The sequence below is a fragment of the Rana temporaria genome, chromosome 2, assembly GCF_905171775.1.
Source record: "Rana temporaria chromosome 2, aRanTem1.1, whole genome shotgun sequence".
Classification (NCBI taxonomy): domain Eukaryota; kingdom Metazoa; phylum Chordata; class Amphibia; order Anura; family Ranidae; genus Rana; species Rana temporaria.
This window is the reverse complement of record NC_053490.1, coordinates 243,517,446-243,661,624: the sequence shown is the minus strand read 5'-3', so window position 1 is coordinate 243,661,624 and position 144,179 is coordinate 243,517,446. Positions and strand designations below refer to the sequence as shown.

Genomic DNA, 144,179 nt, shown 5'->3' with positions numbered 1-144,179 from the left:
TTATTATTATTACTGAAAATTATTGTTAAACAGCATTGACAATGTGTAATGCCTTATTCTTTATTTTTCGATTTCAACTCATTGTTCATGCTAAGGTACCTACAGATATAGTAATTATTAGAAGTAATTTCCTCCAAGGGTTCATCCTTGTTGTGAAAGGCTCCATGTATTCAGTAAATCACTTAACATACCAGCCTGCCAAACAAGATATGCAGAGAGTGTAGGTTATTTTAAAGAAGATCTGCTGAAGACCTTTTTTTAATATATTTTTACATATGCATGCAGAGTCAGGTACAAAATTATTGGCCAATATTCTGACAGCAGATGGTGCTGGCTGCTTGGATACAATAGCCGGCAGGGGAGTTTTCTTCATCCATGCTACTAAAATACTGTATGAGCTATTTTTTTAAGTGATGAGGTATTATAGCAGTGAAAGCTAGCAGTATTTTAATACTGATGCTAGCCGGTATCCTGAACAACTAGTAAATATCATGTTCGGGAGTAAGCGGCTGCCAAGTCCTTAATGTAAATGAAAGAATTTCCGTCAAAAAAAAAAAACACACACACACACACACACACACACACACACACACACACACACACACACAGCATGGGGTCCCCCCTCCAAGCCATATTAGGCCCTTCGGCCTGGTATGGGTTTTAGGGTTAACCCCCACACAAAAATGTAAAGAAAAACAATAGCACGCATCCCCTCCCCCCAAAATCCATACCAGACCCTTATCTGGGCATGTAGCGGGGCAGAAAAAAGTGAGCGCCTCCCTCCAACCCCTTAGTTAATTTAACTGTAGGATGCAATGGAGGCATTTGGCGGGAGCCAGGTGTTGGGTTGGCTTTTTTCTTTGCGGGTCAGAGGCTGGTGTTCATCATGATTGACATTGAAGCTACGGCAAAGAACATATATTTTGTGCACCCACTTCCCTGGCCTGCTGGGCTACATGCTCGGATAAGGGTCTGGTATGGATTTGCAGACAGAATGTTAAACGTTAACATTAAAGTGACTGTACAGTAATTTTTTTCCCCCTTTAGTATAAAAAACATGTTATACTTGCCTGCTTTGTATAATTACATTGCACAGAGTGGCCCCTTATTTCCTCTTTTGGAGTCCAACCCTGATAGTGATGTCTCCTCCTCCTTCCTAAGAGTGCCCCTTCAATAAGCTGTGCGCTGAGGGGGCAACCATGAGGACGTGCTTCTGAGCTGGTCTGTGTGCGTCCATGGACACACAGAGTAGCTCGGACATGCCACCTGCCAAGTAAGTGTTTAGAGACCGGGGAGGAAGTGGGAGAGAGGCAGTGGGGCGTTTGATGCTTGATAGTAAGAAATGTAAACACTAGACTTTTATAACCACTTTAAAACGCTGGCTGTTCTATGAGATCGAAAGCTATACAGTAGACAAGTCTCCAACCTCCTTTTTAGAATTGCTGGCAATAAATACACTTGCTTTTAAAAGAAATAAAAAAAAATTCCTTTGCCTGTGTGTAGAGGTGCTGTTTTTTTTAGCGTTAGGGAGGTCATCAGGATTCCTTTGTGCACTGAAATGCATGTTGATGCAGGTTTTGACTTCATTTTAAACTTAGAATTTGGAGTTTATAGACCAAGGCTTGTTAATACATGCTGCCAAAGCAATAAGATGCATGTTATATGCGTTTTGATGCACTGCATTTTTGTTTTCTACAGACATTCCAACGTACTAAAAACACAGGGAAAAATGTATGTGTCGTATTGCACACTATAGTATAGAGATAGGAACGGACACACTATTTAATATGGGGAAGCTGGACACAAGTTGATACATTTTAGCACATTGCAACAAGTTTCACTGAATAAAACATACTACATGCAACAACTCTGCCATTTGGAACAACATGCACTGGACAATAACACACACACAAAAAAAGAAAAATTAAAAAGTGTGCCACAGAGAACACAAGTTATTTCTTTCATGCATTCTGGTTAAAAGAAGACATATAAACTCCCTGGCCACTACCTGTTCAATTGCTTGGCAACACAAGTTGGTAATCAGCCAATCACATGGCAACAACTCAATGCATCTAAATGTGGTGAAGATGAATTGCTGACATTCAAGCCGGAGCATCAGAAAAGAGGAAGAAAGGGTATTTGGGTGACTTTAAGCCTAGGTTCACACTGCTGCGGGATTGAAATTGTGCGAGTTCAGCTGAACCTGCAGGATTTCATACCCACATGTCAGTCCGACTTTGGGGGGATATTTCAGAGACATCTGTGTTGGTTCCTGCACAGATGTCTATTGAAATCGCCCCCGAAGTCACCACAAGTAGTACAAAAACTACTTTTGGCAATCGGTGCGTTGCCACAAAGTCAGCGTCGCACCGATTCGGACAGTGCTAATGCTGGAAATAGCTGTCGACTTGACATGTCAAATCCCATCAATGTGAACCTGAGTTGAACATGGCATTGTTTCATGCACAACCAGGGCCGCCATCGGTGGGGGGGGGGGGGGGTACAGGCATTACACCTGCAAGGGGCCCGGCTGGCCCCTTCCCGTTTTTTTGCATTACACCTGTAAGGGGCTCGATGGTCCCCTGGCCCACCTCCTTTTTTCTTTTATTAAAACATTTTTTTGCATTAGACCTGTAAGGGGCCCGATGGTCCCCAGGGTCGCCCCACCCCCCGATTATCTAGCGTCAGGTGAGAAGAGATTACACTCTTTTTTTCCCCATCAGACCCCCCCCCCCCCGGTTCTCTGCTCTAGGGGGGCCTGCCTAAAGCTGTGTAAGGGGCCCCAAAATTTGTGATAGCTGCCCTATGCACAACCATCTCTCGGGTTTACAGAGAATGGTCTGAAAAAGAGAAAATATGCAGTGAGCGGCAGTTGTGTGGATGCAAAATGTCTTGTTGATGTCAGAGGAGAATGGGCAGACTGGTTTCAAGATGATAGAACGGCAACAGTAACTTGAATAACCAAACAACTAAGGTATGCAGATAACCATTTCTGAACGCACCACATATCGAACCTTGAAGCAGATGGGCTATAGCAGTAGCAGCAGACCACACCGGGTGCCACTCCTGTCAGCCAAGAACAGGAAACCGAGGCAACAATTCGCACAGGAATTATAGTAGATTGGAAAAACATTTCTTGGTCTGATGAGTCTCAATTTCAGATGGTAGGGTCAGAATTTGGTGTAGACAATATGAATGCATGGATTCACCCTGCCTTCAATGGTTCAGGCTGGTGGTGGCACTGTAATGGTGTGGGGGATATTTTCTTGGCCCGCTTTGGGACCCTTAGTACCAACTAAGCATCATTTAAAATGCCATGGCCAAACTGAATATTGTTGCTGACCATGTCCATCCCTTTAGGATTACAGTGTACCCATCTTCTGATAGCTCCTTCCAGCAGGATAATGCACCATGTCACAAAGCTCAGCCAACAAATCTGCAGCAACTGCGTGATGCTATCATGTCAATATGGACCAAAACCTCTGAGGAATGTTTCCAACACCTTGTTGAATCTATGCCACAAAGAATTAAGGAGGTTCTGAAGGCAAAAAGGGGTCCAACCCGGTACTAGCGAGGTGTGCCTAATAAATTGGCCAGTGAGTGTACATTCCACAGACCATTTTTCTTTGTACAGCCATGGCCAAAAGTTTTGAGAATGACACAAATACTAATTTTCACAAAGTCTGCTGCCTCAGTTTTTGAGATGGGAAATTGCATATACTCCAGAATGTTATGAAGAGTGATCAGACGAATTGCAATTAATTGCAAAGTTCCTCTTTGCCATGAAAATTAACTTAATCCCATAAAAAAAAATTCCACTGCATTTGTGAAGAAGGCTTCAGGGTGCCCAAGAAAGTCCAGCAAGCGCCAGGACCGTCTCCTAAAGAGGATTCAGCTGCGGGATCGGAGTGCCACCAGTGCAAAGCTTGCTCAGGAATGGCAGCAGGCAGGTGTGAGCACATCTGCACGCACAGTGAGGCAAAGACTTTTGGAAGATGGCCTGGTGTCAAGAAGGGCAGCAAAGAAGCCACTTCTCTCCAAAAAAAACATCAGGGACAGATTGATCTTCTGCAGAAAATATGGTGAATGGACTGCTGAGGACTGGAGCAAAGTCATATTCTCCGATGAAGCCTCTTTCCGATTGTTTGGGGCATCAGGAGAAAGGCTTGTCCGGAGAAGAAAAGGTGAGCGCTACCATCAGTCCTGTGTCATGCCAACAGTAAAGCATCCTGAGACCATTCATGTGTGGGGTTGCTTCTCATCCAAGGGAGTGGGCTCACTCACAATTTTGCCCAAAAACACAGCCATGAATAAAGAATGGTACCAAAACACCCTCCAACAGCAACTTCTTCCAACAACAGTTTGGTGAAGAACAATGCATTTTCCAGCACGATGGAGCACTGTGCCATAAGTCAAAAGTGATAAATAAGTGGCTCGGGGACCAAAACGTTGAGATTTTGGGTCCATGGCCTGGAAACTCCCCAGATCTTAATCCCATTGAGAACTTGTGGTAAATCTTTAAGAGGCGGGTGGACAAACAAAAGCCCACTAATTCTGACAAACTCCAAGAAGTGATTATGAAAGAATGGGTTGCTATCAGTCAGGAATTGGCCCACAAGTTGATTGAGAGCATGCCCAGTCGAATTGCAGAGGTCCTGGAAAAGAAGGTCCAACACTGCAAATACTGACTCTTTGCATAAATGTCATGTAATTGTCGATAAAAGCCTTTGAAACGTATGAAGTGCGTGTAATTATATTTCACTACATCACAGAAACAACTGAAACAAACAAAGATCTAAAAGCAGTTTAGCAGCAAACTTTGTGAAAACAAATATTTTTGTGTCATTCTCAAAACTTTTGGCCACAATTGTACATACCTCTGCTATAACCAAGTTTCAAAACAAACACAACAGTAATAAAAAATATCAAAACGGTGCGAAATATGTCATTTGTGAAATCCAGCCACTCATGCACATAGACTTCTAACGATTACCTAATCAATGGGTCAATAGGATTAGGCTATATGATTACAGCTAAGGTCATTTACATGGATAATCTACTGATTAATTCATGAGGTGAGAAACAATCGTTAGTGAAGAAAATCTCCTGACATAATTAGCCCGTTCACTTTATGTTTATCTAAATCTTCTGGAAATACAGTATGTATGTATGTATGTGTATATATATATATATATATATATATATATATATATATATATATATATATATATATATATATATATATATATATACATACATATACACACACACACATACATATACACATACATATACACACACACACACACACACACACACATATATTTTATACAAGCATACACAGAGTAAACCAAAGCACTGATTGTAGATATAAAGCAGGGTTTTCCCATCTGAAGGGATTTGCAGTAGAAATTTGCACTCCGTGCTGCCACAAGGTGGTCACCAGCATATATAATGACATACTGCTACATCTCAAAATTAAGCTCGTCACAGGCTGAAGGTGCAAACAAGCAGGGCAAATCATATTGAAACTGATCTATGGACATTTTTTCTGTGTATGGGGAAAACTCCCGATAGATTGTAAGTGTCTATTCATCAAATCTGTGGGTGAATAACATGGGTGTACCATAACACTATTACCACATGAGAGCCTGAATCTTGGCTATGGCAGTAAACATCAAAAATCCTTCAAAACTGGCAATACAACTATATTAACTGCATACCAATTTTTCAAATCAACTACACTCTATGATATATATATATATATATATATATATATATATATATATATATATATATATATATATATATATATATATATATATATATAACAGGGTCTCCAAACTTAATCACAACAGCTTCATTATAGATTTTGTAAAATTTACATCCAAGAGAGCCCAGCAGAATCCCCCTTACATCCAGGAGAGAATATATTCGAGCCCTCCCTTACATCCAGGAGAGTCCAACAGATTCCACTTACTTCCAGGAGAACCCAGCATAGTCCCCCTTTACATCCAAAAGGAGCCCAGCAGAGTTCCCCCATACATCCACAAATGCCCAGCAGAGTTCCCCCCCCCCCATACATCCACGAATGCCCAGCAGAGTCCCCCCCCCCATACATCCATGAATGCCCAGCAGAGTTCCCCCCCCCATACATCCACGAATGCCCAGCAGAGTTCCCCCCCTATACATCCACGAATGCCCAGCAGAGTTCCCCCCCCCATACATCCACGAATGCCCAGCAGAGTTCCCCCCCCCCCTATACATCCACGAATGCCCAGCAGAGTTCCCCCCCCATACATCCACGAATGCCCAGCAGAGTTCCCCCCCTATACATCCACGAATGCCCAGCAGAGTTCCCCCCCCCCCCATACATCCACGAATGCCCAGCAGAGTTCCCCCCCCCCTATACATCCACGAATGCCCAGCAGAGTTTCCCCCCCCCATACATCCACGAATGCCCAGCAGAGTTCCCCCCCCCCATACATCCACGAATGCCCAGCAGAGTTCCCCCCCCCCCATACATCCACGAATGCCCAGCAGAGTTCCACCCATACATCCATGAATGCCCAGCAGAGTTCCCCCCATACATCCACGAATGCCCAGCAGAGTTCCCCCCATACATCCACGAATGCCCAGCAGAGTGTGCTCCATAAATCCACAAATGTCCAGCAGAGTGTCCCCTTACATGCCATGGCACTGCACAAGTGATTAGATATGGCACCAGCCATTTAATGGCTTAACAGCTTAGTTGGCAGCACAGGCAACTGTAACAATTATCCTTCACAGCATGGTTCAATGCAATTGTTTTGGGAAACCATTAAACCAACGCGTTTGTTTCCGCTTTCAAAATTATTCTACGATTTACATTTTACAAATTTTATTTGTCTGCAACCTAAGTGAAGGTACAGTACCCATGGACACAAGACCATCATTGCCTGATCAGCCTTGTTGTTACTATCATTATAGCTAATTGTATGCCTGGCAACCACCTTTGATCTGTGCATTTCCTGGGGCCCTTCACTCATTACCTCCAGGATAAGACATGGGCCTAGGGAGTTACTTCAGTTCATAAACCTGCAGGCTTAGTTTAAAGTGGAATAACAAAAGGGAAATACATCATTTGATGTAAATATTGTGTGAAAAATACAGAAGTCCTGTGTGTTGTTGTACAGATTGTGCCAATCACATCATGTGCCAAACCAAATGTGATATGTGACAGTTTATTTAATATCCGATAATGGGTGCCAATACTGTTCTAAAAACGTACACCAGACCACAGAGATGTAAATATTGTTGTGAGGAGGGGAGGACAGCGCCTGCGGGAAGGAGAGGTGCATGTGTATGGATGCACAGCTCACTGCTATCGTGCAACAAATTGTTGTGCAACACTTTTATAAACTGCTAAATTAGTGTGCATATAGAAACTGCTGCCCTTTTCTCTGTCCTCCTATATCATATTAATCCTCTGTAAACATGTCATGATCATTCTGCAATTATAAATGATACATTTTCAGACCAACGTCCCCAGTATATGAATAACCTAACCTGCGGAGTATGAAATCTGCAATAAAGTGGTGCATGCTGATATATAGTATAAAACAGATTGCTCAGCTCATAAACCGCAGGCTTAGCTGACATAAGAACACTTGATGTCATGAGCATTCTACATTTTCAGACCAACGTTCCCATTATATTGATAACCTAATCTGCAGAGTAATAAACCTGCAATAAAGTGGGGGTATGTTAGTAAACAGAATAAAATGGATTGCTTGGTTCATAAACCTGTAGGCTTAGCTAGAATGAGAACACATGTTTAGGTCATAATTATTCAGTACTCGACATTTTTAGAGCAATGCCCCCCTACACTGTATGTGGATAACTAATATGTGGAGTATTAAACCTGCAATAAAGTGGTGAATGTGGATACATTTAATAAAATTGATTGCTCAGTTTATAAACCTGCAGGCTTAGCTGAAACAAGAACACATGTTTAGGTCATGATTCATTCTGTATTCTTCATTTTAGAGCAATGTCCCCAATGTATGGATAATCTAATCTGTGGAGTATTAAACCTGCAATAAAGTGTATGCTGGTAAAATATAATAAAACTGATTGCTCGGTTAATAAACCTGCAGGCTTAGCTTCGGACAAGAACACACGTTTAGATCATGATCATTCTGCATTATACATATTTAGAGCAATGTCCCCAATATATGGATAACCTAATCTGGGGAGTATTTAACCTGCAATAAAGTGGTGTATGCTGCTAGATATAGTAAAACGGATTGCTCAGTTCATAAACCTGCAGGCTTAGCTTAGGACAAGAACACATGTTTAGGTCATAATCATTCTGCCTTATACATTTTTAGAGTATTCTAGTTGCAGAGTAAAGTGGGCTATATTAATAGATATAAAAACAGATTGCTCAGTTCATAAACATGTAGGCTTAGCTGAAATGTAAGGCATGTTTATGTCATGACCTTTCGGTATTCTAAATGTTTAGACCAACATCCCCATTATATGGATACCTTATTGTGTGGAGTATTAAACTTGCAATAACGTGGTCTATGCTCATAAAACAGAACAAAACAGATTGCTTAGCTGAAATGGTAAGGCATGTTTATGTCATGGCCATTCTGTATTCTAGACCAACATCCCCATTATGTGGAGTATTAAATCTGCAATAAAGTGGTGTATGCTGATAAATAGAATACAACCAATTGCACAGTTACCGGTAATAAACATGTAGGCTTAGCAATAACATGAACAATTTTATGTCATGATCTATCTGTGTTATATATTTTTAGAGAAATGTCCCTATTCTATCTGCAGAGAAACGTGGGCTATATTATTAACTATAAAACAGATTGCTCAATTCATAAACTTGGAGGCTTAGCTGAAACGGAAGGCATGTTTAGGTCATGATCCTTCTGTAGTCTACATTTTTAGACCAACATCCAAATTAAAATAAGCTATTATGTGAAGTATCTGTAATACATACATCTTCAATACAGTTGTCTATGCCGATAAACAGAATAAAACAGATTGCTCAGTTCATAAACTTGCAGTATTAGCTGAAATGAGGCATGTTTATGTCATGACCATTCTGTATACTACATTTTTAGACCACGGTTCCCATTATATGATCATTATAACCTATTATGTTGAGTATTACATCTGCAATAAAAGTTGTCTATGCTGATAGAATAAAACAGGAACTCAGTTCATAAACCTGATGCAGCGCACACACGACCGTTTTTCGAGTTGTAAAAAATTACGTTTTTTTTTTTTAATGTCATTAAAAACGATCGTGTGTGGGCTCCAGAGCATTTTTCACAATGTAAAAAATGGGCATTAAAAATTTCGAACATGCTCTAATTTTTCACGTCGTAAAAAATGGTTGTGTGTGGGCTATAACGACGTGAAAAAAACGCACATGCTCAGAAGCAAGTTATGAGACAGGAGCGCTCATTTTGGTAAAACTACCGTTCGTAATGGAGTAAGCACATTCATCACGCTGTAACAGACTGAAAAGGGCAAATCGTCTTTTACTAACACGGAATCAGCCCCAAGGGTGGCGCCATCCGCATGGAACTTCCCCTTTATAGTGCCGTCGTACAACACTGCGCTTTGCTAGAGCATTTTTTTTTTCACGATCGTGTGTAGGCAAGGCCGTTTTAATGATCGGGTTAAAAAAAAAATTTGTTTTTTCTAGACCCTTAAAAACGTCATTTTTTACAACCCGAAAAACGGTCGTGTGTACGCGGCATGAAGGCTTAGCTGAAATAAGAACACTTTTATGTCATGATCATTCTGTATTCTACATTTTCAGACCAAGGTTCCCATAACCTGATCTGCAGAGTAATAAACTTGCAATAAAGTGGGATTTGCTGATAAATAGAATAAAAGGGATTGCTCGGTCCATAAACATGCAGATTTAGCTGAAACAACAACACGTTTAGGTCATGATCATTCTGTATTCTATAGTTTTATAGCGATGTGCCCAATATATGGATAAATGAATCTGTGGAGTAATAAACCGGAGATAAATTGGGATATGCTGATAAATAGAATAAAAGGGATTGCTCAGTCCATAAACCTGCAGGCTTAGCTGAAACAAGAACATGTTTAGGTCATGATCATTCTGTATTCTACATTTTTAGAGCAACGTCCCCAATATATGGATAAATTACTCTGCAGCGTATTAAAACTGTGATAAATACAATAAAAGGGATTGCTAAATTCATAAAACTGCAGGCTTAGCTGAAACAAAAACACATGTTTATACATTTTCTGACAAAGCTCTCCATTATTTGGATAAACTAATCTACAATAAAGACAGATTGCAGTTATCAATGCATGATTTACAGCCAACAACTGAAAGCTTTCATGCCAGTGGTGCCGCTCTCCAGTCTTAGAAGATTATCAGCACATTGACAGAGCCGATCGATAGATCTCATCTATGCACACATTCCCTGGGTGATCCACTCTCTTTCTCCCTCACACAAGTGTGATCAGAGAAATCCCCCCAAACAATCTCTGCATCCAGAATGAGGAGGAAACAAGGACAATGACGTTGGCTGTACTATAACCGGCCAGACAAGTTTATGTAGGAGGATCATCTGATATGAAGAGCCTCATCCCTCCTCGTGAGGGTGCAGCAGGGATATCCCTGGGCTGTGCTGCAATCATCACTGATTATTGGAGGAGACTTGCATTAATCATCTTTGATTATTGGAGGAGACCTGCACTAATCATCAATGATTATTGGAGGAGACCTGCACTAATCATCAATGATTATTGGAGGAGACCTGGATTAAATCATCAATGATTATTGGAGGAGACTTGCATTATTCATCATCGATTATTGGAGGAGACTTGCATTAAATCATCATTGATTATTGGAGGAGACCTGTATTAATCATCATTGATTATTGGGGGAGACCTGCACTAATCATCATAGATTATAGGAGACTTGCATTAAATCATCAATGATTATTGGAGGAGACCTGTATTAATCATCATTGATTATTGGAGGAGATCTGTATTAATCATCAATGATTATTGGATGAGACTTGCATTAAATCATCAATGATTATAGGAGGAGACTTGCATTAATCATCATTGATTATAGGAGGAGACCCGCATTAAATCAATGATTATTGGAGGAGACCTGCATTAAATCATCAATGATTATTGGAGGAGACCCGCATTAAATCAATGATTATTGGAGGAGACCTGCATTAATCATCATTGATTATTGGAGGAGACCTGTAATATTGGGCAAATGTCAGCTGAACTTCACCCCAATCTGCCTACAAATGACTGCAGGAACCGACCCAGCACAACAAACATCTGATCCCTGGGTCACATCAAATATTGGATTACATTATGATTAGGATAAGCAGCTCTTCCATCCAGATGAAGAAAATGTAATTATTTCTAGCAGATCGCCTAGAGAGATGCATGCAAATAAAATCAGAGAAAAACACAGGACGGATCGGACCGGATCGATCTGTATAGAAATATGGGCAGACGTGTTGTGCAATCAATCAGCCCTTTATTCTCAATATACAGATCGATGTCACTATAAAAAGCCTGTTGTCACCTCCATATGAGTGACAGGTGACATTTATTAGAAGCATGAGGGGGATCATTGAGTCCTTTAATCCTCAGCTGATCCCCAGGATTCTGATCCAGAGGTGCAGACACGTTTCCTCTAGCTGTGTGCTGCAGTGTATACACATGAATTAGTCTACTCCATCCCCCCCATGTGTTCTCCCCGTACATCCATACAGCCCATGCTGGAACCCGTGCACTCAGCCCCTGGAGAGAAGACCCCCAGCCCCCAATAGTAATACAAGTCTCACCTGTGCGGCTGCTGTGCACACACCGGCATCTGCAACCTCCCCGCTCCCCGGCTATACATGTCAATGTGCCTGTGTTTGCACTAGCTCCACAACTCCTGTCTCTCAGCCAATCAGCAGCCTTCTAGCAAAAGCTGCCTGTCAGCCTGAGTATGGGAGTATTCTACGCTCTCTCCTAGTGGCTGGAGGCACAGACGCATTCTATTGGCTTTGCTCTTTGCAGCAGCAGCAGCTGAGACGTGCTTGATGGAGGAAGACATCCCCAGCTTGCCTTTAGCAGTGCAGACACTTGCTGCACTACATACAGCTGATAACATTTCCAAAAAGCTCAAGATCAATTTTTTCCACCTTATAATGTGACCTATAATCTTTTTTTGTGGTATTTGATCACCTCTGCGGTTTTTATTTTTTGTTAAAAAAATAAAAAAACAGATTTATTTTTTAAATAAAATTATATTTTGTTATAAAATGTTGCAAATGTGTAATTCTTCTCCTTCATTGATGTACACTGATGAGGCGGCACTGATGGGCTGCACTGATGGGCAACAATGGGCTGCACTGATGGGCACCGATAAGGCGGCACTGGTGGGCACTGAGAGGTGGCACTGATGGGTGGCACTGAAGGGCATTGATAGGTGGCACTGGTGGGCACTGAGAAGTGGCACTAAAAGGTGGCATTGATAGGTGGCACTGATAGCTGACAGTGATGGGCACTGATGGGTGGCAGTAATGGGCACTGATAGGCAGCACTACTAGGTGGCACTGAGGAGGCATTCATAGGTGACACTGAGGAGGCATTCATAGGTGGGACTTGTGGGCATTGATAGGTGGCACTCTTGGGCATTGATAGGTGGCACTGGTGGGCACTGTGAGCAATTGCAGGTAGCACTAGCACAGGGTACTGTCAGGGGTTACTGGCGGCACATAAGGCAGATGTGCCTCCTTCCTCTTGGGACTGATGTCCCTTTCACATAAGCTGTTGAGGAGAAAAAAAAAAACGATTACCGGCTTTTGTTTACATCACGTGATCAGCTGTCATTGGCTGATAGCTGATCACGTGGTAAGGGATCCGCAAACACCCGAGTCTCAGTGACTCGGGTGATCACAGCACACGCCCTGCAGGGGCACGCGAGGAGCGCGCCTATTGACGTCCTTCCGGCATTTGAGGTCCACGCTGTAGCCGTCATTCGGCTATGACACGAACGCCAAGTGGTTAATTCAAGGGTTAGTTCATCTTTACCAAAAAACTGCCTATGCAGGTAAGGGGTGTTTGTAGATGAAAACAAACTGTGCAGCTCTGACTAGAATTGAATAATCCTCTTAACCACTTGTCTACTGGGCATTTTTATCCCTTTCCTGTCCAGGCCAATGTTTGGCTTTCAGCGCTGTTGCACTTTGAATGACAATTGCACAGTCGTGGTATTTAATCACCACTGGAGTTTTTATTTTTACTAAACAAAAAAAGACAGACAATTTTGAAAAAAAAAAAAAAACGTTTTTCATAGTTTGTTATAAAATGTTGCAAACAGGTAATTTTCCTCCTTCACTGATGTGCGCTGATGAGGCTGCACCGATAGGCACCGATGAGGTGGCACTGATGAGCACTGATCAGGAGGCACTGATGAGGCTGCACTGATGAGGTGGCACTAATAGGCAGGGATGAGGCGGCACGGATGTGGCTGCACTGGTGAGGCTGCACTGGTGGGCACTGATCAGGAGGCACTGATGAGGCTGCACTGATGGGTGCCACCGATAGGCGACACTGAAAGGTGGCACTGATAGGCAGCACCGATAAGTGACATTGATAATGGGGCACTGATAGGTGGCACTGATTAGCAGCATTGGTGGGCACCGATGTCCCTGTAACAGAAGCCAGTTAACGGCTTTCTTCTTTTTTCCTAATGCTGTCAACGTGAGGGGAAAAAAATAAAAATAACTGGCTTCTGTTTACTTCATTGGCTGACAGCTGATCACATGGTAAAAGGCCACTGTGGTTGGCCCTTTACCCCGATCTGTGATCAGCCAAGTCCAGAGGATTGGCCAATCACAGAGCACGTGGGCAGTGTGAGCACGGGAGGAAGGTGTCCATAGCGTGGGAGGGAATCGGTTAATATATGTGTAGGCCAATTACATACCTCATAAAGCCTCACTGGAATACTCCCAGGATGTTGCTAGGATGTTGCCTAGTCATTACTGCTCATCTTCACCATCACAGGAGTGAGCCTTTTCTCTGATTCAATCCACTTCACATGCTCTCTCTATCCCAGAGGCAATAACTCTGAGCTCTGGGGTTGAGAGCTCACTCCTGCGATGGTGGGGGTGGGCAGTAATGACTAGAACTCACAGTGCCGATCCTGACCTCCCTGGGGCCCTAAGCAAAATTACATGTCACATTAAAGTTGAGAAGCGAGGAGGCTGCCGAAGACGACTTGTCACGTTAAAGTTGAGAAGCGGGGAGGCTGCCGAAGACGACTTGTCACGTTAAAGTTGAGAAGCGGGGAGGCTGCCGAAGACGACTTGTCACGTTAAAGTTGAGAAGCGGGGAGGCTGCCGAAGACGACTTGTCACGTTAAAGTTGAGAAGCGGGGAGGCTGCCGAAGACGACTTGTCACGTTAAAGTTGAGAAGCGGGGAGGCTGCCGAAGACGACTTGTCACGTTAAAGTTGAGAAGCGGGGAGGCTGCCGAAGACGACTTGTCACGTTAAAGTTGAGAAGCGGGGAGGCTGCCGAAGACGACTTGTCACGTTAAAGTTGAGAAGCGGGGAGGCTGCCGAAGACGACTTGTCACGTTAAAGTTGAGAAGCGGGGAGGCTGCCGAAGACGACTTGTCACGTTAAAGTTGAGAAGCGGGGAGGCTGCCGAAGACGACTTGTCATGTTAAAGTTGAGAAGCGGGGGGGGGGGGGGGCGCTGCCGACAGTGACATGTCACAAAGTTGGGAAGTGGGGGGAGGGGGTGTTCTGCTGTCGGAAATGACATCTTGACAGTGAGTTGAAAAGCAGGGTGAGGGCCCGAAAATTACTTCTCAACAGGCGGGGGCCTCTAGTAATTTGGGGGGCCCTCCGAAACTTTGCGGGGCCCTAATCGGCTTGCATAGTGAGCCTATAGGGCGGATCGGCCCTGAGAACTCACATAGCAATGTTCTAAGAGTATTCCAGTCAGGCTTCATAAGGTAAATGGTAAACCTACGAGGTGTGACTAAAACATTTGGTAAATGGTATAGGAAAATAAACAAAACAGAAGATAAAAACAAATGATCTTTATTGGCCTTCAAAATAATCGCCATCCTTCACAACACACGTTTGGCAACGTTCATAAAACTTCTGGAAATTGACAGTAAATGCCTCTTTAGGAATCAATCGCAGAACCACTGTCACACATTCTTGGATTGCCGCCATGTCCGAAAAACGTGCGCCTTTCATGATGCTCTTTAGGCGAGGAAACACAAGTCCACAGGCATCATTCCATTGATTGCCGCTTGTATTCCGGATCGAACTGGTAGCACCAGGTCTCATCCCCTGTGACAGTGGTTCGCAGAAAGGATGAATCCTGGTTACACAATTTCTAGAGGTTTCCATCCGTTTTGCTTTCAGCTTGTCTGTCAGCTTGTGCAGCACAAACCTTCGCCATTTTGCCAAGTTTGTAGCAGAACTTGATGTTCACTCGTTGCTGCATTGCACTGTGACTCTCTCTCTCACACTGATTGCATTCGACTGCCCACTGCAGGTTTACCCAGATGGTCACTTGTATACCATGCAAGGCGGCGCTTTTCCGGATAGCCACGTGCATGCATGCGCACCTGGCCCATGTTGCCATTGGGATAATAAACCAACCATTCACCAAACTTTTTAGACATACCCCATAAAGCAAGTGTATTATTCAACTTTAGTCAGAGCAGCACAGTTTGTTTATATATACAGGCACCCCTTATCTGCATAGGCGGTTTTTGGTAAAGGTGAACTAACCCTTTAAAAACCAAACTGAAATCTTTACAGGGGGAAAATGATATATATATATATATGTATATATATATATATATATACACCTTTCAACAATGTGGTTAAAGAGGAAGTAAAGCCTCCTTAAAAAAAAAAAAACTCCCTGTAAGACAAAAGCACAATGAACTTGTATGCATAGCATACTAGCTAATTATGAAGTACTTACCTGGGATCGAAGCCCCCGCAGCCACCCTCAATCTCCTCTTCCGTCGCCACCATGTCTCCAGGAGTGACTTCCGGGTATCGCAACTCCATCGCTGTGATTGGCCGGAGCCGCGATGACGTCACTGCTGCGCATGCGCTTGGGAGCTGCCACTAACGGCATGACCCCATTCACTGACGGCACTGACTGCTGCCGGTGTCCTCCAGCAACCTGAGATCTGCCTGTGTAAACAAGGACAGTAAACAAGGGATGGGATTTGTGTCCCTGGAAAGGGAATAAATTCCATCTGTTCCCCTAAAAAAGCACCTCACACAGTATAGTAAAACACAGGCTAGGCACACAGTTAACCCTTTGATCACCCCCGATGTTAACCCCTTCCCAGCCAGTGTCATTAGTGCAATGATCACTGTATTAGTGTCACTGGTCACCCAAAAGTGTCAGAACGTCGCAGTCCCATCATTAGTCAATGATAGTAAATAAAATAAAATAAAATATCCCATAGCTTGCAGATTCTACTTTTTTTGTGCAAACCAATCAATATACACTTATTAGGATTTTTTCTTACCAAAAATATGTAGCAGAATACATATTGGCCTAAATTGATGAAGAAATTTGCTTTCTTATTAGGTTTTATAGTAGAAAGCAAAACATATTGTTTTTTCTTTTATATTGTCAGTCTTTTTTTGTTTATAGCACAAAAAAATAAAAACACAGAGGTGATCAAATAACACCTGAAGAAAGCTCTATTTGTGGGGGAAAAATACATACTTTTTTTTTTTTTACAGCATTGCATGACTGTGAAATTGTCAGTTAAAATAACTCAGTAAAGTAACGCAAAAAAATGGCATGGTCATGGGGGGGTAAATCTTCCAGAGGTCAAATGGTTAAACTAATACTTTGTTAAAGCACATTTTGATTTTGGTAATGGCCCCCATGGAGGTTGTACCTTCCCTCTGTCTGGGCCTTTCTATTCACCACACATTTGTTGGGAGACAGGCCCTGGAGGTAAATACCGTAGCTTAATGGTGGTCATTGAACCATTCACTCATAGTGAACTAATAAAATTAAATAGCAATGTTCTTTTTGGAGGTTGTACAAGCTTTCCGAGATATCGAACACCATCTGAATTTTACACTATGCTGCATTAAAGGGATTCTTTCCAAAATGTACACAATATAACTGGGTACCAGTAGCGTAAAAACCGGGGGGGGCGCCGGTGTGTCTGCCCCGGGCTCTGAGTTGAGGGGGGGCGCCGGCACCCACCCGGTTATTATACCGGGATGAGGTCTCTGTTGCTGCAGTTCGGACTCCGGTCAGACTCGGACTCTCTCTGCTCCTTGACTGCCCGTGCGTATGTGCGGCCGCCGGGCCGCTTGTAGTGTCGCTCCCCTCACGCAGGCAGCAGGCTCCTCCCACAGTGAGTTGGCGGTTTCAGAACGGGGTCTGTCTGCTCTGTGTTGTCTCCTGACTCCTGGGTATAGCCAGCCCGCCCGGTGGTGACAGTCACAGGTGTGGCACTGCCTGGTCAGGTCAGTGATATCATATGTATGCTGTGCTGTCAGACAGTATCAGGTGTTGGCAGGGCCGCTGATAAGCCAGTACAACTGGCCCTGTTGTAGGGGGCCCCGGGCCAGCAGGGGCCCAGATGACAACTCCCCTTTTTTTCATTTATTTTGTATAAAAAAAATATATATTTTTTTTAATATATTTTTATTTTAATTTTTTTTAAAGGGCCATTTTTTTTTATTTTTTTTTAGAGGTCCGGATGGCAACCCCCCCTTTTTTTTATTTATTTTTTATAAAAAAAAAATATATTTTTTCTAATATATATATTTTTTTATTTTTTATTAAAGGAAAAAAAAAATTCTTAGGGGTACGGGGGTCCCCAGGGGCCCGGAGATCCCCAGGGCCCGGGATGAAAACACCCCTTTTTTTATAAAAAAATAAATACATTTTTATATATTTTTTTATTTCATATATATATATATATATATATATATATATATATATATATATATATATATATATATATATATATATATATATATATATATATATATTATTAAAGGTCCCCAGGGCCCGGGATGAAAACACCCCTTTTTTTATAAAAAAATAAATACATTTTTATATATTTTTTTATTTCATATATATATATATATATATATATATATATATATATATATATATATATATTATTATTATTATTATTAAAGGTCCCCAGGGCCCCGGATGGCAATCCCCCTTTTTTTATAAATTCTTTTTTTTTTTCATATTATTTTATTTAATTTTTTTTCTTTTTATTCCTTATATATGTATATATATATATATATATATATATATATATTAAAGGGCTCATGAGGTCTCCATGTGGCAAACCCCCTTTTTTTTTTATAAATGTTTTTTTTTTTTTTTTTATTAATAATTTGTAAAGGGCCCCCCTCCGCTTCTCAATTCGCGGCAGCCCCCCCCTCCCGCTTCTCAATTTAAATTTCAGACGGCAGCCCCCCCCCCCCCCCCGGTTCTCTACTCCAGGTGCCTACCAATGCCGCCAATCCCGTAACGTGCTGCAGAGACAGTTTCAAGGCGGGGCCAGGGGTGGAGCTAAAGGCGGGACCAGGGGTGGAGCTAAAGGGGGCCCCATCAGGTAGGCTGTACGGGGCCCCATGATTTCTATCAGCGGCCCTGGGTGTTGGGGACGGCCGGGTGACCGTGATGGGTCCCGGTCTCATGTGGGTTAGTTTAACTTAGTTAGTGAAGGTAGGGGCCCAGTCCCAGTTGTAGTTCACAATTAATATAATGCCATTATAGAACATAGAAATTCTATGTTCTATAATGGCATTATATTAATTGTGAACTACAAGCGGCCAGTCCAACTGGGACTTGTAGTTCCCTGTAACTGATATGAGGCTGTATTAAAGTCCTAGAAATACAATGCCTTTATAATGTATAATGTTGCCTTTATAATATATGTTTCTATTGTTTTTTCATAAAAAATGTAGTGAGTGAGTGAGTAACTTGTATAGCACAACAAATGCGAACTTAATCGCCTCAAGGCGCTTGCCATCCAGAGTTGTACCAGTCTTTCAGAAGAGGTGGGTCTTTAGTTTTTTCCTAAAGGCCCGATGGTTTTCCTCCAAGCGGATGGTAGTGGGTAGAGCATTCCAGAGCCGTGGTCCTTGGACTGAAAATTTGCGTTCTCCCTTCGATTTGTAGCGGGATTTAGGAATTTGGAGAAGGTTTTGGTTGGTTGACCGGAGCACGTGCTTGGTGACGTAGGGTTCTATCTTCTCGCTTAAGTATTGGGGAGCGTTCCCCTGTATACATTTGTGGGTGAGGCAGAGTGTCTTGAATGTCACCCGGTCCTGTACGGGCAGCCAGTGGAGGGACCTCAAGCCCGGGGAGACTGATTCCCACGGCTTTTTACCAGTTACCAGTCTGGCTGCCGTGTTCTGGACGACTTGTAGACGTGAAATCTGGTATTTCGGTAGGCCTCAGTAGAGGGAGTTTGCGTAGTCGAGTCGTGACTTGATGATAGTTCCAACCACTACTGCTTTATCCTCTTCCGGGATGAAGGGGATGAGTCTACGTAGCATGCGGAGCAGATGATGAGAACCGCTGACGCCTGATCCTAATTGCTCTTTACCACCATTAAAAGTGTAATGCTCTTTATCAACATTAAAAATGTAATGCCCTTTACATGTGTTTAATTATCCTTATAACCATGTGGATGTTTATATAAGGGGGGGGGGGGGCGAAAAAAAAAATTCAGCTGGGTACTGACATTTATAGAAAATAAAGAAAAATCTGCGCTAACTCCGAATGAATTGAATAAGTTGCTACATACAAACAAACAAAGTCGGTATATAGTAAACAAAAAATGTAGCGCTATTAAACTCAAAAAAATACAATGTATGATACCACGTGGGGCAGCAACATTCATAGTGTATGTGCACATACGAGAACTACCAATAAAAATTAGGTAGCCAAAAACAAAGTTCAATGTGATATTAAAACGTTGCAAAGTCTATAACCAAAACGTTGAGTGAACATCAATTAGAAGATTGGTGCAGTGAGTAGGATGGACTGGTGTCCGGTAATTTAAATAAAACAGGTGATCAAGTTGTCTGTAGGGATCTATGGAGATCACAATCACATCAGGTATAGGGTAAGTATGAACACGCTTACCGGATAGGTTGGACTCTATACAGCAGAGAGTCAATCAGACATTGTGGTCATTGGAAACCGGGACCACTGCAACTGGAATGGAACCGTTGTTGTAATTGAGACTCCAACTGGCGCGGACACCAGGAACCAACGATATTCGGATAGCGTGCTGCGTAACCGCCACAGACTCCAGGTGTAATCCTCAAGCCGTATATCCAGGAGTACAGGAATGGACGTAGCTGAAGCTCCAATTGGACCATGGGATAAATTATATAGAAAATAGAAAAAAAGGGGGCTCCAATTGCGCAGGTCAATTAAACCAATGAAGGTTTTTTATTAAAAGTCATACATAAAATTATGACATAGATAAAAGTGATCACATAAAAAGCAATATGGGGTGCTCAATGGCAATACCGGACGCGTTGCGGCCACATAAGCCTTCAACAGGGGCTGGTAAAGTTGATCCAGGGAATATTTGACTGCCTCGCGGGGGATCAGGAAGAAATGCTGTAGCAAATTGTATCATGCTTTGCTGGGGTTTTTCGCCTTCCTCTCAACAGTGGGTATAGAATTGTTTATATGGGATTGTATGATTGAGATAGATAGATAGATAGATAGATAGATAGATAGATAGATAGATAGATAGATAGATAGATAGATAGATAGATAGATAGATAGATAGATAGATAGATAGATAGATAGATATTTTTTTATTGGTTGAACTAGATGGACTTGTGTCTTTTTTCAATCTGACTAACTATGTAACTATAACAGAAACATGTATCAGACTGACCGATGATACATTTTTCGAAATGCTACATTTGGCTACACGAGATTGTGGGTCATTCTATAAAGCAGTCGAGAATGAGACATGGATTTCTCTGCAGAGGAAACTCAGCTGATGGAATGCAATTGAACAGCTGATGTCCAGCAGCACCCTGTGGCCAACAGAGATGATTAAAGAGCATGCATGTCTAAAGGGATATCAGAGATGCTATCTTTTGTAAAAAATAAATAAACCGTCAATACTTTGCTGTTCTCTTGAGTTTATGATGCATGGATGTGGACTAGCCTTTAGCCATAGTCAATAATACCCTGGCACCATTCCAAAGTAAACACCAGCCTGCTATAATAATTATTAGTCATATTAAAAAGCCATGTAAACCTCTTCAAACAAACTGACAGTTCTAAGGAACTTCACTCTATGATTTATAGTAAATATAATAGTATAAAAACATTTACTCTCCCCTTTAAATTGGCAACATAGCTTTTGTTGGTATTGTAGATGCTCCATTTATTCACATAATGTATATAAGAAATTAATTCAGCTCTAAAACCCAGAAACCATTGGAGCTTATTCAGCATAATGTATTTTTCATAAGCAATATGCGCTACAGATGCAGATGCACCATTTAGTTTTAATATGGATTTAAAAAAAAAAAAAAAAACACAGCCATGCTCAGATGGAGAGAACTGATAAGGTGCCAGAGAGATGGCTATATACTTAGCGACTTTATTTCGTATGAATGGTTTTGCTGTCTTAGCAGAACAGTTGTAGTTTATGTGAAGGAGAAAAATGTAGAGGAAGAAATACGAAGGAACAAAATTGAAGCTAAATTGATAGTTGGCAGTAAAAAGCTAGCACAGTATTTACAGTATAGTCTAAGGTTAGTAGAATTTCTTAGTAAAATTCAGGGACGCCCTACTGACCATGCACATGTTTACCAAATCCACCAAATCAAACCCCTATATTTAAAGCCACACCCACAGCATTTCCAAAAAAGACTGTACACTGTGTAGTTAAAGCGGAGCTCCACCCAAAAGGGAAGTGGCGCTTTAGGGCCTTCTCCCCAGCTCCTGTTTGTAAAATGTAGCTTTTGGAAAGGAGGGGGTAACCAATTTTGACAGGTACCCATTCCCACTTCCGCTCCGACCACCTAGACGATTGGAAGCAGAAGTTTTCCTTTCCCCCTTCCTCATGCAGTTTTCTGGGAATTGCCACAAGCTGTCCCAATGTCCACTGATTATCACATGCACCTCTGAGAGGAAGATCAGTGAATGTGTTTTTTCTGTCCTATAATTTAAACAGCAAGTGGCTCTGGTGAGTTTGCACTTCCTATATATGGTAAAGGCAAGACACGGAGGGTGATATTTTGAGATTGCTGACCTGCCACACCTGGATTATATATTTCACAAAAGGACATTTTCTTCATTTTGTGGTTTAATCGCTTGAGCATTTCAGTATATCACTGTTTTGCACTTTCTTCACTCTTGATGGAGAGTATAATTATTTATTCTGGTAATATTGTATTTATAGTGCTGTATTTATAATGCTGCACATGTCACAGCCAGGTGCCCATAGTAAAGATGCTGGAGAGAGAGACACACTGGGTGAAAACAGCTGGGCCGAGCACAGCGCTGGATCATGGTACGTGACTGTTTATCATAAGCAGGTATAGTTTGTGTCACTGCTGACTTAAAATTTTTACACATTGAAGCTCCTTTTTTTAAGCTCATGCTTGACTGATTCCAGCAGCACCATATTGGGGTGGTTGTTTTAAGGGTTCTTAACATGGCTACCCCACATCACAACATAGAGGATTCAGAGGCATTGCTGGGCTTGTAAGCACAAGTGTGCCCCAAGACCTGGGGCACACTTGTGCACTTTCATGGAAAGCAAAGAACTGCCTGGCATCAGTTTTCTGCTGGTGAGTGTCCTGGGTCCTGACACCACAACCTCCTGCTTTATTTTTCCTTCTCTGCCAGTTCACACCGGAATCTCACAAGAACATGCTTCAGAAAATGCATCCAGCAGCATTCACTACAGGTAATTGCTGGCTGTGCAGAGAGCACACTGACATAAATCTCCAGTGTGAAAATGTTCCTAAAAATTCTCCTCTGCTCTGTACTACAGGTCTGACAGGTGGTAGGCAGGCTGACAGGCTGGGGCAGAAGAGGCAACTGCAGAGTCCACATTATAAAAGAAAAAAACCGAGGCAGTTGCATCGTCATCACCCGGAGCCCCCGGAAGAGATACATTTTTTGTTTTTATAGATATTATAGTTCTTATAGATCAATTCACTAGCATGATTTATTAACACAATATACATGCACAATGTCCTAGTTAAAAAGCAATACACTTTTTTTTAAACCGCACAAAAAAACATTTTAAATCCCACACAAGGAGGCTTCTATTGAGATTTTTAAAAAGCATATTGCCTTATAACCAGCAAACTGAGTCAAGTGAGTCCATCCTGTAACGTATTCACCGCTTACAGGACTTTAGGTGCACTTTTAGAAAATGCACCAAAACCGCCGGTTGCAAAGCATAGGTAACTCTCACAAAACACGTGGGTACACTGTGCTTCACCCACGGTGCAGGAAAAGCGCATTGCATCAGTGAGAAAGTGCCCTTAGGGCTGGTTGGAGAATTTTAGGGGAATAACAATTGGTTTATTAAGTGGTGTATTATTTAGGTTTTGTGCTGCCCTAGGCTTGACTAAACTCGTGCACCCCCTAATTTAACTATGATCCACCCCTTCCTGTCAAGGTCACACCCCTTCCTGTTTAAGCATTTTAGTGTACTGTGTTTCCAGTTCTGGAAGCACAGGAAGTTCAGGTGCTTACAGTAATAAGATAGGGCTTTAACAACCAATCCATGGAAGCATGTGAATGTTGACCAGGCACCAACCCTGGCATTACTTTCTTTTTTTTTATTATTCACTCTCTGCTACATACTGTACTAGATAAATAATGAACCTGTTTCTGCAGTGAGTTATGGTATGTATTTAGCATTTAACCTATATTAGTGTTTCTTAACTCCAGTCCTCAAGGCACCCCAACAATTCATGTTTTCAGGCTTTCCATTATTTTGCACAGGTGATTTGATCAGTTTCACTGCCTTAGTAATTACCACAGCTGTTTCATCTGAGGGAAATCCTAAAAAAAACATGACCTGTTGGGGAGCCTTGAGGACTGGAGTTGAGAAACTCTACCCTATATTGTGGATGCAGCCCCTAAGAAATCCCTGCAGTATCTCAACACTGCAAAGATAGATTCTCTGATTTGCCGGTGCAAAAAAAGCCACTGAATTATGACCTGAAGTACTAACTTGATAGCTCTCCGCAGGCTTTAAGGTTGCAAAGAGAGGAGGAATAGTGTAGTGGTAGAACCATACAAGTAAACACCCGGATGCTAGCAATAAAATTAACGTAGTTGCTGGAGATTACTTCTTGTAAGTGAAAAATTACATCACTTCCCCTTGATATAATGCAATTCATCACCTTAGAAGAGATTTCTGCAAGATGGTTCGTTTTTCATGAAGCCTATGGGGAGAAAAATTTGCAGGAATGCATGCATTTACATTTGTTTCTGAAATATTTTACAAGGATTGCATGAAAACAAAATTAAAAGTTTTGTTTTGCTTAAAAAAAAATTCTAATAAAGTTGCTGTATGTTTTGTGCCATGTGTGGATTGCTGATCACTTTAATCCCCACGCACATTTATCTTCAATAATTCAGTACTTCCTCTTTAGGATCATACCTATCTCCCCGACCCCACCCCACATTCTCCCGTGTGAATAGACAGCGGGATTTTGACAATGATTCAATCTGCTGTGTCCAATCAAAACCCAAAGCCCTGTGTTGACAAACAGCACAGGGCTCTGTACAGAGGGAACAATATCTCTGTTTTTAATACATTTTTTTATTTCATTATTTTATTTTTAGGCTTTATTTCCATGGACGTTTTAAAAAACGGGCTTCCCCCCCCTGCCCCAAAGCACCCACCCCCCCATGTTGAGGGCATACGGCCTGGTACGGCTCAAGAGGGGGGGGGCGCTAACTCGTCCCCACCCCCATTCCTGACTGGCCAGGTGGCATGCTCTGATTTTGGGGGAACCCCCACGCCGTTTTTCCGGCGTAGGTGTTCCCTTTAAAATCCATACCAGACCGAAGGGTCTGGTATCATCCTGGGGGGGAACCTCATGCAATTTTCTTTTTAATTTGCGCGGGGTTCCCCTTCAAGATTCTCTGCACACCAGTCGCCCCGCAAGTCGGATCATCTTGATCCGACTTCTGGTGCGACCTATATTCAAATCAATGGGCTCCCATAGGGAACCATTGATTTTGAATAGAGAAGGAAATGCAGGACGTGGCTTAACACAGCGTTAAGCCTCTTTAAATCACTTTTGCCGGCGTCTGACGTCTTTATAGCTCTAACGCTGGAGCTTCAGAACGCACTGGTCCTGTTTTTTTTTTCATTTCCACGGACGTTTTTACAGCCACTTTTTTGAGCGTTTTTTGCAGCTTAAAAACGGCTCTCCATGTTAGTCTATGGTTTCATGCCCACCATGACGTTTTTGAGCTGTAGATGGCTCAGCCGTTTTTTTAAGCTGCAAAAAACGCTCAGAAAAGTGGCTGTAAAAACGTCCGTGGAAATGAAGCCTTAGGCACACACTTTAACCCCTTGATTACCCTGTGATGTTAACCCCAGCCCAAGAAATGTCCTTAGTATATAGTGTATAGTATTATCACTGTATTAGTGTCCCTGGTCATGTCAGTTAGTCAGTTCCCACCCAGTGTCAGTTAAAGTGGTTGTAAACCCATATAAAAAAAAAAAACCCTGCAAGACAAAGCTAGTATGCAGGTTTAGGAGATATTTACAGTACCTACAGGTAAGCCTTATTATAGGCTTTCCTGTAGGTACAAGTGGTGTAACAGGGTTTACAACCACTTTAAGACCCGTACACACAATAAGAAAAATTGGAAGTAAAATTTTGTCCAACAATCTGCCGATTTTCAGTTCGTTATAATGGTGCTTTCAACAGCTGATTATGAATTTTTGGATGACAAAAGCTGGATGTGCAGGCTATAAAATTTTTATCGCACATGAACACAACATATGATTTTCGTTTAATTAGTATGGTTTAGTACGAGCAGGATTACGCATGCTCAGAAATAAAAAAAACACATGACATCACGTCTGAAGTTGAATTCTGTTGTACAAGAATTTTGGTATGAAAGTAACCTCCTCACATTTTCGACATGAGACATGCAACAAAAAGCAGATGAAAATTCATCCAATAATCTAATTGTGTTTATGAGGCTTAAGTGTTAGATTGACTGCCGCACTATAACAGTCCCACTATAATTTGCTGATCACCACAATTAGTAGTGTTAAAAAAAAAAATTGTTATCAAAGACATGTAGCAAAATACATTTTGTCCAAAATCTTTTTTTTTCCTAATTTTCTATTGGATATGTTTTATTAGAAAGTAAATATATATATATATATATATATATATATATATATATATATATATATATATATATATATATATATATATATATTTTTTTTTTTTTTTTCAAAATGTCTTTTATAATTTTTAGTGCAAAAAATAAAAAACATAGTGGTGATCAAATACCAACAAAGGAAAGCTCTATTTGTGTGAATTATACAAATTTTGTTTGGGTACAGCGTTGAATGACCACACAATTACCAGTTAAAGAGCAAGTAAGTAAAAAAAAAAAAAAAAAACCCTGCAAGACAAAGGCATAATGAGCTAGTATGCATAGTATACTAGCTCATTATGTAATACTCACCTCCGATCGAAGCCCCCGCAGCCGCCCTCCTACACTGCTCGGGTGACCGACATCTTTCCCGGGGGTGACTTCCAGGTATCGCGGCTCCGGAGCTGTGATTGGCCAGAGTCACGATGATTTCACTCCCGTGCATGCGCATGAGAGCCGTCAGTCACGGCACGGCCTTCTTTACCAACAAATAAATGCAAAGGTAATGCATTTTTGCGTTCAGCATTAAATACACCAATAGCAAGAGGATGAAAATACCAATGTGCAAAATAAAATATAGGTTTCAGTAAAGATTATGATTGCTATTATAGCCTATAATAGCCCATTGCTTCCATAGATTGTCCATGAGCTTCCTTTTACAACACATTTCATTCAAATAACTCTATCACTAATTTCATATCTTTGATTCTTTATTTGATATGGATATGAGCTATTGTTTCATATTTATTTTAGCACTGTGAATTAGTAAGTTAAATGTGTATACCATGACCATAAAATAGAAAATGTAAGAAAAATACATTTTTCGAAATGTTTGATTTTAATTTCTGCTGTAAAGTTCAAGGTAAGCAAAAAAAATTTTTTTTTTAAATGAACTGCATATAATAAAATTTTGCTGTAAGCATCCATTTTCATCAAGTGTTGTCCTCAGGGCATCACCTAAGTAACAAGTGGTAAACAAGTATCCTAAGTGTCTGAAAGAAAGTAAATTGGTTGGAAGATCTAGTAGTTAGGGACCAGCTCAAGTACAAATATATATGGGATTTCTGACTGTATAGCGAATAGACATTTACGTGAGTTGGGAAAAGGCACTAGAATAATATGCAATCTTTCACTCTTGCCTTGGAATTGCTCAAGGCTCAAACTTGAGAACCTAGCAACAGTAAGATACTGTCAGTCTAACTAGTAAGGTCATTAATTTGAAACCACTCTAAGATCAGTATAACAAGTACGCAACAAATGTGTAGTCTATAATTTTTTATTCGTGCCAGAAACCACTAATTAAATCTCTATAAAGATAATTCCCTAAACAGAAACAAATAACGGCATGAATTTTGTGATAAAAAAACATTGTAGAATCTAATTATTTAAAAAGCATTTATGGACCGCTGCCTAGAAACACCAATCAGTCTTCAAATGTAAACTTTCTCAATGGACTTTGCTATCTAGTAAATCCATGACTTGAAACAAGAAGGCGGCCAACGAGGACTGAAAAGTCTGAATGCCCATCCTGCATGCCCGTTCCAAGTCTTTGACTCTCTAGGTAGTGGAGCCAGAATTTGGATAATAGCTGCAGAGCTTTAAAAGGGATTGTGTAGTGGTTTGTGTACATATTTTATTTGGCTATATATTAGTCAGGAAAAATACATTTTTTAAACATTTAAGTAGGGCAAATCTGAAATATTTGATACTGTATTAAGCCTGAATTGTATTCTTCTTTTTTATTTTTTGTGGCTTGAGTTTCTTCGTCCCCAGCCCCCATCAACAACATGCTAATGACCTATTTAAATAAATTCTCTCTTTTCCTCCAGCCAGTAAATAAGGCAGATTCTTCCTGACTTACTGCAGCTTCTAATGCACACTGAGAGAAGCTCACAGTGTGTGGTGAAATCAGGTCAAGTAATTTCAGGGCAGGAGAAGAGCCTGTACAACTGTACAAAAAAACGAAGGTAAGGCCGGAATCCAGCTTTTTTATTATGGAGTTTTACTTTCTGCCAGCAAGTAGCTTTTTTTTTCTTTTTTTTTTTAGCTGCTTTGTTGTACAATAACTGCTGTTTCTAGAGCTCAGTAACTTAAGCTGGATGTCCAGGCACCCTGGGGTGTCTTTGGGTGTCTTCAGAAGTGCCTTGGCAAAATGTCTAGAAATTGCCCAAAAATTGTATACAAGCTAGTGGGTAAATCAGGCTTATTAGTTACATAAAGCCACAAGTTTTCATTGTGTACCGCCAGTGTCCTAACAACCAATAACATCATTGGTTGATAAGGAAAACTTCAGGCACCTGCACAACATCCTTGTTTGTCCCTCCTCTTTCCCTGTCCGTCAACACTGGGGTGACATTAGCTGAGTGAGGATGAGAGAGGATAAGAAACTAAAGCCTCACACACACAATCAGATTTTCTGAAGACCGTTTGTCCATTTTTTGTAGCATACTAGTCTCATGTAATAAATCTCAATAAGTGTATATTGATTGGTTTGTTTGAAAGGTATAGGATCTACAAACTATGTTATATATACTGGATTTTTTTTTTTTTTACACTGCTAATTGCGGTAATCCGTAACTTATACTGTGATAGTGCAGAAGTCAATCTAACACTTAAAGGGTCACTAAAGGAAACATTTTTTTTTTGCTGAAATGACTGTTTACAGGGTATAGAGACATAAAAGTTAACTGATTCCTTTTAAAAATGATTAAAAATAGATAAAAATCAATCATATAATGTGCCTCTAGACTTTTGTTTTTAAACTGGTTTCATGTTTCTGTGAAGTAGAGAGAGAGACACAGAACAAAAACAAACAAATCCAGGGCAGTGTTTTGTTTTTTAAATTAATCTGATTGGTTCTGAGGAGTTTTAGACACACAGCTTGGACCACAGTGAAAAGCTGCCATGAGATTTTTCATAAGGAGCCAGACAAGCAGGAAGTGTGGAGATCAGAGCAGAATTACAGCAACTTCAAAGCAAAAAAAAAACAATGAGGACATGAAACCAGGACTGCAGTAAGGTAAAGGAAGTTATTTATCTAAAAAAAAAAATTACTTTAGTGATCCTTTAAGCCTTGTACACAAGATCAGATTATCTGACTCATTTTTGTCCGTTGTTTGTTGCATGCTAGTCTAATGTCGAAAATGAAGAGGTAACTCACCATACGAAAATTCTCGTAGAACAGAATACAACTTCCGAAGTGAAGTAATAGTTTTGTATGTATTCTTTCTTATGATTTTTTTCGTACGAAAACCATACTAATTAAATAAAAATCGGACCTTGTGTTCACGTACGACAAAAAAATAATGGTCTGCAAATCTAGCTTTTGTCGGATGAAAAATCAGAATTGGCTGTCGAAAAGCACCATACTAATGATCTGAAAATTGGAAGATCGTTCTTCGGATGAAATTTTACTTCCGATTTTCGTATTGTGTGTACGGGCCTTTAGGGAGAAGAGAAATATTGGAATACTTAAAATCAGTGCCAGTGTGCAAAAGTGTGTTTGACTGGAAGAATAAATCACCTCTACTGTTCAAATCATGTGGATGTTACTGCATTATGTAAAACTATAATGCCTTGTACACGAGTGAATTTCCGACTGAAAGAGTCAGACGGAAGCTTTTTATCTGATATTCCGTCCGTGTTTATGCCCCATCTGACTTTTTCCATCAGAAATTTTGACGGAATTAGATAGAGAACCTGTTCTCAATTTTTACGATGAAAAAAAATTCTATCGGAATTTCCGTTTGTCTGGATGCAATTCCGACAGACTAAAAACCATGCATGCTCGGAAGCATTGAACTTAATTTTTCTCAGCTCGTTGTAGTGTTGAACGTCACTGCATTCTTTATGGTTGGAATTTGATGTGACCGTGTGTATGCAAGACAGCGGAATTCCTTTGGATAAACCGTCAGAGTTTATTCCGACGGGAAAACCGGTCGTGTGTATAGGGCATTAGTTTAATTTCTTTAAATTTTAGAATGGGGTGCCGCAAGATTTTGTGGAATTTTAAAGGGTGCCTTGACAGAAAAAAGGTTGAGAAACACTGAGCTAAATGAACTGAAGCGTTGACACACCCCTATCACTTCCTTTACCTTTAAATGGCTTCTGCCTGAGGGGTTGAAAGAACACAGTTTTTGTTGTGTTTTACATTTTTCTTTTATAAAATGCAAGGTATGGTTTCCACTTTTTTTTATTCTAAACTTTCAAGAAATGCCACAAAGGGACATTCCATTATTTTTTGTGCTTGGCAGCTTGGCTGCCCTGCATAAAAACGCAGGGTTGTATACAAATTGGCAGAGTTTCTTGCTGGAGTTTGCTATGTATGGCTATGTCTCTAACCTCAAAATTAACTACGCCAAGTCTGAAGCCCTGAATGTCTCTCTGCCTGATAGACTGTTGACCCAAGTTAAGCTGACATCTGCCTTTAGATGGGAACCAAAAGCTTTGAAATACCTGGGAATATGGCTCACACCCAAACTGACGGACATATATGGACACAACTTCGCCATGTTCATTAAGAGTGTTAGGGAAGATTTGGACAGATGGCGATCAGGACATTTTTCTTGGTTTGGACGGTCGGCCATTGTTAAAATGGTTATCCTTCCTCGATTACTATACATGCTCCATGCACTTCCCCTCAAAACCCCAGTAGCCTTCTTCGCCTTGCTAAAAGCCATTCTCTTGAAGTTCCTATGGAATTCGCAAAGGCCCAGAATCAAATACTCGCTTTTGATGAAACCTAAGGCACAAGGGGGGATGGGATTACCGGATTTTGTATCCTACTATCACGCTACGCATTTATCCAGAATTAATGACTGGCATGGCCATGGCTCAACAAAAGACTGGGTGACTCTAGAGGCAGATTTAAGCCCACTTCCACTTAAATTCTCTGCATGGATTCCGTGGGGAAGTTATCCGACTAGTGTTAAAAATCACCCCACCACAGGGTCCACGTTAAGAGTCTTCCACAAGCTGACTAAGACTTTAGACATTTCCTCTCAACCCAGCCCCCTAATGCCCATGAAGGACAACCCAGACTTTGAGCCGGGCCTGAATAATCCTCATTTCAGATCCTTAGATGGTTTGAAGCCTCTCCTGGCGGGAGACTGCTTCGATAAGGGGGTAGTGAAAGAGTGGACAATACTTAAACGTGATTCGAATATGCCACACTTACCTTTTTGGGCCTATTTACAGCTTTGCAGTTACTTGGGTAGGCAGGCAGGAAAAAGCAAATTCCATAGGCCCCCTACGGTCCTGGAGTCAATCTGTCTTGAGGGTGCTCGTTGCACGAAAACAACGTCTCAGGCTTATGCGTGGCTGCAGAGCCTGGCGGCTGATGAGCTCAGAGTGAGATGGTCAAAGGAGCTGCACATGGAGATCACAGCCAAACAATGGAGGTATGCCTGTATTTTGACCCATAAATGTTCTATTAGTACTAAAATGCAAGAAACAGCTTACAAAATCATGACCCATTGGTATAACACCCCGGCCAAGATGCATGAATGGAGCCCTCAAATTTCAGATGTTTGTTGGAGATGTGAAAAAGAGAAGGGCACATTGCTCCACATTTGGTGGCATTGTCCGCAAATAGCACAAATTTGGGAGAAAGTTATTCTTCTAACTAAGCACATAACGGAAACCAAACTCATTTTGAATGCAGCCTCATGCTTACTTCATGTCAAGAATGTCTCGTTGAGGAGATACAAGAACTCGTTGACTAGACATCTATTGAATGCGGCAAAATCTCTTGTCCCCCTATACTGGAAATCACAAAGGGTTCTGTCCATTGCTGAATGGCTGAAAAGGGTCGCTGATATCTATACCATGGAGGAAACTCTTAGGCCTCGTACACACGACTGAGGAACTCGTCGTAAATGAAACATCGTTTTCCTCGACGAGTTCCTTGTCAGGCTTGTGGAGAAACTTGACTAACTTTCTTTGCGTACACACTGTCAAGACCAAATCTCCTTGTTCTCAAACGCGGTGACGTAAAACACATACAACGGCAGGGGAAGTTTGATTCCACTGGCACAACCCTTGGGGCTGCTTTTGCTAATCTCATGTTACTGCGTGTTAAGTAAAAGTTTGGTAAGAGACGATTTTCACTTTTCAGACTGTTACAGCATGACAAATGTGCCATCTCCCATACAAACGCTTCTTTTACCGAAGGAGCGCTCCCGTCTCATACTTTATTCTGAGCATGCGCGGGTTTCTTAGCATACACACGAACGTGTTTCTCGTCGAAAACCAGCCCGACGAGGAACACGGCGAGGAAATTGAGACTCCCGACGAGAAAAAAGAGAACTTGAACAGTTTTCTCTATGAAAAACATACACATGACCGTTTCCTCGGCAAAGAAGTTTCTTGATGGATTCTGTCGAGGAAAACGGTCGTGTGTACGAGGCCTGACTCAATCTAGCGATAGGGTGGAAAAATTTCACAAAATCTGGCAGCCATGGTTGATTTTCAGGTATTCCACTGCCTACTCTGATAACATGTCACAATCACCCATCTAGGTTCGTGTTTTTGAGAGATCCCGGGCTCTCCTCAGTGCCCTGGATCTTTCTGACTAGATGAGTCAAGTTTTGTCCTCAGTACAACGACTGTCACCGTTTCGCTCTGTTTCTTATACTTTTCTTTCTCTATTTCTATCTTACCCTGGCTCTAAACAATGGCCCGGATTCAGAGAGAATTTACGCCGGCGTATCCATAGATACGCCACGTAAATTCGAAACTACGCCGGCGTATCTTCTTTCTGTAGCCTAAGATACGACTGGCATAAGTGTCTTACGCCGTCGTATCTTAGGGTGCATTCTCACGCAGGCCGCTAGGTGGCGCTCCCGTAGTTTTCGGTGTAGAGTATGCAAATTACCTAGTTACGCCGATTCACAAACGTACGTGCGCCCGGCGGTAGTTTTTTACGTCGTTTGCGTAAGGCTTTTTCGGCGTAACGTTGCTCCTGCTATTAGGTGGCGCAGCCAATGTTAAGTATGGACGTCGTTCCCGCTTCGAAATTTGAATTTTTTGCGTCGTTTGCGTAAGTCATTTGCGAATAGGGCTGGACATAATTTACGTTCACGTCGAAACCAATGATGTCCTTGCGACGTCATATGAAGCAATGCACACTGGGATATGTACACGGACGGCACATGAGCCGTTCGTAAATCACGTCAATCACGTCAGGTCATCACATATTAGCATAAAACACGCCCACCTTCCACATTTGAATTACGCGGGCTTACGCCGGCCCCATTTACGCTACGCCGCCGCAACTTACGGAGCAAGTGCTTTGTGAATACTGCACTTGCTCCTGTAAGCATTTTAAGGACACGGCGACACCGCGGACACGCCCCGCGTATTGTTTACGAGTGGACCTCTGTTCGATGGTGTGTACAGCCATCGAACAGAAGTCCCCGGGCAGACATGTCCGATGAAAACGGTCCGCGGACCAGTTTCATCGGACATGTCTGCTCGTGAGTACTCGGCCTCAGAGTCCTAGGCTGTGTCAGTAAATTGAGATGGAGTCATCAGCCCTTGTAAAACTAGCCACCACAAGAAGAATAGGGAGGAACAGAAAAACAGATAGTAAGATGGTCCAAGTGTGCCAACATAGTAGGAGGTGGAAGCCCGAAAACAAGTCTGCATTCTCTCAGAGCTCAGCATTCTGCAACAGTGAAAGAGAACAGACTGCACATGCGTGGGTAGGAAACTTAGCCAAACACTTCTATGTGGGTTTCCAGAGCTGCATATTCAATATTTGGTATGTTCTGCCATCTGCAGGACATATATGGGAGGGCAATGGAATATGCAGCTAGGCATTCCTTTACTAAACAGAGCACTGCATATCAATGCTTAGCCATGGTTTTGGCAAAAGTCACTAAAGGGGTTTTAAACCCTCAAAGTTTTTCACCTTAATGTATTCTATGCATTAACCACTTAAGCCCCGGACTATTTTGTTGCTAAATGCCCAGGCCAGGTTTTGCGATTCGGCACTGCGTCGCTTTAATAGACAATTGCGCGGTTGTGCGACGTGGTTCCCAAACAAAATTGGCGTCCTTTTTTCCCCACAAATAGAGATTTCTTTTGGTGGTATTTGATCACCTCTGCGGTTTTTATTTTTTGCGCTATAAACAAAAATAGAGCGACAATTTTGAAAAAAATGCAATATTTTTGACTTTTTTCTATAATAAATATCCCCCAAAAACATATATAATTTTTTTTCCCCTCAGTTTAGGCCGATACGTATTCCTCTACCTATTTTTGGTAAAAAAAAATCGCAATAAGTGTTTATCGATTGGTTTGCGCAAAATTTATAGCGTTTACAAAATAGGGGATAGTTTTTTTGCATTTTTATGAATTCTTTTTTTTTTTACTACTATTGCCGGCGATCAGCGATTTTTTTCGTGACTGCGACATTATGGCGGACACTTCGGACAATTTTGACACATTTTTGGGACCATTGTCATTTTCACAGCAAAAAATGCATTTAAATTGCATTGTTTATTGTGAAAATGACAGTTGCAGTTTGGGAGTTAACCACAGGGGGCGCTGTAGGAGTTAGGGTTCACCTAGTGTGTGTTTACAACTGTAGGGGGGTGTTGCTGTAGGATCGAGTCTCCCTATAAAAGGGATCATTTGATCGATGAGGCCGCCACAGTGAAGCACGGGGATACGGCTCTCCCTGTTCTTCAGCTCCGGGGAGCGATCGCGACGGGCGGCTCTGATCGCTCCCCGCGTGAATCCGCCCGCCGCACGCAGCAGAGGGGGTCCTGATCGGACCCCCGACCCACTAGAAGGCGGGGACGTATATATACGCCCATCTGCCTGTACGTGCCATTCTGTGGACGTAAATAGGCGTGCGGCGGGCGTTAAGTGGTTAAGGTAAAAAACCTCTGTGATGCAGCAGCCCCCCAGATACACCTCCCCTTTTTCTTACCTGAACACAGAACATGGAAATGTAATTATTTTAATAAATATAAACTGCTAAATACCATTTCTCATCAGCAGTATATAGCAGTCTTGTGACTTCTATAAGTGTCTGGTTAAAGCTAGCAGAAGGAGTTTTCATTCTCCTCTGATTGTCCTATGAGACTGCATGAACGCGGACCCTCTGTCTGGACAGTGCTAATTGGCCCTGTGCTGATCACACGCACCCTCCCAAAAAAATAAATAAAAAATCTCTAGCAATACACACCAAACTGAGCATGTGCAAAGTTCCTCCAAGGCTCTATACTCTACACTTTACACTCAAGAGATGGATTGGGGAATGTGGCAGAAGGGAAGGATCAGAGAAGACAGGATCAAGCAGCCTTTTTTTACACAATGTGCAGGATTACCCCTTAGGTTTCACAGTGAGTATAACAAGCATGCTTTACTGCATATACAGACTGATTTTACCATTGTGGGTTTGGTAACACTTTAAAAAGTGGAAGCTCTGCTTATCAGCCTCCCTCCTCCTCTGGTGACACATTTGGCACCATTTTTGACAGGTACCCATCCCCACTTTTGGGAGAACTCTCCACTGCGAGATTACTGGGAAGTTCTGGCCCCTCCTCCTTCCCCCGCCGCCGGGCCATTCAGAAAACACAGTGTGCTCCGCGCATGCATAGCAGGGAACCAGCTGTGAAGCCGCAAGGCTGGGTTCGCTCACTACAAATGGAGGTGGCAGCACCCTAAAGCCGATGGAAACATCAGCTGGGGTGCCGACATCTCTGGATTCCAGGACAGGTAAGTGTCCTAATATTAAAAGTCAGCAGCTTACAGTATGTGTCACTGAAGTAGCAGTGTCTACTACAATGATTTTCAGCTTCCACAGGGATCCCACGGGCAGGGCCGGATTCCAGACAAGGCCAACAAGGCCAGGCCTCGGGGCGGCAGTATGTGCAGGGGCGGCACTGTGGCGGAGAGGACACTTTCACCACTTTCACTTCGGGAGTTCCCCCCTGTCATGTCACGGATGGTGAGAGGAGAGAAAACTGAGGGAAGAGGCGCCCCCAGTTCTCTATGCAATTTTCGGCAGCAGCACCATAATCAATGTCATATTCGGCAGCACCCCCCCCCCCCCGCTTCTCAGTGTCCTGCGGATAATGTCCCCCCTGTACTGCGCAGGCGGGGGCGGCATTGAAGGACCTGGCCTTGGGGCGGCAAAGGGAGTAAATCCGGGCCTGCCCACGGGTATGGTATATGGAAACTTACATATTTACTGTAGATATGTAGAAATATCTTTACCTGGAATTCATCTTTAAACATCATTCCACGAGGTAATATCAGTTTAGCTGTACTTTACAATTTGTACCACTACCAAATTAGATTTACAGTATTCAAACAGTTGTTAAAAAAATAGTTTTTTATTTATAACATTTTCAGAGAAAAAAAATGTCACATTTGATTTTGATGTTTAAAAGCTCACACACATTTTTTTTATTAATAATACATTGAAGTCTTATTAGTCATTATCAGTAATGCAGAACATTGGAAGTAATGCAAACATGTTTAGGGGAGAGTGATCTGTGAAGAAGTGACAGGATCAGGTTACAAGTGTCTCCAGTGTAATCTACAGGCAAGTTCTCCATTCCCGCTTGTGAAAATGACAATTCATTAAGAGTCGAATATACAGAGTTACTTCAATAAATATTGCACATTCCTGCACACGTCGGCTTTTCAATACCGCATCATCCATTTTTTCACAGAGATAATTCTACTGTAAAAAGTAAAGTAAATATATGTGGTCATGCTTTATTTAGACATGTCCCTTTATAAACATATATGGCTTTTATGGCACGGCAAGAATCCGGGAGGATTTATTTTATTTATTTCAGGTACTTATATAGCGCCGTCAATTTACACAGCTCTTTACATATACATTGTACATTCACTTCAGTCCTTACTCTCAAAGGAGCTTACACTCTGAGGTCCCTAAGCTCACATTCATACATATACTGGGGCCAATTTAGACAGGAAACCCACGCTGGCACAGGAAGAACATGCAAACTCCAGGCAGGTAGTGTCGTGGTCCCGATTCGAACCAGCAACCCTTTTTCTGCTAGACAAAAGTGCTATCCACTACACCACTGTCCCACCCTGGTTAAGAAGTACATTGAGCTGAGGTGGCCCCTCAATAGAATTGTGATTCTCTGCATTCCCAGTTAGGATGCAAGTTTTTTTTTTTTCTTATTTTTAAGTTTTTCCTCAGATTTGTTTATTAGTAAACGTGTAATGCAGAATTTTTACACCTGGAGGGTATTTATAACGTAAATTGCAATGGACTTATTCACTAGATCTGCCGCTTAGTCTAATTTTCATGTTCATCCTATGCCATCACAATTACATTTCTTGTGAAGCAGCGTGCCAAAAAGTCAGAGGATATCTAAATTCTTCAGTGGAGCTAATTGAATTCAAACAATGCAGAGCGTAGAAATAGGTATGGAGAGACACGATTTGACAACACAATTCTAGTTAATAACACCATTGAAGTAAATTGGAAAGAAAAAAAAAAATTGATCATTATGGTTGCAGATGCATACATTTAGGCCTGATTAACACTTGTGCGGGTTGCAGTTTGCATATTCCAGGTGCATTTTGGGTTTTCAATACACATCTTTAAACCATTGAATTCTATGGAACCAAAAACCAGGAAAAAAAACCCTGGCCCTTTCCATAAAATACACAGATGTGAACCACATCCATACCATAGGAAACCATGTTAAATGGACTGTAGTTTGTTTCTGAAAAACTGAAAATGCGCAAAAAAAAATGCATAGGTGTGAACCAGGCCTTAATCTACATTGTTTCCCTTTTGCACACATGCATACAAGCTAGAGGATTGACCAGTGAACTCAATGTAGGGACATGGCAACCAGCTTTTATTTGCATAGGTTTTACTAAACAAGCTGAAGATAGAAGCTGATTGGTTGCCACGCACAGCTGCCTTATAGTTCCCATGTTCTATAAATCAGCCAATCAGCGGGTCCGGCGGACTCGATGTTCGCCAGCCACCCATGATTCTTCCCCACAGAGACAGAACTGGGATCTACCGAAGTAAACAAGGCAGATCTGAACAGGGGTGTTGGGACGGTGTGGCTAGGGGGTCTGGAGCCCCGAATGGGTCCCTGACTCTCCTCTCCTCTCCTCCTCCTCCTTTCTGGCTGGCTGGCATGACACAAGATGGGCGCGTCGTCGGGGTATGAGGCACAAGATGGCGCTGAAGAGCAGTACACTTGCACATGTATGTCAGGTAGGTGAAGTCAGTGTATGTCAGGTAGGTCCATGTATGTCAGGTAGGTGAAGTCAGTGTATGTCAAGTAGGTTCATGTATGTCAGGTAGGTGAAGTCAGTGTATGCCAGGTAGGTCCATGTATGTCAAGTAGGTGAAGTCAGTGTATGTCAGGTAGGTCCATGTATGTCAGGTAGGTGAAGTCAGGTAGGTCCATGTATGTCAGGTAGATGAGGTCAGTGTATGTCAGGTAGGTGAAGTCAGTGTATGTCAGGTAGGTGAAGTCAGTGTATGTCAGGTAGGTGAAGTCAGGTAGGTCCAGGTATGTCAGGTAGGTGAGGTGAGTGAATGTCAGGTAGGCCCATGTATGTCAGGTAGGTGAAGTCAGTGTATGTCAGGTAGGTCTATGTATGTCAGGTAGGTCAGTGTGTCAGGTAGGTGAGGTCAGTGTTTGTATGTCAGGTTGGTGAGGTCAGTGTGTCAGGTAGGCGAGTTTAGTGGTCATTGATGGGCACTGGTAAGCCAGGCAGCAAGTGAGCTTACCCTCCGCCACACAACCCCACCACCCAGCCAACAAAAACGTGCCACGACCACCCCGGACTACCCCCCCCGGTGGTGACTTCAGGCTGGAGCCCCTGGTCTTTTTGCCACCTAGCAACGCCCCTGATCCGTTCTGACAGGGGATTACACTGAGATCTTGTCTTTCTGCTATGCAGGAAGACAGATCTCTGTTTTATCCCAGGCAGCCCATCCCCATACAGTTAGTAAACACACCCAGGGAACACAGGTAACCCCTTGATTGCCCCTGATGTTAACCCCTTCCCTGCCAGTGTCATTAGTACAATGTCAGTGCATATTTTTAGCACTGATCACTAATAATGTCACTGGTTCCCAAAAAAGTGTCAAAAATGTCAGTTAGGTGTCCGATCCCACTAATAGCCGCCATTACTAGTTAACAAAAAAATAAATAAATATGTAGTAGAATACATATTGGCCTAAATTGATGAAAAAATTATATTTAAAAAAAAAAAATATTATTGGGAATGTTTTAAAGCAGAAAATAAAAAAATTGTTTTCTTTTTCAAAATTGCTGGTCTTCTTTAGTTTATAGCGCAAAAAAAATAAAAACCGCAGAGGTGATCAAATACCACCAAAAGAAAACTGTGGGGAAAAAAAGGACACAAATTTTATTTGGGTACAGCGTCGCATGGCCGTGCCGCTGTCAGCTAAAATAAGGCAGTGCCATATCACAAAAAATGGCCTGGCCATTAAGGGGATAAAACCTTTCAGGGCTGAAGTGGTCAATGCACTTTAGCAGTATATTTCCTGTGTTCTGTAAATCAGGTTTTATGACTGCTCAATGCTGCACTTTGAGTGACCTTCCTACTGCTTATACTGATCTGGATGCCAAGTGTCATCTTATGCCTAGTCTTTATTACTAATCACCATGTATGTTAATTGGTGTAATTACCAGCGTTAATCCATTTCTATACTTAATTTATATCCAACCATATCAGGTGACAATATATTAGGTTTACCTTTACTAACTGGTTCAGTGCCTGTTTTTTATATAGCACTACTACTAGGTACAAAGGGCTAGATTCACGTAGAGTTACGCAGGTGTATCAGTAGATACGCCGTCGTAACTCTGAATCTACGCCGTCGTAAATTTAAGCGTATTCTGGAAACCAGATACGCTTAAATTAGGCTAAGATACGAGCGGCGTAATTCTCCTACGCCATCGTATCTTAGGGTGCAATATTGACGCTGGCTGCTATGTGGCGCTTCCGTAGTTTTCGGCATAGAATATGCAAATGACCTAGATACGCCGATTCACAAATGTACGTACGCCCGGCGCTATTTTTTTACGTCAGGCTTTTTCGGCGTAAGGTTACTCCTGCTATTAACATTGGCTGCGCCTCCTAAGTATGGACGTCGTTCCCGCTTCGAATTTTGAATTTTTTACGTCGTTCGCGAATAGGGCTGGACGTAATTTACGTTCACGTCGAAAGCAATGGCGATTTGCGGCGGAATTTCGAGCATGCGCACTGCGCCGTTCGTTAAAAACGTAAAATACGCGGGGTCACCATTAATTTAAATAAAACACGCCCCCCTTATACTCATTTGAATTAGGCGCGCTTACGCCGGCCCCATTTACGCTACAACGCCGTAAGTTAGGAGGCAAGTGCTTTGTGAATACAGCACTTGCCTCTCTGATTTACGGCGGTGCAGCATAAATACGATACGCTACGCCGGCGTAACAATGCGCCCGGCTACCTGAATCTAGCCCAGAGTATTACTTTCAGTGATTTTTTTGGGGTATTGTATGCTTTGTACACTGAACCTAGTGTGTTAAAGGGGCTGAAGTTAAGGAGCTTGAGGCAAAGAACAGAGCACTAGATTAGGTTAACTAAAGCTATTCCTACCCTTGATCCCCAGTGGACAGTACTGCCTGCTTGTTAATACAGGTGTGCTGGCAGATTGGGACTTTGCAGCCTTTGCTTAGTATTCAGCCTTTGCTTAGCATTTTCTGCTGAATAGGGGCAGGGGCGGGTAAGCAAGCCCCAGCACAGCTCTGGTCTGACAGCAATCCTGTACCAACAAGGAGGCAGCTATGTATAAACCAATGCAGGAGTGCTGCTCTGGCAGGAAGGAGGAGCTGAATGGGGCTGGAGAGCACAGTTCACACCTCCTCATAGCTCTCTTCTCATCTCCTGGACACTTCTAGTGCTCAGCTTTGTGGGCTGTGTTCTCTCTCCACCTGCAGCTCCACTTTCCTGCCAGTGCAGTGCTCCCGTATTCCTGTAAACAGAGCTGCCAGTGACTGTCTTGTTAATACTACTGGAGCGCTACACTGGCAGGAAGGAGGATCTAGAGGGGGAGAGAGCAAAGCCAGCACCTCCTTCTGGATCTCTCCTCCTCTCCTCGCCGCTTCTAGGACCGGCTGACAGGAGTAGTGATGCTGTCATGACTACTCCTGTCAGCCTCTAGCTAAAACTTGCAGTGTTGCCCCCCACCACCATAAACTGCTGTGCCTGGAGCAGTCACCCCTCCCACCCCCTTGGGAAGAGGAGATAATTGGATAGGAGAAGTAAAAGAATAAAAAGAAGAGATGGAGAAGAGGATATTTATACTTTGATAGTTGAAAAACACGGGGCATTTGTAAATGTACCCCTTGTGTTTCAGGTCCGTATGTGAGAGTATAGATGTGTATCAATGGTAAAATTAAGGGAATAAATGTATTTTTGTATTTACATCTAGAAAGATAACACAAATGAAAAAAAAATTGCATTAAACTGTGTGATACAGAATGTACAATGGTTCTAAATGATTTATCACCAATAAGGTAACTTTAAACAAAAATGTACAATATTTTAACTTAAAGATTACATTGTCCAGCAATGGATTTGGCATACTTTCAATCACTTCGAATATATCATAGTATACATTTAATTATTAATAAACGACAGTGCAAGTGACATACAATGTTTCATGTTCAGTTAGCTTGTGTTTGCTATAGAGGTAAGTATTACTGCACTTTTTTAATAATTTTATATCATATACATTTCAAAGAGAGCTGGGTTTATTATAAAGTTTATATTGTCTATTTTCCATGCTATAACTATGTGTTTTACATTCTGTAAAGCCATATTATGGCTGTTTAAAATACATTTTGTTGTCATTGCTATTCCCAACACATATCCATATATTGCAAGTCACACGGGAACCTGCAGAGCATGACAATTTCTCAGACAGTGTTTAAATTGGTTACTGAATTATACAACATAAATGTGGTTCTACTAGATATCTACAATGTGTTTTTGTATAGGATTTTGACAGGTGCAAATAAAATAAGTAGATTTACTACTGTGCTGATGCTGGATGTCTTTCAGAAATCTGTATGTATATATATATATATATATATATATATATACACACATACACACAGGTGGGTTACTTTCTTATTCAATAATCTCTGTTGCTAGAGCAATGTCAGGGTGGGCTCCCACTTTATCCACCAATATTCAGTCAAGGACAAAAGACGGGACAGATGCTCCGATGCTGCAATACATTTAGGGCTCTTTCACACTGAGCGGATCCGTATTGATCCGCTCCGTTAGACCGTTTGGCTCAGCGGGGATTCCTCCGTTAATCCCCGCTGAGCTGTCGGCGGACAGGGCGGTCCCCGCACACAGTGCAGAGACCGCCCTGTCTCTACTCCGCTCTCCCCTATGGGGAATCGGATAAATACGGACCGTGTGTCCGTATTCATCCGATCCGTTACGCCGGACGGAAGAAAAATAGGGTTTTCTTCCGTCCGCAAAAGCGGATCTTTGCGGACGCGGATGGTTGCGGACGTTAGCAGATGCATCATCCGCTAACGTCTGCAATCCCATAGGGATACATTACAAGTCCGTAAACAAACTTGTAATAAACGGACCATTTGTCCGTACGTGTGAAAGGGCCCTAACTGAAGAATATTTGAAAAATACAAACTTGTACTGCCAATATGCTACTGCATAGTTACAAACATCACTGTTCTTCGTCAGGCTGGTCAGGCTGTGTACACAGCCTGACCAGCCTGACGAAGAACAGTGATGTTTGTAAGTTTGTATTTTTCAAATATTCTTCAGTAAATGGATTGCAGCAGCGGAGCATGTGTCCCGTCTTTTGTCCTTGAATGAATATATATATATATATATATATATATATATATATATATATATATATATATATATATATATATATATATATATAAAAACTCCAGCATTAATATTGGAATCCTTTAGAAATGTAGTTTGTGTTTGGTTAGGTTTTACACTTTATCTTAAAGTATAATTTAAGGCAATTTTTTAAATGTTAGATAAGATTAGAGTAGAGAGGGAGTTGTTATCGCTGCCTGTGTCCCCTCTTTATTTTTCCTGGTGACCGTTATCATTGAAGTGAAAGAAAATCTAAATTTTGAGTAGTCACTAGAACAGGAATAACGGGTGAATCTTACAATGGGGATACAGCACTACTGAAGGTTTTTCACATTAATACATAGACTGCATTAAGGTGAAAAACCACAAGGGTTTACAATCCCCTTTAACTTTTTTTCTGGCAGCTGCTCCTTTTGCCCTATTTTAAAGATGGCCCTGACCCTAGAGCTGGATTATCATTTAACCCTTGAAACCTTAAAGTGAGGGAATAGTCCCACTGCAAGGTATGGTTCAGCATTAACTGTTACCTTTCCCCCCCAAGTCTGCTTAATCAACCTAATGCAGAGATGCAAAGCCTGTCTCTCATCTTCCAGGACCTTATTCTAGTGGTGGGCATTAGCAAATCCTCAGCATTACAACAGGATATAAAAAGATGCCAGAAAACTGTGGCGGTGTGTGTATATGTGTGTCGGTGAGGGTGTGGGGCGGGGGGTTCTGATTCCTTGTGAGGTAGAGAAAAGCATTTATTTTTTCATGCAGCCTGCAAAGAATAACAGCTAAAGGTCTGCGCTTAAAATGCAGCTATTAACTTGTGCATCAAGAGCCCGAAATACTCACCCCCATACCCATGCCAACCACTGGTCTTGAGGGACTGCTAACTACATGAATCAAGTATCATGAGTCCAAAACTTTCACCCCTATACCCATGGCAACCACTGGTCTTGAAAGCACTTCCAATTGCATGAATAGGTACTTTAGACTGCTTTACGATTCAGGTCAGTCACTAGATAATTGCACCGCTTCTCTATACACAGCACTGGAGGTGCCTACTGGCCAACCTGGAAAATTGCTTTGGGAAAAATAGTGCCGTGTTATATGAATACAGTATAAACAAGTTCATAGCAATGACATTTAGTGCTAATAGCACTATGATAAACCAAATGAATAAAAACCCTACTCAATATTCACATACAGGGTTTCTGATTTTGTTCCCCCTTGCCAGTTACTAGCATAGTAAGATGTTGAAATATATATATATATTGGAATATATACACAGGAATAATGCACCCTCTACTGTAAACAAAAGGTTATTCAAAAGCAACAAAAAGTTTCATTGAAGGCACAAATTTGCAGAACATATTCTGAATAGGAAAATACCTTCATCTCACAGATGTTACTTTTAAAAGAAAGAATAGCGATGAAAAGCATTTATTCTTTGAACTGGATCTTCATCCTTATGCGGTATGGTTCACCATAGCAGTTAGTCATGTCACATACATCCATTTCTATTTTCGAAACTTGTTATGGATTGTCAGATATCAAAAATTCTTCTCTCCAGATATATGGAACTGATCAAACACATTAGGGAGACCCCCAAAATACCAATGGCACATCTATTGGATGGACTGTTTGGGTTTTGGGATCTAAATATGTTTGCATTACTTTATTAATTCAGTTCTCTTTTAAAGTCAGTTCTTCCAAAATATCTAGTATGCATTCGCCAGGAAGTTTATTCTGCAGCAGGGATGTGCTGATTTAAACCAGATAACCAAAATATGGAGCATTTTCCAGCTGTTGAACTTCTGAAAAATAGAAAGAAAATAGTAAGAATTTGTTTTCACAAATTGATTGATTTGTTAATTTAGTGGATTGAAACGTGCTATCACAAAAATAAAGTAAAAAATTCATTGCATGGAGTTTGTAAGTTCTCACTGTGCATGCATGAATTTCCTCCAGGTACTACAGTTTACTCCTACACTCCAAAAACATGCTCTATATAAACAACTATAATAAAAATAAATAGTACATGCATACATTATAGCATAGCTATCAACATCCCCTGATGAAGTCACGTGGTGTGACGAATACGCGTCGGGACTCAGAGCACTAACCGGGAGCAGTACCGAACGGACGGCAGACGAGCGCGGCGCTCGTGGATACATGATCGCCATCTCACTGCTCCATGTGAGTTTTTTATTTTATGGTTTTAGTCATTAAAGTTTCTGTACAGTTTTATGCTATGTGCACTTTCTCCTCCCTCCGTCCCCTGCTCTCCTTATCCTGACACGAGTGGACAGCCTGATACAAGATAAAGAGCCACAAGCTGTCAACAGTGAGAAGTACCAGGAGACGAGTTCGGCACTCGTGGAGATGTGCATTTTTTCCCTACACACTGTGTAAGTTGTGTAAGTGGAGACTCAATCTACCACCTTGCCAATCAAATCCCTTTCCCTACAGCTGTATAAGTGCTAGGAAGACAAGGCTACAACAACTTTTTCTTTATTATTTTTGTCTCTCTATGTGTGAACAATTATTGAGAACTGGCAGCAAGATTTTTACCCAATAGAAAACTGGTAACGTTTATATCCTATGTGTCTGACCTTTTATGTCAGCTGGAAGGTAAGCTGCACTTATCACTGAGGTGTGGGCTGCATGCGTTTGTTTGGATTGGTTAGGACTGTATTCCTTTTGCAGAATTTGGAATCCTTTCCATTTTTATCATTTCATCACTGCTGCACCAGTTCCAGTGTTGAACTGTGGCCCTTTCTTTTTGGTTTGCACTCATTTAAGATTTTATGTTCACGTTCAAGTTTTTTGGTTTGATTTTCACTTACATCCTTATGTGTAAAATTTCACTGTATCATTTCACAGTCCAGACAGGACTGCACCTATTTTCAAACCGGCAAGGTTAATATGTGTCTGCATCACTTGTCACTCCCCAGGCCTCACTAGCCCGTTCACTCACCATTTCCCCATTCCACTCATTTGATCAAGCCATATCACAGCGCAGACAACTACCACCTGTTACATATACCCTTCTTTGTCTACAAAGGATAGACTCTCCATTTGTTTGCTGCAGTGCTCACTATATCGCACTCATCCCTTAGCTCATCTCCCCCCCCCCATTTCTTCTGTCACGTCCCTTTCCCCGTCTCCTACACAGCGCAGGAGCTTTCACCCACATTTATATACGTTTTACTTATGTGTTTAGTATGCCTTCCACATCAGTTAGGTAAATTTAATGGCTGCTATTTGCATGACCACAGGTTCCACTCCACCTTCTGTGTGATAATGTCCAATCCTATTGATGGGTTTTTGAAAGCCTGGACATTGCACTTTAGGATGCAGGTAGACTTTTGTGTACACTCCACACTCATGAAGTAAAGAATTCCTAATATCCTACAAAGGCCCACAGGCAGGACAAAGAGGGATCCCGGCAGCTCTAACCACATCTAGGCAATGTAGGGCGATTTCTTTGTCATGCTTTGGGGAAGGGCAAAGGGAAGGAAGAACAAAGCCTCTACTTGAGGTGGAAAGAAGTGACCACCTTAGGTAGGAAAGGAGAGTTTTGGTCTCAAAACCACCTTGACCTTATGTCAATCAAGAGAGTGCTCTTTACAGGAAAGAGCTGCCAATTCAAAAACACGCTTAACAGATGTAACGGCTACCAGGAAGGCAACCTTACAAGTGAAGTCTTCCAACAGAATATCTACAATTCATTAAAAGGGAGGTTTCTGAAGTACAGAGAGGACCATGTTGAGATCCCAGGGTGACAGAGGAGGACACAAAATGTCAAATTGGCAGATTTATGTAAGCAATGCTTTGAAGAAATATCTTGTGAATGGATTGTGAGACAAGAGTTTTTTGGAAAGAGATTGATAAAACCTGTCCCTTGAGGTCACTCAGTGCCAGACACTGGTCAAGACCAGACTTAAGAAAAGCCAAAACAACATAAATCATAGAAAATTTACTGGAACTCAGCGTCTTGTCCTCACACCAGGCAAACTAAGCCTTCCATGTGCAATGGTAAATCTTACAAGAGTTGGATTTTCTTGCTCGGAGTAAGGTAGGAATACTGTGTCAGAAATACCCCAATACTTTGGGACTTCAGTTTCAACGGCCGTACTGTTAAAACCAGCATTTGAGAAGCACAATAAAACAAGGTACCTTGGGCCACTAGGTCTGTTTTAGAAGGCCTTGCCCACCACAATTCTGAGTATGTTTGTATACTACTTTCTTCTGGGCCAATCTGGTGCAATAAGAATTACCAGAACCCTTTCCTGTTCTATCTTGCTCAGCAGATGGGGGGGGGGGATCTTTATTGGTGAGATGGCATAAGCCAGTTTGACTTGAGCCCAAGGAACCACCAGAACATCCACTTCAAAGGCTAGAGGACCCCTGGGCTTGGTTACAAATTTGTTCAGTTTGTTGTTGCAGGAAGGCCAAGATCTGTTTTTTCTCATGCCTATACAAAAATGGAAGGGATGGGAATCCCGCCTGTTGAAAGTATGCAGTACTCACCGAATATGTGTCGGGAGGTGTAATCAAATATGTACTAAACCAAAAAGAAAAAAAGAAAAAATGAGAGAGATATCTATACACTCTGAAGAGTTGAACTACAAAAAGTTTTTAATAATAGCTTAAAAAGCAATATACAGTGCCTTGCAAAAGTATTCGGCCCCCTTGAATGTTGCAACCTTTTGCCACATTTCAGGCTTCAAACATAAAGATATAAAACTGTAATTTTTTTTGAAGAATCAACAACAAGTGGGACACAATCATGAAGTGGAATGAAATTTATTGGATATTTCAAACTTTTTTAACAAATAAAAAACTGAAAAATTGGGCGTGCAAAATTATTCAGTCCCCTTAAGTTAATACTTTGTAGCGCCACCTTCTGCTGCGATTACAGCTGTAAGTCGCTTGGGGTATGTCTCTATCAGTTTTGCACATCGAGAGACTGAAATTTTTGCCCATTCCTCCTTGCAAAACAGCTCGAGCTCAGTGAGGTTGGATGGAGAGCGTTTGTGAACAGCAGTTTTCAGTTCTTTCCACAGATTCTCGATTGGATTCAGGTCTGGACTTTGACTTGGCCATTCTAACACCTGGATATGTTTATTTGTGAACCATTCCATTGTAGATTTTTCTTTATGTTTTGGATCATTGTCTTGTTGGAAGACAAATCTCTGTCCGTCTCAGGTCTTTTGCAGACTCCATCAGGTTTTCTTCCAGAATGGTCCTGTATTTGGCTCCATCCATCTTCCCATCAATTTTAACCATCTTCCCTGTCCCTGCTGAAGAAAAGCAGGCCCAAACCATGATGCTGCCACCACCATGTTTCACAGTGGGGATGGTGTGTTCAGGGTGATGAGCTGTGTTGCTTTTACGCCAAACATAACGTTTTGCATTGTTGCCAAAAAGTTTGATTTTGGTTTCATCTGACCAGAGCACCTTCTTCCACATGTTTGGTGTGTCTCCCAGGTGGCTTGTGTCAAACTTTAAACAACACTTTTTATGGATATTGTAAGGGGTTAGCTTGCTGGAAACAAGTGCAAGCATCCAAACAGCATAAACAAAATCAAACATAAAATAAACCCTGGCCACTTGGGGCGTCTACCTTCACCACACAAGAACCTATCTATGGAGTCTGGCACAGACTACTGCTGAGCAGACACTGCTGGTCATACAGCAGAAAAACAAATAGTCTTTTTGATTTTGATCACACAGAAAAATCAATAGCACCTCACCTCTTCAGAAGTATTTCTGTTCACTGCTCTCCTTCACTCAAAACGCCTCAGGATGCAGCAATCAGTAGTAATCCTCTGGATTACTTATAGAGGCCTTAATTGCCTCACTCTGTACAGCTGAAGTTTTTCAACGCCCTTAAATCTTTCTGGCTGCTTCTGCAGCCGACACCTGATAATAATTGGTATATTGTCTAAACAAGGCAGAAATGTATCTCCCGTCTGTGACAACACCCACAGATTTACCTGACTTCCTGTCACAATATCTTTAAGAAATGGCTTTCTTCTTGACACTCTTCCATAAAGGCCAGATTTGTGCAGTATTCCTATGGACAGAGTCTCCCACCTCAGCTGTAGATCTCTGCAGTTTATCCAGAGTGATCATGGGCCTCTTGGCTGCATCTCTGATCAGTCTTCTCCTTGTATGAGCTGAAAGTTTAGAGGGACGGCCAGGCCTTTGTAGATTTGCAGTGGTCTGATACTCCTTCCATTTCAATATTATCGCTTGCATAGTGCTCCTTGGGATGTTTAAAGCTTGGAAAATATTTTTGTATCCAAATCCGGCTTTAAACTTCTCCACAACAGTATCTCGGACCTGCCTGGTGTGTTCCTTGTTCTTCATGATGCTCTTCTGCGCTTTCAACGGACCTCTGAGACTATAACAGTGCAGGTGCATTTATACGGAGACTTGATTACACACAGGTGGATTCTATTTATCATCATTAGTCATTTAGGTCAACATTGGATCATTCAGAGATCCTCACTGAACTTCTGGAGTGAGTTTTCTGCACTGAAAGTAAAGGGGCTGAATAATTTTGCACGCCCAATTTTTCAGTTTTTTATTTGTTAAAAAAGTTTGAAATATCCAATAAATTTCGTTTCACTTCATGATTGTGTCCCACTTGTTGTTGATTCTTCAAAAAAATATCTTTATGTTTGAAGCCTGAAATGTGGCAAAAGGTCGCAAAGTTCAAGGGGGCCGAATACTTTCGCAAGGCACTGTACAAAAAAATTTAAGGCACAGTACCCCCGATCCCCTATATAGACCAATGGGGAAATCCCTTAAAATCAGGGGAATTCCCTAGTGGTCTAAACCTCCCTAAGATGATTTCTTCAAACAAGCAAAGCAGACTGTATAAGGCAGAATCCCCCCTCCTCCATAAATCAAGGAGAGGGGAGGCAAACCACACAGTTCACAGACCCACCCTCCCCAATATAATGCAACCCCTAAAGGTACCTAATTGATGCTCTAAACCATCTATAGATGGGACCCTAGCAATTTATTCCTAAAAACAGGGTAGTGTATTCCTGTGAAAATACAGGCAATTATATCACACTATCCTGAAATGGAAGAAAACACTACATATCATCACACTTAATAATACCCATGCTTTACCCTGGTAACAAGTCAGTCGGTCAGTGGGGCTGAAAAAGGATGAAATAAAAGTTGTTACTATCTCATCAAAAGAAAGTATGTACAGTATTATATCACTGTCCAAAGAAAAAAACACCCTGGTAGGCAGATGTATGTATCCAACAATGTAGTCAGTCCCAACTACTCTCGTCCTGGCAGTTGATTATTTAAAACACAGGGAGTTTTCAGACACAAGGAGAACTATAATAAGAAGTTATACACTGCAAGTCTGATATATTCAGGTATTATTTTTTCACCATGTTTGGAACAGATATCACAGGTTCAATCAGCATAACCACACAAAGGGATTCCCGCATCATGCGGGTAGATCCTATTGCTCACAGCAATTCACACAAATACTCAGTGTTTCAATTATACCGGATAATGCAATGTTTCATTGTATCTTTAAAGGGTAGTGGTGCTTCAGGAAAAACAAAAATTCTCCAATCAAATGTTAAGGTGTCTGTTTAGGACAATGGTTATCCGAAATCTTTAGGAGGTTAGGATGAAATTATCCCATCAAGTGGATTTTTCCGAGTAGTGTTTCATATGCTCAAGTACATGTCCCTGAAAAGAAGGTAGATGGCTGAGGCAGGTAAAAAGCAGGGGTGCTTGTTCAAGCTCTGCATGTTTACACGTTTCGTTCCTTAGGGTCCGGAACTTCTGGAGCACCCCTAGACTCTTTTTGACCATGCAATTTCCCTGAGGTTCCCACCCTACATGCGTGGGGAGTGACATTCAGAATGAATGCCGGCCTGCATGATTCCGCAGAGCATTTTCACTGCAGGTGGTTGCAGGTGCAGGAATCACTGCGATTCCTGCACCCACAACCACGCCCACAGATGTGAACCGAGCCTGCATCTGCACCTGCATCACACTTTCTTCAACATTTGTTATAGTGTCTTTAAGCTGTAATTCTACAGACTTTCTCCAACTCTTCCAATCAGTCTTGTTGATTGGAAGCCATAATAAGTCCCGTTTTTACTTTGCGAGAAGCCATGTGGGGGACACAGAAAACATGTGGAAAAAGGTGCTCTGGTCAGATCAGACCAAAATTAAACTTTTTAACCTAAAAGCAAGACACTATGTGTGGTGGAAAACGAATGGCAAAAGTCTGATTTTGAACGGAAATTCCGACCTTGTGTATGCTATATCTGACTTTTGCTGTTGGAATTTCCGCCAACAATAGATTGAGAGCTGGTTCTCAAATTTTTAGACGGAATTTTATTTACGATTGTCTGTAGCAATTCCGACGCGCAAAATTCCAACGCATGCTCGGAAACAATTTGATGCATGCTTGGAAGCATTGAACTTAATTTTCTCGGCTCATCCTAGTGTTGTACGTCACCACGTTCTTGACGGACGAAAGTTCAGAGAACTTGTGTGACCATGTGTATGCAAGCCAAGCTTTAGCGGAATTCCATTGGAAAAACCATCCAAGGTTTTTCTGATGGAAAATCGTGTGTATGCGGCATAACAATGCACATCAACCTGAGCACACCATTCAGGAGGGACAGGGAAGCTGGTAAGAGTTGATGGGAAAATGGATGGAGTCAAATACAGGGCAATGTTAGAGTCTGCAAAAGAATTGAGGCTGGGGTGGAGGTTTACCTTCCAGCAGGACAACGACCCTAAACATACAGCCAAAGCTACAAGGGATCTGTGGCAAGACTTGAAAATTGCTGTTTACAGACGCTCTCCATCCAATCTGACAGAGCTTGAGCTATTTTGCAAAGAAGAAAGGGCAAACATGTCACTTTAGATGTGAAAAGCTGGTAGAGACATCCCCAAAAAGACTTGCATCTGTAATTGCAGCGAAAGATAGGGCTGAACACAAATGCATGCCACACTTTATTTTTAATTGTAAAAAAAATTGAAAACCATTTATCATTTTCCTTCAACTTCACAATTATGTACCACTTTGTGTTGGTCTATCACATAAAATCCCAATAAAATACATTTTTGGTTGTAACATGATAAAATGTGGAAAATGTCAAGGGGTATGAATACTTTCTCAAGGCACTGTATGTTTTTCAAGATAGGAAATTAAGTGAAATCTTAGTGAGACACAGACAGCAAAAATAAATAAATAAAAACAAGAAAAACATTACTCTATACAAAACTATAAAACAAAAGTTTTGCTCTAGAATAGATATACATTAAGAGGTCTATTTAACAATGTTTTCACCCAGGATTCAGTCATTTTTCACATAAGATTCCATTAGATATATGTGAATCATCTGTAAAATTCTTGGGTAAAAAAAAATAATAGACACCCAAGTATTTCAAATAGTACTTGGTAACATTTTTATTATGCTTTGATCAATTTTTAGGCCCCATTCACACCTGAGCATAGCGTTTTCAGGCAGAACGTCACGCAATTTTACATCGATTTTGCCATGATTTTTGCTGCGTTTTTTTACCGCGTTTTTGCAGCGGTTTTCTACAGGTCAAAAGGTCACCAATGTAAAAAGCAGAAAAACGCAAAAAATCTGCCTAAAAAAAGGTCCAAGAACTTGTGTGAGCTTCAGGCGTTTTGGAGCTTCTGGCTTCAGGCATTTTGGAGTGGAGATGTGAACCTTCTCCATAGAGAATAATAGATTTTTTTCCCCTCCAGCGTTTTGTAGCTTGAGGCTTCAAGCTACAAAATGCTCAGGTGTGAATGGGGTCTTAGAGATATCATTTACTTACCCTGTGTTGTTGAAGGTTGGTTAGATGTTAACTGGCAGCGGTTGCTACAGGAATCCCAGAGGTTTGGGAGTTGTCTTGTTGACTGTTATTTGAATAGCCCACCCCGTCTTCTTTATTTATAGTGTTCTGATATAAAGAGAAGTAATAAGTGCAGAAGGTGAAAATACATCAGTGTATTTGAAACCAACAGTGTATTTATTTATTTATTTATTTATTTAGTTCCGGCAAAATTGGCCAAAATATATCCTGATGCTTCACCCCTATGCTTCAGAGAATGCGGACAAGTTGGTACCATGTTTCATGTCTGGTGGACCTGTCCCAAGGTACAACATTTTTGGGTCAAAGTTTTCATGTTGATCCGCTCAATGACTGGACATAATGGGCCAAATTCTCAAAAACTCTGCGTAACTTAAATTTCAGCAGTTAAGTTACACTGACTTAAAATTTCTACCTAAGTGCCTGATCGTCAAAGCACTTAGGTAGAAATTACACGCTGTGTAACTTAAGTGCCGCCGTCGTAAGGCGGTCCTCCTCTCCTGGGGGCGTTTAAAATTTAAATGAGGCGCGCTGCCGCGCCGACCGTACTGCGCATGCGTGTGACGTCATTTTCCCGACGTGCAGCGCGCGAACGTAATTAACGCCGGTCGGCTTTGAGAATTTCGACGGGACACTAAAGTTGCGACGGGTGAAAAAAAAAGACGCGCCGGGAAAACAAATAATTATAAAAAAAAATGTCAGCGTCGCTCAGCATGCATTCCTGAGAGGGAGAACTCCATGCCAATTTTCAAAGAAAAAAACGGCATGGGTTCCCCCCCCAGGAGCATACCAGGCCCTTAGGTCTGGTATGGGTTGTAAGGAGACCCCCCCCACGCCGAAAAATTGACGTAGGGGGTCCCCCTACAATCCATACCAGACCCGTATCCAAAGCACGCTACCCGGCCGGTCAGGAAAGGAGTGGGGACGAGCGAGCGTCCCCCCCCTCCTGAGCCGTGCCAGGCCGCATGCCCTCAACATGGGGGGGTTGGGTGCTCTGGGGCAGGGGGGCGCACTGTGGGCCCCCCCACCCCAGAGCACCCTGTCCCCATGTTGATGAGGACAGGACCTCTTCCCGACAACCCTTGCCATTGGTTGTCGGGGTCTGCGGGAGGGGACTTATCGGAATCTGGGAGTCCCCTTTAATAAGGGGGCCCCCAGATACCGGCCCCCCACCCTAAGTGAATGGATATGGGGTACATCGTACCCCTATCCATTCACCTGGAGGCAAAAAGTAAAATTTAGTAAACACACAACACAAGGCTTTTTAAAATAATTTATTATTCTGCTCCGGATGCCCCCCCTGTCTTCGTTATTAGCTCAATTAGCAGGGGGGGCTTCTTCTTCCACTCTCCGGGGGTCTTCCGCTCTCCGGGGGGGGTCTTCTCCGCTCTCCGGGGGGGGCTTCTCCGGACTCCAGGGGGCTTCTTCCATCTTCTCCCCTCTTCCGCTGTTGACTCGGCGAACCCCGGTTCTTCTGCAGCTCTCCGGTGCCTTCTTCTTCAGCGCTGGCTGCCTGCTATGTTTGTGTGTTAGCTCGATTTCAAACAGGCAGCCGGCGCGGTCTTCTGTGACGTCAGGGTCTTGTCTTCTGTTCTTCCGATGTTGCCTCGTCGCCTGTTGTCGCTGTAATGATAGAAGCGCGCCTTGCATCACATTTATATAGGCATCACCGTCCCATCATGCTCCGGTAGGTACCCACGTGGTGGGTGCCTACCCACGTGCACCCACCACGTGGGTACCTGCCGGAGCATGATGGGACGGTGATGCCTATATAAATGTGATGCAAGGCGCGCTTCTATCATTACAGCGACAACAGGCGACGAGGCAACATCGGAAGAGGGGAGAAGACCAGAAGACCCTGACGCCACAGAAGACCGCGCTGGCTGCCTGTTAGAAATTGAGCTAACACACAAACATAGCAGGCAGCCAGCGCTGAAGAAGAAGGCACCGGACATCTGCAGAAGAACCGGGGTTCGCCGAGTCAACAGCGGAAGAGGGGAGAAGATGGAAGAAGCCCCCCGGAGTCCGGAGAAGCCCCCCCCGGAGAGCGGAGAAGACCCCCCCCGGAGAGTGGAAGAAGACCCCCGGAGAGTGGAAGAAGAAGCCCCCCCCTGCTAATTGAGCTAATAACGAAGACAGGGGGGGCATCCGGAGCAGAATAATAAATTATTTTAAAAAGCCTTGTGTTGTGTGTTTACTAAATTTTACTTTTTGCCTCCAGGTGAATGGATAGGGGTACGATGTACCCCATATCCATTCACTTAGGGTGGGGGGCTGGTATCTGGGGGCCCCCTTATTTGAGGGGACTCCCAGATTTCGATAAGCCCCCGCCCGCATACCCCGACAACCAACGGCAAGGGTTGTCGGGAAGAGGTCCTGTCCTCATCAACATGGGGACAGGGTGCTCTGGGGTGGGGGGGCCCGCAGTGCGCCCCCCTGCCCCAGAGCACCCAACCCCCCATGTTGAGGGCATGAGGCCTGGCACGGCTCAGGAGGGGGGGGGACGCTCGCTCGTCCCCACTCCTTTCCTGACCGGCCGGGTAGCGTGCTTTGGATACGGGTCTGGTATGGATTGTAGGGGGACCCCCTACGTCAATTTTTCGGCGTGGGGGGGTCTCCTTACAACCCATACCAGACCTAAGGGCCTGGTATGCTCCTGGGGGGGAACCCATGCCGGTTTTGAATTTAAAAATTGCCGTGGAGTTCTCCCTCAGGAATGCATACCAAATGCCGTCGCTGGAATGGGCCTTTACAAGGTTTGGCTAACTTTCCACATTATAAAACCAGCCCTAGTTTTGCGCCGGCAAATTCGGAACTTAGGCAGAAATCAAAGTGCTGAAATGCTTTGAAAATCTGCTTAAGTCCTCATTTGCATACGCAAAGCTGCATTTCAATGAGAAATGCCCCCAGTGGCGGATGCGGTACTGCATCCTAAAATCTGACCGTGTAAGTGTCTTAGGCCTCGTACACACGACCAGTTTCCTCGGCAGAATTCAGCTTCCGACCGAGTTTCTGGCTGAATTCTGCTGAGGAAACTGGCCGTGTGTACACTTTCGGCCGAGGAAGCCGACGAGGAGCTCGGCGAGGAAATAGAGAACATGTTCTCTATTTCCTCGTTGTTCTATGGGAGAACTCATCCCGCCGAGCTCCTCGGCGGCTTCAGTGCTGAACTGGCCGAGGAACTCGATGTGTTTGGCACGTCGAGTTCCTCGGCCGTGTGTACGAGGCTTCACACATGTCAGATTTTCTGCCTAACTTTGGAAAAAGCCTTTTGAGAATCGTTTCCAAAGTTAGGCACAGGGATACGCAGGCTGAACAGCAGTTAAGTCTGCGTATCTCTTTTGAGAATTTGGCCCAATATACCTATTAATCCTAAAGCAGCACAATTTGTAGACTTGTTTAACGGGATCCCTAGTCGTCTTCTGGTTCTTATTTTTTTTATTTTCTCTGCTGCCAAGATTGCGATAGCATGTGCATGGAAAACTTCAATTATAAGTATTAGAGTGTTAAAAAATAAACTTTCATGGATTATGGTCAATGAAAAATTGACCAGCATCCTCAAAGACAAACAAGCAAAATTTGACGAGATATGGTCCCCGTGGATTAAATACCTACAAACTCCATGATCCTTGGGCCTGACTATTGAGATAGTTTAGATGTATGAAAATTAATTCGAACTTGTTGATAGTGATTTTATTATCTCTATACTGTGTTTTATTTATTTACTTATGAATTTAGATTCATTTTTTTTTTTTTTTATTCTTTTTTTGAAATTTTACTTATATCCAGACTACTGTTATTCGATCTTTATTCTTTAATAAGGATGTATTGATTCGGTATTTGATTGTTAAATGATTCGTCCACCCCTCACGACACTACTTGTTCCAAGATGGGGTGTCTGGGGAATGCCGGATGATTTTCTTGATCTTATACCTTATAATAGATTACAATGTTAACATGTGTTTATTATAACTGTTCTTTCAGTTATACCCATTTATTTCATATGTCCTTAAATATGATTAAATGTTTACCCCTTATTCCCCTTTCGTTTTCTGTTATTCCTGAAAACGACGTCAATAAAAACATTGAATGAGAAACCAACAATCTATTAAAAAAGCCTTTAACATGCTATATCACTGAAACCATTCTTTCCTTCCATCCTTTCTTAGTTCCTTAATTTCATTCACTGACCCAGATTCAGCCAGCAGAAAAGATTTGTGACTTCACATTACTGATTTGTAAGCTTGTTCCAGACTAGTGACTCTAGGACTCTGGTGGTAATGAAGCCAGAGACTGACATTTACAATAGAAAACTAAAACCATTTCTATGCCACTCCCAAGCGCTGTGTGCTTCCTTGGCTGTTGAGTTCCAAAGCTAGACAGGGGTGCATCTATGCATTTAATTAAGAGAATTATCAGAACACCCTAAATTCCTTGTTGGGTAGAACTTTATTGTTCCAGACAACAACACAAAACCTTGCCTGGGATCCCCTTCTTGGATGTGTTTTAGCCAAAAACTGGGCTTGATCATGGTGATCTCCACAATCAACCCAAATGTTTGTTGAAACCTGTCAGAGAAAGATCTCAGGTAGGTTTTTGTTGTTGTCCTTAACAATAAAATGTTACCTACAAGTGTTTCTACACTGTGCCGCTGGTTATTTTTTCTTGGACTCTCAAATTAAGTTCAGCAATGACAGTCTTCAGTTAGCTCTCGGTATAGGGTCCCTGTTGTAGAACAAATATGTACACTGCATTTTCTGACCTACAACAATTATGTAGGAAGGGAAGTCCGAACTTCCCAATTTCCATACTTGTTTAACATCATTTAGATCAGCAGGACAGCCAGGCAACTAGTTTATTTCACAAGCAATGGCAGACCACATATTTTTCCTAGTCAATTTTTACTGTGAATGTACTCATTTAAGGCCCCTGTAATGTCAACAAAAACAATTCGCCATTTCAGTTACCTTTTCTTCATTTTTTGTATGCTTAAATTTTTTCCCCTTGTAGTAGTTCCGTTTGGGAAGGATGTGCAATAACAATAGGTCACATACGACGGTTGCCTGAAGACATAAGAAATATCAAGTCACTCAGATTAAACACAACATTAAGCCCAGGTTCATAATGAGCTGCGGAATGAAGCTGTGCTAGTTCAGCTGAACTCACACAACTTCCCTCCTACATGTCGGTCCTGATTACGGCAGCGATTTCACAGACATCTTTGCAGGTTTCTACACAGATGTTAATGGAAATCACACCCTGAAATCGCCAAAAGTAGTACAGAAACTACTTTTAGACATCTGTGCGGTGCCGCAAATGCAGCGTTGCACCGATTAGGACGGTGCCATTGCCGGCAAATGTCAAATCGCACCAGTGTGAACCAGGGATAAAAGCTTAATAAGATATACTTTCCGTTTGAAATTTTTCCTTTCTCATGTTTAAACTTTCTCCTGCAGAATATGTGTTCATTTAGGTTATATGATGTATTTTTAAACAGTCTATCAAGAAATTGTACAAAACGAAAGAATCGCTAAGAAGCACTAAAGCTGCACACCAACACTGAGTATTTATAAAAAAAAAATTGCATAGCAATTCACCCAGTGAAAGTGCATATACTGTACATTTGTTCTATGTAAATGGGGTAAAATTCAAATGTTATTAGGCAATTTCCCATTGTGGATGATTGTTTTTCATTTCATTTCATTTGGCCACTAGATGCTACTAAGTACCATAAGATTTCCCGATGATACTTAACACCATCTAGAGGCCAAATGCAGATTTTCTGTTTAAAAACATTCATCTAGCACAGGAAATAGCATATAGTATTTGTTTTTTCCCCTATTTGCATAGAACAAAGGTATGTGCACGTTCAATGGCCGAACTGCTATGCAAATGTTTTTTTTTATAAATACAAGCCTTAAAGGGGTTGTAAAGACAAAAATATTTTCCTCTTAAATTAAAGTCTGACAGTAGCTGATAAAGTAAAAAGTAATGTTTTATTCACCTCCGTCACTCCTGAATCGTTATTCTCACTGACTTCCTGGTTTTCGGTGCGCATTCATTCTTGCTACATCATGGCCTAATGGGAACTACAGTTCCCATTAGGCTTAGCCTCCATGCCTGTGAGGGATAAGAGAGCATCTTCACGCAGGGCTGTACTCATAGGGAGGGGGTGAGCACATTCTGCTTTCCACCATGCAAAACAGCTCAGATGCTGGTGGAAAGCAAGAAGAGGAGAGACAGGAAATGGCATTTTCAAACCTGGATTACTGTATTTTGGAGGTCAAAAGGAAAAACGAGGTAATTTAAATGCTCTAGCTTACAGCAATCAATTGATCTAATAAAAATGAACCTTTAGTGTTCCTTTGATTACAACACATTTATTTCCTAGGACATTTCTGTCTTTAAGTTTTTTTTTTTTTTACGCTGAAGATGTCCCTTGTTTTGAATGCTGATCAACTTTAACCACTTCCCGCCCAAGGACATCATATCATACGTCCTGGACTTTCAGTGGTGATATCTGAATGATGCCTGCAGCTACAGGCATCATTCAGATATCACTGTTTTCTGCCGGTAATTCTGTGCACCATAAAAACAATCATAGCGGCAGTTCCACCGCTTGATCGTTCTTATAGGTGACGGGAGGGGACATCCCCCCCCCTCCCGCCACCATCCGGTGCTTCTCCGGGCTCTCCCGTGCCATCGGAGACCCAGAGAAACGATCCGCCGGCATCGGATGGGAAGCATAGAGATGACTGGGGACCAGATGATCCCCAGTCATCTCTATGCCCGTTGGAGGCCCGGGCACGATGTTATGACGTCACACCGGGTACACGGACGTAAACAAAGCTGCAATCGCGGCTGTCGGCATGAGATCAGTGTTTTTTTTTTCACGATCTCATGCTTTCCAGCCTGAAGGAGAGATGTGGAGTCTTATTGACACCGCATCTATCCATAAACAGTACCTGTCTTGAAATATATTCCTATTACAAGGGATGTTTACATTCCTTGTAATAGGAATAAAAGTGATGCAAAAAAAAAAATGTAAAACGCCCCTGTCCCCGGTAGCTCGCACTCAGAAGCGAACACACACGCCCACATATGTAAACACCGTTCAAACCACACATGTGAGGTATCGCCGCGTGCATTAGAGTACCAGCAACAATTCTAGCACTATACCTCCTCTGTAACTCTAAACTGGTAACCTGTAAAAAAAAAAAAAAATAAGCGTCGCCTATGGAGATTTTTAAGTACTGTAAGTTTGGTGCCATTCCATTAGTGTGCACAATTTTAAAGCGTAACATGTTAGGTATCTATTTACTTGGCGTAACATAATCTCATTATACAAAAAAATTGGGGTAACTGTTTTGTTATTTAATTCATGAAACCGTTTTTTTTTCCCTTAAAAAGGCATTTGAAAGATTATTGCACAAATATCGTGCGAGATTAAAAGTTGCAATGACCACCATTTTATTCCCTAGGGTGTCTTCTAAAAAACATATATAGTGTTTGGGGGTTCTAAATAATTTTCTAGCAAGAAAATTATGATTTTTGCATGTAGGAGAGGAGTGCCAGAATAGGCCCGGTATGGAAGTGGTTAAAATAACTTTTCACATAATTTATGGATGTCAATATCAGTTCATATGACTTTTTATTTTAAAACAACATTTTTGAAAGAGCAAAACAATATAAAACATGTGCGAACTTTGCAATGCCCTGAAAAATGCTTAGATTATTTGGGAGTACATAGTATGATAAGGGCTTCCTCCCTCTTCAAAGTCCCTTCTCTATTTAGTTATTAATTTTGCTTATTTTTTGTTTACATATTTACCATTCATATGTAAACTTTATTATTATTTCCTACAATCTATGCCATCTAGTGGCAATATAGCAGTAGTTTTTCCTGAAATACCACAATCTGGATATATACTGCATTATTGCCTATAAAAAGCACAAGACAATCGAGCAAAGGAAATACATATATTAGGAAAATTACGAATGGTTGAAATAATTGAAGAGCAATTTTTTCTTTTATAATCAGACCCAGTGTCATTTGAAATGAAACAAACCACACAATACAATTTGCACTTTAGATTGAGAGTGTTACTAGCAGTTTAAAAGTTAACACTAGTTGAACTAGATTTGTTTTAGTTTTTTAATTATTTTTTAGTTAAATTGCAAATAAAATAAAATACATTAAGTTTTCCTAAACAAGTGTTGCTTCTTCCAGAAAATGCTATATGTATTACTCACTAATGCACAGTATGTAATGACTAAGTTATTTCCAAATGAATAGCTCAAAGGTAATTACTGCATAAGGGTATAAAGGTACAGTGATTGAAGTGATTAATGTGCCGCAGTTCAGCTGAATGGTGTTCCTTGGAATAAGTTTTAATAGTGACCAATATGCCACTGCATTGTTTTTTTTTGACTGATCCTCCAGTGTCTGTGTCATAGCTGAATGGTCAGCTGCTAGGGCTGGCTATTCAGATTAAAATTTTTCAATATGAGTTACAGGTAGAAATAGATCTGTTTCTATTTTAATTCTGTATATCAGTTTCATTTTCGTATATTACTGAGCAGGAAGAGTCTACATTTGATTTACTATTTATTTGCAATACTACTTTGTACCACACGAGGTCACTGTGAATTACAACATTTAAATGCAGAATATCAAGAAAACGAAAGGTAGTTCGGAAAGGCCCACAAATATAACCAAGGTAAAAACAAAAAACTTTGCAACGCTGTTTATTTTGTATCATATAATGTCTAAAAGAATTCAATATAAATAAATAAGAGTAATGAATTCCTATTTTAACTTACCACTCCAAAAATACCAATTCCTGAACCTATTGTTGTCATTGTTGGGATTATATTAAATTTTCCTCCCTGAAATAAACATAAAGCTGTTTTGATTCTGGCTCAAGAATGCAAGACATTTGAGCTATGGAAAATGATAGTGTCTGTGACTCAATACCACTTAGATAATTACATTTTTCATATAGTGAATTTGATGGAAAATGTGTTTAAAAGAAAGTAGTACTATGACTGTTATTACTAAGGCTTCATGTACACTGCCACAGTTAGAGCGGGAGTTTACTCGAAAAAAAAAATTCAACATTAGATTGATGCTCATTTTGTCAAAAGGTAATCGAAGCAGTACTTACCGTTTTAGAGAGCGATATTCTCCCCTGCTTCCGGGTATGGTCTTCGGGACTGGGCGTTCCTATTTGATTGACAGGCTTCCGACAGGCTTCTGACGGTCGCATACATCGCTTCACGAGTAGCCGAAAGAAGCCGAACATCGGTGCGGCTCTATAAGGCGCCTGCGCACCGACGTTCGGCTACTTTCGGAAAATCGTGACGTGATGTATGCGACCGTCGGAAGCCTGTAAATCAAGTAGGAACGCCCAGTCCGCAGCCCATACCCGGCAGAGAAGATCTCTAAAACGGTAAGTACTGCTTTGATTGTAAAAAAAACACCTGATTCCCCTTGACAAAACGAGCCTCAATCTAATGTTAAAAAAAAAGGGTTTGGGGTGAACCTCCACTTTAAACAGACGTTTAGGAGCTCTCCTCTTTGTTATCTTATCAGTACATGTACACAGGTTCGTTTACAGTCATTTCTAGGCAGTTGAGGTTAGAAGCATATTTTGGAAAGCAAAAAAAAGCATTCAGGATGGATGTTCAGAGGCATTTGAAACGCCTGTAACAGCTTTTAAACACGTGTAAACGCAGTAACTAATTTTTTTTTTTTTTTTCAGTTTATAAATTTGACTATTTGAAAAAAAAAATGCTTCTAAACGTAAATGCAGCTAACCACAGCATTAAACGTGGCAAAACAGAAGTTTTTTTTAAACATCAGTTACTATCTGTCAAGTTAAATCGTTCAGGAGAGGTTGTAAAACATTCCGTGTACATCAAGCCTAAACGTTATTTACATGGCTTCCTTTAAAACAAAATAGCTTACAGAAATAATTAAGATATAAAATACAGATAATTGACATCTCCAATATGTATTAAAAACAAGTTAGCCACGATAGTCAATAGATATGTTTTTAGAATTATTTTTAAAATTATGAAGCTGAATCCTTGCATTACAATTAGAATTGATGATGCAATTCAGCTAAAAGATCCAAGACTGACCCCTGAGAAATCTTAAGATGTAGCACATTCACAGCTTGTATAGCTAACCTAACACTAGACTACAGAGAACCACAATTTTGCAATCCATAATATTAATTCATGATCAAATGTATCAAAAGCTAATATGAGATCTGGATAGAGACAGAAAAACATTACTGGAATCATTCCTCAATACTAATACAATGATTCACTACAACATTCACTGAATAAACACTACCTGAACAAAATTGAGCAGACATGTTTGTCACTAGTACACTCAGATAACAGTGATTGCTAAGCTTGTCCAATGTTTTTACATTGGGTAGTGTCTGCAGACACAAGGCCTGCCAACTGGCTATTTAAAAAAGGTGAGTAGGCACGGGATTAGCATCCACAGCATGGTAGAAGGCTGTCAGAAGTCATGGGGTACTGAAAATAATGCAGCCAAAAAACTTTGCAAATATCCAAACTTTGAGGTATATTTATAAAGCATTAACTTTGATGTTAACCAAATATTCACTTAAGGTGAAGCTTCCTGGTGCATGTTAAATTTCATTGACTGATTCACCTACAGAAAATGTTTCATTAATGTCACATTTACTGCTTTATATATAGGCCCCTTAGTGAACTAGCAAGAACCAGTTTGAAACCCGTTTCCTGCTAAATTATTTAATTGACTTTAAAAGCAAATGTTTTAAAGTGTAAGACTTTAAAGACAAAATATGTCTGGTATGCACGATAATAACTGGTGGCAAGGTCATGTAAAGAATGAGGAAAAATCTCACATAGAGTATATCCTTAAGCAATGACAATTTAGGAGTAGTGATGAACGAACATCCTACGGGACGGTTTGCGAAAGCTAACCACGAACTTTCACAAATGTCCGCGAACCGCAAGTTCGCGGCGGGCCCCATTGACTTTAATGGCAGGCAAATATTAAAAACCTGCAGGTCATATTTGCAGCCACAAAATACTTACTTGCTGTGCACAAATAGTCCCACAACATGAACACTGACCTACCAGAAGTATTAAGTGAAAAATCGGATACATAAGTAAGTGCCGGCCATTACAGGCCCCAAAAATTAGCCGACAGGCGTTCACCTGACAGCAAACAACCTTGTATTCTGTGGCTGGTGGTACATTAAGCTATTCACCGGGTACAGAAGTAAGTGTCGGCCATTACAGGCCCCAAAAATTAGCCCACGGCCACAGGCGTTCACCGGACAGCAAACAACCTTGTATTCTGTGGCTGGTGGTACATTAGGCATTCAATGGATACAGAAGTAAGTGTCGGCCATTACAGGCCCCAAAAATTAGGCCACAGGCGTTCACCGGACAGCACACAACTTTGTATTCTGTGGCTGGTGGTACATTAGGCATTCACCGGATACAGAAAAAAGTGTCGGCCAGTACAGGCCCAAAAAATTAGCCCACAGGCGTTCACCTGAATTTAAATGAAACATGGTTTACTGGTCACATGTGTTGAATTCCTCCGAGATCCATGCTTCATTCGTTTTTATAAATGTGAGGGTATATGGTGGTGTTGGTGGCGAGCCACTTAACCAAGTCTGGTGCGTCCTTTGACGTAATCGAATGAACATTGTGCCACTTCCCACTTTGGTTCCGGCCTGGTGCTCCTGCCCTACCCCTACCACCCCTGCGGAAGGGCCTACCTCTTCCTCTGCCTGTCATTTTTTAAATGACCCTGTGACAACAAAAGTCTCTAGAGAAGCACAGTATATGTGGAAGAAGGTATATAACAAAATCTGTCGTTATGGGGGGCCACTGGTTTATCGCACCAGTTATGAAACTTTTTTTTCAGGATTTTTTTTTTAATGTGTGTAGCAGAGGTAACGCAGCGAAAGAGGCAAAAATTCAGCAGTAACCAAATACACCGCCAGTCACAATACAAATCCACTATAATATGCTTTCTATATTCGAAAGTATATTATACGTGTATATTACACCTATATACTGCAGAGCAATTAGCACACCTATACCAGTGCTTGAAAGGACTTTTGTGGACCTATTAGGTAGCGATTTGTGTTGCTAAAGTCTATCCCTGCTGGAAATGCCATCCTCTCCCTACACTGACAAAAAGTATATGAATGTATTACACACTATCATGTACTGCACAGCAAGTAGCACACCTATACCAGTGCTTGAAAGGACTTTTGTGGACCTGTTAGGTAGCGATTTGTGTCGCTAAAGTCTGTCCCTGCTGGAAACGCCAACCTCTCCCTACACTGACAAAAAGTATATGAATGTATTACACACTATCATGTACTGCACAGCAAGTAAGTAGCACACCTATACCAGTCCTTAAAATGACTTTTGTGGACCTTTTAGATAGCTATTTGATAGAATACAGCCTGTCCCTGCTCCAAACAGCACCCTCTCCCTACACTGACAAAAAGCAGAATGTAAGATGGCGGCCAGATCAGGTCTATTTAGAAGGTAGGAGGTATGTCCATGTGCTGAAATGTCTCAATTGGCTGTCCTGCACCACCTGATGGATGTGTCATAGGTCAAAGTTCTTACCCATGTAACATTGCGGACCGCAGCGAACATCGCCAGATGTCCACCAGTTTGGCGGACCGTGAACACGCAAAGTTCACCGCGAAACGACCGTTGGGCGAACCGGTAGGCCATCTCTATTTAGGAGGGCATGAGTATTTGTGTACTGAGAACATTCTCACATTTTGCACCACTTAAACATTCAGTTGAAATATATGCATATTGTGACTCATCGTGTGTACCGGCTTTAGGGAGGTTGTTGAAGTGACAAACAAAGCATTACTTGTACATAGGGTCCCCTAGTTACAAACATCCAACTTACAAACGACTCCTACTTACAAACGGAGGAAGACAACAGGAAGTGAAAGGAAATCTACCCCTAGGAAGGGAAATTCTCTCCTGTAAGAGTTATTATGGGAAAAAGGTACCTCCACTGATGCTTTATCACCAAGCCTTGTTTCCACAACAACCCAACATTTTCAAAATCCAATTGTCATTGGGACAGAAAGTGAGGTGACATCTTCTGAACAGGGGCACAGACAGCAAAACAAATGTTACCAGGGTGTTAACCCTTCCCTATGCTATCCAAAAAGCTTAAAAATAGATTTTTGGTCTGGAGCTACATTTAAAAAATGTACCTGTTCCGACTTACAAACAGATTTAACTTAAGAACAAACCTACAGACCCTATCTTGTTTGTAACCCAGGGACCGCCTGCACTGTGTAACTGATTCAAACTCATCTCTGTAAACTTTAAATAAAATTACAAAATATTTACCAAAATAATATTGCATTAATAGGAACATTTCGTTTGAATCAATTTATTTTCATTAGTATAATTGAATCCACTAAAATGAATTAAATAAATCTGCTTTGACAATTTTTGCACATCTCAAAACTAACAGTAATAATTCATGAACCTTACTACAAAGGCAAATAAACTCGATTGAAAGGAAACAACAAAGTGATAGTATGGTAATTAAATCTGTAGAGATTGCCAGATTGTGCTTTTGATCAAAAATAGAATAAGCTATTGGTATTAAGTTTTGACATTGATATGTATAAACTGTTTCTCTAATGTGTAATATATTTAGCCATTAAGTAACCTTTAAAATATTAACAATAGCAATGACCACAACAATAATAATTGAAACTAACATTACCTCTCCATTCACTAAGATGTCAAAGCGAATACCAAAGACCTTAAATAAAGTTCTTTTATTTACATCGTTATCTTTGTAATATCTTGCATGTCTTTAAGAGGAAAATAAAAAAAATTAAACATTAACAGTTATTCAAAAAAGTCATCCAAGAGATTACATTTCAAGACCAACTAAAGATATTATTTTTACAGGAAGTGGACAATCAACAGATCTAGTAGCATAATCATAAAATAATAAAACTATGTTAAGGTGGTCTCAAAAACATAAAAAATATGCTGTGTTAAATCCAGTGAAAGACTGCAGCATAAATGTATATTTTCTTTTTGTCTATAGTTCCACTTTAGAAGTAAAAGTAAAACTGCAACTTTATTCATTCACTATTGCTTTGTGTAGCAATTTTCTCTACTTATCTGGTGTTTACATTTTGCTTTCTACAGTACACATGTAGAGATTAGCACTGTTTGACCTGTAAAACCAAATAAAACAAGACATACCTGAAGTTAAAGCCCTGTGAGGCCGAGTTCTCATCATTGAGTCCATGGAAACTATATGTGGGTTTACAGTGTTTCAATGGCCAATCCAGATCACACTGCCAGTCAATTATAATGCCAATGGTCCCTCCCTAGAAAAAAAACATTATTGGTTTTGGTAAGGCATGATAAGTTACAGACAACTTATAGTATGTTACACACAGTATATGTGCTATAATATGTGAGAGTCTGGTACACCTTAAGTGTGCTACAACTTCACATATATATGTGTGTAGCACCCTTCCTCCTTAGTTCTTTTTGGCTCCTCTGTAATCATTGGAGCAGCTGTTGATTTCTTAGGGCAAATTGTCTTGTTTTTTCATTAGCAAGACAACTTTCCTATAGTGTTTTTCTACTTGTCCGGGTTGCTATATGGAGGGCCACATGTTCAGTAATTTTCACTGTTGAACTTCATTGTTCAATTAGTTTTACATTTTTATTTTTGATGGTCAGAATTTTTTGTCATTTTGCTGTATAAATCGAAGTATTTCATTTTACAGCTCTGACTTACTTCTTCTACACAATTAGGTACTCTGTGTCTGTCCGTCTGATGTTGCGCTCCATTTTTACTTTTCTTTTGAGGTCTGGAGCGCACGCCAACGTAATTCATGTGTGCTGTTTGGATGTGGGACGGACTCGCTGTGGGGCGAGTCACGTGTCGTATTGACGTTGTCCTGCGCACCTCGGCTTAGGAGCCTTGAAACGCACGCTGGCGTCATTCACTTACCCGGAAGTGACCATCAGGCGGAGGTTTGGAGCGCACGGTTGGAGAGCACGCCGACGCTGTGCATGCACACATCTGGGAGTTACCACTAGATGGACGTGCTATCGAGCACCTCATTGGCCATACTAACGCCGAACGTTGCGTCCCAGCCCCTCCACTTACAAGTGAGGCTTGGAGCGCATGCTGGCGCCATTTCCCCATGCACCCGGAAATAGCCATCTGATTATGTGGATTGTCTCACGTGGAGCCATTATTACGGTATGGGGGTACTTTCTTATATATTTGGGTCTTGTGTGCAGTAGGTTAGCACCCCAGATGACGATCGATTTGATCGAAACGCGTCGGGAACCCGCTGACCCTACTGCTGTTTGATTTTATGCCTGATTTTACTGCTGAAATGTGAGTGTAAATTTCTTGTTTTTACTGCCAAATAAAATTCATATACAGATTTACACTATGTGCATCTTTGCCTTCTCTTTTATTCCTCTCCATGTACTGAGTTTTTGAGCTATTCACATGGATCCAAGCCCTTACCATCAAAGGCTGATATTGGGATAATCCCTCTCCTGGTACATTCACTGCATTGCATTGGACTTATCCTTCCTGCCTGCCATATATGATACCTCTAGAAGTAGGATACCATCACTTTACAAGCCTGTTTGACCCACTAGGTATAAGCCTAATTGGGTCCACTGATTCTGGTAAGCCTCCATTTATTTCAGTGGTGGATTCACTTCAGATTTTCACTTTATGTTTGCGAAGACAAGTCACTATATTGTTGATCGACTCACCAATTTTTGGATTTGTTCTTATTATTTAAGAGACTTTATCATCAAGCCTTTTTTTCCAACTTCATTGGTGAACTTTTAACCATTTTACATTATATGATTACACGTCATTCGATTTGCTTCAACCTTTTCTAATATTCCACATATATTTAGCGCTACACTTTTTTGTTTATATTGTTTGTTTTTTTGCAGAATTGATCTATTCTGTGGTGTTGGCTGCCATTTGTATGTTTATTTAGGTAGTGCTGTGTTATTTATACTGTTTGTATAATTCCTTTACATGATTTCTTAGGGCTGTTCTGGATCTCACAGGCTGCTGGTTTGATTGCCGCCCCCTGCCTACTAGAACATAGGGGGCTGGGAGGGTCAAATGGTCAGCTTGGATATTTATTGTACTGCAGCTATTCACTGGGAAGGTGTTCCCAGTAGATGGCTGATGGAACATAAATAGTCTGGGGTCTGTGGCAGCCAGGTTCTTGACCTGCTGAAGTTCCCAGCCTCTGTGGCTATTGCCCTTTTGGGGCAGCTTACTGGAGTTGCTGCAGTTCATCAAGACCCAGTTGTGGCAGAGCTGGGGGCCAATTCTTAATCAACATTGGTGCCAACTAAGCAGTTTCACTGAAGAGTGTCTGGTGGAAGCTTCCTTTAAAATACCAACTTTTTGACTTGTGGCTAATGTCTTGCAAACTGGTCAAAAATGTATATGTTGCAAATACGTGTCCTGCTGTAGGTTGCAGATTTCTAACCAAACTGAGAGAAATGAGAAGTGGGTATCTGTTTTTTTTTTATTATAATTGCTTAGATGATGCAAAGGCAAAATACACTGTTTGTATGCCATTAGTGCCAATTATCTGTAGGTGATAATGAGCACTTCTGATAGCAAGTAATTTTTGCTTTCCTTTGTTTGTACCATGTCTTGTAATGGCAAGGACGTTAGCAGAAGGAACCAGTGAGCACTGCAGGAACAGGTTAGGTTTCCCAGCAGACTATGGAGGATGATTCTGTCTTTGCAGGCAGCAGGAGAGATAAATATTTACAAAATGTTCACCACAATATACAGAGAATTTGCGTCTGTGTATTGTGGTGCTACATAGTGTGGGTGCACTGGAGCACACCATATACATGCCTTAGGGTGCACTTAACAATAACAACACACATACAGTGCACTGCTGTGCATCACAACACAGCAATGCACTGTGAATGAGCTCCTAGTACAGTATTTGTCATATGACTCTAGCCTTACACACGTTTTTTTAGCGGCATTAATCACCAAAATGTTAAATGTACAGGGTGGGCCATTTATATGGATCCACCCGGGTGGGCCATTTATATGGATCCACCCGGGTGGGCCATTTATATGGATCCACCTTAATAAAATGGGAATGGTTGGTGATATTAACTTCCTGTTTGTGGCACATTAGTATATGTAAGGGGGGGGAAACTTTTCAAGATGGGTGGTGACCATGGTGGCCATTTTGAAGTCGGCCATTTTGAATCTAACTATTGTTTTTGGTGTATCCATATAAATGGCCCACCCTGTACAATACAAAGTTACATGTTCATTTCAGGCCTTGTACACACGACCGAGAATCTCGTCGTAAATGAAACGTCGTTTTCCTCGACGAGTTTCTTGTCAGTCTTGTCGAGAATATTAGTCAAGCTTTCTTTGCATACACACTGTCAAGACAAAATCCCGTCATTCTCAAACGCGGTGACGTACAACACGTACGACAGCACTATAAAGGGGAAGTTCGATTCCACTGGCGCCACACTTGGGACTGCTTTTACTAATCTCATGTTACTGCGTGTTAAGTAAAAGTTTGGTGAGAGACGATTCACGCTTTTTAGTATGTTACAGCGTGACGAATGTGATATCTCCATTACGAACGCTACTTTTACCGATGGTGCGCTCCCGTCTCATACTTTATTCTGAGCATGCGGGGGTTTCTAAGCATACACACGAACGTGTTTCTCGCCACCAATGTTCTTGATGGATTTTGTCGAGGAAAACGGTCGTGTGTACGAGGCCTCAGTGTTTTCTTTTTACCTACATAGAGTTGCATTTTATACATCGAGGGGATGCCTTAAAATGCATCTCCATGCAAATTTATAAATGAACATGTGCATAATTCATTACAAGTATTCTTCAACCAAACAAATGTTTTAAATGTCTAAATGTTTTTTTACAAATGTAATCCACTCTCTGTAACCTTTCTTTTATAGTAGATTTTTCCTCCTGCATCCATTTCTTTGGGATTAATCCCTTTGCAGCATTGAGCAGGGGTGGGACCAAAGTTTCTTTGTATTGTTTTTTTGTTTTAGTAGTCCCATGGAATAGGACAATCCAGGGGTTTTGTGCGACCTTTTCCCCTGCTATCTCCTCTATGTTTTCTAATATCAGCTGCCAATATTCTTTTATTTTTGGACAGTCCCACCCTATGTGTATTGTTGTGCCCTTTTGTCCGCAGACTCTCCAACACTCAGGGTACTTGTTTGGTTGAATTTTGTTAATTCTTACCGGGGTCAAGTGCCATCGTACCATGAGTTTATAATTTGCCTCTATTGTAGTTATGTCAGATGTGAGATGCATAATTATGCACTGCTTCTATCATTTGTCTTTGATCTAGTTTTTTTGCTAAGTCTCGTTCTCATTTTCCTATAAAAAGGTAATACTCCACTTCCTGGTAGTTCTGTTAATATATCATACATTTGCGAAATTCTATGTTTCATAGGCGTTTTGATATTGCAAAGCTTTTTAATTAGGTTCAAAGTGTTCACGTCTCTAAGTGGTTGAGGAATTGAGCGAAGTGTTTAAGTTGTAAATACTCCCATTCAGTGACCACCCGCCCCCCGTGTACGATTATTAATTCTTGTCTAGTCCGAATTTTACCTTGTGTTAAAATATCTTTTAACTGTGTATTTCCTATGTATGTTCCCAACCGTGTCCCGTACCCTGGTAAAAAAAAAAAATTGTGCCTGATAATGGAATTAGTGAGGAGTTATATTCCAATTTTTCTTTTGGATATAATGAGTCCCAAACTTTAAATACCGTTTTAGTCATGTGCATCTGTGCTAAGTGATCTAAATTTCGGTGGTATCCATATATTTTTTTTTTATATGTGAAGTGTTAAGTGTATCTTCCATTTTCACCCATCTCTTTTTTGTGTTTGCCCATTCTAATAACCTTGACATTATAACTGCCGTATAATATCTTTTAATATCAGGAGCTGTAAATGTCCAAATGTTATTCATATAAATGTAACTGTTGATCCTGCCAAATGCTTGCTTACTACTATTAATTCTGGAAGAGGTCTGTCACTGCTAGCTGTCCACTGCTGAAATAAGCAGCAATGTTGGCCCCTTTGGGTAGTATCTCCCAGGTGGTAGTACCTTATGACATTAGAGGGGAGCGCCCAAAATCTGGTGCAGCTCTGCATAGAGACCAATCAGCTTCCAGATTTTATTGTCAAAGCTTAATTGAACAAGCTGAATTTAGACGCTGATTGGCTACCAGGCACACAGCTGCACCATATTCTGAGTGCTCCCCCAGTATGTCTCACGTATAGACACTTTTAGCCAGAAACTGAAGTTAATGCATATGATGAATTTGCATCCCCCTTAGCCCTTACCCAACGATCACAGGGGAAAAAGGATGACGGAAAGGCTATGCGGTAATGTGGCCACATCAAAAACCCCTACAGCAAGGTATTTATTTTTTGTTGCCACTTTCTTATATGCTGTGGACTAGGTTTGAATTTTGGTTTGGTGGGTCTCAACATCCAGGCTTGCTATCTACATTTATATAACTTATTTACTGATACCTTATATGCTATGTCACTGAACTTCTGTCCTGTTTGCTCCACAATATATCCAAGTCGAAATACAGGACAAAGTGGGTCTTTATGTTTGTCATAGATACATTTCTTTAGATAATCACTGGTTACCGATTCCACTAAATTCTGTCTGAAAAGTAAAAATAAACCAAAAGAAATAAAAATTTCACAAACAGAAACATTTAGATCACACCTTTTGATGGTGGTAAGTAAGCACAGAAACTTTGGTAAAGCTGAATTGTTGTGCATTCTGCACAATAACAACAATTTTCCTAAATGACAAAAAAAAGCATACATATAGGAACCAACTATGCAAAACCACTTTAAACACATGCTAACCTCTTTGCATCAATGTATTACACACACACACGATAAAATAGAGATGCTACAAATAAGTGACGATTAAATGACAGAGTTGTTCAATTTTTACTGTTCCTCTAAAGTAAGATCCAAGGGTATCAGTTTAAAACTTATTTATAGAGTAGTAAAGGGATTCACTTAGAAAACAGACAGTCAGTGCATTTTGGGGGCCATACCAATATATATATATATATATATATATATATATATATATATATATATATATATATTACACACATTTACTTTTCTGTACCCCTAATAAAGGGGCATTGCTTTGGCCCCTAATGCACTTTGGCTATTTTGAGTGTGAACCAATAAAGTGGTTATAAACCTCAGACATAGCACATCCCACTATAGCATGTACTTGCTTAAATCCAAAGCACCAAATCTGGTTCTTCTTTGATCTCTTCTCTTTCTGCTATCTGCATGAGACTTCTGACAGGGTTTACTTCCTCTTTAACTCTGTGCAATTTTCTATAAGGCTGTTAAAGGGGAGCATTCCCTCAAATCAGCTATCAGATACCCACCCCTTGCTGCTAGAGCTTTCAGATTGTATTTTATAATATTGAAATCCATTCATGCTTACCTATCAACTTTATGTTTTGGAAAATTGATGCTGTTTTTGATAAATAATGTGAAATTTTCTGCTTGCATCAGTAATGGGGGCCTAGAAAGAAAGAAAGTAAGCAAGTGAATACATTTTTATAACATAGTCTTATTTATTACTATGGGCCCGTCCCCACATACCAAGGTTCTAGGTGTAATCCTGGACTATGAACTATCCTTTCAGGCCCCACGTCCAATCACTTCCAAATCTTGCCGCCTCAACCTCTGCAAAATCTCCAGAATTCGCCCATTCCTAACCAATGACACCACAAAGCTCCTAGTTCACTCCCTGGTCATCTCTCGCCTCGACTACTGCAACTCCCTTTCTCATGGGATTACCTTTACATAGGCTATCCCCCCTTCAGTCCATCATGAATGCTACTGCCAGACTCATCCACCTTACAAACCACTCAGCACCTGCTACTCCTCTCTGTCAATCCCTCCACTGGATTCCACTCACCCAACAAAGTCAATTCAAAATACTAACAACTTACAAAGCTATCCACAACTCTGCCACCAGCTACATTACTAACTTTGTCTCAAAATACAAACCAAATTGTTCTCTTTGTTCCTCTTAAGACCTCCTGCTCTCTAGTTCCCTTGTCACCTTCTCCCATGCTCACCTTTAGGACTTTTCCAGAGCCTCTCCTATCCTATGGAACACCCTACCCAATCTGTCCGACTATCTCCTTCTCTGCTTGCTTATAGACGATCCCTGAAAATCCTCTTCAGAGAAGCCTATTCTGCCTTCACCTAACAACTGGACTTTCATTTTCTTCAACAGCTCATCCCCCGCAGTTATCGCCTTTTGTATCACTTGACCCTCCCTCCTAGATTGTAAGCTCTCATGAGCAGGGCTCTCTGATTCCTCCTGTATTGAATTGTAACTGCACTGTCAGCCCTCATGTTGTAAAGCTCTGTGCAAACTGTTGGCGCTATATAAATCCTGTATTATAATAATAATACTATTAAAGCATAATAAAAAGTACAGAATAAATGTACTGTATTTTATTGTTTTGTATGTAAGGTAAAAAACACTGTGGTTTATACTAGTTTAGATGTGCGCCATGAAAGAAAAAGTCAAGCAAACATTTTTTTTCTAGTTTTGGACAGAATATAGAAAATTAGAACTCCTGATCGGTTCTTGCTGCTATTTGTTGAAACTCACCCTCACTTCCTGTCTCTCAGACAACAATTTCCACAGACATGGAGAGAAAATCTGCAATAGGGTTACCAACAAAAATAAATATCTGACAGGGGTTCTAATCTTCTCCTACTCTACAAGGAAAGCATTTTTTTTCTGTCAGTGTTGCTGTTGGAGAGTATCTCTCACTTTCTGTCTGGTAAAACATTATCAACAGAACAGGAAGTGAGAAGAAATCTCTTTAACTGTGCTACAGATAGCAATATAAACCTGACAGAGGACTAACCGTTCCCCACTCTATTTAAAAACGAAGAAAAAGTTTTGGCTGGACATACAATTTAATGCCAACATGTGTTTTGCATATTTTGGGCAAAGCAACATGTTCACTTTAATCTCCTCTTCTTTCTCATCACATACTGTCCTTCCCTTCTCTGCCACTCTGTTCAGCTGTTCGTGAGCACAAAGTCAACTATGCAAGCTGCTAGCACTTTAGGTCATCTTGTACATGGAACTATGGACTTTTTCCATATGATAGTGCTAGTGCCTAGTGATTGGCCCAACCCTATCACATGGAATGTGTCACATGTTGCATATGCTGCTGTTTACAACAGCTAAATGGAGCAATTTTTATTACTAGAAATTGGAAATAGGGGAAACAATTTGTACAATTACATAAAACTATTTGTTCTGGTTATTTATATTCTTAAGAAAAATAACATACTTAGGGACATTGTGGTCATTCTCCACAGGGCACCAAGCATATACCTCACAAGATTTGGTCTTGTTGTCAGCGGCTGTGCAATTTCCTGTTAGGATTCCTGAAATAAGCACAATAAGACGTGTCATATATACAGATATACAGAAAAAAAAGTTGCAATTTATTATCTACTGTACCAAAAATGTTTTCATTAGAGGTCATTTACATAGTAAAAGACTATGTATGCAATGTAAATTTCTGTATGTTATTTTTTTAATTATGTTCACCGAAAAATTGTCTCTAGATAGTTTGGGAAACATGCCTGTAGGAAAGGTTGAAGTGATAGCACCTCTATAAAGCATAGGGTGAACAGCTTATAAATGTAATTTTAGCGCTGTTACAATATTTTCTCTTCATTTGGATATTTCAGTAGCTAAGATCTGGTGATAAAATTTAGAAATGACCCAACATAACAAATTTGTCCTTGTTTCAGTGCTGCTTACTAACTATGCGTACAATAAAAACGAAATTCTGGGTCACCTGGGCTGCATTTCTATATTGTAGATTTCAATGTAAAAGCAGGTCATTATTTATTTTGTTCCAAAGTACACTTTTGAGAATGCCTCCTATTGATCAAACTGCCCCCATGTCCAGGATGGGAATAAATGTACCGTATATACTCGAGTATAAGCCAACCCGAATATAAGCCGAGGCACCTAATTTTACCACAAAAAAATGGGAAAACTTACTGACTCGAGTATAAGTCTAGGGTGTCCATCTGTATGCCTCACTGTGCCTCACTTTGCCTCACTGAGTCCATGCCTCACTGTGTCCATGCCTCACTGTGCCCATGCCTCGATGTGCCCATGCCTCAATGTGCCCATGCTTCACTGTGCCCATGCCTTACTATGCCCATGACTAGACTGACGTTTAACATGGGAGTCTATGGAAGGGGTGCCCGGCTTTGAAAAATCGGTGCTCCCCAGTGGTCCCCCAGACAACAAACTTCGTACACTTGTAGAGGAGAAATGGGGCTACATGTGTGCCAAGTTCCGGGGCCAGGGGACCTTCGACCGGCTGGTACCGGGTCCCCAAAGTCACCGGAGAAATTACTGTTTAACATGGGAGTCTGTGGAAGGGGTGCCAGGGTTTGAAAAATCGGTGCTCCCTGGACGTAGGTACCCCTGACAACAAACTTGGCAAACGTGTAGAGAAGTGAGGCTACATGTGTGCCAAGTTTGGGGCCCAGGGGAGCTACAGCCGGTACCGGGTCCCCAAAAATCCAGGAGATCAGGCACAAAAAGGTGACTCGGGTATAAGCCAAGGGGGCATTTTCAGCACAAAAAAAATGTGCTGAAAAAACTCGGCTTATACTCGAGTATATACGGTATATCAAATGTTACCACACTTGTCAGAGATGCTGCTTCTGGGTGCAAAAGTCATAAAAGAATGTACATTTCATCAGGCCTTTAATTTGCACATCAGACAACATTATCTTATTTTTGTAGTGGGCAATGGTTTTTACATGGACATATGCTAGCTTGCACCCACCTTCCTTTTCTCAGCATTGTTTAAGACCAGTTAGGGCATAGTAGAGCATTCAGAGCAGAGCTAATTTACCCAAATGGCAATTAACCTTCCAATATGTTTTTGGATTTAGAGAGAAAATATTGGAACACCTGGATTAAACTGATGCAAACATAGCTAGAATGGCCAAATCTCATCTACAATGCATCCACAGCAATTTCCCCATAGTAAATGACCCCTTCTTATTTTGTTCTTCAGAAATCTTGTATCTTTGCGTCCAAACTATTTACTCATATAAAGTTCTGGAGTAAAATTAAAAAACAAGTGAAATATTCACTATCCATTTTCAGGTAATTAGAAGTTGTTGATAATTAATAAACCCAATATACCTTGATTTGATGTTATACACTAATCATAAAATCTCCCTTTATCCCTTGAGGCAGGAAAATAGAAATAGAAAGAGATTGGTATAGCTTCATCCCAAAAGAGGTATGAGTCACATTACTACAATATATTATGAAAGCCATGAATATCGAATTAGGTATCAAAAATAGTAAAGTAAAGTGCTGCTTTTTTTGCTAAACAAATAACAACAATAACAAAAAATTAGGAAGTGATTAAAATAAAATTGTGGTTGTTTATTACACATATGTGAATCAAGAAATATTTTCATGCGTAGGTTACCATTGCACGTGATACGCCCAAAAATTATGTGAATAAGTTAGTGTTGCACTGATACAATTTTTTTAAGATCGCAGATTTTAATGTCATATGACAGTGTCACTAATATGCAGCACTGATGGGCACTGATAGGTGGCACTCATGGGCACTGATGAGGTGTGGACTGTGTCAGTAGTTTTATTTTATTTTTTACAACGTTTTTTTTTATAATTTTTTACAATTTATATATTTTTTTACAAAGCTTTCTTTTTTGGACAGAGGGGTGGAGTGGAGGATGTCACGGAGGAGAACAGAGGGGGACACAGAGAAGGCCACAGAGGGGGACCGGAGGAGGACACGGGGGACCCAGGGAGCACAGAAGGGGACCCGGAGAGGGATACGGATGGGGACCAGAGGAGGACACAGAGAAAACGGGGAGTACAGAGGGGGACACGGAGGAGGACATGGATGGGGACCAGAGGAGGATACAGAAGGGGACCAAAGAAGGACACAGAGGACCCGGGGAGCCTGAGGAGGATACAGGAGACAGTCGGGGGGTGATCTGTGCGGTGGTGGGGGAAGTTACAAGCACCTATCTCCCTGTGTGGCTTTCAATAAAGCAGATGACAGACGCTTCTCCTCCTCTCCCTCCCACGGCTTTCAGCTGCTCGGTGAAAAATGCTTGGTATTGGTGCAACCCTAGAAGAATAATTAATATGAATAAGCAATTATGTTGTGCGGTATACATATCCAACATTACAAGTGCTATATGCACATGCCAAAGTCCATATAATCTCAACCATCCAATAGTATCTCTATTGAAAAAAGTTCATAAATCACAGTGAATGTTCAAAAGTTCAATAGAGACACTTAGGTACAACATATGTTATTAACATATATTATGCACAACATCATTGTTTATTCATATTAGTGTTTACTCACATAGTTTTTGCGGTGTAATGGTAATCTATGCATGTAAAACATTTATTGATTTACAAATGTGTAATAACACACAACCACAATTTTTTTTTGATTCAAGGGAAGGAGGGTAGCCCCTGGAAGCTGCACATCTATGGTGTTTGTAGAGATAAGTAGAGTGGCAATCTGTTTAGTAAAAGGAGCAGAGCTTCACTTTATTATTTTTTATATATTATTTACCATGTGTGGGAACACAGTTATGTGGTAGGAGCCGCTCAATACATATATTGTATATAATTTTTTTTATTATTATTAATATATAATAAAGGCATGGCAGCACAGGAGTAATTTATTGTCTAATAACAAATTATTGGTCAGTGTAGGCAGAACCATTTTTTTTCTTATTTTGTTTTTGTATGAATTACAGGTTGTTAATATATTTTTAGTTCCTTTTTGGATTATATGTCTACAGGATGTCAAAGTAGATGGAGATTCTGTATTGTATATATATATATATATATATACACACACATACACACATATATACTATTGTATTAATATTATCAATTTTGTTATGCAAGCAAGATGAACATATATTATCACTAATTTGCTGATGGTGCTGTCTAAGGCCTATATTTATTTAAAGGTATTAATATTTAAAAACTAAAAATGTACTCTATATTTTGCAGCCTGAGAAAAAAGTGTATCTAGCATTACTTTACAAACCAAGTACTCTCAACACTAGTGCAGATGCTGGAGTCTCTCAGATCAGAAATCTACAACCAATAATCTACAAAATGCAGTAACTCCCTACTTATGAGACTACTACAGCCTTCCTGTACTGCAAAACCTCTCAACTGCCAAGCGCTATGCTCAATATTTTTTTTTTTTTTATTAACAGGTCAGTCAAAAAATGTAAATGTTCTATTCAACATGAGAACCCATGCTAAACACAATGTAACACATTATACTGTTGTAGTGTCATAACCCCAATATATCTTTCAGATTTCAGGATAGATGAGTCCTTGATGTTCACATCAAATTTCTTACGACAGTTTACATAGATTGTGATTGAGCCCAACAGTGTTCACAGGTAACAGATTTGATTGGGCATTTGGTCATATTTAAAATAATTTAATAAAACCTGTGTGTCATGGTAGGGTCCCTTTTAATTATTAAACTTGTAACACAAGCAAAATAGTGGGGTTGATTTACTAAAACTGGAGAGTGCAAAATCTGGTGCAGCTGTGCATGGTAGCCAATCAGCTTCTAACGTCAGCTTGTTCAATTAAGCTTCGACAAAAATACCTGGAAGCCAATTGGTTTCTATGCAGAGCTGCACCAGATTTTACACTCCAGTTTTAGCAAATCAACCCCAGTGTGACTTAGGTCGAGTTTAAAAATAATTTTCTTTTGAAAATCAGAAATTTTGTGCGTTTTGTGATCCGATGGTGCCACCATTGATTTCAAAATTCGAGAAACCAAACCTTCAATTTCACCTCATGTTGCTACAGAAAAGAATTTTCGTGTTTGGTAATCGTCTTTTCTTTCTGGGAATGTTCTTTTCTTGCACATGTGCATTTTTTTTTTGATTACATTTCTCGCACGATTCTCCCATCATTGATTAGAAAATCATTTGGTTTTCAAAAAATTTCCAACATGTCCGATTATTAAAATTTAATGGTTGCGCAAAAATCGGCTGTTGCTGCAACCCACTAATGGTGTGAAATCTAAACGAAAATTCTTAGATTAAAATTTTTCGAAAGAAAATTATTTTGAAATTTGACCCATGTATGGCCTGCCCAAGTCTTAGAGAAATATAAAAGTATACATAAACTTGCCACAACATATACTTGCAGACCTGAAAACCTTTTACACCTGTCTTTTGAGTCTCAGGAATCAAGGCAAAACTGACTAGCTTTGTTTTGTACATTGTACTGTCATTATGATAATGAACTTAAAGCTGTACCCCAGGACACCTAAACATTTTCCCTTGCAGTGGGGCTATACCCGCACTGCAAGGGTTAACTGCTCACTTCTGTCTAACGTGTTTGGAAAAGCAGAATTACTTACCAAATTCTCTGCTCCTGCAGGCTCCTCCTCACTGATAGACCAGTCCTTGCAGCCTTTTCCCCCCCAGCGCTCCAGTGGTCTAAGGTCTTCTGAAGTCACTAAGACTGATGCAAGGTACATAACCCTGCGTTAGATGTGAGAACGCTGAGGGACAGTCCACTGATGTGGAGTGCCGTCTGCTGGGGGAGCAGAGGATCAGGTAAGTAAAAGTGAGTTTGATTGTCCCCTAGACTTTGATTATCCCCTAGACTAAACAAGCAGTTAACCCTTGTAGTGCAGGTGCATCCCTACTGCAAAGGGAGAATTGGGCTTTAACCCATCAAGTCAATTGTTTTTTTATCTTCTAGGCTCCATGCACACTGGCTTAAAAAAAACATTGCTACCTCTACAGGAGTTTTGTGTTCTGCCTGTAGAAGCAGCTCAAAGATATCCTGTGTGTCCATGCACATTAGGACGTTAAGAGGCATATTTTGAGTTTAAAGTTTAGAGGCAGGAAAAAAACCTTCTGGTTCATGTTTCTGATTGGAGCTTGGAGGCAGAAAAAATTGAAAACTCTCCTAAACTCATCTAAACTTTGTACAAAAAAAACGTTTTTTACTACAGATCTTTTTAAGCCCAGTCTGCATGGAGCCTAAGAATGTAATTCAAAGTTACAGGAAAATTCATTAGATTCTGCTTCTTTTTTTTTTTGCAGTCACTACGTCAAAAACAGACACGATTAAGCCTTGTTATGTTGTACATTAATTAAAAAAAAATCTCAATATTAGATTACATAATCCTTTTATTTATTTTTCGTATGCACTGAAAATTAGCATCAATGCTCCCACCACCAAGCCACATCTAGTCAAGCTAAGGTTACCTGATTCACTCAGTGCTTGATAATCACTCTTTCCTTTTTAAACGGGGATAAATTAAAAGATATAAAATCATTCATTGTATTGAAATATTTAGTAAAATCATTTTAGATATTAATATCTTTGGTAAAATAAAAACTTCACAGGCTTATTTTTATATGGCAGTCAACACCATTCTTGTTTTTGTAAATCTATGACCATAATCAACCCTAGCAGCTTTAAAGTGTATATCTAGCCAAAACTTATTTTTTTTTAGTAATGTAACGGGCTGCTTGAACCTTGATTTATATCTGTCTGTGTTGCAGATTTTCTCTCACTCCCTGGAAGGTGAAACTACTGTTGGCAGAAGTGGGGTTAAATCTCCCATCTCCGGAGAACATTAAAAACCCAACAAGAATTTGAATCCTTCCCCACTCTATCCCAAACTACAAAAAAAAAAAAACAATTGGCTTGACATACACAGTAAAACCAGTTACTTTTTTTAATTCTGACTCTAATAGCCTGTACACACGATTCGAAAATTGGACAACAGATCGTCCGGATTTTTTTTGTATGCTAGGCACATATCGAAAATGAAGAAGTTATGAAAAATCTCGTACGACAGAATAAAAAAACGGAAGTGATGTAATGTGTTGTAGTGTATTTCTATTGTATTTTCGGACGACAACTGTACCGAATAAACAAAATTCATACAATCTGGTATCATACGAGATTTTTTTTTGTGTTTGTTCGATTAGATAATATCAGATGAACTGTCATGATCGGCTCTCGAAAAGCTCTGTATCCGATTATCGCATGATCGCTTCGAAAGTGGTATTTTTTGTCCCTTTTTCAGATTGTGTGTACGGCCCATTATTCTAGAGATGTTAATGTTATAAAGACTTTAACTACAGATTTACAAGGGCAGATCTGTAGACTTTGTTGTTGACATTCAGTGACAGTAAAACATTCATGCAGAATCGAATCTTTGGACAAGTTTTGCCTGGAGTTCCAATTAAAAACGTATAAATTAATGCAGTATGGAACATTAAAAAGGAAGGTTGTGTGTCTTATCAAATACTTATAGCCCTTTTAAATATCCCGACTTGCTTTATTTAGGTTTTAGATACCACCATCAGCTAAGTATTACTGATATAGTTGAAAAAATCTATTTAATAATGTACATTATTATATGGATATAAATATGAAAGTTTGATAGCGGTGTGCCTTTAAACATTGCAATATATACAAATATGCACTATACAAGAGACACGAGATAAAATATATAGGTGTGGTTTAAAAAGAGCAACCCTAAAGCTCCACTTCCTGACAGTGTTGACGCTTGCTCATTCTTGTCTACTTTCTGCACATTCCTATTGACTCTGGATTGGGTATGATGGGCTGACCTGAGCATTAGAAATGTGCAGCAGATATAATGGGGTGAGCTCTAGGCAATGTGAGAGAGAGTGTCACAGACACTTGGCTTAGATCAGGGGTGCCCAACCTTTTGAAGAGTGAAGGCCATTTAAGCGACTTGGTAACTGGTCGCGGGCCAAAATAAGTGGAACAGGTAGATTGCATGCATACTGCAGAGCAGACACGGACGCAGCCCACTCCACTCTTGGGCCCTCCTATCTGATTGGCTTATGTGTCTCAGCCCCTTGCATCCTCTACTTCTCGTTTCATTCACAACACTAATGCTCTGAGATAAAGGGTTGGGAACCCAAGATCTGGGCTTGCCAACCCACCATCACAGGGCAGGAGGTCGCGGGCCACATCTGAGGCACACCTGGCTTAGATAAACTGCAGCCAGCCCCATGGATGGTTGGCAACCCTGGTGATTAAGGTGTGCCCAGGCCTATGCAATAAGTGGTTGGTATTCTCGGTTACTTGGGGAGCCACAGTCTAGTCTGAACATAATAGGGCAGTGGATGGTGTCACTAGGGCAGTGGACTTTGAAAGTAGAGCAGTGGACAGTGTCAGTAGGGCAGAGATTGGTGTCAGTAAGGGGAATTTACTAAGAGTAGCTGTGCATTACAGTCAGCCAGCCTCTAGCTTTCATTTTCAAACCTTAGAACTATAAGTAAAACTTTTTTTGGGGGGGGGGGGGGATAGAACAAGGGAGTTTTTTTTTCTCACTATCTGTGTACCATTGTGGAGATTTCCCTTCACTTCCTATTGCAAAGTCAAACAGGCAGTGACAGATTAAGGCAATTCCTCGGGGGACCCCCAGGTCACCATTGGAAGATTTTCCTTCTACTACCTTTCTGGGGACAACCCGAAATTTGGGATTTTCTTTTTCTTTTACTTTCACTTTCAATGATAATGGTAAACTAGAGAGGGTAAATCTCCTTAACTGGGACATGGGCAGCAATAAAAACTGACAGGGGTTCTAATCCATCTCCACTCTCTCTAAAACTAAAAACAATACGTTTTACCTTTAGTTTAACTTTAACTGAACAAGCTAAAATGTTAGAAGCTGAATATTTACTATGAACAGCTGATTCTATGTACTCTAGTTTTAGTCGGTGTCGGTAATTTTAATTTTTTAATTATTATTTTTTACAATTGTATTTTTTTTATTATTTGTTTTACAAAAAAGCCTTGCTGGAGAAACTACCAGAAGTTGTCAAAGCTTTCATAATCTGGACAGCAAGGGAGCTAAGGCCTAGGTGTCTGTACATGGTGAATTATTTTAGCTTCTTATTAAACAAGATCAGTAGTTTAATATTTGTATTACCCCTCTCTGCGCTAACAGACTAAGATTTATATGATCAGTAGTTTATTTTATCACTTTAGATGCGTGTTCATGCTAGTACCATAAATCAGTACCTATTTTAATTTACTGTAGGTAGATTATTGCATGATTTCATAGAATGTATAGCAATACATATAGGAAAAAACATAATACACTGGAAGTTTAATATAGGTTAAAAATGTAAATATTGAATATCTCACTATTATATTTACATGCCATGCACAACTATTATATGGATGCACTTAACATTAATTCATAGGTTTTCTTTTAAAATGAATCAGTGCCCTTTTTTCTTCTTTTTTTTTTACAGTATAAAAAGGCATCATACACTGTGCAACAAAAAAAGTCCTATAATAATTTAAGAATTCATACATGGGTAATTCTTTGAACAAAGTCCATATGAAATCCTGTGTAATTGAAATCAGGTGTGTGCTCAAAAGATCAGTATACCGTTCCACCTTCACCAGTAGTAAATATAGACACCCAAAGTGATTATATTTAGATGGTTCCTTACCAGATGGTATTGACCCTTATTTTGATACCAAAAAAAGGAGTCATTTATTGCTTTTACAGGCCAAGCCTGTGTGATCGAATGCGTCATTGCACCTGTGTTTCTTGCAGTCATAGCTTGTCCCGCTGGTCCGGAGTGTCGACAAGTTTGAACGCACGCCCGAGACATACACACAGCATCCAGGATCCACGATCCTATCTACCCATGCGAGCAAGCCTCAGTGCCGGGTTCGGGGCACTCTTAACAGTAAGCAGCCATTTGGCTCTTTGTATTATCCCTTTTTTCAAATAAACAAAATTACACTATGTTGGCAATATTCTGTTTTTTCATATAACACTGGAACACATATGACTGCAAGAAACACAGGTGCAAGGACGCATTCGATCACACAGGCTTGACCTGTAAAAGCGCAAAATTACTCCTTTTTTTGGTATCAAAATAATGGTCAATACCATCTGGTAAGGAACCATCTAAATTTAATCACTTCGGGTGTCTATATTTACTACTGGTGAAGGTGGAACGGCATACTGATCTTTTGAGCACACACCTGACTTCAATCACACAGGATTTCATATGGACTTTGTTCAAAGAATTACCCATGCATGAATTCTTTCTTAAATTATTATAGGACTTTTTTTGTTGCACAGTGTATGATTCTGATGGGATACTAGTAGGAATACTGTGATATATCCCTATATCAGACACATATGCCAGAGTATCACTACCATTGTTGCAATTCTTTTAGAATATTATTGGTGTTGTTGAACATATGCACTTTACTTATTATATATGATACTTGTATAAATTATATGTATAGAGTACTAATCACTAGCGTACCCACCCTCACACATACCACTGTTCATAATCACCTGATTATTTGAGGAGCAGCTGTAGTTTATTGATTTATTTATTTAAATTTTATATTTTGGGGCGAGATATTTTTTCTTTACAGTATAAAAGGCATACCTTGACTTTGACGAAAAGAAAGAGCGTTGCAATCTTCATTGGTATTGCATGGCGCTAAATCAGGAAGCTGGAAAGAATTGATAATACTTCTTGGTAAAATACTTATTTTTTCCATTCAGTGTTAGATATTGCATTCTTGGTATTAATGTATAACACAAATATTAAATTATGCAACAACTTGGTTCCCAGTTAGTCAGGTACTTCTAGCATGCACCTGCTACCAATCTGGATGAAAGTAAGCAGGCCCCCTTAGTGCCCATTCACACCACAAAAACATCCTCCAGTTCTATTCCGGACGCATTCCTGCATGCGCGTATTTAAACACTTTTTTGATGCGGTTTACCGCATCCCAGTACAGTTTTGTGCAGGAAAAAAGTATTTTTTTGGAACTGAGAAGCACTGGAACATACTGTGCTGGTGTGAACTATGCCATTGGAACCCATATAACCTACTTTCCATGATTTTTTGATGCAGAAAAATAGCACTGCACGTGGTGTGAAGTATTAATGCTTGGAATACTTGGACATGCATAAAGGCTAGGAGGCGGCACAGGGCGTGACCGCGAGTGGACCTGAGCCTGGCCGAGTGTACCCAAGTGTACTGCGCTCGGTATATGTCGGCGGCGGCGTTCAAACACAGCGCGGGAAGCGAGTATCGGCGTATATCGCGCACCCACGATTTCCCCCTTATTTTAAGGGGAAAAAAGTGTGCGGTATACGCCGATAAATACGGTAAGTAAAAGGGCTTTATATTGGTATTCTAGGCAAAAACAAGCATTTAAGCAGTGCGGGGGAGTCCGTCTGGGAGACTTTTTTTTTGTTTTGTTGCCCAGATGTTCTGTTTAAAGTGCATGTTACCGCCCCAAAGGCACTTTTACTGCTACAGGGTGGCAGCTCTGCGCAGAATCTTGTAGATATATGCGATCCACCGGCGGGCCGCTTCTTCTGTGATCATTTACAACACAAGCCAATCTGCGATTATCGGTAAACTACACAAAATAGGGATCTGCTTATGTAAACAAGGCAAATCGCCATTCTGATGGGGGAAAGGGATTGATTCTGTGTACCTGACAGAGCATATTTTTACCACTGATAACTGTATTAGTGCCATTGATTCCCGCAAAGTGTCAAAAGTGTCAGTTCGTGTCAAATCGCCCGCCCCAATATCGCAGTTGCAAAATGCAGTGGTAATCAAATACCACCAACAGAAAGCTATATTTTTGGGTAAAAAAAAAATTACATAAAACGACCACACAATTGTTGGTTAACCACTTAAGGACCTCCTACCGGCGATATACGTCGGCAGAATGGCACGTGGGGTCCCGACCTGGTCCGAAGCTCTGTGACCGCACCCGCGGGAGCCACGGACCCGATCACCGCTGGTGTCCCGCGATCGGTCACCGGAGCTGAAGAACGGGCAGAGGTGTGTGTAAACACACCTTCCCCGTTCTTCATTGTGGCAGTGTCAGTGATCGTCTGTTGCCTGATATAGGGAAAGACGATCACTGACGTCACACGTCCAGCCCCGCCCCCTACAGTTAGAAACACAGATGAGGTCACACTTAACCCCTACAGTTCCCCCTAGTGGTTAACTCCTAAACTGTAATTGTCATTTTCACAGTAATCAGTGAATTTTTTTAGCACTTTTTGCTGTGAAAATGTCAATGGTCCCAAAAATGTGTCAAAATTGTCCGATGTGTCCGCCATAATGTCGCAGTCACGAAAAAAATCGCTGATCGCCGCCATTAGTAGTAAAAAAAAATTATTAATAAAAATGCAATAAAACAATCCCCTATTTTGTAAACGCTATAAATTTTGCGCAAACCAATCGATAAACGCTCATTGCGATTTTTTTTTACCAAAAATAGGTAGAAGAATACGTATCGGCCTAAACTGAGGAAAAAATTTTTTTTTTATATATTTTTGGGGGATATTTATTATAGCAAAACGTAAAAAATATTGCATTTTTTTCAAAATTGTCGCTCTATTTTTGTTTATAGTGCAAAAAATAAAAACCGCAGAGGTGATCAAATACCAACAAAAGAAAGCTCTATTTGTGGGGAAAAAAGGACGCCAATTTTGTTTGGGAGCCACGTCGCACGACCGCGCAATTGTCAGTTAAAGCGACACAGTGCCGAATCGCAAAAAGTCCTCTGGGCAGGAAGGGGGTTTAAGTGCCCAGTAAGGAAGTGGTTAAGGAATCTTCCAGAGGTCAAGTGGTCAAGAACATGTGAAAACTTTAATGTCCATAGTCTACTGTGCTTTAATAATAAAAAATGCATGTTACCATATATCAAAAGTAATCTGACTTTAAATGCATTTAATAAATATCAGAAACGATAATTTACTTACCTCATTACATGTTCCCATCTGTTGTTCTGGAGTAATTATGAAGTTAGTCATCACAACAAAAGAGCTGTCTCCCTGTGGAATAATCAGACATAATACTTTCTTAGCAGTATGTAGAAGCTTTCAGTAGCTCAAAGACATTCGTAATTTAGAAGGAATGTAAACTGACTTTGAGTTTGACCTTAGCATGTAATATATTGGCCCTGCTAGAAAAGTATTTTCACTTGGTCTAATTATGAAAGTTTTGTTTGGGTAAAGAGGCCTCTTGAAGTATGTGGGGATTTACACTGCCTCTACATACCCTTCTTCTGTGTCACATCTCAGGCAAGGCCTGCAGATAACAGGATCATTTTTATTTAATATGACCTTTCTTGATACATGTGATTTGACAGTTGAAAGTGGAATTTTCCACATACAGTACTGTATATTAAAAAGTTCTCCAAAGTGAAGCTCACTTTATTACATCTCTAAAGCTCGGGTTTTTGCCAAGCTGTATAATCCAAAATGATTTGTACTGAAACCTTCACTGTTCATGCACAGCCTGAACAGCATTTTTCAGCATGTGAGATATATGCCAAATTATGCAGCTTGCTCTGCAGTGAAGACCGTGATCTTGGTGGAGACACCAGCACAATGGCGGCTGGTGCTAAAAAAAAAATTGGGAGGTGGGCGCAAACAAATGAAAAAATGTATCTGTTTTTCAAAAATGCACTTTTAAAGTGCTCGTGCTCAATAAAAAATATTCTCTTGTGCAATAACGCAATTCATAAGTCCATAAATAAACTTTAAAAAATTATAAATCCATATATACATACACACACTCTCTTCCTCATATAAAATGGAAAGTGCTTGAATACTCGTTCATTTATAGATGACTGTGAATGGTGAAATCTAAAATGGCCAAAAACTCACTTACATCATGGATATAGAAGAAATAATTACAGATGCAATACACAGCGTGCCCAGGACGCTTTGTGTTTCACAGGACGAAAAACTGGAAACCGAAAGTGACGCGATGACACTCAAAGTTCCACGCATACGCCTTGAAACCGATCCAATCACATGTGACCAAAAAAATAGAAACAATATTGATTTGCTAAAATCAAAAGTGGGAGGGTTCTGCGCCCCAAGCACAGTCTGAAACAAGCCAATTAGAGCTCAGCCTCAAATCACATGCTTTTCAAAAGTTAACTGACCTAATAGACACCCATTAGTCCGGTGCCCCACCGCACACACATATGAACAGTTTTTATTTTTTAATAAATGATAATATATCTAATTGACTAACAGTTTTTAATATGTTAAAACTTTGAGAGGGCAACGCACCCTCACCCCTTATTGACAGGCCGCCACTGCACCAGCAGCTGTTTACACAGCTACAGTCTTCTCTCCTGATGATCTCATGTGATTACATAAAAAAATCCAGGACCTATTTTAAATGCAGAATGCAGAACTTCAGTCACTATGGTAAAGCGAACTATGGACAATATATAATAGTTGTCATATGACTTCTAGGACTTTTATTTGAGTCTCTGAGGCTAAAGGCAAAGAGGCTGTTAACTTTACAAGGGAGTTTACACTTTTCAGGCTAATTTTCCCTTAGCTTAGTGAAGGAGGTGAACATTTACTTTGCAAAAAATACCCAATCATGTGCACATGATTGGATGATGGAACTCCACAGAGTTTCACCTAATTTACTAATCTAAGGGAAAATTTCCTTGCAAAGTGCAGTTTCCCTTGCAACGTGAACAGCCCCTGTGAGTAAATAGTCCCCTGCTGAATTCCCCTTTAGTGAATGATAGAAAAAAAAACGTTGCCTGTAGGGAGTTTTTTTTTGTTTTGCTGGCCTTGGCCTTTAAAGTGTATGTACAGCCAAAACCTTGAGAATTTGTTATCTTTAAATAAAATAAGATGTGCTTAAAACTCAGTGGTGGCTGGTGCTCGCTCACTCGATCGCCTGCTCCATAGCCGCTTTTCATACACGCTCGCTCGTTGCCCGCCAGCCCCAGACTTACCCCATCCAGGTCATGGCTTTGGCGGCTTCCCATCTGCATCTCCTCCTGAGTCCCGGTGGATGCTTCTCCTCCCGTCCAAGCTGGTCTTAAGACTCCCGGCCAATCGGGTCTCAGGACCCGCTTCCTGATTGGCCGGGAGGAGAAACAGGAAGACATTAGTGAATATTCGCTAATGTCACACAAGCCACCTTGTTGAAGCCAATAAGAGCCTCAGGCTCTAATCATGTGCTTAAAAATTTTTTTTTGAAATCCATGCGTCCTACGCCCTGCATATATAAGGTGCCGGGCGCATGGATTAGTGGGGCGGCACCCTTGCATCCCTTATGAGTCTTCCCATACATAGATTGAAATTCACTCATCCCTGCTGAATTGACTGAATATTATTCCATATATGGCTGCCTTTAAAGGAAGTTGAAAAATAACAGACTTACTAGCTGGATTAAATTAAATTTGAACTAATGCTGCCACTACCTTTACGATTTGGTAAGCTGCAATATAATATATTTTTGTTTTTGTGGTTATAACCACTTTAAAGTCTCGGGTAATGGGTGCCTTACGGAAAATCTGAGCACCTTTGTGGATGCTCACCTACGCCCACAGGTGACAAAAATACCAAGCTACCTTAGAGACACCTTACATCTGCTACAAATAGTGGAAGGCCTTACTGTCACACCAACATCAATTCTAGCAGCGATAGATGTTGAAGCGCTATATAGCTCCATCCCTCACGAGAAGGGCCTAGCCTGTATAGCACATATTCTATCCCAGAATAATCCCTCCGAGCCAGAAATGAATAATTTTCTCTTGGATGCACTAGACTTCATTTTGCATCACAATCACTTTCTCTTCAATGGCTCCCACTTCCTCCAGGTACAGGGAGTTGCAATGGGGACCTTGTGTGCCCCCTCATATGCAAACCTGTACCTGGGGGAGTGGGAGTCCACAATCAGGTCATTACCTGATTTGGCCCCCTTTATGCAATTTGTCAAGTTATGGTATCGATTCATTGACGATATAATAGTGGTATGGGAGGGGTCTACAGAACAGTTGGATGACTTTCTCTGCAGATTAAATTGTAACAACTTTAATCTTAAATTTACTATGAATTACAACGAATCCTCCATTGACTTCCTTGACGTAACCATCCACAAAGACCCAGAGGGTACTTTAAGCACCAGTTTGTACCGCAAAGAAACGGCTGGAAACACAATACTGCATGCGAGCAGTTTCCATCCAAAAAACCTGATGGTTTCAATCCCTTACAGTCAGTATTTAAGAATCAAAAGGAATTGTACAGACGACATTACTTTCAAACAAGAGGCTGACCTGCTTAAGGATAGACTACTTAGGCGGGGCTACTCCCACCGGACCCTCAAAAGAGCCTACAATAAAGCGATCCAAAAAACACGCGGAGATCTTTTATTTAATCCTACCTCAAAAAAACAAACTAAAAAGAACCCAATTTCAATCATAACAAGGTTCTCCAATCAACATGGCGCCATCCAACAGATCGCCAAAAGATATTGGCATCTGTTATTAATGGATCCAATAATTGGCCCTCATGTAACAAAAACTCCCTCTTTTACTTTTAGAAGGGCATGTTCCCTCAGGGATCACCTCACTTCCAGCGAGTTTAAACAATCACGCAAAAAATGCTCATGTAAACTTCCAGGTACCTACACATGTGGTGGATGCAAGTACTGCCAGTATATGAATATAACAAAAAATTTACACCTACCTAATGGTGATGTTTACCGTCCAAAACACTTTGCTAACTGCCAAACGCAAGGAGTAGTATACCTCCTGTTATGCCAATGCTCCTCCTACTATGTAGGTAAAACAATACAATCATTCTGGAAAAGAGCTTATAGACACATTCTATCTATGAAATCTTGCAACCCTGACCTCCCCCTAGGGAGACATGTAACCAACATCCATAGTGGAGTAACCCCAAAAATTTCTTTTATCATTTTGGATCGCGTACATTCCAGCCCAAGAGGAGGTGATACCAATAAATTACTAATGCAAATCGAACAAAAATGGATTTTTATTCTCAATGCCACCTCACCCCCTGGCTTGAATGGCAACATCTCTTTTAGACCATTTTTGGAAGGCTTCTCATCAGGAGGCTCCGAGTGGGACCCTCCCTAGGAATCTTAGTACTATAGATCAATGCAGGGACTCCTTTTTGTTTCTCTTCCCTGTTTATTTATTTATCTATTTATTATTTTTTGACTTGATCTTATTTATATATTTTTTTTGTTGCTAATTTCTTAGCCATCATTGCATTTAATCTGTACATGCCTACTATTGTTGTTTTTTGCAACATTTTGTTAGCAGTATTGTGCTACGCAGAATATATGAAACTTACTATCGTGCTTTATTTTATAGGATGGTCGATCGACCTGATGTTAAATATAAGAATGTGCAGAATGTAAGTCTGACTCCAGCTGTGTCTGGTCTGGAACTGTTTTCAAGCCCCCTTTTGCGATTTTGATTTTCACATATTGTAATTACAACATGTCTGTGGCAGATACACATTGCACTATCCATACTAGCAAAGACCCTTTTTTTTTCTATACTCAGACCGTTTATACTTTCCTATACAGAGAAACCAGATACCTGGCGTTTTCTATCTGCTGGGTTTGCATCTGGCACTCGGCGCGGGTAAGAGTTAGGACCTAGTGTCCTTCTCTAAGATGGATCCTGTCGTGCTCCCCCATCCCCATGGGGGGATCTGACATGATCCATCTCTCCCCGCGCCGCGGGACTCTGGCGCGCCGCGCCCCCTCCTTCCCCTTTCCCGTCCTCCGGGGGTTTCTCCCAGTGACGCTCCTGTCCACGCCCATGGGCAGGGCCATCTGGAATTTCCCCTGGCTGGCCGTCATGGGGGGTGGGCGGGGACCTCGCGCGTCACTGCACCCGGAGGGCGGTCCCGGGGCGTGACCGTATGTGAGGCATTGCCCCTTGCAGTCCGCTGACACACAGCTGTTAGCAATACAGGGAGACATATAAATGCCTGATCCAATATTCAGGCTTAGTCTCCCTGTGGCCAGTAACCTGCACAAAACGCTCTGGACAGGTATGGATGTTCATTTTATTTTATACCAGCAGACCTGGCAGTCCTTTATGCTTACTATTTTTTACTTTTGACTGGCTGTTGTCCATTTATTATCTTGCGATAATCAGGACTTTTCTATGCCTTTCTGCCTTCTCTGCTATCCTACTTTTTAACTCTTTTGTAGAACCTGTTCCCAATGAGCAATCTGTTGCTCCTGGCATTTCCACAGCCTTCAGCAGTCCGTACTGGCCCCTGACAGGGAGAACTTCATAGAAAGGAGGAGATTTTTGTTTTTTCTTCCTTTTTTCTTGTTTTACCAACATCCCTTGTAATTATGGTAAGTCCGTTATACTATATACTATATACTTTTTTAGTCACCATGTTTTATATATAGTGGATGGTTTTATGCATACCATTTGTTTGATCTAGTTACTTTATTAGATCAACTTATCCATGCTTATAGAAAACAGTATCTTTTTCCATTTAAATAATTGATAATCCCCTCTTCATTGCATCCTAGTGGTGCTTTGTCAAATCGAGGTGGCACTATTATTTGGACACGACCAGAGGGCATGTTATATAACTTTGTTATAAAACCAAAACTGTTTTGTGGATTTTATTTGATTAATCCTTGACGCTGATCCTGTGGATTTTTTGACCTCCCCCTGCTGCCATTTCCTCTTCCCACGCAGCCTAGCCAGGCACTTCTGCTAATACTATACCTTTATGTATATTATCTGGTTTATGCCAAACTAGTATAAGTCTGTGTTGCGACAATACAGTCTCGTTTATCGTCTTTTGACGTCCCTGACAATGTGCATTAGACGTGTTATCTTGCCTGGCATTTTTTGTTATTACCTTATGATACATTTTGATACATTGTGCTTTTTTTTCCTGCCCTTCATATCCTTTACACTACAGGCCACACAGTATGGTAATACCGTGTGAGTAATCGTACCTCCACTGACCAACGACATACTTCTTTTATAATCGGCCAAGTAACCTTCATGGTCTCCATCTGAGACTTATCTACCTACCTTCGAAATTTTCGGTTAGTAGCTATTTATATACTTTTTTGGGGTTTGATTTACAAGGATGATGTGGCAACTAGGATCTATAGCATATGTATATATTTATTTCATTTATTTTTTATTTTTTGAATTCAGTCCCTTACATATAGGGTCTGTTTCAGTGCCACGCCAGACACAGCGGGGAGTTATGATGAGGATCATAATGGTGTTTTTTTATATGTACATTTCTCTCTGTATGTAGAAAAATCTTTGCAAATGAATGTTCCAACTACACATGTGTTTTTCATGCCCCTTACTGAATTATGTATTTATGTGTTTTTCTTTCTTTCTTATTTTTATATTTATTTATTTTTATTTTGTATTTCTAGACGGTACAGCGACACTTTATGCACCGCCCTCGCCCTGATGAAGAGGCGATACTCTAATTAAAAAGAGCCTCGAAACGTTGGCATCCCTGTCTATACCCATGTGACAGTCCTGAGGGCTTCTTCTTCTTTTTGCTCCTTTGTCGCGTGTACACGTATATATAACAATTTTGATTGTCCTGTCTTACCATGAATAATGTGGGGCACTGCTGTTAATTGTTTTCCCCAGGCCGTGCTTTCTGGTTCTCAAATGGTCATTTGGAAAACCCCTTTTTTTCTGTTTTTGTATCTTGCTGTTAAAAAACTTTTTTGATACGTTGTTCCATTGAGCAACATTATTTAAATTAATAAATTTTGAATACTTTGATACCTACGTGTTGACTAATTTCGTCTTATACTCTTGCCCGCCTCACACACTTAAAGTCCCATCGAGGAAACACACCCCTTTGGGGGTATAGCAATTGGCTTATTTAGGGATGTGCTGAGACGTCGGGCTTTTTTGCAATTTTTTGCATCCACAGGTAGAGAACATCGTTACTTTCTTTTTAACCACTTTAAAGTGGTAGTGAACTATCCTATTTTATTTTTTACCTACAGGCAAGCTTATAATAAAGCTTACCTGTAGATTAAATTAATAACTCCTAAAGTGCACCATTTAGGAGATATTCTAGCGAGCAGCAGCCGGTGATGTCACTGTTGCATGCGCTCTGAAGGAACGGCATACCCGTGCTGTTCCTTCAGAGCTGTGTGCTGTGGTTGAGTTTACTACCATTTTAAAATAAAAACTGACTGACTTTGCATAATGTATACGTACATCTTACCTGTGGAGGGAACACATAGTCAGCTACATCCCAGATCTCTCTTCCTATACCTGGAAGATCGGTAACGGCTAGTCCTTTTAATTTTATGGAGACTGAACTGATGATGTCATCTACATCTTGGTAGCCTTTTTCATACAAAAACACCCACCTAAATAAAAAGATTAACAAAAACCACCATTAGAATTCTGAACACATGATAAAATAACCTGCAAGTACCACTGCAAAACTTATTTAATGATGAAGAAAAACATTATTTGAGCCATATTACCCAAATAATATTCCCCTTTTGTAAGTACATATGTGAATCTTTTATATTAGTACATCACTTTCTGCACAAGACATTTTGAAATGTATGAATCTTAAAAAGTCTCTAAACTGCCTGTAGCGTACCAAAAGCAATGTACATATATGCCAGCACACAATAGATCTCCGAGTAATGTCCAATTTTGTTTTCTCAAAGTGAATACATCACAGAGAAAGAGGCTCTACATGACCCCTTTATCAGATATGATACAAGCCTGATGAAGGGATTCTGCATGGTTCCAAGATGTTGCACTGTTCTGCTGTAATGTGATGGAGGAAGCAACCCACTGACCACTAATTTGGATACCAAACCACTCAACACCAGGGGGCACTACACTGACCATCAGGGTAAAGGGGTAGGGGCAGTACACCAACTACACTGACTCCTAATCACCAGTTTAAGGGGTGGCAGTGGCACTCTACCACTGAACACCTGTGCAACAGGCACTTTTCCAATGATCACCAATGTAATAGGGAAGTACAATTTTGACTGGCTGAGTCAATTATATGGCCATTGCAATTATTGTTAAGATTTGCTTTAATTTTAAAATTATTGATAAAAATAGTGTAAATATATATAGGAAAAAGGGGGGGTATAGATATTACCAGCTCAATTAGTATGCATGTTATGATTTCCTAAACCCACAAAATTTAAATATCAGCTATGGCATATTGGGGGCATTTTTTACACTGTGTGCAGATTTCCAGAAATCTGATTTCCCATTAGTGCCATTGGGTTATCACTTCACCCAGAAGCCTACACAGAACTTGATGTCAAACATCATCCTTTACAATAGGGGTTTTGTGTTTAGTGAGTCACTTTGAAATAGTCTTAAGACTCCGTTCACACTGCCGCAATTTGGGAAGCCGACTTGTGAGACCTCGCAGGAAGATGGGAAAAAGATGGGAAAAATCTTCATCTTATCAGTTCTGCCATAAGAGAAGACACACTTGTGCTTGAGCTTCATTAAAGGTTCCTGTACTACTTCAAGGCGACCTCTATTCTAGCCCATAGACATTAATGGAAGTTGCCTCCAAGTCAGATCCTTATCTATAGTTGTGCTAGTATGTTTACATACCCTGGCAGAATTTATGATTACTTGGTAATTTTTCAGAGAATATGAATGATAACATAAAAACTTTTCTTTCACTCATGATTAATGTTTGGCTGAATCCATTTATTATTAATCAACTGTGTTTACGCTTTTTAACCACTTGCTTACTGGGCACGTATACCCCCTTCCTGCCCAGGCGAAATTTCAGCTTCCGGCACTGCGTCGCTTTAACTGACAATTGCGCGGTAGTGCGAAGTGTTTTCCAAACAAAATTTACGTCCTTTTTTCCCCACAAATAGAGCTTTCTTTTGGTGGTATTTGATCACCTCTGCGGTTTTTATTTTTTGTGCTATAAACAAAAAAAGAGCGACACTTTTTTTAAAAAAAAACACAATTTTTTACTTTTTGCTATAATAAATATCCCTTTTAAAAAAAAAATCGCAATAAGGGTATAGTGACTGGTTTGCGCAAAAGTTATAGCGCCTACAAAATAGGGGACATAATTATGAGGTTTTTTTTATTATTTTTTTTTACTAGTAATGGCGGCGATCTGCGATTTTTATTGGGCTGCGACATTATGGCGGACGCATCGGACACTTTTGACACATTTTTGGGATCATTCACACTTATATAGCGATCAGTGCTATAAATATGCACTAATTACTGTATAAATGTGACTGGCAGTGAATGGGTTAACACTAGGGGGCGAGGAAGGGGTTAAATGTGTAACCTGGGAGTGATTCTTACTGTGGGGGGAGGGGACTGACTGGGGGAGGTGACCGATCTGTGTCCCTATGTACAAGGGACACAGCATCGGTCTCCTCTCCCTGACAGGACGTGGAGCTCTTTGTTTACACACAGAGCTCCACGACCCTGCTCAGTTACTGGGCACGCGCATTGTGTTCCCCGTAGCGGTCTTGAAAGACAAGGACGTCATATGACGTCCTGTCAGAACAATAGGACTATCGTGCCGCCGTTAATTGACGGCGGCCGGTAGTGTAGTGGTTAAATCATAATGACAACAGAAACGACCCAAAAGACCCTGATCAAAAGTTTATATAGTGGACACAAAGGGTTTTGAATGGCTATTAAAGGTAACCGTCCTCACCTGAGATCTGTTTGCTTGTAATTAGTGTATGTGTATAAAAGGTCAATGAGTTTCTGAACTCCTGACATACCCTTGCATCTTTCATCCAGTGCTGCACTGACATTTCTGGATTCTGAGACATGGGGAAAGCAAAAGAGTTGTCAAGGATCAGCGGGAAAAGGTAGTTGAACTGTATAAAACAGGAAAGGGATATAAAAAGATATCCAAGGAATTGAGAACGCCAATCAGCAGTGTTCAGGTTCACGATCAGGTATCAACTAAAATTTCAGCCACAACTGCCAGGAAAATTGTTTGTGATGCAAAGAAAACCCCACAAAAAACTTCAAATAAAATACAGGACTCGGAAATAATGTGGTGTGGCTGTTTCAAGTTGCACAATAAGGAGGCACTTATTGAAGAAAGAAAGATGGGCTGCATGGTTGAGTCGCCAGAAGAAAGCCATTACTACGTAAATGCCACAAAGTATCTCACTTACAATATGCCAAACAGCACAGAGACAAGCCTCAAACCTTCTGGCACAAAGTCATTTGGAGTGATAAGACCAAACTTGAGCTTTTTGGCCACAACCATAAATGCTACATTTGGAGAGGAGTCAACAAGGCCTATGATGAAAGGTACGGAGGTGGATCACTGATGTTTTGGGGATGTGTGAGCTACAAAGGCACAGGAAATTTGGTCAAAATTGTTGGCAAGATGTATGCAGTATGTTATCAAAAAATACTGGAGGAACATATGCATTTATCAGCCAGGAAGCATGGGACGTACTTGGACATTCCAACAAGACAATGATCCAAAACACAAGGCCAAGTCGACCTGTCATTGGCTACAGCAGAATAAAGTTAAGGTCCTGTAGTGGAATGTTAGGATTCTCACATTTTCTGGATAAGCAGGTGTTTTTTGGTGATGTGGAAAAAAAATATGTTTTTCTTCACTATTAATATTTTTTATATTTAAAGTAAACCTTTGATGAGCAAGCTATGTATGCTGTCATTGCAGAGTTTTTCCAAAACGCTAGTTACCTGGGTGTTGATGTTGATGCTTTACCTTCACCTATTTCTGAGTTGCTAAACCAGAACATGTATACAGTTCAGCTCTGACTTTAGCATCTTCATTTGGGGCATGTTTCCTCCAGGGCTGTGTCTTAACATCAATGACAGCTTAAAGTGTTTTGTGGTATTTATGGATGAGGCTCTTTATCTTGTCAGATGGTAAAGCTGCCTATTCCTTCAGTTCCTGTAAATTATTGGGCTGTCTTGCATGAACTGCACGTTTGAGATCTCCCCAGAGTGGCTCAAAGATATTGAGGTCAGGAGACTAAGATGGCCACTCCAGAACCTTTGCATTATTCTGCTGTAGCCAATGACAGGTCGACTTGGCCTTGTGTTTTGGATCATTGTCATGTTGGAATGTCCAAGTACGTCCCATGCGCAGCTTCCTGGCTGATGAATGCAAATGTTCCTCCAGTATTTTTTGATACCATACTGCATTCATCTTGCAATCAATTTTGACCAAATTTCCTGTGCCTTTGTAGCTCACACATCCCCAAAACATCAGTGATCCACCTCCGTGTTTCACAGTAGGAATGGTGTACCTTTCATCATAGGCCTTGTTGACTCCAAATGTAGCTTTACTGTTGTGGCCAAAAAGCTACATTTTGGTCTCATCACTCCAAATCAATTTGTGCCAGAAGGTTTGAGGATTGTCTCTGTGTTGTTTGGTGTATTGTAAATGGTATACTTTGTGGCATCCCTTTCCTGTTTTATACAGTTCAGCTACCTTTTTCCGCAGATCCTTTGACACTTCTTTTGCTTTCCCCATGACTCAGAATCCAGAAACGTCAGTGCAGCACTGGATAAATGATGCAAGGGTCTGTCAGGAGTCCAGAAACTCATTGACCTTTTATACACACACACTAATTACAAGAAAATAGATCACAGGTGGGGATGGTTATCTTTAATAGCCATTCAAACCCCTTTGTGTCAACTTGTGTGCATTCTATCAGGTCAAAATCACCAGTGTATGTAAACTTTTGATCAGGGTCATTTGGGTAGTTTCTATTGAGATTATGATTTAAAAAGAGTAAACACAGTTGATTGGTAATAAATGGCTTCAGCCAAACACTAACCATGAGTGAAAGAAACGTGTTTGTGTTATCATTCATATTCTCTGAAAAATGGGCAAGAAATCATAAATTCTGCCCAGGGTATGTAAACTTATGAGCACAACTATATATGTAGCGACATAACTTAAAAATTACTTTTATTATTTGCACTGAGATTTAAATTTTGGACACACTTTAGGGGTGTTCCAAACTTCTCAATCCAAGCAGTAGTCAGTACTCTATACCGTTAATACTCAGAACCCAAACTACTGTATATGAAATATAGAAGTGTAGATACGTATTTGTTTTCAGCTCAAATATCGACAATAACAGAGCTGAGGGTACTTCGCTGCTATGCATGTGTGGCCACTGAGGCCTCTACTTTGAGGTTAGGTTACATTTTAGGTGAGTAGGTGGTAGAAGGTTTAAAATGTATTTAAACCCTAAAAACAACCTTCTATTATTTGTTCCCTTTTGGTCTGTTGAACATATAATATAAAAATGTCTAAAAAAAAAAACGACTGATCTTGCCATAAATCATGGAAGGTGATAACCTCTTGTGCTCTCTGCCTTTGCTGTCTGTTACCGGTTACATAGAATTGTTCCCAGCTATCTTTGTGAAATACAAACACTCCTATGTTATGGAGACAAGGAGAGAGGTATTTCTGTAGTCCCATCCAGGAGTGCCAACGGTGCTCCTCAATAGATACAGTACAGTGTGAGAGCAAACACAAACAGGAGATATGTTACTGGCAGGATTACCATATGAAGTTAAAGGAAAAGAGAGTATAGCACCCTCCTAGTTGGCTATTTGTTAGGCAAATTTAGTAAATTTAGTAACAACCCATAAATATTTTGAAGCCTGGCAGTCTGGGGGCAGAGTTCTGCTGTCTGGAAGTGACCCCTGTGCTGGGGGGCTCTGCCCCTGGGGCAGAGACGAGGAGAAGGAGAGAGAGGGAGACAGAGGATTAGAAGTAGAGAGAGGAGGAGGAGAGAGAGGCGGAGAAGGAGAGAGGGAGAGAGAGGAGGAGAAAGAAAGAGGGAGAGAGAGGAGGAGAAGAAGGAGAGAGGGAGAGAGAGGAGGAGAAGAAGGAGAGAGGGAGGGATAGAGAGGAGGAGGAGAAGAAGAAGAAGGCAAGAGAGAGGATGAGAAGGAAAGAGAGAGGATGAGAAGGAGAGAGAGAGAGGAGGAGAAGTGCACAGAGAGGGAGAGAGAGGAGGAAAAGGGGACAGAGAGGGAGAGAGAGGAGGAGATGGAGAGAGAGGAGAAGAGAGAGAGAGAGAGAGAGAGAGAGAGAGAGGAGAAGGGGGGAGAGAGAGAGAGGAGAAGGGGGGGAGAGAGAGAGAGGAGAAGGCGGAGAGAGAGAGAGAGAGAGGAGAAGGCGGAGAGAGAGAGAGAGAGAGAGAGAGAGAGAGAGAGAGAGAGAGAGAGAGGAGAAGGCGGAGAGAGAGAGAGAGAGAGAGAGAGAGAGAGAGAGGAGGAGGAGGAGGAGGAAGAGGAGGAGGAAGAGAAGGAGAGAGAGAGGAGGAGAAGGAGAAGGAGAGAGAGGATGAGAAAGAGAGAGAGAGGATGAGAAAGAGAGAGAGAGAGAGGATGAGAAAGAGAGAGGATGAGAAAGAGAGAGGATGAGAAAGAGAGAGATCGGGATCGAGAGAGAGAGAGAGAGAGAGAGAGATCGGGATCGAGGGAGGGGGAGAGAGAGAGAGAGAGAGAGAGAGATCCAGGAACTCACCAAGCTTAGGTCTCATCTAGGCTTAGCTGCAGACTCATAGCCAAGTCAGAAACAGCCTGTCCAGCAGAAAGGCCAAGACAGCAGCCACTCTGGATCCTGGGAGCTTCTTAAAAAGGACTGAGTAAGTACAGACCAGCCATCACACCCTAGGGAAGGAGAGGACAGTGAAATGCAATACAGTACCTTGTGTGTCTGAGACCAAGTGTAGCTCAAGTGCAGTATAAGACAGCCCGGAGTAGGCTATTTCTTTGACCTTGGGACTAGAGCAGCCACATGCCCTGCATTACAGCCAGGTGCTGTGTCTTTAACACAACCATTTGGAAAAGTTATTCCTTTTTTGTTTCTGCACTACTACTCCAACAACTATGCAGTGCAGTTTGCATCTTGGATTAGAGCAGCCAGAGATTTCTGAGATTTCTGCAGTGTTTCTTCAGTTTGTGGTATCCCATGCACCCCTAATCCCCATCCAAGTTATCTGTTCCTATAATAAAAAAACAACACCCCTAGACCTTTTTTGAGCCATCTGAAAGTGTGTGGAAATGTGGTTTGTCTGGCTGTGGGTGCTGTAAGGGGAAAAAAGGCCAGAAATCCAGCGTCCCCTTCGGGGTAGCACTACATAAGCACTAGTATGCTGCAATATATTACACGTTGTTCTTTGATTTACAGTACATTAACTTTAAGTGTTGGGTGGACTTTAGTGTTAGGGACACCTTGGGGTGTAGTTATGAAAAATTTGCAAAGCAATTCGTCCAGTGAAAGTACATGCACATTCGTTCTGTGCAAAAAAAAAAAAAAAAAAAGTATATTGGGCCATTTCCTATGCTGGATTAATGTTTTTCATTATTTAAAGTGAAAAAATATAGCATTTGGCCAATGGATGCTGATAAGTATCACAGGGATTTCCTATTATATCTAGCACCATCTACTGGCTAAATTCAGTATTTTATATTTTAGATTAATGAAAAAAACATTTGTCCAGCACAATAAACAGCTTAATAAAATTTGTTGTTTGCACCTTTCGGCACAGAATGTGAATGCACTTTCAATGGGCTAATTGCGTTGCAATTTAATTGTAAATACCATCCCCCCCCCCCCCTTGTGTTAGGAGACCAATACCATGTAATTCATGCGTATAAGTCTTTAGGCACAGTACACAAACACATGGATGCATTAATGAACAAGCCCGTTTAATTTTCAGGAAAACAAAACATCCTTACACTGGAGTTCCACAGAACTAAAGCATTTCTCGTTTAGTGTTTACTTGCTTCAGCCAAGTCTTGTCAGTAAATTTCATCCCTTTGTTGACTTTACCAGCGGCACATCAAAGCACATCATTTTTAAGCCCTGCCATAGATTCTGCAGCATACAGCTATGTACTGTAGGACAGTCTTTTACAGTCTGTACTTTCCCAAAGCTTCAAAGACAGCAGTTTACTTATGCTGCAGTTTCCCTTTCCCAGTTTTACACAAGACTAATAGTTTATTTTTTTATATTTGCATCATACAGTTCCTCTGTGGCAATGCCCCATTGGCAGACCAGCTACAAGGCTGCACATAATCATGCAATGGCCCAGTCAGGTCTCCACTTATTGCATGCCCCAGACAGGTCTCCACTTATTGCATGCCCCAGTCAGGTCTCCACTTATTGCATGCCCCAGTCAGGTCTCCACTTATTGCATGCCCCAGTCAGGTCTCCACTTATTGCATGCCCCAGTTAGGTCTCCACTTATTGTATTCCCCAGTCAGGTCTCCATTTATTGTATGCCCCAGTCAGGTCTCCACTTATTGCATGCCCCAGTTAGGTCTCCATTTATTGTATGCCCCAGTCAGGTCTCCATTCATTGTATGCCCCAGTCAGGTCTCCACTTATTGCATACCTCAGTCAGGTCTCCATTTATTGTATGCCTCAGTCAGGTCTCCACTTATTGCATACCTCAGTCAGGTCTCAATTCATTGAATGCCCCAGTCAGGTCTCCACTTATTGCATACCTCAGTCAGGTCTCCATTTATTGTATGCCTCAGTCAGGTCTCCATTTATTGCATGCCCCATTTAGGTCTCCATTTATTGCATGCCCCAATCAGGTCTCCATTTACTGCATGCCTCAGTCAGATCTCCATTTATTGTATGCCCCAGTCAGGTCTCCACTTATTGCATACCTCAGTCAGGTCTCGATTTATTGCATGCCCCAGTCAGGTCTTCATTTATTGCATGCCCCAGTCAGGTCTCCACTTATTGCATACCTCAGTCAGGTCTCAATTCATTGTATGCCCCAGTCAGGTCTCCACTTATTGCATGGCTCAGTCAGGTCTCCATTTATTGCATGCCCCAGTCAGGTCTCCACTTATTGCATGCCCCAGTCAGGTCTCCATTTATTGCATGCCCCAATCAGGTCTCCATTTACTGCATGCCTCAGTCAGATCTCCATTTATTGTATGCCCCAGTCAGGTCTCCACTTATTGCATACCTCAGTCAGGTCTCGATTTATTGCATGCCCCAGTCAGGTCTTCATTTATTGCATGCCCCATTTATGTCTCCATTTACTGTATGCCTCAGTCGGGTCTCCATTTACTGCATGCCCCAGTCAGGTCTCCATTTATTGAATGCCTCAGTCAGGTTTCCACGTATTGCATGCCTCAGTCAGGTCTCCATTTATTGCATGCCTCATTCTGGTCTCCATTTATTGCATGCCTCATTCTGGTCTCCATTTATTGCATGCCTCAGTAAGATCTCTGTTTATTGCATGACCCAGTCAGGTCTCTATTTATTGCATGCCCCAGTCAGGTCTCCATTAATTGCATGCCCCAGGCAGGTCTCCATTAATTGCATGCCCCAGGCAGGTCTCCATTAATTGCATGCCCCAGTCAGGTCTCTATTTATTGCATGCCCCAGTCGGGTCTCCATTTATTGCATGCCTCAGTCGGGTCTGTATTTATTGCATACCTCAGTCAGGTCTCCACTTATTGCATGCCCCAGTCAGGTCTCCATTTAATGCATTTCTCAGTCAGGTCTCCATTTATTGCATGCCCAAGTCAGGTCTCAATTTATTGCATGCCACAGTCAGGTCTCAATTTATTGCATTCCCATGTTTAATCCCTTTAAACTTGCTATGAGTACAGACAATACCTCTTAAACCTACCCTATATCCAATCAGGGCCGGCCTTAGGTGTTCAGGCGCCCTGTGCGAGCTAATTCTGTGGTGCCCCCCCCATCTTTCCCCCTCGCCCCCTGGTCACCTAAACATACACAAAGAGGGAAAACCCCAACATGCCTGGGCCCCCCATCCCTCACTATCCAGAATGCCTAGGTACACCTTCCCTCACCACCTACTGTGCCTGTAGCCCCCTTTTATTGCAGAAATACTACAGAAGATGGTCAAAGACTGCAAAACATACTACAGGAGAGGGTCAGAGACTGCAGACATAGTACAGAAGATGGTCAGAGACTGCAGACATGGTACATGAGATGGTCAGAGACTGCAGACATGGTACAGGAGATGGTCAGAAACTGTAGACATGGTACAGGAGATGGTCAGAGACTGCAGACATGGTACAGATGGTCAGAGACTGCAGACATGGTACAGGAGATGGTCAGAGACTGCAGACATGGTACAGGAGATGGTCAGAGACTGCAGACATGGTACAGGAGATGGTCAGAGACTGCAGACATGGTACAGGAGATAGTCAGGGACTGCAAACATTGTACAGGTGGTGGTCAGAGATTGCAGACATAGTACATGGGAGGGTCAGAGATTGCAGACATTGTACAGGAGAGGGTCAGAGATTGCAGATATAAAATAAGAGAAGGTCAGACTGTGGTCATAACACAGGAGATGGTCAGAGACTGCAGACATTATACAAGTGTGTCCTACAAGTGACCAGTGTGGAAAAACATTGATCACTGCAAACAGGAGTTTACAATAGGGTGACCAGATATCCCCAGTTTCAGGGGACAGTCCCCTGATTGAGGACACTGTCCCCAAACCAAGTCTGTCCCTGGTTTTGTCCCCAGATAGGATTTAATAGGGGCAGGGGCAATTTCAAAGACAGTGGGCCAGATTCACATACAATGGCGTATCTTTCTGCCGGCGTAGCGTATCTTTTTTTCGCTACGCCGGACCAGCATGGAGAGGCAGGTAGGGTATTCACAAAGCACTTTTGCCTAACTTTGCACCGGCCTAACTTAATTTCCTCAGCGTAAGTGGAAGTGACCTTATGCAAATGATGTTCTGAACGTGGAGCAATGATTTACGCCCGGCGTATCATGAACGGAGCATGCTCAGTACGTTCGTTCCCTTCTGAGCATGCTCACAACTATGCCGGCCCAACTTACAGAGATACGCCGGCCCAACTTACGCCCAGCCGATGCAAAAGTGCATCCAGTTTTATTCCCCCCCCAGGGTAAGTACTTTTGCTGTGAGATGGCTGCTCCCGTTCCCCACAGGCAGAGGAGGAAAAAAAACTTTAACACCCAGGAGATGTCAGCCCTCATAACAGCAATGGAGATTTATGACCAGGGCCGCCACCAGGGGGGTACAGGCAGTACACCTGTAAGGGGCCCGGGGGTCCCCAGGGGCCCAGAGGGGAACCCCCCTTTTTTTTTTAATAAAAAAAATATATTTTTTTAATATATTTTTAATTATATTTTTTTGATGGACAAGAAGGCCTGGCTTGCAGTCTCTGCTCTAATTCATTTCAAAGGTGTTCTATCGAGTTGAGGTGCAGGCCAGTCAAGTTCCTCCACCCCAAACTTGCTTATCCATGTCTTTATGGACCTTGCTTTGTGCACTGGTGAGCAGTCATGTTGGAACAGGAAGGAGCCCTCCCCAAACTGTTCCCACAAAGTTAGGAGCATGAAATTGTCCAAAATGTCTTGGTATGCTGACGCCTTAAGAGTTCCCTTCAATGGAACTAAGGGGCCAACCCAACCCCTGAAAAACAACCCCCCACCATAATCCCCCCTTTCATCAAATGATTTGGACCAGTTCACAAAGCAAGGACCATAAAGACATAAATGAGTGAGTTTGGGGTGGAGGAACTGGACTGGCCTGCACAGAGTCCTGACCTCAACACCTTTGGGATGAATTAGAGTGGAGACTGCAAGCCAGGCCTTCTTGCCCAACATCAGTGCCTGACCTCACAAATGCTCTTCTGGAAGAATGGTCAAACATTCCCATAGACACCCTCCTAAACCTTGTGGACGGCCTTCCCAGAAGAGTTGAAGCTTTTATAGCTGCAAAGGGTGAGCCAACTCAATATTGAACCCTACAGGCTAAAGGATCGCACACACGATCGAATATTCCGATGGACGTGTTTTGTCGTATAATCGGAATATTCGACCGTCTGTACGCTACATCGGACAAAAGAGCAGAAAAACTATGTAGTTTCGTGAATGTTGGCTGAAAAAGTTCTGCCGTCTGTATGCAGAAAAAGTTCACGGACAAAAATATATATATAATTATTATTATCATTATTATTATTATTATTATTATTATTATTAAAGGGCCCAGAGGTCCCGGATGGAAAGCCCCCTTTATTTGGTAATTTATTTTTAATATTTTTAATAAAAAAAGGGGGGTTGCCATCCGGGCCCTCTCCAGCTGACTTGAGCAAGTCTGGTGCAAAGTTACCCCTGCTTTATAAGGGGTAACTTTGTGCCGGAATTTCCAGTTACGCTCACCGGGAGTAGCCTGCGCCGGTCAAACGTAGTTTTGTGAATCGGCGTATCTCCCTCATTTGCATATTTAAAACCAAAAAAAAGTGGCCGCGCCAGATCCGTCCAGCGTAAAGATGCGCCCACGCCGCTCCGGCGTAGAAAAGTTACGCCGGTAGGAAGAAGTCTATTTTGAGGCGTATCTGGTTCTGTGGGTACGGCGCAGAGATACGCCGGTGCACATTTTGACTTACGCCGCGCATCTCGAGATACGCCGGCGTAAGTGCTACATGAATCTGGCCCAGTCAGTGCAGAATTAAAATGCATTTTTTTAAATTACACACCGCTGCTCTGCCGTGCCTACTAGCATAGGGGGGTTGTATTTTTCCCATTATCTGTGCCCCTTTCTGATGATCATGTGCTGGTCGGAGCGGAGGGAATATTTCTTCCGTTTCGGGTGCATGCCCATTCAGCTTCGCACGCATGTTATTCTGCCTTGGCTCAAAACCTGGCCAGCCACCTGCCTATCTCCTTGCCTTCCTTGGTGGGAGTGATCTTCCTCCGCTCCCCATCCAGTTGTAGCCGGGGCCCGAAGAGTAAGACTTGAGAGGCTGTGAGGCAGGCGGCGACGGGCAGAGAGTCGCTGATTGTTGCCATTACTAGTAAAGAACAAATATGTCCCCGGATTTCATTTAAAAAATCTGGTCACCTTAGTTTACAAGCTATAACTTTAAAGCGGAGCTCCACCTCCACTCCTGCTCATCGGAACCCTCCCCCCACATTTGACACCTTTCAGGGGGGTGCAGATACCTTTGCACCCACATTTCCGGCCACACAGTCTGCGGGTAGACTGCGGGCAGGACTTCAGATCCCCCCCCCCCCCGTTGTGTTCTGGGAACACTCGGCTCCCAGAACACAGCGGGAACCAGTCAGCATGGGAACCAGGCAGTGAAGCTGGAGCGCTTCACTTCCTGGTTCCCTCACCGAGGATGGTGGTGGGGGCAGCAGAGTGACGAGCGATCGCTCGTCCTCTGCTGCGGATGGCGCTGGACTCCAGGACAGGTAAGTGTCCTAATATTAAAAGTTAGCAGCTGCAGTATTTGTAGCTGCTGGCTTTTATTTTTTGTCAGGGGGCATCCTCTTTAAGTGCCAAAAAATATATATATTTTCTAACAGTCATTTCTCAAGCACAGGAGGACAGTAAATGGTTAACAGGTCTGTGAAGCTCCAGCCTGACCAGCTAATTCCTTCAAAGACAACAAGGAAAGTTAGATACATCAGGGATAGCCTACACCAACTCTGCACACATAGCTTTAGAAACAGCTTAAGTTTAAAGCATCTTGCAGAAGTCTAATCATCAGTGCTGCATGCAGTGTAAATAAAAACACAGATAAGAAGCAGTGTGAGAAGACATGGAGGGGAAGTCATCCCTCCATCATTGTCTAATCTACACACAGGATAGGAGAACACACCGATTATTAGACTTCTGCATTACCAGTGAGTGACATGATGATCATACCTTCTTCATTCTCAGGTATGTCGGATCCTCTGCTGCATCCCTTCTCCTGGTCAAATGTGGCAGGCTGGGCAATCTGATTGGCTAAGGGGGTGGTGATAGGCGGAGCAACCTAGAAGTCACGCCCTCCCACTCAGAAGAGCAGCGCTATTGGCTGCCTGACACACTGGTCTGTCCCTCTCCCTCCAGCATGTGAAAGCCGTGGGAGGGAGGGGGGGGGGGAAGCTGCACACCACTCTGCACCTAATAACACCCGCACTGAGCGCCTTGCTGTCCGGGCCCCTCTGTCCTCTGCCGGGAGCCTGGGGAGCGACAATGAGGAGGAAGAGGTGACTCACATTCTGCGAGCTGTGCTGGCCGCACGGCGCCCCCTGTTGGCCATGGCACCCTGTGCGGGCCCACACCTCGCACACCCCAAAGGCCGGCCCTGTATCCAATGTACTCCTGAGTTTCTTTCTTGGACAGACTACATGGTGAATTAGCTGAAATCACCAGCCAGTGTTGTCAACCCTGTCTGATGAAATACAGAACTCAGCCAAACCCTCAACTCGCCTCCGTCCCTCTCCACATTCAGAAAATTGATTTATTTGCCAGCAAAGCAATGCTGCTACCTTGAACCTAAAGAGTCTTCCCAACTACTGGAGAAGGGCTTTTGGAAGTTGCAGTTCTGAGGCACGCCTACTTGAATAAGAACTGAGCTGCCACTGAAAGAACCCTGGTGATAACATCACAAAGAGTAATAATATGTGATTCCCACAGCAGAAACAAGATAGAGGAATAATTCTAGAAGGGCACAGAAGATTGGGGGTACAATGTAGATTTGGTAATATTTGGGCATACATTTTAACATAATATGATTGCTGCTAAAATGTTAGAAAGGGTTAGGTTCACACAGTCATTTAAATGAAGGAGACTACTGTGCTTGTACATATATCATGCACAAACTGAAACTGTAATAGACACCAGAAATATGTGAGACCAGAGCAAGTCTCTGGTCTTCATAACTGAAGCATACGAAACTGTGTTTGTAAAGGAAGTTGCTTAGCACAGAGCACGTCCCATTCATTCACTGTCCAGTGCAGCTGAGGCGGCAAAGAAAAGGACTCTGGAATCTCTGTCCTTAGACCCTTTCTCTGTCTCAAAAGCAAGGCATCAGGGGTCTGGTATTTCACCAATTGGGCGCCTAAAAAAAAAAGGTTAAAAAAAATATTATAAAAATAATAATTAAAAAAAATACTGACACCGTTTACTGCCCCACTACCGTCTACTGCTCTACTGATATTGTCCATGTTTTAATACATTTTTTTGGGGTGCACACCTTAATGCAAAAGGCTGCGCACACCTATGGTGTGTGTATGTGTATATACAGTAGAGCTGCACGATTCTGGCTAAAATAAGAATCACAATTTTTTGGCTTAGAATAAAGATCACGATTCTCGTGGAGTAACATCTTCTTTCACATTATACAAAAAAATTGGGATAAATTTGCTGTTTAGTTTATTTTTAATCAATTAAAGTGTACTTTTTTTTTTTCAAATTGCGTTTGAAAAACCACTGCGCATATACAATGTGACATAAAATATTGCAACAACCACCATTTTATTCTCTAGAGTCTCTGCTAAAAAAAATAAATGAATATCATGTTTGGGTGTTCCAAGTAATTTTCTAGCAGAAAATAATGATTTTTTACTTGTAAGCAACAAATGTCAGAAAAGGTTTAGTTTTTAAATGGTTAAACTTCATTCATATACACGCTGGAGTTCTTACACAAAAGAACGAAAAGATACTTTGTTTTGTGTTGTACTAAAACTTGGCAGGCTGCCTGGATTTTGTTTTTCCAGCTGAGTACTCTTTGCACTTCTTAGAAAGATCGTGACATGCTGTTTTGAAGATCGGGAAGGAAAAAAGATTGCGATTTCGATTCTTCACGATATGATATATATATATATATATATATATATATATATATATATACATATATACACACACACACACACACACACACACACACAGTAAAGACCAAAAGTTTGGACACACCTTCTCATTCAGAGTTTTCTTTATTTTCATGACTATGAAAATTGTAGATTCACACTGAAGGCATCAAAACTATGAATTAACACATGTGGAATTATACATAACAAAAAAACGTGAGGCCCCGTACACACGTCCAAGGAACTCGACGGGTAAAACTCATCGTTTTGCTCGTCGAGTTCTGTGTGAAGCCGCCGAGAATCTCGGCGAGCCAACTTTCCTCATTGAACAACGAGGAAATAGAGAATATGTTCTCTATTTGGCTCGACGAGGAACTCGTCGGCTTCCTCCGTGTACACACGGCCGGGTTTCTTGGCAGAATTCAGCTCCGATCGAGTTTCTGGCTGAATTCTGCCGAGAAACTCGGTCGTGTGTACGGGGCCTGAAACAACTGAAAATATCTTTCATATTCTAGGTTCTTCAAAGTAGCCACCATTTGCAGCAGACACATCTCTAGAACTGGTAAGAGGAGACTGTGTGAATCAGGCCTTCATGGTAGAATATCTGCTAGGAAACCACTGCTAAAGAAAGGCAACAAGCAGAAGAGACTTGTTTGGGCTAAAGAACACAAGGAATGGACATTAGACCAGTGGAAATCTGTGCTTTGGTCTGATGAGTCCAAACTTGAGATCTTTGGTTCCAACCCCCGTGTCTTTGTGCGACGCAGAAAAGGTGAGCGGATGGACTCTACATGCCTGGTTCCCACCGTGAAGCATGGAGGAGGAGGTGTGATGGTGTGGGGGTGCTTTGCTGGTGACACTGTTGGGGATTTATTCAAAATTGAAGGCATACTGAACCAGCATGGCTACCACAGCATCTTGCAGCGGCATGCTATTCCATCCGGTTTGCGTTTAGTTGGACCATCATTTATTTTTCAACAGGACAATGACCCCAAACACACCTCCAGGCTTTGTAAGGGCTATTTGACCAAGAAGGAGAGTAATGGGGTGCTGCGCCAGGTGACTACCTCTTGAAGCTCATCAAGAGAATGCCAAGAGTGTGCCAAGCAGTAATCAAAGCAAAAGGTGGCTACTTTGAAGAACCTAGAATATGAAATCTATTTTCAGTTGTTTCACACTTTTTTGTTATGTATAATTCCACATGTGTTCATTCATAGTTTTGATGCCTTCAGTGTGAATCTACAATTTTCATAGTCATGAAAATAAAAAAAACTCTTTGAATGAGAAGGTGTGTCCAAACTTTTGGTCTGTACTGTATATATACACACACACACACACACACAATATTATATATATATATATATATATATATATATATATATATACACATATATACACACACATATACACATACATACATACATACACACAGTGGGCCAGATTCTTAAAAGGCTTACGACGGCGCAACGCCATTTGCGCCGTCGTAAGTCCTAATCTGGCCCAGGGTATCTATGCGACTGATTCTTAGAATCAGTTACGCATAGATACCCTTTAGATCTGACAGGCGTAAGGCTCTTACGCTGTCAGATCTTAAATGCAATTTTTTTTCCCGCCGCTAGGTGTCGCATCGTCGTTTTCCCTGTCGTCTAAGCAAATTAGCTAGTTACGCGAGATTCCCGAACGTACGCGCGGACGACGCAGTGATTTTACGACGTTTCCGTAAGCGTAAACTTGCCCCTGCTATATGAGGGGCAAGTTTACGAAGGTCCGTCGTATGCCATATTAAGTATGGCGTCGGGTCAGCGTCGGCTTTTTCGTAAGTCGTTCGCGAATACGACTTTACGTCAATGACGCTCACGTCGGCGTCATTGACGTTTTTCGTTGTGAGCTGGAGCATGCGCACTGGGCTATTTTTATGCCCGGCGCATGCGCAGTTAGATCGTCGCGAGGGCGCGCTTAATTTAAATACAAGCCGCCCCCTTTGAATTACGCGGCCTTACGCCGGGACATTTACACTACGCCGCCGCACATTACGGAGCAAGTGCTTGGAGAATACGGCACTTGCTCCAGTAATTTGCGGCGGCGTAGTGTAAATGGCTTACGCTACGCCGCCGCGGAATATATAAGAATCTGGCCCAGTATATATATATATATATATATATACATATACATACATACACACACAGACAGACACACACACACATGTGTTTGAGCTTTGGGGTACACACCCTAATACAATAGGCGGAGTTCCAGACTTTTTTTGTTTATTAAAAGTCAGCAGCTACAAAAAGTTTAGCTGCTGACTTTTAATAAACAGACATTTATCTGTCCCACAGTCCATCGATGCGGCCACACAGAGCCAGACTCTCCCCCTTCTCTCCTCGGCACCTCCTTTCACACTGTGTGCACCCGGCCATGGCAGCTTGCGGCTTTGAGTGGGACAGGAAGTCTCACTCAAAACCAAGCACCCACTCCGCCCCCAAAAAATTACACGCCAGATGTGGCATATAAGGGCGAGGAGTGCTTAAATCGGAAGTTCCACTTTTGGGTAGAACTCCGCTTTGAAATTAGTTTAATATTTTGTAGAGTGAGTGTCTTATTATTTAAACAAATCAAAGGAGAAAATGAGGGTCCCCTATTGTGTAGTTGTCCAAAACATCCATCCAGGAACATTTCTAGCTACAACCAGCACCGATCCTCACCTCCCTTGGGCCCTAAGCAAAACGACATGTCACATTAAAGTTGAGAAAGGGAGGGGGGGCGCTGCCGACAGCGAAATGTCACATTAAAGATTAAAGTTGAGAAGCGGGGGGTGTTCTGCTGTCGGGAATGACATCTTACATTAAAGTGAGAAGCGGGGGTGCTGACTTCTTACCTCTTCTCCCATGCAGCCAGTGAGTTGAGAAGTGGGGTGATGGGCCGAAAATGACTTCTCACCAGGCGGGGCCTGTAGTAATTTGGGGGGCCCTCCGCAGCTTTGCGGGGCCCTAAGCGGCTTGCATAGTGAGCCTATAGGGCAGATCGGCCCTGGCTACAACCATTTCTGGGGACAAATATTGAAAAAAAAATGTCACTGCCCCTGAGGATTAGGAACAGCTGGGAAGTACATTATTGCTACATCCTTCCTGTTTTCTTTGAAGGTGAGTATAACTTACATCATGCCATTTACATTTATAACTAGCTACTGTCGCTATGACATACTGTAAATGACAACCACCTCAACCAAAGTACAAAAACGATTTAGCTCTGAGCATTCACAAATTTCAGAAATGAACAGCTACAGAAAGAAATAAACATATTGCCCTTTGTCAATATATATAAATGTGCCTGGTAGAAGGTTCCACCCCTTATTTGATTTGCGGTAATTATTTGCTAACAATAAAGTATGTATAACAGATGGCCTGCGTACCAAAGCCAAAAGACAGATCATGTGATGTTTAAACTTGTTTTATGACGCATCATAGGTGACATAAATGTTAGGCAATAAAAGTGCTTTCTAACAAAAAAAAATAAAATCCCAGTCCCCAGATCTGTACATCACCTATTAAAAGTTTATTACATGGCAGAGCAAAAAAAAAAGCCGAACGTAAACGACGTAAAAAAATGCGCCGGCAGGACGTACGTTTCTGAATCGCCGTATCTACCCAATTAGCATATTCCTCGCGTAACTATACGGAAGTGCCACCTAGCGGCCAGCGTGATTATGCAGCCTAAGATACGACGGTGTAAGACACTTACACCTGTCGAATCTTAGGGATATCTATGCGTAACTGATTCTCTGAACCAGGCGCATAGATACGACCGACCCCACTCAGAGATACGACGGCGCATCAGGAGATACGCCGTTGTATCTCTTTTCTGAATCCGGGCCTAGGTCTTTTGCTAATATTTGAAGCATCTGAAATAACGTAACATAACAAATCCACGGGCCAAAGCTTCAATCCATCCCAGAGGAACGAAACATACATTTCTGAAGTCCCCCGAGCTTGTAGTTCTAAAACTCCTTTTTTAGAAATCCCAGATATAAGAAACACTGCTTTACAAGTTATGGCCTATAGCGAACACTGCTACATTGAAGCAAAAAGGACATTTTGAAAGAACCTTTAGGAGTACAGATAAAACCATTGGGAAAACATCCTTTACCTGGGGGAAATTAATCCTAAGCACTGCTCTGAGGGAACTCTGTGGATCCTCTGCGCACTTGGGGCCAGATTCACATACCTTTGCGGCGGCGTAACGTATCCCGTTTACGTTGCTCCGCCGCAAGTTTTCAGCGTAAGTGCTTGATTCACAAAGCACTTGCGTGTAAACTTGCGGCGGCGTAGCGTAAAGCCGTCCGGCGCAAGCCCGCCTAATTCAAATGCCATTTAAATTAGGCGCGTTCCCGCGCCGAACGTACTGCGCATGCTCTGTTTTGAAATTTCCCGCCGTGCTTTGCGCGAAATGACGTCGCCCCGACGTAATGTTTTGAACGGCGACGTGCGTTACGTCCTTTTGTATTCCCGGACGACTTACGCAAAAAAAAAAATTTGAAATTCGACGCGGGAGCGACGGCCATACTTTAACATGGGCTGTCTATTTTTACACCACCTAAATAGCAGCCGTAACTTTGCGATGGGAAAAACTGACTAGCGGCGACGTAAGAGAATGCGACGAACGCGCGTACCTTCGTGGATCGCCGTAAACAGCTAATTTGCATACCCAACGCGGATCTTAGCCAAATGCCGTCGTATCTTTGTTTGTGAATTACAAATAAAGATATGACGCGGCAAATTTGAAAGTACGCCGGAGTATCAGCAGATACTCCGGCGTACTTTTTCTGTGAATCTGGCCCTAATACAGACGGTCATTTTTTGTGATGAAACAAAACAACGTTTTATGTGATGAAACTTCATTTTCAAAAACGACGTTGCCTACACACCATCATTTTTCAAAATGCTCTAGCAAAGCGCGGTTACGTTCAGCACGTACGACGGCACTCTGTTCCATTGAAGCTCGCTTCATAACTTGCTTCTGAGCATGCGCGGGTTTAAAAACTTCGTTTTCAACTAAATTTTGCCCACACACTATCATTTTAATTGACACAAAAAACGACGTTTTAAAAAAACGACACAAAAAATTTGAGCATGTTCGAAAAAAATTTTTTCGTTTTTCAGAAGACATAAAACGACGTTTTCCCCACGCACGGTCATTTTAAATGACGTTTTCAAAAACGTTGTTTTTTTTCATCACAAAAAACGACCATCTGTACGCGGCATTAGTCTTTGTTATTGTGGAAATTGCCACAACCCGAGACTTAGGGGAGTGTCTGTTGAAGGTTTGACAGTTCCGAGACTGACAAAGCCATAGGAGTGAAGTTTCCTAAGGTCAGGGCTTGATTGACACAAAATTGTTTCTGGCTTGCTTAATTCACACACTCCATCCCAGCACAGCATGTCAGGGCAATTTGAAGTGCACCTGAAGTTGAAGTTTCTTGCTGCCACCAAGAAGACAAACGTATCTGCAAACATGGTATTAGCAGAGGGCTCTCTTCCCCTTAACAAGTTGACACCAGTTGAGAGGAGCATCATATACTCCCTAATCTACCCCTATTATTGGTCATGCTCAAAGATCCAGCTTGTGAGTACTCGGGTGTATGAATCACTTCTGAGATAAAAAAAAAATACCGGTGCTAGTTAAACTTAGAGAGGGATCAGAGTGTTAACTGACTGATCCAATTATGTTCAAAACTGGTCTCTGTCTCAACTTGGCTGTGGGCTGTCTATTGTTACTGGGGTGTAGTTCTTACCCCAGGGCGATAGGTGGCAGCAGTAGAGTCGAGGTCTGGGTGCTCTTCCCTGGCAGCCTATCAGGAGGGTTCAGCCTCGCTGTGCATGCTGGGGGAGGGTATTTATGAGGCAGACGCCATTAGTCTGGGTTCTTCTTCGGAGTGTGGCACCCACCTTTAGGGTGACTGCGCATCACGGCGCCCCGGCATAATGTCCTTTCAGGCCGGGGTGTGCATGCCATGCAGTGTTCCTGGTTCCGGGACCATGTTGGTCCGGAACATTTGAGCTGTGGCAAGGAGCCCAGTAGTCGACTAGGTTCCCAATCCTGAAGATCCCAAGCGGGATAGCTGTTCGGTGGGGAGTCCATCTGAGGAGAGCCAATGAGAGGCTGGCAATCCAATAGGGTCTCGACAAACCACCGGGGATCAAGGAAGCCGGACACTGAGACGCTGGTCACCTGTCAGTCGGTACCTGAAAACTATCTGAAGGAGATCCAGACGCAATTCTATCAAGGAGGGTCATCTCCGTAATCACAATCACAGAGAGGGCCTGTGGCAGAGGCTTTTCCCTGAGTACATTTCAGGAGGGTCTGTGGCAGAGACTTTTCCTTCAAGTTCGAGCGATACCCTGGCTGCCAGGTAAGTGAGAGTAGGCCTGTCCAAGTACGCTATACCCACTCTGGCTAGAGTGGCAAGGAATACAAAGTATTGTTGGGAGCAGGACTGTTTCCCTATTGTTGCGCCTGAGTCTGCTATTTCTTCTTCTACTTCATCCCTACTCTTCATCACAAGTTTTAATGTTTTTACCCGCCTGGGTAATAAAGACCACAGAAAAAGACACCTGTCATGGACATTCCGTTACTGCTATATGCACCATACACCCCTAGGACGGCGGAAGAGCCACAAGGGAACGTGCAACCCAAAACAAACCAGCAGCTCCTCCGGGGGTAGTGCTACATAGGTATGCTGCCATTTCGCTACCAGGAAAATGTTTTTCATTGTTGTATTCACTTTTGGAAAAACTTGCTCTCACTTTCTGTTTTGCCACCACACAAATAGGTAGGTATGGAAAATTTCCAAGAAAGTGGCACCGAAAAAATGGAAAAGGTTCTAAACCAGGAGTGCCCAACCTTTTAAAGAGTGGGGGCCACTTAATCGGCTTGGTAACCAGTCGCAGGCCACAATTTAGGGGATCGGATTGGAGGTAGGCATTTGAATGGAGGGTCCGATTGGGTCGGACTGACCATGTGAAAGAGGCCGAAAGCCTCGTACACACTGCTTTTGCTGATCCTCGTGTTTAGTAAAAGTTTGGTGAGAGACGATTTGCGCTTTTCAGTCTTCGTGCTTTCAGTTCGTTACAGCGTGAGGAATGTGCTATCTTCATTCTGAACGCTAGTTTTACCAGAAAGAGCGGTCCCGTCTCATACTTGATTCTGAGCATGCACAGTTTTCTGCCTGTCGGAAAACCATACAGACGAATAGTTTTCCCACTTGGACTTTTGGCCTGATCTCTTTTTTTGTCCGGCAGTTTTTCTGTCTGAAAAACTGCGATGGAGAATAGACACGGCCGGAATTCCCAACGAAAACCTCTCATAGCAGTTTTCCTGTCTGAAAAAATGGTCCTGTGTACGAGGCATAAGGCTGCTTTCACACTGATGCACTGTTTACCCGCACTGCAGGTTCACCTGTGGCTTTCCTGCAGGTTAGCTGCACTTTACCATAGAATTCAATTATATCCTGTAGGGGTGGTGCACTTTCAGAAAGCACACCAAACTTTCAGGTAATAAAAATCTATGGCTCAGTGCAGGTAACCCACAGGTGAACTGCTCTGCACCTGCGGATAAGTTGAAAGCAGCTTAGTAACCACTGCAGAAAAGATATACCCACAAATAGCCTGTTACTAATAAACTGACCTTTAATAACAGAATTCAATTCTATTCCATCCCAGAGCAGGAGGTCACGGTCCACATCAGAGGGCTTCACGGGCCACATGTGGCCCCTGGGCCACTGATTGGGCACCCCTGTTCTAAACCTTCTCCAAAAAATTTTTTTAAATAATAAAATTTTACTTTAAATAGTAAAATAATAATAAAACAACCCTAACCTCTGGCTGATATTAATTGTGTATCTCTAGGAAGTGTGTGCTAAAAAGAAAAAAAGAAGAGATTTTTGTGGAGCTACTTCAGATTTATAAATATATATATATATTATATATATCTCAGTTACTTCACTCAAAAAGTTACTTTAATAATATATGAGTTTTTGAAAAAAAGAAAGGTATTTTATTAAAGTGTTACTAACTACACAACAGTAAAATCAGTCTGGATATGCAGTAAAGCCTGCTTGTTATACTCACTGTGGAACCTAAGGGGTTAAATCTCTGCACCGTGTAAAAAGGCTGTATAATGCCGTCTTCTCTGATCCTCCCTTCTTCCACTGTCCCCAGGCCAGAGCCTTCGGGGCAAGCTGCACATGCTCAGTTTGGTGTGACTCGCCACATAATTATTATTTTCTTCGGAAACTGCATGTGATCAGAACACGGCCAATCAGCACTGTCGTGACAGAGGATCAGGGGTCCTGCAGCCTTTTAGGACAATCAGAGGAAATGAAAACTACTCCTAGAGGCTTTAAACAGTGCTCTTCTAAACACTGATAGAAGTCACAAGACTGCTATATATTGCTAAGGAGAAAAGGTATTTAGCAGTTTATATTCACTAAAACTATTGCATTTCCATGTTCTGTGTACTGTGGGAGACCAGAACATGTGAATGCAGGGTCCTGGGTTTAGGAACACTTTAAGTGTTAATAAACCCTAATTATGAACTTCTCTTATTTTCTCCATTTTGGCCTGTTAAATACAGCATTGGAAGCATTTTTTATGTCTGATAAATGCAAATAAATACTTTTTGATCTTGGCAGAACTTCACAGCTTTCCTGTGTCTTGTGCAAATTCTGTGGCCATCTAAGGAAGTCTATTTAGCCCTACTAGTTCCTGTATTCGACTACAGAACATTATTTCATTACTCTCAATATTTTGGAGATAAGAAGAAGATTGAGAGCGATTGAGTAGTTTAGTAAAAGACAACCAACTGGGCAGGGCTGACACTATTTCTTACAATCTCAGTACAGGAAAAGACATGTGCTTCTGTCTACAACAGGCATTCAAAAGCTGAGTGCATTTCTGTCAGACCAACAGGTAGTCTTCTTTACTCGCAGGGTCTCTAAATGGTAAAACTACGGGGAAATTGTACAGATATACTGCATTGTTTTTATTTTGCAAAGAGCTCAGTTAATGTAACTCGTATACACTATATTGTCAAGAGTATCGGGACGCCTGCCTTTACACACAAATGAACTTTAATGGCATCCCAGTCTTAGTCCGTAGGGTTCAATACTGAGTTGGCCCACCCTTTACAGCTATAACAGCTTCATCTCCTCTGGGGAGGCTGTCCACAAGGTTTAGGAGTGTGTCTATGGGAATGTTTGACCATTCTTCCAGAAGCACATTTGTGAGGTCAGGCACTGATGTTGGACGAGAAGGCCTGGCTCGCAGTCTCTGCTCTAATTTATCCCAAAGGTGTTCTATCGGGTTGAGGTCAGGACTCTGTGCAGGCCAGTTACAGTAAGTTCCTTCACCCCAAACTCGCTCATCCATGTCTTTATGGACCTTACTTTGCGCACTGGTCCAAATCATTTGGTGGATGGGGATTATGGTGTGGGGTTGTTTTTCAGGGGTTGGGCTTGATCCCTTAGTTTTAGTGAAGGGAAATCTTAAGGCATCAGAATACCAAGATGTTTTGGACAATTTCATGCTCCCAACTTTATGGGAACAGTTTGGGGATGGCCTCTTCCTGTTCCAACATGACTGCACACTAGTGCACAAAGCAAGGTCCATAAAGACATGGATTAATGAGTTTGGGGTGGAGGAACATGACTGACCTCAACCTGATAGAATACCTTTGGAATGAATTAGAGCGGAGACTGCAAGCCTTGCCTTCTCGTCCAACATCAGTTCTTGACCGCACAAATGCGCTTTTGGAAGAATGGTCAAACATTCCCATAGACACTCTCATAAATCTTGTGGTAGCCTTCCCAGAAGAGTTGAAGGTGTTATAGCTGCAAAGGGTGGGCCAACTCAGTATTGAACCCTACGGACCATGACTGCGATGCCATTAAAGTTCATGTGCGTGTAAAGGCAGGTGTCCCAATACTTTTGACAATATAGTGTATTTTGACTTGACCCAAAGGTCTCTTTGCCATATCTTCCCCATTTTTTTGCAAAAGTTGACAAAAGAGTGAAAGGGGATTATGGAACAGCTACGTCCCAAAACCACATGGGTCTGTTCACCAAATATACCGTAAAATTGGAAGTAAACTGGAGTTTCAAAAATATTGTGATGATGGTGTAAAGGAGTGTATATTTTTACTTTGATTAAATGTTATACTACAATAATATGGTATGGGTTTCATTATTCTCATATCTACGCTATTGGTATGACAGTTCTCTACTGACTTTACAAGTATGGCTTTACAATGATAGATTAGTCAATGGAGATTCTAAGTGGTAGGTCCTTTGTAAGATATACAAATGCGGTGAATAATTCCATTCAGCTCTACACAGATGGTATCAATATATGGAAGTATAACATCATCATCTGTGTGTAAATTCCAAATAAACAGGTCTGGAGGGTTTTATCGGTTGTTTGACTTGTTTTACGTAATTCACTTTAGTATAGCTAAAAAGTACAGCTGTTTAACCTTTTGTACACAAATATTTAGAGTAAAACAATCATCAAATATAAATATAGGACACTAACAAATAGCTGTGTGAATATCATTTTTGCAGTGCATTAACACACGTGAGTTGTGCTAAGGCAGCCTATTTAGTTTAAAGGGGCTTCCAAGGCATTTCAGCATTTCCAATTCTTGTAACACAACACATAGCAGCGCATTACTGAACACTCCCATGTGTTGCATGACGCTGCATTACAAGTGCATTGGGGTGCCAGTTAAAAGAAATGCAACACAAAAGAAATGCAACACAAAAGTGTGATTTAGTGCTGAAACATGTAGTGTTGTCGAACTTGATAAAATTCATAAATCATACTTACCTACATGGATGCGGTATCAATCTTGCACTCTCTCTAAGGGTGATAAATTAGTGATCAAACACAGCTGATCGCTCAGTTCTCACCACCTCTCTGAGCAGAGAGCTGGCGACTGTCAGTCACAGTCTCTCTGCCCACTGTGATGGGCTGTGAAGGGGAAGCTGGCTCAGGCTCTCAGTGGCTTGATAAGAGACTGAGCCAGGTGGGGGTGAAGGCTCCTGGGTGGATCCCGACCCTATGGTCACAATCTTTCCCCAGTCTGGACCAGCTCTGTGACGTCAGCCAACAGTGGGCTTTATCTGCTTAAAACGGGTCACAGGAATGCAGAACAAACTGCACTCCTGTGATCCAACAAGCTTTGGCTGTACAGTGGAACCTCGGATTACGAGCATAATACATTCCAGGAGAATGCTCGTAATCCAAAGTACTCGCATATCAAAGCGAGTTTCCCCATTGAAGTGAATGGAAATAAAAATAATTTGTTCTGCATTGACTTCAATGGCCTGCAATACTGCATGCGGCCAGAGGTGGGGGGGGGGGCGCCAGAGAGTCTCAGAAACGGTCGGAAAGGCCTGAGGACAGCTCCGCTGACCTTGGCAAACCTTGTAAAGGCTCAGGAATGGAGTATTTCCGTGTCTTTCTGAGCATTCCCAAACGGCTATACAGTATATATATATATATATATATATATATATATATATATATATATATATATATATATATATATATATATATATACAGATAGATAGATATTTTTTTTTATGTTATTTTTTTAGTTCTGGCAATAATAAAGAAATCAGGAACAAAGTCACTGACTCACTATACATTTACATTCCTTTTTAATGAAAATGTTTGTGTCTAAAGTATAAGCTGAAACCACAGGAAACGTTCATTTAAATTGCAGTTAGCTCAGTTGCTGAAATGTTATTTAGAAGTATAGTACTGATAAGATCTGGCCGGAAAATCTTGTGATGAACTATCACACACTCTGGAGGAAACAAACTTTTTGTGACTATAAATGGTGTGCAACCTCAGGCCTACTTTCAAATACTGGGCAAACAGTAATAAAGATCCTTGCTTTATTTCCTTATATAACATTCTTATTATGTGATCCTTTCAATAAAACAGTTACAGGGCTCAGTACATTATGTGTTCCCAGTAAAGCTGAGTCACTAGCCTTTAAGCAATACATTTCTATAAAGGAAACATGCATTTCCATCAATGAGAGCAGATGGCAGGCAGCTTCCTGCTGAAGTTTTTCTTTGCAAAGCTGTAAGATACAAAGTTCCTTCAGGCTTGACTTTTGTAACATGACTTATCCCAATTTATAGAAAGCTGTATAGTAATCCTCACCAATAAAACTTAGAACAGCAAAAAAGCAACTGTTGTACATACACTGTGTAGAGGTAAGTTCCATTATCTTTCAGGGTAGTAAATTCTACCCTAAAGTGTATTTCTACTTTTACAGCCAAATTGGGATGACACCTACTCTATACCATAGACGTGCACAGCCTATTGCATTAGGGTGTGTACCCCAAAGCTCAAACACATATGCAGTGACGGTGTCAGTAGGATAGTGGATGGTGTTAGTAGTTTTATTTTATTTTTATGTAGTGGCCTTATTTAAAAGGGAGTCTGAGTGTTAGTTGACTCAGACACATATAATTTTGGCTACATTTGGGCTCTGTTCCAGCCGTGGCTGTGCTGGGAGTGACCACCGTTGTTCGCCTGGGGTGTTGTTACCACCCCAGGCCAAGGGTGGCAGCAGCTAAGTCAGAGTAATATTGGGTGTCCCCCTCGGCAGCCAATCAGTGGGGGTTGATCGTCCCGCTGTGCATGCTAGGGAGGGGAACTTAAGAAACAGATGCCACTGGACCAGGGGTCGTCGATCCTTGGTCCGTTGTCCCACCACCTCGTGGCCCTCCTGGCCAGGGGGTGGGTGCTCCTGCAATCCTGGCTCCGGGACCACGTTGTTCCGGGGTTGTGATCTGTTTAAGTAGGCCCAGTAGTCAGACTGGGTCTACGTTTTCAAGGTGATCCTGTGCTGTCCGTCCTGGAGGGAGGAAGACGCTTGATGAAGGACCTATCTTGGAGAGGACCAAGAAAGAGGCTGGTATCTCGGGAGAGGCCTGGAAACTTCATCGAAGGATGCACCATATACTGGGAGGCTTGATGGTGATCGACTTGAGTTCTACAGAAGTTAATCTGGAGAGATCCGGGTGCTGAATCCTGTGCTAGGGGAATCTGGACCGAAAGTGTCTCCACTCTAAGGAAGGTCTGTGGCAGAGACTGTGCTTTGTTCCATGAGGTCACTCCGGCTGTTAGGCCGGTGAGAGGGACCTATCCGGGTGCGCAAAACCCACTCTGGCTAGAGTGGCGACGCAAGCTGTGTTGCTGGAAGCAGGAGTGTTTCCGGATTGAAATTATGCACCTGAACCTATCTACCTGTTTACCCTTCCACCCCTTCAACCACTTCTTCTTCTTCTTTCCTTACCAAGTTCTGGCAATAAATCTAAGAAAAAGAAGTGTAAGCCCCCTTTCACACGTGTACGACTTCAAAGTCGCACGATTTTACCACGATTTTGCCACGATTCGCGGATGCGATTTCAATGAATGCTTGTGTAAGTGGCATCAAAATCGGACCAAAGTAGTGCAAGGACTACTTTGAAGTAGGCACAACTTAAAGTCGTGCCAGTATGAATGGTGTTCATTGAAAATAATGGAGAATGACTTGTCATACGATTTTGCAGTCCAAAATCGTGAGACAAGTCGTATAAGTGTGAAAGGGGACTAAAGTGTGGACATTGAACTTTTCCAACTCTCATCTATTACCCTGGACGGCGAGAAGATAGAGGTAACATGCCACCGAAAATAATTCAGCAGCTCCTTCAGGGGTAGTGCTACATTTACAATTTTATTTGTTAAATTATAAAAAAAAAAAAAAGGAGATTTTTTTTTATTTGGTGAAATATTACACCCTGTGTGCACACCTATTTGCTATACTTTAGATGTGTTACATGTTCCCACTAACATAGCATAACCTGAAAAATTAAAAATAAATACAATTTGCCGGTTACCTTTTTAAGTGCTCCTTTACTTCCTTCAAAATCCTTACATGCTCTCCCTGCTTTGCAAAGTTTAGAAGAGGGCTGCAGAGTAACATTTAACATAATTAACCCTGTCTGTGATGTGCTTAGTTCTTCATTATTAGCTGTAATTAGATTTGAACCCTGTTCAAACAAAGGGTTAAAACGCAGAAACTGCCCTCCTGGATTGTATGTTAGCCTTTTGCCGCATATGAACATACCCATACGTCCTCTGGTTTACGTAGTTCTACCAGGGTCATGACTGCACCTGGACCTGCACCTTGGAGCAAGGTTGTTCCCAAAACCCCCACCCAACTGCCTTCTCCCCCAGCCCTGGGCGGAAGCCGGCAGTTCTACCAACTGAGCATAGAGACGAGGGATGAACGGAAGTTTCTTAATCAACTCTATGGTCTATGAAACCAGAAGTGACAAACATTTTCTCAATATAAATATATATATATAATGGGTGTGGTGGCAATCAGGGACAATGACTGCTGACAGTATGTAATTGAAATTTTGATCAGGGGGCGTGTTTTATGTAAATCTTCTGTGACCCAACGTGATTGACGTTTTTCACAAATGGCACATGCGCCGTCCGTGGAAATCTCCCAGTGTGCATTGCTCCTAATACGCCGCAAGGACGTATTGGTTTTGACGTGAACGTAAATTACTTCCAGCCCCATTCACGGACGAGTTACACAAACAACGTAAAATTTTCAAATTTCGTCGCGGGAACGACGGCCATACTTAACAGCACTTACGCCACCATATAGCAGGGGCAACTTTACGCCAGGAAAAGCCTAACGCAAACGGCGTAACTGTACTGCATCGGCCGGGCGTACGTTCGTGAATTTGCGTATCTAGCTAATTTGCATACTCGACGCGGAATTCGACGGAAGCGCCACCTAGCGGCCAGCGTAAATATGCAGTTACGATACGACGGTGTAACACAAAAATGTATGTGTAACTGATTCTAAGAATCAGGTGCATAGATACGACCGGCCGGACGCAGAGATACGCCGTCGTATCTCCTCTAAGGCCCGGTACACACGAGCAAACATGTACGATGAAACCGATCCGTCGGACCGTTTTCACCGTACATGCCTGCCAGAGGGCTTCTGTACGATGGTTGTACTAACCATCGTACAGAAGTCCGCGCGTAAACAATACGCGGGGCGTGTCCGCGTCGTCGCCGCGACGATGACGCGGCGATGACGCGGAGACGTGGGCGGGCCTGCCATTTAAAGGCTTCCACGCATGCGTCAAAGTCATTCGACGCATGCGAGGGACGGCGGGCGCTCGGACATGTACGGTAGGTCTGTACATGTCCGAGCGGGCAGGATTCCAGCGGACGGTTTTAAAACACGTCCAGGAATATTTGCCCGCTGGGAAAAGGCCCGGCGGGCAAATGTTTGCTGGAATTCGGCCCGCTCACGCCTACACACGACCGAACATGTATTCTGAAACTGGCCCGCGGACCAGTTTCAGCATACATGTTTGGTCGTGTGTACGGGGCCTAAGAATCTGGCCCTATGATTGCTTATAACCGTGAATATACAGTTATAAGCAACCATTTTTTCTGAATGAAAACTATTCATTCAGTGTTTACTCTTGTGATTAGCAGTGATTGACAACATTTAATCACATGGTACGGATGGGCTGTGATTGGCCCTGTCTGTTCCATGTGATCACTGTGACCAATCACATAGCTCAACACATTAGTACACAATGAAAGCCTTTCTGTCATGAATCTGCAGTAATTTTTTATTCTCTGACTGTCTGCTTACCTCTCAGGTCTGTGTCTCAGCTTTAGAGAGCGTGCCCCCATACCTGGGCATTTAGGTATGAGCTTTCAGCATGGCTCCACCCCAGCCTCTCAACAGGAAACACAATTTATCCCCGCGCACTGCAAGCCAGCCTTGCCAAGCAAAGTTGTGATTAGGCTTCTGGTGTGGCATCATGCAATATGTTTATCCCTGACTTCCGTGTACTGCCTCCTCAATTGGCCACCAATGGCAAAACAAAAAACTGACATGAGTTATGTTTAGAGTATTATTTTAGGGTCAATAAACTTTATTATATTTGTACTTATATATGCATATTCACATTTTTGATTTAATCACAAGAAGTAGAGCGCTACAATTTTTTTATTATCAAGATTAGCTTTGAGGTATATGTTGTATACCTTTTCGTGTTAGCTAGTTCTACAAACAGGTTATTGGTTGTATTGGGTAGCTGCATGGGGAAATATGTTTTATATAACTTTGCAAAGACTACTCAATCAAGTGCAAAGAAAATAGTTACATAGTCAGTCAGATTGAGAAAAGACTAAGGCCCCGTACACACGATAGAATCCATCCGCAGATAAATCCCAGCAAATGGGTTTCTGCGGATAGATCCTATGGTGTGTACACGCCAGCGGATCTGTTTCCGCGGAGAAATCTCCTCTGGGATGGATTCCAGCAGATCGGATATTTGCTGACATGCACAACAAATCCATCTGCTGGAATCCATTCCAACGGATGGATCCGCTCGTCTGTACAGACTCACCGGATCCATCCGTCCAAAGGGATTCCCCGCACGCGTCGTAATGATTTGACGCATGCGTGGAATTCCTTATATGACAGCGTCGCGCCCGTCGCTGCGTCATAATAGCGGCGACGGCGCGACACGTCATCGCCAGAGGATTTCAGCGCGGATTTCAATGCGATGGTGTGTACACGCCATCGCATAGAAATCTGCTGAAATCCTCGAGAGGATTTATCCGCGGATACGGTCCGCTGGACCGTATCTGCGGATAAATCCTCTCGTGTGTATGGGGCCTTAGACCATCTAGTTCAACCAATAAAATTATAAATAAATAGAAACCCTCCACATAAAGAACCTTGTATCCACAGTTGATCCAGAGGTAGGAAAAAACCCTATAAAGCAAAATAGTAAGGTAAAAAATAAATCCCTCCTAAATCTACTAGAAGGCAATCGGATTTTCGATAGATGAGGGGTCGGCTGTCAATCGCAATCATCCCGTCGACTGCTAGCAGCCAATGGGTCAGCCTCTACTGCTCCCATATTCACTGCAGAGCCGAGAGTGGGAGGCAGCACAGTACTGGGTGGAGGGTGGCAGTGCAGATTACACTGCTATGGGGTGGCAAAGGACACTACTATATGGGGGCAGAGGGGCAGGGGACACTACTGTGTGGGAGGCAGAGTAAATTGCTGAGTGAGGGATGATGTGAATGGGGACAGAGGACACTACTGTGGTGGTGGGCAGGGTACAGGACACTACTGTGGTGGTGGTGGGCAGGGTACAGGACACTACTGTGGGGGATGATGTGAACTGATGTGAATGTGGGAAAACTATATTGCTGTGGGGGGGGGGGGGTGATGTGAAGGGGGGCAAAGGTTACTACTGTGACACACTTCATGTTCTTCATGTCGTCTTTTTATTGGGGGCTTAATAGTTTTATTTTAAAGGGTTCCGACCCCTCCCCTAGGGATCTTTGATTTCCTCCATGTTGCCCAGATAGATCTCAACCTCAAGAAGGTTGCCTTACCCCTGCCCTAGCTCAACAATCTCTGCTGTTATTACCAGCTGACCAGAGCTATTTCCTGAGTTCTTATTCAACATTTTCACAGCTCCTACTGTAAAGAAGCCTTTCTGTATCTGGTGTTTTCCATACAGAAAAAAATACAGTATTTTTGCTTGCACGTGATTGGATAATAGAAGTAAACAAAGCTTCACCTCATTCACTGAGTCAAGGGAAAATTCCCTTGCCAAGTGAAGATTTCCTTGCAAAGTTTACAGCCCTATTTGTCTTTATAAAATTGATTCCTACTGTATTGTAACTGTACTGTCTGCCTTTATGTTGTAAAGCACTGCATAAACTGTTGCCGCTATATAAATCCTGTATTATGTTAAAAATAATAACCCCTATATGTGCAGAGCATAAAAATTGGGTTACCTCGTCACACTACGGTCTACCAAATTTCCCTGCACGTTGTGGTTAGTGTAGAAGACAACTGACACGATATATCTAACATAGATAAAATAACTCTTATCCATAGCCCTTTGCAGGCAGGAGTACGTGCAAAAGAGCAGATGTGTGTTAACAAAGGTGGGTTAGATAAAGATGAAGTGCAGGGAAGTGAAACAGTACTCACTTCATATGGAATGCTGCTACTAGTAACATTTATGTGCTATTCCCTTGGGAGGGGGGTTTAAAAATACCAAGCAGATTTCCTTCTGATACTTCTGGAGAAGAATTAGTCATCTACTTCCATTGCTCCGGGGGTTTAAAAAAACCAAAAAAAACAGTAAACTTCCCTTAAATCTTATCAGATAGCTAAAGTGCATACAACTTGGAATGTGTTATTTTTTTTACATTAAATTAGCCACTTTATGTTAGTCTGTCTGTGTAAATTCAATGGTTTGTGCATAAAGAAAAGTGGATCCAGTGGAATTTGAAGTTGCAATGCTAGGTTACTAGTTTTGCAACAACTCCTCCTGCCCCCTGTAAGAGCAATCCAGCAGCTAATTAGCCAATAAGATGGCTTTTATATATACAGTAAACTATCTGCTGGCTGAAGAAAGCAATGCCAAGATGATGACTGTAGCTGCAGGTATCATCCCTGTATAACCACTCAATGTACCGACGTGTGTGTATATATAAGTATTGTGCTCTTAAAGTGATTAAACCAAATCTAAACCCAAGAACCACCCTAGGACAGGAAGGCTATTAGGAATACAGCACACTTCCTCCACTTTATAACATAGGGGAAGTTGTTCTGTAGTTCACACTGGGAACAATGCGAACTGATAATAGTCACTAGTGGCAGAGTCCACAGGAAGGTAGAAGCATACTATATTACTGGCGGGAGTAACTGATATTTTTCTTTTTTTTTTGTACAACTCAAACAGATATAATAAAACTCTTTCAGAAGGATAGTTAATGGACTACAAATAAGAGAAGTTAACTGTTAAGATTTTTACATGTACTTTTAAATTCCCCTTATACGGCCCCTATTGACATACATACATACAGGGGCGGACTGACCATTGAGTCACTCGGGCACTGCCCGAGGGCCCCATACCACTAGGGGCCCCATCAGGGTTGCCAGGCTCAGTAAAACCAGGGACAGTATGTAAAAATCTGTGTTTTTTTTACATCTGTCCCTGAAATGTCCAAAACCGGCATGCTTTTGATGTGAAAATCCCGAGATTTTAGCTGCCCCGCCTCTGCACTGCCTCCTGGCGTGGTGACCATCTGTAATCCCAGGGGCCCCATAATCTTCTATTGCCCGGGGGCCCCATGAGTTGTCAGTCCGCCCCTGCATACATACATACATACATACATACATGCACATACTAGGGCCAATTTAGACTCCAGCTGAATTACCTAGCAGAATGTCTGGAAACCTCCACACGCACAGGAGGAATATGCAAGCTACATGAAGGCAGTGTCCTAGTTGGTATTCGAATTGAGACCCCAGTGCTGCAAGGCACTTGTGCTGACCAATAAAGCTGGCCATATATGGGGCAAATTCATCAGAAACGTGATGAATATGTGAGCTGTGGGTGGCTCGTTTGGTATCCTGCAATCCGTTGATCTAAAGAAAATTGTTAGCCAAGCTGTGGCTGCATTCAATCCAGTACAGCCGCTGTTTGGGTATTTTGACAGCGGTGGGGGCCAGCTGTCAAAATACAATACACAGTACTAAATATATGCTCCAGGTTAAATACTGCTCCAGGTTAGCTGACATTACACCCTTGTAAATTATCAGGTGACTGTCTAGATTGTCAATGAAATTATTCCACAATACAAGAAACAGATGAAAGATCTCCCATGTGAATTTGCGAATATTTATTTTGTCTCAAATCAATCTAACGCATTTCATGCTGAGCAGTGCTTAGTCACAGAATAGTGTCTGAACAATTCAACTTGCTATTTTTCTTACTTCATCCCCCCTTCCTAATATTAATTATACACTATATTAACAAAAGAATTGTGACGCCTGCCTTTACACACACATGAACTTTAATGGCATCCCAGTCTTAGTCCGTAGGGTTCAATAATGAGTTGGCCCACCCTTTGCAGCTATAATAGCTTCAACTCTTCTGGGAAGGCTGTCCACAAGGTTTAGGAGTGTGTTTATGGGAATGTTTAACCATTCTTCCATAAGTGCAATTGTAAGGTCAGGCACTGATGTTGGACGAGAAGGCCTGGCCCGCAGTCTCTGTTCTAATTTAAGGTGTTCTATCGGGTTGAGGTCAGGACTCTGTGCAGGTCAGTCAAGTTCCTCCACCCCAAACTTGCTCATTCATGTCTTTATTGACCTTCTTTGTGCACTGGTGTGCAGTCATGTTGGAACAGAAAGGTGCCGTCCCCCAAACTGTTCCCACAAAGTTTGGAGCATGAAATTATCCACAATGTCTTGGTATGCTAATGCCTTAAGAGTTCCATTCATTGGAACTAAGGGACCAAGCCCAACCCCTGAAAAACAAACCCGCACCATAATCCCCCTCCATCAAATGATTTTGACCAGAGCACAAAGCAAGGTTCATAAAGACATGAATGAGCAAGTTTGGGGTAGAGGAACTTGACTGGCCTGCACAGAGTCCTGACCTCAACTCAATATAACACCTTTGGAATGAATTAGAGCGGAGAATGTAAGCCAGGCCTTCTTGTCCACATCAGTGCCCGACCTCACAAATGTGTTTTCTGGAAGAATGGTCAAACCTTCTCATAGACACACTCCTAAACCTTATGGACAGCCTTCCCAGAAGAGTTGAAGCTGTTATATCTGCAAAGGGTGGGCCAACTCAATATTGAACCCTACAGACTAAGACTGGGATGCCGATAAAGTTCTTGTGAGTGTTTAGGCAGGTGTCCCAATACTTTTGGTAATATAGTGTACCCAGTAACAAGCCATTGAGACACATCATACTTACGTTTTTTTTTTAAGGAACAGTAATCAGAATACAATAGCTAGTGTAGCTAGATTAAGCCATTGCCCTGCCATAAGAGGATGCTTTTCATTCTTGCCAAGGACCCCCTAAACTGCCAGTGCAATAAGCTCAACAAAATGCACACTTCTGTTTTTGGCAATCTTTGCGTTGTCTTACACTATAAAATTTAAAACAAAAAGAAGTGCAGCGCAAATAATAATCTAAAACGGAACATATGCAAGTGAAATATATCATAAATGCATAAAGCATATAATACGTGAAACAAACCATTGTTTTACACTAGCCTGAATGTTATATTGCAGCATTTGGCCCCATCCACCTTGTTAAAGCGGTTCTCCACCCTAAAGTGGAGTCCCGCTGATCGGAACCCTCCCCCCCTCCGGTGTCACATTTGACACCTTTCAGGGGGGAGGGGGGTGCAGATACCTGTCTAAAGACAGGTATTTGCACCCACTTCCGGCCAGACGCTACGGGCAAAAGACGGGCATTCCGTCACATCCCGTCTGTCGCCCGTTGTGTGCTGGGAACACTCGGCTCCCAGCACAAAGCGGGAGCCAATCGGCTGGCGCGGCGCGACTCGCGCATGCGCCGTAGGGAACCGGGCAGTGAAGCCGCAGCGCTTCACTTCCTGGTTCCCTGAGCGAGGATGGCGGGGGGAGCAGCAGAGAGACGAGCGATCGCTCGTGCTCTGCTACGATCGGCGCTGGACTCCAGGACAGGTAAGTGTCCTAATATTAAAAGTCAGCAGCTGCAGTATTTGTAGCTGCTGGCTTTTAATATTTTTTTCCCGTGGCACATCCGCTTTAACTTGCAATGATGGACCAACCAAAATGACCTTTCTCTATCAGGGTTCCTCCAGAGGTTACTAGGGGTTATCTGAGCAATTTCTGCCTCTCAGATTAGTAACCACTGATTTCTATGATCTTAGATCTGTTAAGCCTCGTACCCATGATGAGAATATTGTCTGTTTTTTCTTTGTTTTTGCATGCTAGTCTCATAATGAAAATGAAGAGGTTACTCAACGTACCAAATTCCTCGTACAACAGAATACAACTTCGGAAGTGATGTAATGTGTTGTTTTGTATTGTAACGCATTCTTTCGTTTCCGAGCATGCATGGTCTTGCTCTTCTAAATTTTATTGGACAAAAACTGTGCTGATTAAACAAAAATCATACGATCTGGTATCATATGAGAAAAAGTTTTGTGTTTGTCCCTTCAGATAATTCCAGATCAACTGTCGTGATCAGCTCTGGAAAGCTGTGTACTAATAATCAGATTATCATATGACTGCTTTGAAAGCAGTACTTTTCATCTGATTTTCGGCTTAAAGGGGCATTCTTCCAAATTACCAAAAATTTAAAAGGTCCTTTTACATGGGCTTTTCAATCGGGTCTTATCAGTTTTTCAGGTAGACCTGATTTGTCCCTTCAGATAACTTCGATGGGTTTTACTTCCTCTGTTGCTCCGTACAAAGCCTGCAAATTAAAAGCATAATGGGCAAGTATGCATTGCATACTAGCCCATTATGTGACACTTAACGAAGCCCGCACCGTCCCCTGTGCAGGAAGCGTCCATCTTCGCCCCTCTTCCTTCCAGGGCTGTGGACTCCAGCTCTGTGACTGGCCAGAGCCGCGTGACGTCACTCCCACGCATGCATGCGAGAGCCGTCAGTTACGGCACACGCTAGGGAAGAAACGGCACGAAGGTCCGTTTCTTGACAGCGCATGCGCCGATGATGACATTGGCGCACTACAAGTGAAATATCTCCTAAACGGCGCACGTTTAGGACATATTTCTACTATCTATAGATAAGCCTTATTCTAGGCTTACCTATAGATAAAAGGCAAACAAAATGGTTTACAACCACTTTAAGGGGGGCATTCTTCCAAATGATCAAAAATTTAAGAGGTCCTTTCACACAGGCTTGTCAATCAGGTCTGATTATCGTTTTTTCAAGTAGACCTGAATGGAAGCTCCATGCTAGTCTAGGGATAGGCGGATGTAAATGATGGATGTACTCCGAGTCGGTCGAGGTATGGAAAAAAAAAAACGTATTATGTACTTTTCTTTTCTTCTGGACCAAAACATAATGGGTTGGCGGTGACCTGATGTAAACGAACATAGATCCAACACAATTCTGTTAACGTCCACTGTCAAAATGTGGACAAAAATACCGAACACTCAAAAGTGACATCCATCCTGTTCTGTATCTGCAGGTGATCGTACAACGGCATCTAGGATCGATCCGACAGGCGTACGTCTTAGTACGCCGTCGGATCTTAGGTGCATTTTTTCGGTGGCCGCTAGGTGCCGTTTCCGTCGAATTCCGCGTCGAGTATGCAAATTAGCTAGTTACGGCGATCCACGAACGTACGTCCAGCCGGCGCATTTTTTTACGTCGTTTGCATTCGGCTTTTTCCGGCGTATAGTTACCCCTGCTATATGGTGGCGTACTCAATGTTAAGTATGGCCGTCGTTCCCGTCTCACATTTTGAATTTTTTGCGTAAGTCGTTCGTGAATAGGGATTTGCGTAGAATGACGTCACCGTCGTAAGCATTAGCTTGTTCCGGTTTAATTTCGAGCATGCGCACTGGGATACCCCCACGGACGCCGCATGCGCCGTTCACAGTGGTGCAGTGAGTAGCACTTTCGCCTAGCAGCAAAAGGGTCGCTGGTTCGAATCCTGACCACGACACCATCTGCCTGGAGTTTGCATGTTCTCCCTGTGCATGCGTGGGTTTCCTCCGGGTACTCCGGTTTCCTCCCACACTCCAAAGACATGCTGGTAGGTAAATTGGATCTTGTCCAAATTGGCCCAGTATATATGTATATCTGTGTGTATGACTGTGTGTCCCAATGCGTGTCACGATCCTACGGGGTAAAATGACCGCACCAGCCAAGCAGACTCTGGCTGGAAAAAGCGCCCAGAGGCGATTCAGTTCGCATGAGTTGCGCTATACAAGTCATTCATTCATTCATTCAAAAAAAACGTTGTTTACGTCGGGTCACGGCGTATTTACATAAAACACGCCACCATCACATCCATTTGAATTCTGCGCTCTTACGCCGCCAAAGATACACTACGCCGCCGTAACTTACGGTGCAAATTCTTTGAGGATTCGGGGAAAAAAAAGTAAGTTACAGCGGCGTAGTGTATCTTAGATACACTACGCCCGGCGGAAATATGCGCCAATGTACCTGAATCTGGCCCATAGTCATTATTAAAAGGGTTTTCCCTGCGCGCCAAAAGTTATTTCATGGGGTTCCTGTGTGTTAGAAAGGTTGAGAAAGGAGAGGTAAGTAAACAAAAAAAGAAAGACGGTTGAGAAAGGAGAGGTAAGTAAAAAAAAAAGGAAGGTTGAGAAAGGAGAGGTAATTATAAAAAAAGGAAGGTTGAGAAAGGAGAGGTAAGTAAAGATAAGGAAGGTTGAGAAAGGAGAGGTAAGTAAAGAAAAGGAAGGTTGAGAAAGGAGAGGTAATTATAAAAAAAGGAAGGTTGAGAAAGGAGAGGTAAGTAAAAAAAAAAAAGGAAGGTTGAGAAAGGAGAGGTAATTATAAAAAAAGGAAGGTTGAGAAAGGAGAGGTAATTATAAAAAAAAGGAAGGTTGAGAAAGGAGAGGTAAGTAAAGATAAGGAAGGTTGAGAAAGGAGAGGTAAGTAAAGAAAAGGAAGGTTGAGAAAGGAGAGGTAATTATAAAAAAAGGAAGGTTGAGAAAGGAGAGGTAAGTAAAAAAAAAAAAGGAAGGTTGAGAAAGGAGAGGTAATTATAAAAAAAGGAAGGTTGAGAAAGGAGAGGTAAGTAAAGAAAAGGAAGGTTGAGAAAGGAGAGGTAATTATAAAAAAAAGGAAGGTTGAGAAAGGAGAGGTAAGTAAAGAAAAGGAAAGTTGAGAAAGAAGAGGTAAGTAAAGAAAAGGAAGGTTGCACTAGGAGGACATTTCACAGATGTATGCACTTTATAACAAACACAGGACGAAAATGTAAACTTGGGGACATTTTGTCCTCACAACAAATAAATAAAACTAAGATATGACACAAAATATTGATAGGAAGTTGTTACAAATCACTAACAATGTTACTAAGCTTACAAAACATGTGCAGTCAATAGAATCAGGACTGTTATGTGTCCTGAGAACAGGAGTGCTTACCCGACAATGTAACCTAGGACTCCAAGCTGGATGAGTCTGAATGTTAGCCCGACTTTCTTGTCCCGGACCAGGACCATCCTAGGGGTGTCATACTCAAAGAAAAAGTTGGCAATCTCCCTCTTGACCTTGTGCCCCATGATCTCTGAGAGTTTAGAGGAGTTCCCTAGTACAGTGTCTGCTCCAGCAGCCCAGACTGATCAGACTTCTCCAGCATGCATGGAAGGAGGGCTCCAGGGATGTAATATGCTGCTCCTCCTGTACACAGTCACAGTATATGAGGCAGATGCTGCCAGAGGTGACAGTGTGTCCTGCACATTCCACATGGCTCTTCTGATAAGGATGGGGGAGGCTCAGAGAGAGGCGTGTAACCAGCACCACTATATCCTGCATACAGGACATACACTGGCAGCAGACATCATTACTAGTTAGCAGAACTAGATTTCAAAAGCAAGCCTTTTCTGGAACTTTGTTTAAATCAGTATTTTTTTTTGCTAGAAAATTACTTATAACCCCCCAAACATTATATATATATATATATATATATATATATATATATATATATATATATATATATATATATATATATATATATATATATATATATATATATATAAATGTATGTGTGTGTATATATATTTTTGCAGAAACCCTAGGAAATAAAATAGCAATTGTTGCAATTTTTTTTAATATCACACGGTTTTTGCTCAATGGTTTTTCAAACGCAATTTGTTTGGAAAAAAATACACTTTAACGAATTAAATACAAAATGCAATAAATAACCCAATTTTTTTGTAACGTATGAAAGATGATGTTACGCCGAGTAAAGAGATATCTAACCTGTCATGCTTTAAAATTGTGCACGCTGGTGGAATGGCGACAAACTACGATAATTAAAAATCTCTATAGGTGGCGTCTTGGTGATTCCCCACCTTATCCTGGATCGGCCGTATTAACGCAGTCAAGATGACCTTCCTCCCAAAGATTCTTTACTTTTTTCTGGCTCTTCCTGTCCGTGTCCCTGCTTTCTATTTCCCACTCTACTCGCTATGCTAATACCGTGTTTCCCCGAAAATAAGCCCGGGTCTTATATTAATTTTGGCAACCTAAAACACACTAGGGCTTTTTTTCGGGGGATGTCTTATATTTTTACGGTATGTTCAATGATCTTAAAGTGGTTGTAACACACACAAAAAAAAAATCATTTTCCTTTAAAGCATAATAGAATCCATAGTGTTTCTGCTGTGTCAATTATCCATCTCCTGTGTCCCCTGTTTTCTCCCCCCTCCCCCTCCCTGTCAGATCAGGACCTAAAAAGCTTCTTAAAATCCATCCTTAAAGCGGAGGTTCACCCTAAAAAACATCTATATACCATTACATCTAGCATACTTCCGACATGTACAGTATGCTGGTATTTTTTTTTTCGCTGTACCGTCTTATAGTTCTTTTTCACCCGGCTTCCGGGTTCTCACTCCCGCGGGGAATAGGCGTTCCTATGAAGAGGCGTAGATCATTGACGGGCGGATAAGGCGCGTCACGCTTTCTGAAAATATCCGAACTGGGACTCGGCTCTATATGGCGATATATGGCGCCTGCGCACAGACTAGGAGCCGTGTAGAGATGACTGCGCAGGCGCCGTATAGAGCCGAGTCCCAGTTCGGATATTTTCGGAACGCGTGACGCGCCTTATCCGCATGTCACTTTTCTACGCCTTTTCATAGGAACGCCTACTCCCGGCGGTAGTGAGAACCCGGAAGCCGGGTGAAAAAGAACTATAAGACGGTATGTACAGCGAAAAAAAATAAAATACCAGCATACTGTACATGTCGGAAGTATGCTGGATGTAATGGTATATAATTGTTTTAGGGTGAACCTCCGCTTTAAAGAATTCAATTAAATTTAAAGGAATTGTGCCGATGTGGGGTGCAGTGTGTCTCCCTTTGTAATGGTTTTGTGGGCAATACCTTTCTTGCCGCTGACCTGGCGGTCGCATTGGTCTCCCTTGGGCTCTTCTTATCTGCTCCGGGATCCCCGCTCTGCTCCGTGCACTGGAAGGGAAGGCCAGGAGGAGAGGAAGACCTCCGGCAATCATTCTGCATGGTGGATTACGGTAAAAAAAAAAAATAACAAATTTTACTAGGGCTTATTTTTGGGGCAGGGCTTATATTACAGCCCTCCCTGAGAATCATGCTAGGTCTTATTATCGGGGTAGGTCTTATTTTCGGGGAACCAGTAGGTTACGGGATGGGCTGGGCATTCCAGACATCATTATCAGGCAATTCCCACCTGGCTCGGAACAACCTCACATTTTCTCCTGGTGGACTCCCCATGGGTTTTCACTGGTTCGTCAATTTCTTGGTACCCATGCTTTCCCCACAGGGTCCTCAATCCAAGAGACCCATGAAGCTCCGCCAGCCAAACTCTTCCGTTACATTCAGCTGCAACACTGGATAACTTCCCTCTGGCATCTTGGCTCCTTTCCATATCAAATGACTGCCTTTGAGCACACCTGCCAGTATTACCCAGTCAAACCCATCATGCAATGACGGTTATGGTCAGCGAGAAGATGAATTGCACATATGGTGGCCTTGCCCCCGTCTTGTAGGTTTCTGGTCAAGAGTCTTTGGCCTACTATCCTCCCTATTTCACATATCCTTCCGCAAGGACCCCAAATTTGCATTAATATGTTGCCCTATCACAGGCCTTTTCTCTCACCAGCAGAATCTAGCCACATACCTATTTATCGCAGCCAAATAAACAATAGCAAGGGCCTGGAAAAAGCCGGCTGTTTCATTTCCGGAATAAAGAATACCTTGACGACTCTTATGATTAATGAAAAAATGTCCAGTGTCCTCCACGACTCCCATGCCAAATTTCTTAAGGTGTGGGCCCCGTGGTGGTCCTACGCATTCCCTACTTTACAACTGACTAGTTTAGGACTCTAAATTTAATTTGACTCATCTCCAGCCTGGGGGACCTTTCTTTCTCTTTCCCACCTCCTATTTGTCCCTCTTTCTTACGTGTCCAGTATCTGGGCCTCTTGCCCGCCGCTCTGTTCTACACCTTTCCCCCACTGTTGTGCGTGTGTTTCTTCTTTTTTATTGTGCCCCCCCTTTTTTTCATCTCCCCATTCTGTGGAGAGCTCCACTCCCCCCTGTTTACCTTAGGCCCTGGGTCTCAAAGCTCGGGCATAACGCACTGACCCCTGGCCCTGGCTTGCGGGTCGTGTCAGTTTATAATCTATACCCTTCTAATATGTTTTATTATGTATTTTTACGTGAACTTCTATCTTATGTTTCATGTCCATATCCCCTGCATGGGAATTTGTTATCTGGTTTCTCCCTTTTCATATATCAATAAAAACATTGTACCATAAAAATCTCTATAGGTGATGTTTTACATTTTTTTTTTACAGGTTACCTGTTCAGAGTTACAGAGGGGGTCAAGCACTAGAAATATTGCTCTGGCTTTAATGTTCATGGTGATACCTTACATGTGTGATGCAAACACTGTTTACATATTCGTAACCTACGTTTATGTTTATTTCTGCGCATGAGCACAGAGGGATGGGGCAAATACCTATTTTTTTTTTTCACACTGTCCCTTTAACTTTTTTTAGGATTACTTTCATTCCTATTAGAAGGAATGTAAACATCCCTTGTAATACAAATTAGGATATAAGGATGACAGATCCTCTTTATGGAAGGATCTGGGGTCAAAAATACCCTAAATCTTTCTTTTACCTGTCAAAAAGTAAAAAAACGTAAAAAATTGGGGATCTTTTATAAAAAAAGGTGTTTACTAAACCAGAAGTGACGTCATGGCGTCAAACCAGTCCTCCAAAGCCATAGAGGCAATCAGAGAGGATCTTGTCTCTGTTCACCTCCGTGACCAGCCAGCCGCACCATCGAATTGTTTCTGAGGTGCGCCTATAAAAACCGCAAGCCCGATAAACACCAGCGAGCAACCCCTCCCGCTGTTTCTGAAGGCAATCCAGCGGCTAATGAGCCACTTGAACCGCTTTCATGAAAAAGCCAGCCGCTGGCTGAGAAAAAAATAACAAGGTTATGCTTGATAGCTTCAGCCATAACCCCGGCAAGCCACTTGCACACCGCAACGTATATATACTGTACGTATTTCTGTTGGCAAGTTCACCCTACCTAGCTAAAATTACATTTAAAATTCCTAACGTGTCCCTTTCAGCCAACGTCAAAAGCAAAGTTCCCCTTGCACTGCTCAGTTCCCACTCCACAATTTTGAAGAGAGATCAGGTGAAGGCGTAGACACATTACAAGTCTCTGCCAGTTTCCCTTGACCTGACAGAGGCCCAGGGTGTGTCTGCACATGTGCTGGATTCCCCCCACACATATTCAGACAACCGCAGGTCCCAAAGACTTGGTAGAAACCAACAGCATGGCTTTGCATGCATGAAATCTTGCAAACTGCCTTCTGGGATATGTGATGTAGATATGACAGCTGTAAGAGATTAAAATGCAAAAAAAATCTGCAAATGTTTAAGAGGGACACAGGAGAGAGGATGTTATTTAAAAGGGTGTAGGTCCACTTTAAGAGGTCCCCGTACTGTTGCAACCACCATACCCCCCTGTGCTGCCTTGTGGAACGAAAGAAAATCGATTCCATTGCGCTATTGTATTCTGCCAGCGGGGGGCGCTGGCAGTAACGGTATGTAGAAAAATCCGGCATGCTGGGTACAATCACCCTGCCCATACATGGTTCGAATCTTGGCCTGGTTACTGCTGAGATTTTAGCTGTCTATGACCGGCTTAATTCAGGATTTTTATAACTTCAAGTTAGACGCCTAACCATTAAAAATGTCCCTTTAGGGATGCCATGACATACAAAAGGCATAGGCGTGCGCACAGGGTGTGCCTGGGCACACCCTAATCACCCTGTGCTGTGCAGTTTCCCCATGCTGCTTGGCTACAGTGGAAGGGACTGGGGAATCTCTGTCTTCAGTTCCTTTCTCTGTCTCAAAAGTGGGACATCAGGGGTCTGTTTGGACCCTTGATATTTCACTAAAGCCCCCAACGGGGCTCCTAAAAAAATAAATAAAAAATATTGTAAAAAATAATAAAATAATAAAATTGTAAAATATCTACAAATTATAAAAATAAACTACTTACACCAACCTCTGCCTTACTTACACCATCCAGTGCTCCACTGACACCAACATCTGCCCTACTTACACCATCCAGTGCTCTACTGCTATATATTTATATATACATATATATACTGTACACACGCGCATTCAAGTTTGATTCTTTGGGGTGCACACCCTAATGCAATAGGCTGCGCACACCTATGACAAAAGGGCATCAGTGTGGAGCAAGTTGATATGCTTTGTGGATCTATCATAATAGACTGTGGGTTGATTTACTAAAGGTAGAGAGTGCAAAATCCGGCTCACTTCTGCATAGAAACCAACCAGCTTCCAGGTTTTATTGCCAAAGCTTTATTGAAGAAGCTGAGGTTAGAAGCTGGTTGGTTTCTATGCAGAAGTGAGCCTGATTTTGCACTTTCCAGCTTTAGTAAATAAACCCACAGTCTAATATGATAGATCCACAAAGCATATCAACTTGCTCCACACTGATGTATGTCACGGCTCTCCATCTTTAGTAAATAAACCCCTGTGACTCAGACCCAATGTCCATATGCCTCGCACCTTTAAAAAAATCGCATGCCTGTTAAAATATATACATTTTACATTAATATCTCTTTTAATATGAAAAAATCACATATGCAAATGGTTATGTAATAAATATATTGTTGACTATGCCCCCATTAGGCATATTCACACTCTCTATTTGTCCTGTTTACCATTACCACCAAAAGCGAAAGTAAATCCAAAATGTTGGGTTGTCACCAGAACAGCAATAGAGGGGAAATAGTCAGCTGGGGACACCAGTTCTGTTAACCCTGGTGACAATTCTAGTTTCCCTAACTTTGGGGATTTCATCTAACTTTCTGGTTTGTACATGAGACAGGAAGTGAAGGGAAATCTCACCAACGGCACACAGGTGGCAAAAGAAAAAAAAAAACAGGGGTTACAACCCTATTCAAAATGAAAATAAAGTTTTACTTTTAGCTCCAACTCTAATGAAGAAAAACAAATAATAAGAACTAATGAAGTTGCAGAAAGTGTAGGAATCAGGGGCATGACTAGCGTGGGGCACCCAGGGCATGTACCCCACATCTGCAGCTGGCCTCTCTGTCTGCCAGCTGCCTGTCAGCAATTCATGCCAGAGCTAAGGGAAACTTTCCATAGGCTCCTCCTTGTCTCTGATGCATGAAAGAAAATGAGGGGGGGGGGGGGGGTCTGAGAGGAAAAACATCTACAATGCAGCACTGTATTTGTAAGTTCAGGGGAGAAAGACCTGGGGGGGGGGGGGTTGGTGCTGGGGGTGAGAGGATTTGTGCTAGAAGGGTAAATTGTGATAAGTAGGGGGATTTGGTATAGAAGGGGGTGGGGTGGGTGGAAATGATTTTACTAGGAAGGGGGAGAGAATGCATAGATTAGTATAATATCTTTGGGGGATGGAGAGGGGAGTATTGTTTGAGAGGGAAATTTGCAGTCGCCTGTCACCTGCACTCTTATTTCTTTGTGTACCTGACCCATGAACTCTGCACATTCCTGACCCCTACACATGGTGCATTACACACTCCTGATCCCTAAATATCATGCATTACGCACTCCTGATCCCTAAATATCATGTATTACACACCCCCAATCCCTACATTTTGTGCATTACATACTCCTGACCCCTGCACTCTGCACATTACACATTCCTGACCCCTACACCCAGCACATTACACACCCCTGATCCCTGAATTTTGTGCATTACATACTTCTAACCTATGCACGCTGTGTGTTATGTATTTCTACCCCTGCACACTGTGCTTTATGTTTTCCTAAACCTAGCACTGACCATGAACTCTGTGCATTACATACTCCTGACCACAGCACTCTGCGCATTATAGGCCCCTGCACTCTAGCATTACGGACTCCTGACCACAGCACTGCTCAGATTCCTGCACTATACAGTGGAACCTTGGATTATGTGCATAATCCATTCCTGGAGAATGCTTGTAATCCAAAGCACTCGCATATCAAAGCAAGTTTCCCCATAGAAGTCAATGGAAAAGAAGATAATTTGTTCTGCATTGACTTTTATTGCATGCAATACCAAATGTGGCCAGAGGTGCATGCAATAAAAGGGAGACTCGAGATTACTCAGAGACAGCTCGGCTGAACTCGAAAACCCTTGGAAACACTCTGAGTGATTTCGAGTATTTCCGAACGTCTCCGAACCATTCCGAATGTCACCGGCGCCCACGCACCTCTGGCCAAATGCGGTACTGCACACTGCAGAGGCTTGAATCCTGCTAGTTTTGAGAGACAACACTCGCAAACCGAGTCAGGATTTAAAAAAAAAAACTTGCTCGTCTTTCAAAACGCTCGTTAACCGTGTTATTCGTAAACCAAGGTTCCACTGTATACAATATATTGCACATTACTAACTTCTGACCAAAGTGATTATTGTCTGGTTGCTAAGCATTTCCTGACTATTTTAATTAAGTCTTTCCCTATCTGTGATTTGTAAAGTCTTAAGGTTTTTCACCTTAATGCATTCTATGCATTAAAGTGAAATGCCTTCTTTGCTGCCCCCCAGAGCCCCCCTTTTCTTACCCAAGCCTATCCTATTCAGCGATGTGCATGAGCCCAGCAGCTTCAACTGCTGTGTCTGTCCTGATTGGACAGATTGATAGCAGCGGGAGCCATTTGTTCCCAATGCTGTCAATCAAATCCAGTGACACGGAAGCAGTGGTGTGGGGCCGAGTCCCGCTGTCTGTGTCAGTGGACGCAGCAGCGGGACTCGGGAGCGCGTCAGCATGGGTGCCCCCAGGGAAAGCGGCTTGCTATGGGGGCACCCAATGAAGGGGAGGAGGCAGGAGCGCCGGCAGGGCACCCCAGAAAAGGAGGATTGGGGCTGCTCTGTGAAAAACCCTTGCACAGAGCAAGTAAGTATAA

At 41.9% G+C, this 144,179-nt stretch overlaps 2 protein-coding genes and 1 long non-coding RNA gene across 7 annotated transcripts in view; 1 reads left to right on the top strand and 2 right to left on the bottom strand.

Annotated features, from left to right (window-relative positions):
* CAMKK1 (calcium/calmodulin dependent protein kinase kinase 1) overlaps positions 1–11,983 on the bottom strand; it is a 291,620-nt gene extending 279,637 nt beyond the window's left edge. For 3 of the 4 annotated variants that reach the window (XM_040336721.1, XM_040336720.1, XM_040336723.1), the window contains exon 1: positions 11,874–11,983. The gene's annotated coding sequence lies outside the window, so the exon portion shown is untranslated. The remainder of the gene's footprint in view (positions 1–11,873) is intronic. The other variant, XM_040336724.1, reaches the window with a different exon arrangement.
* A 31,461-nt stretch (positions 11,984–43,444) lies between these two features.
* Positions 43,445–136,481, bottom strand: P2RX1 (purinergic receptor P2X 1). Of its 2 annotated transcripts, XM_040336718.1 has the most exons (14): positions 136,133–136,481; positions 95,661–95,808; positions 88,371–88,442; positions 86,020–86,086; positions 81,811–81,843; positions 75,798–75,894; positions 73,913–73,993; positions 72,955–73,096; positions 67,586–67,713; positions 67,092–67,182; positions 62,111–62,176; positions 58,255–58,350; positions 53,252–53,377; positions 43,445–45,204 (listed from the first exon to the last, which is right to left on the bottom strand). In XM_040336718.1, the coding sequence occupies exons 1-13, from the start codon at positions 136,267–136,269 to the stop codon at positions 53,279–53,281; spliced, it is 1,257 nt and encodes a 418-aa protein (XP_040192652.1). In that variant the 5' UTR covers positions 136,270–136,481; the 3' UTR covers positions 43,445–45,204; positions 53,252–53,278. The 2 variants fall into 2 exon arrangements, with proteins under 2 accessions (XP_040192652.1, XP_040192653.1); XM_040336719.1 differs by lacking the exon at positions 81,811–81,843 and having other exon boundaries at positions 136,133–136,480.
* Positions 80,670–82,500, top strand: LOC120926610. The gene is made up of 2 exons (XR_005746963.1): positions 80,670–81,150; positions 82,111–82,500. It is a non-coding gene; the product is annotated as an uncharacterized LOC120926610 (long non-coding RNA).
* Positions 136,482–144,179: the final 7,698 nt, after the last annotated feature.

What these genes read in the sequence shown, in the direction of transcription:
- P2RX1 (XM_040336718.1), bottom strand. Translation starts at nt 136,269, where the DNA reads ATGGGGCACAAGGTCAAGAGGGAGATTGCCAACTTTTTCTTTGAGTAT. An exon ending in AGATGGGAACATGTAATGAG is followed by an intron (nt 86,087 to 88,370) that starts GTAAGTAAATTA and finishes AATTCTTTCCAG; the next exon opens with CTTCCTGATTTAGCGCCATG. An exon ending in GAATTGGTATTTTTGGAGTG is followed by an intron (nt 58,351 to 62,110) that starts GTAAGTTAAAAT and finishes TTATGTCTTCAG; the next exon opens with GCAACCGTCGTATGTGACCT.